This window comes from Megascapheus bottae, chromosome X (assembly GCF_031878675.1).
Source record: "Megascapheus bottae isolate mThoBot1 chromosome X, mThoBot2.hap1, whole genome shotgun sequence".
Taxonomy (NCBI): Eukaryota; Metazoa; Chordata; class Mammalia; order Rodentia; family Geomyidae; genus Megascapheus; species Megascapheus bottae.
In genome coordinates this window covers 15,539,403-15,661,258 of record NC_143547.1, presented here as the reverse complement: position 1 = coordinate 15,661,258, position 121,856 = coordinate 15,539,403, and the positions used below count along the sequence as shown (strand labels likewise).

At 38.4% G+C, this 121,856-nt stretch overlaps 1 protein-coding gene and 1 non-coding gene across 5 annotated transcripts; both read right to left on the bottom strand.

Moving 5' to 3' along the window:
- Positions 1 to 10,730: 10,730 nt before the first annotated feature.
- On the bottom strand, positions 10,731 to 91,521 carry Gk (glycerol kinase). Of its 4 annotated transcripts, XR_016533869.1 has the most exons (23): positions 91,472 to 91,521; positions 90,682 to 91,202; positions 81,702 to 81,775; positions 78,695 to 78,801; positions 70,973 to 71,050; positions 56,937 to 57,013; positions 54,597 to 54,734; positions 51,491 to 51,600; positions 50,266 to 50,332; positions 49,276 to 49,293; positions 46,553 to 46,588; positions 45,852 to 45,919; positions 37,439 to 37,481; positions 36,915 to 36,995; positions 23,410 to 23,488; positions 21,965 to 22,061; positions 20,538 to 20,622; positions 19,274 to 19,394; positions 19,024 to 19,167; positions 18,357 to 18,437; positions 14,755 to 14,841; positions 13,030 to 13,179; positions 10,731 to 11,086 (listed from the first exon to the last, which is right to left on the bottom strand). XR_016533869.1 is itself a non-coding variant. In XM_090326680.1 (22 exons), the coding sequence occupies exons 2-22, from the start codon at positions 90,757 to 90,759 to the stop codon at positions 13,169 to 13,171; spliced, it is 1,680 nt and encodes a 559-aa protein (XP_090182806.1). In that variant the 5' UTR covers positions 90,760 to 91,202; positions 91,472 to 91,521; the 3' UTR covers positions 11,825 to 13,168. The 4 variants fall into 4 exon arrangements, 3 of the variants coding, with proteins under 3 accessions (XP_090182806.1, XP_090182808.1, XP_090182807.1); XM_090326680.1 differs by lacking the exon at positions 10,731 to 11,086 and having other exon boundaries at positions 11,825 to 13,179; XM_090326682.1 differs by lacking the exons at positions 10,731 to 11,086; positions 14,755 to 14,841 and having other exon boundaries at positions 11,825 to 13,179.
- A 9,843-nt stretch (positions 91,522 to 101,364) lies between these two features.
- LOC150040516 (small nucleolar RNA SNORA51) lies at positions 101,365 to 101,496 on the bottom strand. The gene has a single exon (XR_016533952.1). It is a non-coding gene; the product is annotated as a small nucleolar RNA SNORA51 (small nucleolar RNA).
- Positions 101,497 to 121,856: the final 20,360 nt, after the last annotated feature.

The window sequence follows — 121,856 nt, the reverse complement described above, 5'->3', positions numbered from 1 at the left end:
GTGTGTGTGTGTGTGTATTTCAACATCTATTCATGCAAAACTAAATTCATACTAATAGTACAATGCAAGGGAAAATGGCATTACTTCTAAGCATTAGTTTGGTTTATTCAACGCCCAAACCAGAATTTCTTCAAAACTAGTTCACTCAAAAATTGTTTTAAATTTAACAGTTCAATATAAAATACACTTTCTGCTAACTCAGCTGGCTCATGCATATACTCCTAGCTACTTAAGAGGCTGAGCTCTGAGGATCATGGGTTGGAGCCAGGCCAGACAGACGAACCTGAGACTCTTTTTCTTTAAATCTGAGACTCTTAGTGACAATTATCTATCAAAAATCTGGAACTGGAAGTTGGATCAAGTGGTAGAGTAATAACAGTGAGCAAAAAAGTCTGAAAGAAAGCAAAGGGCCCTGAGTTCAAGCCCTGATACTTTCATAAAAATATACTTCACTTAAACATGGTCTAAGTGATTAGGATATTAAAATAGTTGCTTCTATAACTGTTTCATGGTTAAAGAAATTACATCTGAGATGGGCACCGGTGGCTCACACCTGTAATCCTAGCTATTCAAGAGGTTGCGATCTGAGTATTGTGGTTTGAAGCCAGCCTGGGCAGAAAAGCCCCCATGACACGCTTATCTAAAGTAAACTACTCAAAAAAGCTGGAAGTGGCTGTGTGGCTCAAGTGGTAGAGCCTAGCCTTGAGCAGAGAGTGGTGCAGGGACAGTGCTCAGGGAGGGCGGGAGGGAGGGAGGGAGGGGGAGAGAGAGATATCAGGAAATTAAATGTTTTTATGTTAATTGTGCCCATGAGTTGTTTGTGAATTTTTTCAAGTGCACCTTTTGACCTATACAATTGCGCGTGCATTTTTTTTACTACAAAATCTTCTACAGATTATTCACCCTTTATTATATTTGGATGTATTGGTACTTATGCTACCTAGAACTCATGATGAAAATGCTTATGTCTTGTAGTTCTGGAGAGACTTTTTTAGTTGCTCACTGCTCAATATTTGTTATCATAGCTACTCAGGAGGCTGATCAAGAGGATCATAGCTTGAAGCCAGCACAGCAGAAAAGACTGTAAATTTCTATCTCTGAAACAATTATCAAATGAAGTTGGGGACCAGGAGCGTGACCTAGTGGTAGAGTGCTTGCTTAGCATGCACAAAGCCCTGGGCTCCATTCCATGGTACCATATACACAGACAAATTCAGAAGTAGTGCTGTGGCTCGAGTGGTAGAGTGCTAGCCTCAAGAATGCTCAAGGAAAGTACCCACACCTTGAGTTCAAGCCACTGGACTGGCAAAAAAACCAGCTGATTGGGAGGCATGGCTCAAGTGGTAGAATGCGAGCCAAACAAGTAGATTAAGCTTGAGGCCCTGAATTCCAATCCAATACTGGCAATAACAGCAAGAAAAAATTTCTTTGTAAGTTTTTAGAGGATGCTTTATAAGAAGTTAATTACAAGAAGTTAAAAAAAGTTTTGCCTCCATAATAAGCTAATAGCATAAGGTACAATTGACAAGTTTTATCTTCATTGGTCATATCTCTAGATTGTTATGAAGAGATTATCTTATGATTTGCTACCACTAACTAGGTAAATGGAAAGGACAGTAATATAAGGTAAAGTGAAAAAACAGTCTGGCACATACTGGACTGCAACAGGGACATAATTTGGACTTGGAATTATTATATCATCTCATCAGTCAGTTTTGAAACAGATATTGGTATTGATTTTGGTTGGGTTTTGCTGTTACCAGATTTGAATTTAGGGCTTCACACTTGATAGGCAAGCACTCTGCCATTTGAACCAGGCTTCCAGCCCTTTTTACCCTGCTGCTGCAGATTATTGTTTTTTTGGCTGAATTCTAGCTTGAACACTGAGCTTCAGGAGTGCCATTTAAGCCACCCTTCCAACCATTTTTGTGTAGATTATTTTTGAAATAGAGTCTCAAGAACTTTTCTTCCCAGGCTGACCTCACACTGAGATCCTTTTGCTCTCAGCCCTAAGTAGCTAGGATTATAGATGTAAGCCATTTGTACCCGCTTTACTCTGCTTATTTTTGAAAAAAGGTCTTTCTTTATTCCCAGGTTGGCCTGGAGTAGAGTCCAATGTACACTTCCTGTCATAGATGAGAAGACAGGTGTGTGTCCACACCCAGCTATAGACTGAGATAGGATCTCTTGAAATTTTTACCTATCAAACTCTTACTGATCGTTACATCCTGAGTAGTTAAAATTAAAGACATTGAACCACAGTGAAACAGCACTTAAATATGTGTTTAAAAGCTAGGCACCAGGCCCATGCCTGTAATCCTGGCTACTCAATAGGCTGAAAACTGAGGCTCACAGTTTGAAGCCAGTCTGAGCAGAAAAGTCCATGAGACTCATCACCAATAAAACATCCAAAACCTGGAAGTGGAGCTGTGGCTCAAGAGGTGGAGGGCTGACCTTGAGCAGAAAAGATCAGACTCAGTGCCAAGGCCTTAAGTTACAGCAGAAAAAATGATTGTAGGGGCCAAGATCACAGCCTAGTGGTAGAGTACTCGCCCTAGGTTCGATTCCTGGATACCACATACACAGAAAAAGCCAGAAGTGGTGCTGTGGCTCAAGTGGCAAAGTGCTAGCCTTGAGCAAAAATTGTTCAAGGACAGTGCCCAGGCCTTAGTCCCAGGACTGGCAAAAAAAAAGATTATAAAATAAAAAAGGCCACAAGACCATATAGTAGGAAGCTAAATGAAAGGATCTCTAGGAGATAGAAACATAAGCCATATAATGAATGATTGTTGTTCTTAAGGTACTATGTTATCTCTCATCTCTTTTGCTGTCCCTTGGTTATCTCATATTGTTACAGTATCTCACTTTGTTACCTGATAAGATGAGGGGTGGGGGTTGGGGGGGGAGGGAAATGGGGACAAAGACATGTGAAAGGGTATCAATATATGGGAATTAATGCACCATCTATCTGGCAAATATCATGTAACCCTTCTATTAATTACAATAAAAATATATGAAAAAAGGCCACAAGAATATATTGTGGTTGAATATATTTAGCCATGTGTGTAATACGTGATTAACAGATATTTCACTATTAAATGCTAAATTATAATTTATGAAGAGCGCAATAAACTTGACTTGTATTTTGAACTTTGAAACCTAAGGAAAAATCAAAGATGTTGGAAGTGTAAGTGGACTTAAGCCATTAGCTAAGCCTTTAAAAATCATACAGAAGTGGAGCTGTGGCTAAAAGTTGAGGAGCATTAGGCTTGAGCAAAAAAGCTCAGGGACAATACCCAGGCATTGAGTTCAAGCTCCATAACCAAAAATAAAATAAAATAAAAATAAATTAAAAATTATATATTAGCTGTGTAATGGTGGTGGAGTTTATTGTGTTGTGACATTTCCATGCTTGTATACAATGAATCTTAAGCAACCTCACCCAAGTTTTTGTTTTTCCTTTTTTTTTTTTTTGCCAGTCCTGGGGCTTGAATTCAGGGCCTGGGCATTGTCTTGCACACTTTTTGCTCAAGGCTAGCACTCTGCCACTTGAGCCACAGCACTACTTCCAGTGTTTTCTGTGTATGCAGTACCAAGGAATTGAAATCTAGGGCTTTGTGCATGCTAGGCAAGCACTCCACCACTAGGCTACCCTCCCAGCCAAGTCTGTTTCTTAAGAGTCTAGCATGAAAGCATTCTATATATCTGGCAAGTTCATTACACTGCTTTGGTTTAACTGTGAATACCAAAGTAGGAAAAAAAAGAAGAGAGAGAGGGAGAGAGAGAGAGAGAGAGAGAGAGAGAGAGAGAGAGAGAGAGAGAGAGAGAGAGAGAGAGAGAGAGAGAGAGAGAGAGAGGCAGAGACAGAGAGAGAGAGAGAGAGAGGGGGGGCAGAGAAAGAGGCAGAGACAGAGAGAGAGAGAGAGAGAGAGAGAGAGAGAGAGAGAGAGAGAGAGAGAGAGAGAGAAGCCAGATAATTGGTCAGCAGCACCACCAAGTGGTTGGTTTTGTTTCTTATGAGAAACTAAATGTTTCTGAAGGTAACCAAGATCACTACATTTTGTTCTATTTTGGCCTTAGAACAACTTGGTAACAGCTTACAAGTGACAGCTTGGAAAACATTTTTTTCTTTGTCACATAAAATAATTTTAATGTGGTGCATTCTTCAATACATTGTGGCCTGATATTTTATATGTCTCATCAGAAATGGCCCAGTATCTGTATTATAATTTAACATGGGCATTATAGTGTCTGAAACAAAACTCAGTTAAAAAAAAACACACACACATTAAATTTGAAGTTCTATTGCTTCACACTGCACTTAAACTACTTAGGTCACAAAGCCTCAGAATAGAGAAGAGTTTTCTTTCCTTGGTGTTTTGTTTTATTTCTCTGGTCATGGGGCTTGAACTCTGGGCCTGGGCACTGTCCCTGAGCCCTTCAGCTCAAGGCTAGCCCTCTCCACTTTGAGCCACAGCACCACCTCTGATTTTTCTGGTGATTCATTGGAGCTAAGAGTCTCCCAGACTTTCATGCTGGTGCTGGCTTTGAACCATGATGCTCAGATCTCAGCTTTTTGAGTAGCTACGATTACAGGCGTGAGCCAGCAGCACCCAGCTTCTTTCCTTGGTTTTAAAGGAGGCTAATCCCTTGGTGGGGTGGACCATGAAGCTGCACAGTGTAGCTCAATTAGCTCAACACAGTCATTGGACGTAATTTGAAGACAGTGCTAGGGAGCAGTAGGCTGCAGAATATATGAAGACCTGTGTATCACCAGGCCTGCCCTGGCCGGGCATGGTATACATGTGTGACTCTGAGAGAGAAGGAAGCCAGATATAGTGGCTCTGGTAAACACATACAGGGAACACCTGTCAGTGACATTTCCTCCAATAATGTTTATTATTCCATTATGCAACCCACTAAGAAAAATAGATCTGATCTAATTATTCTCCAGGTACAATCTTAAGAGAGTCCATTATATAAATGTTGAGGAAAAATATATACTGTTTGGGGGATTGGGTGTTTCTCTTTACAAGGCACACACATACACAAATGTATTTATTTTTCATATATTTTTATTGTAATTAATAGAAGGGTTACATTATATTCACCAGATAGAAGGTGCATTACTTCACATATATTGATACCCTTTCTCATGTCTTGGTCCCCATTTCCCTCCCCCCACCCCTGCCCCTCATCTTGTTTTCCTCCCTTCCCTATCCAATTTCAAATAACCAAATACACATATATACAATATATCAGATAACCAGGTGAAATACTGTAACAATATGTGGTAACCAAGGACAGCAAAAGAGATGAGAGATAACATAGTACATTAAGGACAACAATCACTCATTATATGGCTTTTGTTTCTATATCCTGGAGGTCCTTTCATTTAGTAGCCACTATATGGCCTTATGTATCTAGATTTGTTCTATTGTAAATCTCTGCTAGGAGAGCCCAAGGTTTCTACTGATTATGACAAATGAGAGAAACCACTGAGTCTATGTTCCTTTGAGTCTGGCTTACTTAATATGATTGTTTCTAAGTATTTAATATATAGAATTAGGGAACTCTGTCTGAAAACAGAACATATAAATAGTGAAAGCCATGGAAGGTCTCTAACAACTTAGTCATTGTGTCTCTTCCTTTAAAACTAGTTAGATAGCTACTGGCAAAAAAAAATCAGCATAGGTAAAATTAGGCAATTTCAAAGCCCAATTTCCCCTTCAATTGGAAGTTGTTGATTTTCTTCATTACCCATCAATTTTATTTTACCCATTTTTATGTGTGTCAATTATGGGGTTTGAACTCAAGACCTTGTATTCTCTGCTTTCAGCTGACATTCTATCACTTAAGCCACAACTCCAATTTCTTTGGGAGCCTTTAAAACATACTCAGAAGAAGACAAATTCCACTTCATTGTATTATTTAGTGCTTCCACTGACCTATAGTACACTAGAGCCTAGAATACAACAGGCTGTGGCTAAGTTAAAATCCAATATAATGGAGAATGACAGAATGGTTGACACTGATCAAAATGCACCATACTTGCGAATTGAAATGTTGATTTGATACCCTGTTATACAGCTATTTAATGATAATTAAAAATTAAACTTATTTTAAAAAGATCTAAGATGATATCTTAATTGCTTTTCCATTAACCTTAGGTAAATTTGAGACTTTCCTATTCAGAAAATTTTCTAGCTTTATATATAATTATAAATATAGTGAGCTTACAGGTGTGAAATAAGTACTTTTTGCAATATTCTATAGGAAAACTAAATGGGTCTTTATTTTCTCTTCTAAGACAATAACAAGTGAATGGTTAAAGAAATAATTTCTAACACATACTTATTTCTTCTGCATACTGATACTTTGTATGAGATGAATAAAATAATTCTTTCAGAAAATTAGGTTCTTAATTTTAAAACATCTCAGGCTTCCTTGTGATTCCACACCTCCACCCAGAGGTAAATACCATCCTAAACTTCATATGTTAGCATATTTATTAGCTTATATTAGTTATACAGGAGATTTGTTATATACTACTTGTCCACCTGTATTTCCACACACATATGTTCACATATAGTTGTGCTGTTAACATGTCATATAAAGTTTGTGGAAATTAAAGATACATGAAATATCCTTTTGAAATATGGAAGACATCAAAATGCTAATCACAAGAATTATTTTAGGACTATGGGTGCTTTTCTACACGTTTTAATCTTTTATTTTTCTAAGAGTATTATTACTTTTATTATCAAGCAAACAGGTGCTATAAAAAGTCAAATTGAACAGAAACACTTAAGCGCTCTCTAGCAGCTGAGACAGCAGATATGTAGTGTGAACTGGCAAATATTTGCTGCCACTTGAATTATATTTGTAATTAATTGAAGTAGCAGGACTATTGTTTCATTCTTGAAGCTTTTTAGAAAGGAAATTTAGTGGAAAATTAATTAAAGGCTGAGAGTTTTGATTGAAGTTAGGAAGATGAATAGATGAAATATTTCAGAAAATTTAGAAATAATATAAAGGGCTCCACTTAACAAAAATTCAAGTCACTGATAACTATGGTAATATCTTGTGGTTAATACTTTCAGAAGAGGGCAACCTCATCCACCAGTTTTTTTTTTCTTTTCTTTTTCTATAGTAGTGGTATGGGATGTTGACTGGTTAGCTTAGTCCTTTAGTATCAGACAATAAAACCCCCAGAAGGTGAACAACATGATCCTTTGTGCATTAGTGGTCAAAATATTTTTCATATTCCCGAGGTTAAACACTTGAAATTTCCCAGGTGCTCAAGGCTTATGCCTGTATACCTACTTACTCAGGAGGATGAGATCTGAGGATTGAGATTTGAAGCCAGTCCACGCAGGAAACGTCCATGTGACTCTTACCTTCAATTAAGCTGTAAAAAGCTGGAAGTGGAAGAGTAGATCACCCAGTAGAGCACTGGCCTTGAACAAAACAGTCAGGGGACAGTACCTAGGCCCTGAGATCAAGCCCCACTACAGCACAAAAGAAAATCAAAATGCCTATGTGCATCTGATCATATAAAACAATATTTATAAGGGGTGGGAGGAGGGAAAGTGGGAGAAAAACATGAGAAGGTGTATCAGTGTCCAAGAAGTAACCACTACCTGATGAATGTAACTAACCCCTCTATACGCTACCCCAACAATAAAATACAGCAATAAAAATATTTATCATGTGCATCTGATCACATAAGACAATATTTATTAAAACGGACTCCAGGAAATGGAAATGAGATGTTCTCTTTGTTGCTGTTTCTGTTTACTTTTTTTGTATTGTTTACTCTCTTTTTGGCAGAGATAGGGAGGGCCAAAGGGTGAACAAACTGCAGCAGTGGCACTCAATAGATACTATGTTGAAAATGAACTATATAATCTGTGGGTGGGGATGGGAGAGAAAAACTGGGAGAGAAGAAATGACATTGTCCAATATACTCTTTACCTGACTTATGCAATTGTAACTGCTCTGCATTCACCCTTTAAATAGCAATTTTAAAAGATTCTTTTTAAAGTTCTCTAGCAGCAGAGCACTATTCCAAAAAGGCTTAATTTACTAACTTCTGCTTTTCATGAAATAAAGCTGATGTCAGGGTTCACAAACTGATTGGTCATAAGGGACTGTTTATTTTTATTTGTTCATAAAAATAAATTCAAAACAATGTGATTTTGTTTTGAACAAGCCTGTGGAAATAAATTTGCTTTTGAAAGTTTAAATTACATTTGTGTATGTGTGTGTGTTGATTGTGGATCGGGAACTCAGATCTAGCTGCTGTCCCTGAGCCTTTTTGTGGTCAAAGCTAAAGCTCTATCACTTGGCCCACAGCACCACTTCCACTTTTCTGGTGGTTATTTGAAGATGAGTCTCAGACTTTTCTGCCATAGCGGGTTTTGAACCATAATCCTCAGATCTAAGCCACCTAAGTAGCTAGGATTACAGGCATGAGCCACCAGCACCAGGTCTTAACTTACATTTTTATTGACATAATTCATACACCCATGCCAGTCCTTTTTGGTATATTAAATTTGTGTAACTATCAAGTCTAATTTCAGAAAAGTTCTGAACCCAGAAGAATGCCCATACCTGTTAACCGTCCAGGCTCTGGCCACCAGAAACTATATCTCATTTTATGGACATTTCATACAAACAGAATCGAACAGCATGTAACATTTTATGTGTCCTTCTTTCACTCGTATAATATTTTAAAAGTTAATCCATGTTGCAGCATATCAGTCCTTTTTTTTTGTGGGTCATGGGGCTTGAACTCGGCCTGGGCCCTGACCCTGAGCCCTTCAAGGATACTGCCCTATTCTGGAGCCAAACCCCACTTCACATTTTCTAGAGGTTAAATGGAGATAAAAGTCACAAGTCCTTTTGTGCCTGGGCTGTCTTTGAACCGTGATCCTCAGATCTCAGCCTCCAGAGTAGCTAGGGTTACAGGCCTGAGTGCCTGGCAAGCTTTCTTCATTTTTATAACTGAATAATATTTCCTTGAATGGATAAACAACTTCTGCTTTCCCACTCATCAACAGATATTTGGGTTGTTTCATCTTACTGGCTGTAATTTTTTTCACATGCTATAAAAATAATTTTACTACAAAGGTGGTATACAGAGCGGTTATAGTCAGGTAAGTCAGGTAATAAGTACATTTCTTTTTTAAGTGTCACCACTTCCCTCATTTGCTTCAAGTTTTTTTTCCCTGACTCCCCTCCCCCACAAATTAGGTGTTTTTTTTTCTTTCTCTTTCTTTTCTGTCTGATGTTGGGCTTGAACTGTTGACCCTGAGCTCTTTGGTACAAGGCTAGCGCTCTACCACTTGAGCCACAGTGCCACTTCTGGTTTTCTAGCAATTAATTGGAGCTAAGAGTCTCACAGACTTTCATGCCTGGGTTTGCTTTGAATTGCAGCCCTCAGATCTCAAGCTCCTGAGTAACCAGGATTACAGGTGTGAACCAATGGTGCCAGGCTTGTATAGTTTATTTTTAGCGTAGTGTCTAATGAGAATTACTGCTCTATTAATTCACCCTTTGTCTCACTGTTTTTTTGCTTCCCTTTCCCCTCCCCAAATCAGATAATTTTACAAACAAGACAAAAGGTACAGAAATCAAAAATGGCCACGAGGGGAAAAGACAAAACAGGAAAAGGAAAAAAAATATTTGAGTTCATTATGATGAATAATACTGCTACAGACACGAAAGTACAAGGCTCTCAGAATTGGGAGTTTTAAAAAAATATTGTTTTTGCAAATAGTCACTATATTAACAAAATTTAAAAGCATAAGATAGTCTATGTGCTAATAACTGACGTGATTCAAATATGTAGTAGAAAGTTTTTCTCCCACTACATTTTCTCAGATGCCAGACTGAACTCTTAGAAGCTTCTGATGTGTTACTCCTGCACAGGCAAGCATTCTACTTCATTTTCTCTCCCTTTCTCCCTATCTGCTATGCAGGAAAACTATCATTTTATTTGTTCATTTTAAGACCTCAAAAGGGTTATTGTGAAAATTTACCACAGGGGTTTATGACTAGCATCACATATACTGTAGATTGATGTATAATAAATACTCAAGAAAATCTTATTACATAGTACCAGACAGATACAGTAAATCAGTAACATAGAGTGAACACATAGTCTCTTGGGTTCTTAACCTCCTTTAAATTCTTAGATAGTTGCAAGACTAAGGACAGGGTAAGCTTTCAACATTTAAGTTATCAGTTAAAACAAAAAATTATAAAGTTAAAACATTTTTTGTTTTTAAACTGGGTGCCTATGGCTCGAGCCCGTAATCCTAACTACTCAGGATGCTGGAATGAAGGTCGTGGTTCCACAAGCTGACCCTGATAGGAAAGTCATATACGCAATTGACCGCCAGGAGGACTACGTGGCGCTGTGGCTCAATCTGGTAGAGCACTAACCTTGAGTGGAAAACCACTCAGGGACAGCGGTTAGGCCCTGAGTTCAAGACCCATGTGTTACATGGGTCTTGAACTCAGGGCCTATTGTTTGTTTTAATTCATCGCGGAGCACTAGTCTTGATTAAAAAAAAAGCTCAGGGACAGCGCCCTAGGCCCTGTGTTTAAGCCCCACATCCGGTATGCGGAAGTATGGTACGCATGCGCACGCATGCGCACATGCGCACATGCGCACTCGGGCGCACGAACTTTAAAAAAATCCTCTAAGATACCATTAGAGAAGCAAATATACATTATTTATTTTACTGATTAGTTAGAAAACCAAAGCTTGAGATGTTAGCCTATCAAACTGAGCAAACAATGGTGGACTGGACTCCATTTACTAAATCCAGGAGGAGAGAAGCTGAAGCACAGAATGAAAACAGAAGGTAAGCCAAATGAGAGTCTTCTGATAATGGCTGTTGATTGCACCAAAGCATTTTCTGGAAATGTTTAATATGCTCTAATAGAACGTTAATCCCAGAAGCCACTTCTTCAGCTGTTAGCTAATTCTTCAGTGAACCTACACAAGTGTTAGGAGCCGACTTTCATGTTTGCTTGAAACATTGGTTAATTTAATTTTAATCTAAGTTCTAGTCTGTAAATGAGAAATGCAAATAAAAATAAGAGGTCAATTTATTTTAAGTAAATTTATCACTAAATATCAATGTATACAATTCCAAACATTTATAAATCTTCCAATTTATAGAAAAAGTAATGTAATTGTAAAACTATCTGAACAGTGATTTGCATAAATATTTACAATGAACTCATCCTATCTCTGTCGGAACATTACTAGGTTTAAAAAAATCCTTGCCACGAAGTGATATTTTCACAGTACCTTTCTACATTTATTTCACTTGAGTGGCAGCTATTATCAATAAATCCCAGCAAATTCAATAATTTAGAAAGAATACAATCAGAGCAGTAAAATAAGAGCTACCATTAATACCATTAAACAAAACAAAACTTTTTCTATTAACATAAAATACTTTTCCATTCAGCACTAACAGAAGAAAATAATTATGAAGCAATAGTTTATTTGCTTTTACATAACAATTTTTTTTCATGTATATTACAAATTGATGTTAAGAAGCTAGATTAAGTGAATCTATAACATAACAGTAAATATTTTGTGAAATTCTTGGTTTCACTGGAAGGCATTTCTAGTAACAAACCTTTTTGTTCAATTGTAATATGACATTAAATAATTCTCTATCATCACAGATAAAAAATATCATTTAATAATATTTAGATTGAAAGATAAATCATGGCTTTATTTCTAATTTTTATCTACTTAACTTTTAAACTTTTTTTGACATTCCCAAGTCCAAATGGGGAAAAAAATTTTCAAAGGAACGTATATTTGGACTAGTACTCATGTTTGAAGATAATATTGACTATAGTATTCCATAGTAATTTTTCTTTTTAAGCATACAACCAGCTAAGACAATTTAATAAAATGGAAAATTATAAGGAATATAGTTGAAGTCATAATAAAGTACATTTGCTTTTACTGATATAGAACAAATATGTAAATTTTAAATTTTAGCTTTTTAACAAAAATTTATCCTGGTTAATAATATGCACAACCATTGTCTCAAAATGTATACAACCCCACATATTTATATACATAGTAGTCCACTTTAGACCAGCCTTGGTATAATCTACTGAATATGACATGCTCTTGATTTATAAATGGGCTACTATATAAAATATATAGTTGTGTATGTTATACATACGAAGTAAAAAATATACAAAGGAGAAATGGAAAAGAACAAAGAAGTGAGATTCCCTATAAGATCCAGACAGAAAGTCATGATAATTAGTGGTGCAATGTAAAATGTCTAAAGGATTAATTTCACTTTTGGCAACTACTTTTTCAGAAAAATAGCCAAGTTCTGAGAATAACAAATGATCATCCTTGTGTGTAGGTGTACCTACCGGTCTTTGAACAAAGGACCTTTCATTCTCACTTAGCTTTTTCACCCAAGACTGGTGCTCTGCCTCTTTAAGCCACACTTCCACTCGCAGCTTTTTGGTGGTTAAGTGGAGATAAGAGCATCTCTGATTTTTGGATTTGGCTCCCACCGCTTATTCCCAACCTTGATCCTCATATTTCAAACTCCTAAGTATGAGCTCCTAGTGTCCCTGGCCAAATTCTCATCTTAATAATGTACTAAAAGTTTCCAGCTAAACATTTAGTGAAGATATTCTGATTTTCTAATATGTAAAAGAGACTTGGGGGGTCTGTTAAAAACAAATGAAAAGGACTCATCCTTAGCAGGTTAGTAATAATCCCTTCATCAGTCATATGTAGTGCAGAGAATCAAGTCCTGGTCCTTTAGCATCTGAACATGTTTGATGAAAGATTCCAATGGACAGGATATGAATTCTTCCTTAATCTTACAGGGAGTAGGATAGGACATTATTACCATGGAGGAGTCAGCCAGAATGGTGGCTGGTCCAACTTAGTTGTCAATGTTATAAAACACACTGAATATTTCTGTGGCATTTGTCTGCTGTAGTTTCTTTGTCTACCTGGAGAATCGTGCAGCAAGTGGCTTATAAATAAAATCAGAGTCTGTGAATAGTGTCATCATCTCAAGAGACAGAATTGTTGGATTTTCTCATTAGGTAAAACACACTTGCATCTTGGGAATACAGGTGGTGACCTTGTTTATGGGATACCTAAAAGGGGGAGGGGACAAAAACCATATAAATCAGTAAGACATACATGAAATGAATGAGTTAAAGCAATGAAGGTTATTCAATAATTTATTACCTAGAAATCACATGATTTCTAAATAATGCCTCACAGTTAAGATGTAACAAATAACTAGACCAATTCCAAAATTAGCAAATATTAACACTGTTGCTAATTGTTTGCCAAGGCAAAGAAAGAATTCTCCTGTTCTTGGATCTCACCATATATCATTAAAGAGAATGCCTAAAACCATGATCATGCATTTTAGAAGCTAAATAATCTGGCTATTTATCATATCCTTTAGCTTAGAGAGGTGTTACATGTCTGCATTTTCACAGAGATGTGGACTTTCTATGTTATCACAGTAGCAAAAAGAAATAAAGATAGCAAAAAAAACAATGAGGGACTTTCAGCTGTGATTTTTTCCCTCATATTTCTTAGACCATCATAATGTAACCAAAATACTCAGGATAATAAAAATGTAATAGATTATTTTATAAAACACATAAGTACATATATATTCATAAATTTAAATTTCAGTTCTCATGGGAATGTTTAGAGTCATATACCAAACATTCTTGAGAAACAGAAAGAAGATTCCATATATATTTAGGTATAGAAACTCTTACCATATTGACACTGATACCAAATAAGGTATTGCTAGCACACAAGTACATTATTTGAAAAGAATCTATACTGAGTATGTCTGGATGTGAAGAATGGAGACAAAGTAAAAATAATCTAGTTTTCAATTCTCATGCAAGAAACTCAGAATTGATTATTACTTAAGATAATTTAATGTTCTGCTGATATAATTTTCATTTCATATTTATATATAGCACTGAACTGATAAGCCAAGCTAAATAAATGCTTGTTAGAATTCTACAAACATTTCATTAAAGGTTAAATTTTATTTTTTAAACCCAGGTCTGTTACCTTCTTATTCAATAAGCCATATTATTTTACTCTTTCTCTAATCATGAGGAGTTAAAATGTTTTTCACTTTCATGGAAGCATATGGCATAAAATACAAATTATTTCAATTTAAGCTTGTAATGTGAACAAAACCTTAAACTATCATCAATGGCTATCCTATTTAAATTAACACAGATCATGTGATATATTTCATGATATGAAGAGTCATTTTACTTAAATATTCAGTAAAGGGCTGGGACTTTGGCCTAGTGGTAGAGTGTTTGCCTAGTCTGCACTAATACCTGGGGCTCCACGCATGCTCAGCAAGCACTCTACCACACTAAGCCTCCTTCCCAGCCTCTAAGCATTAATATTTGTACTTTCTGGTTTTTGCAGATTACTGCAACTGACAGCAGAACATAACCCCACCAAGCTATCTACTAAATACAAGAAAAAATTAAACCAAGTCACAGTCCTTTCAATCTGTCCCAAAAGATACATTGATAATTCATCAAATTAGAGCTTTAACTGATCTTCCAGATTCCTAAACAGAGGAAGAATGAAACACACTGAAAACTTTCTTGAGTTACATTAATATATTAAAGCTAACTAATAAAAATTGTCTAATTTAAAGCAGAACTAACCTGAGATGTACCTTGCTCCGATTAACATTACCATGCTACTCACTATAAAAAAGCCCAAGGGTAGACTACAGAAGATACTAGGGTCACCTGTGGTCATCCAAGTAGGAGTTCCAGTCAAGCAAACCAAAAGAGAGACACACAATTACAATATTTCTGTTAAGAATCACATGACAGCAAAACAAAATCAGTTATAAGATAGCATATTCAGAAAAGCTAGTAAAGAGTTATTACTTCAAATCAAAAATATAATCACTGTCAAGGCTTATGAATGTTAACAAACAATACAGAAAGCATGCCACAAATAGTCAAGAATATAATACGTATAGCCCAACATTAGCCTTCCCACTGGCAAAGCCAAAAAGAGCCTATCGAGAACTTTTTGGGAGGCTGTTGTTTTGGGCTTTCTTGATTTTTTTTTTGGTCCCCAACAATAGCTACCCAGTTCACCTCAAATTCAAATTATAGGTCACTTGGCTACTAAAGAAGAATTTTACCAATCCACTAGACATGAATTTGAAATCCTATTTCACCAAAAACAATGGCTTTACTTCCTTTTAAAAAATACAATTGATGGTATTTTGGATATGCACCCACATGGAAATGTACCTAGTAATACTACTGTAACTGAATCTCAGATGTATTATTAGTCTACATTTTAAAATGACCTGAAAACATGATTGTGTTTATATTGCCTAATCTGAAATGTCATTCCCTCTCCCCACCCCCACCTCTCTGTCGCCTGAGTTCAAGCCCCAGGACTGGCAGGAAAAAAAAGAAAAGAAATGATATTGGAAGAGTGAGCAGATGCAGTCATTACAGTCAATGTACATTATGTAAAAACTGAACAGTATAACTTCAGGGTAGAGATGTGGTGGGGGAAATGGGAGAGACTGATGGAAGGACTGACATTGATGTCACTGTATTGTACTCATTTGGAATTGTGACAACTGTACGACTAGTCAATAAATAGAAAATGATCCTACCATAATCCAAAAAAAAAACCCTTTAAAAGAGGGATGTTGGGGGCTGGGAGTTTGGCCTAGTGGCAGAGTGCTTGCCTAACATGCACGAAGACCCACGTTCAATTCCTCGGTGCCACATACAAAGAAAAATGCCAGAAGTCATGCTGAGGCTCAAGTGTAGAGCTCTATCCTTGAGAAAGTTCAAGGATAGGGCTCAGGCTCTGAGCTCTAGCCCAGGACTAGCAAAAAAAGAGGGATTTTAGGCTGGGAGTTTGGCCTAGTGGTAGAGTGCTTGTCTACCATGCTTGAAGATTCAGATTTGATTCCTGGGTACTGCATACATAGAAAAAGTGGTGCTGTGGTGCTGTGGTGCTGTGGCTCAAGTGGAAAAGCTCTAGCCTTAAGAAAGCCCAAAGCCACATACACACAAAAAAATGGAAGAAGAGGGATGTTGGCCTGGTACCAGTGGCTGATGCCTGTAATCCTATAATTAACCACCAAAAGCTGAAAGTGAAGCTGTGGCTCAAGTGGTACAGTGTTAGACTTTAGCAAAAGAAAAAAAGAAGTACAAAGACAGCTCCCAGGCTCTGAGATAAAGCACCAGGACTGATGTCCTGGTTATCTGAGAGAAAGCCATGAGCCATAAATTAGAATAACTTTTTTCGATGTCCCTATAGTGACTTCTAGCTTGAAAAGACGTGAGGATTATCTGCATTCAGGATCTCCTACTAAAGTGGCATCTATTCTCTTTTTTGTTTGCCAATCCTAGGGCTTGAAATTAGGGCCTAGGCAATGTGTACTGAGGAATCAAACCCAGGGTTTCATGCATGCTAGGCAGGCACTCTACCACTAGGCCACATTCTTGGCCCTAAATGGCAACTATTTAATAAAGCTTTTTTCCAGTTTTATAAATACACATGTCATATGTAATATATATGCATAATATATACTATATACTATATATTAGTTGATTGCTGTCTAATGCGTTTAAACCAAGTTGACTGGTTTTCAAAATGTTGATTTGGTGGGTTTTGAGTCATATGTTATGATAAACTTTTGTTTTGTTTTGTTGCCAGTCCTGGGGCTTGAACTCAGGGCCTGGGCATGTCCTTGGACATATTTTGCTCAAGGCTAGCACTCTGCCTCTTGAGCCACAATAGCACTTTTGGTTTTTTCTGAGTATGTGGTACCAAGGAATCGAACCCAGGGCTTCATACATGCTAGGCAAGCACTCTACCACTAGGTACAGTCCCAGCCATGATAAACATTTTAAAAACAAATCTTACAGCTAAGCACTGGTGGTTTATACTATAACCGTAGCTACTCTGGAGGCTGAGATCTGAGGATGATGTCTGTAAGACCCTGGACAGGAAAGTCAGTGAGACTCATCTTCAATAAACTACTCTGGCTGGAAGTGGCACGGTGTGAAGAGGGGAGTGCTAACCTTGAGCAAAAGAATCACAGGAACAGTGCCAACACTTAGAGTTCAAGGCCCAGGACCAACAAAAAATAAATAAAATAAAAATAAAACTGGATTCTAAAGGGTTTCCCAGATACTCAGGACACTGAGATCTTAGGACAGCAGTTTAAAGCCAGCCTGAGCAGAAATGTTTATGAGACTCTTATCTCCAATTAACTACCAAAAAAAGCTGAAGTGGAGTGATGGCTCAAGTGGCAGAGCACCAGGCCACCAGGCTTTTTTTTTTTTGCCAGTCCTAGGCAAGGGCTCTTCTGGTTTTTTCCTATGTATGTGGTACTGAGGAATTAAACATGGGTCTTTGTGCATGCTAGGCAAGCACTGTACCACTAGGCCAAACTCCTGCCCCAGAGCACCAGTCTTGGCCGCAAAAGCTGAGGGACAGAACTCAGGCCCTGTGTTCAAGTTTCAGAATGGGCACACAAAAAAGCAGTTCTTTATTCACTTTGGGGTTGGAAGCCAGATAATATTTTATGTAGAATCATTTATCCATTAGAATACATTTCAAGGTTATTGGCCATTGTTTCATTCATTATATTCTAAATGTTTGATTAAGGAAAAAATAATAGTAATTTTCTGTCACCTCTAAGGATCCTAAGGATGCTTCAAGTTGAATGGTTTACTTAAGCTAAACATCGTTCTGCCTCAGTGATTGAAAAATAAAATTTCCTCTTTTTGTGCAAAACAAGTATAATAATCTTTTGCTATACTCTTGATCTACTATGTTTGGTACATTCCTTTTTCTCTGATTTCAATGGAGTTACCATTTTATGCACTCCCAGAGTACCTGGACTCAGACTAGGAAGTAGCAAAAATACATTCTGGAATTAATAGAGCTTTGATTTATTCAGGTCATAAGTATAGCCTCCCAAAAAGGTAACATATTAAGAGCAAAAGAAGAAAAAAAAAAGGTTCTAGTTGATTTTACTTCTGGAAAATTCAGTTATCAAATGAAGTGCCAGGAATAAATCAATAAGCAAAGACAATTTTCTGATAGAGTCAAAGTATGTACATTTAAATTGCTAATGCTCATTTTGTTTAGAACTTTAGAAACATTGGATGGAATGTTTGCTTCTGAGCAGCCTGGCTAAGTATGAAATGCAAGTTCATCTATTTCATATACTAGGAAAAAATGGCAAAACTAATCAATAAAAACATTTTACCACTTTCTGGAGATTGAGTTGTAACCCAACCGATTGACTTCATCACAGCCTTCTTCCATGTAGAGTATCGAATTTCACTTTCTAGAATTAGAAGTCAGGAAAAATATATGAGAGGAGGTTGGCCGAGATGTTTTAAGTATCACAGTTACCATTACTCATTACTCAACACGATTTTTGTTTGTTTGTTTAATCGGTTGTGGGACTTGAACTCAGGGTCTGGGCACTGTCCCTGAGTTATTTGCGTTGAAGGCTAGCACTCTACCACTTGGAGCCATAGCACCACTTCCAGTTTTCTGGTGGCTAATTGAAGGTTAAGAGGCTCACAGTCCTTCTTGTCTGAGCTGGCTTTGAACTCCAATTCTCAGATCTCAGCCTCCTTGGTAACTGTGAGTCACCAGCCATCAGTCCCGTTACTCAGTACCCTTAACCAGAGCACTTCACTGAGACCCAGATCTGGAAGCACATAGCTGCTGGTGAATGGCAGGGCCTGGAAGAGAGGCTTGCTTGAAAATTGGGGGGGGAAGTGGGCCAGTATAACCCAGTGCTTGGCAGCCAAATCTGAAATGGTCACATTTGCTATTTTACTTTAGCCATTAACTTACAAAGAGAAAGGCAAACTCTCTTACACTGTCATTTTCACAGTATTCTATTAAAAGTAGCAATGTACCCTCTGCATTGATCTGTGGTTCAAACCGCTCCATTGTGACAGCTGACAAATCCTCAGGTTCAAGACTCCACACGCCAACTCCTTCTGCAGCGCCAGCTGCCATGGCAGCTCCTAGGGCAGTGGTTTCAGGCATAGAAGGCTTCACTGAGGAGAGAAGGCTACATAAACAATTCTGGGATTATGTATACCTGAAGAACGACTTCTTCAGAAAGGCACATAATCAGAACAAAGAAACAAAAGGCTTACTAACCTACTGGAATATACAGAATATCCGCCTGGAGCTGCATAAGGATTTTGTTGCTGGTCATGCCTCCGTCTACCTGCAAATGACTTAGTGGAATCCCACAGTCACGATTCATGGCATCCAAAATCTGAAATAAACCAGTGCAACCAGCATCATGAAAGTATATCTCTGCACAGGACAGTCTTCCCCAAAGTACACAGACTAAAATGAAGAGATCTTATTGATCTGATCATAACCATCCTTTTCTGACATTATGCCTCAGCATCTCTCAGAGATTCAGTAAAGCCAAACAATTCCATCTTGCTTTCCACCCTTAATGTCTATGTCTATTGTGATTCCTTTGCCTTGCTATGTGTTGCTCACCCTCCTCTTAACCGTTCAATGCCCAGTGCCTGCTAGACAACAGGTACTAGAAAGAGGAGAAGGAACAGGTACTTGAAAGAGAAGGATACTTTCATATTTAGATAAGCATTTATATAGGCATCATGTTTTTTTTATTGTTGCTGTTGTTGTTTTTTTTTTTTTTTCCAGTCCTGGGCTTGGGCTCAGGGCCTGAGCACTGTCCTTGGGCTTTCTCAAGGCTAGAGCTCTACCACTTGAGCCTCAGCACCACTTCCGGCTTTTTTCTATGTATGTGGTACCGAGGAATCGAACCCAGGTCTTCATGCTTGCTAGGCAAGCACTTTAACCACCTGGCCAAACTCCCGGCCCCGCTGTTGTTGTTTTTTGGTTTTGTCAGTCATGGGACTTGAACTCTGGGCCAGGGCGCTGTCCCTGAGTTAGTGCTCTAACACTTTGAGCCATAACACCATTTCTGGTCTTCTGGTAGTTAATTAGAAATTAGAATCTCCAGGACTTTCATGCCTGGTCTGGCTTTGAACTATAATCCTCAGATCTCTGCCTCGTGAGTAGCTAGAATTACACCCGTGAGCCACCAGCGTCTGGCATTTTTTTCTAGATGTGGTGTTTAAAAGGCATTATTATTTTTTTGCAAGTCCTGGGTGTTGAACTCGGGGTGAGGGCACTTCCCTGAGCTTCTTTGAGCCACAGCACCACTTCTGGGTTTTTCTGTGTATGTGGTACCAGGAAATCCAAGCCAGGGCTTCATGCATGCTAGGCAAGCACGCTACTACTAGGCCATACTCCTGGCCCGGGTATCATGTTTTAATTAAGCTCATTTTCAGTAGTTAGTAAAATTTCCACCATTAGTTCATAATTTAGGGGTGGTCAAAGTTGATTGAATATAAGAAAACAATTCCATATTCATTACCTCTCGGGTTTGGAAACAAACAGCTTCTAAGGCCGCAAAAGCAATGTGACATTTATTGGTGAACTGGGTGAGCCCACAGATTATCCTAAAATGACATACAAACATTTTCTAATTAGAGTGGTATAAAGGTCTGGAATATGGAAAGGGTGAATCTAACAGAGAGAAAATAAAGTACAGTTAATTCACAAAGTCCTCTCCTAATAGTCCACAATCCTGCATTTATCTAAGTTCATGTTCCATTTGAACAGATGACAGTAATATAAAACCAACTTCGTATTCACTTACCTGATATCGTTTTTATGCCTTCCAGACAAAGCATAGCAATACTACTGTGAATGCGCTAGAGGCCACTCTGCTGATTTATAACTTCTTAGAACTTTACAAGTTCTACTGTCTCCAAACAGAAAAGTTTTTAACATTTTATAATCATTTGAAAATAGATAAGTTACTAACCAATGAGTGACTGATTAGTAAATCCATAGATTTTCAAAAGTATACCACTGATAACATTCTGTTTTATCATTCCCTCCCTGTCTCCCTCCCTCGCCTCTCTTTATGTCTCTCATTTTTTGCCAGTCCTCAGGCTTGAATTTGGGGCCTGGATGCTATCCCTGAGTTCCTTTTGCTCAAGGCTAGCCCTCTACCACTTGAGCCACATTGCCATTTCCAGCTTTTTCTGTGTCTTAACTGGAGATAAGAATTTCACACATGCCAGTGGCTCATAGCTGTAATCCTAGCTACTCAGGAGGCTGAGATATGAGGATCTCAGTTCAAATCCAGCCCAGCACAAAAGTCCGTGAGACTCATCTCCAATTAACCATCAGAAAACCAGAAGTAGTGCTGTGGCTCAAGTGGTAGAGTGCTAGCCTTGAGCTGAAGAGGTCAGGGAGACGGTCCAGGCTCAGAGTTCAAGCACCACGATTGACAAAAGTGGGGTAAAAAGAATCTCACAGACTTTCTGGCCCAGGTTGGCTTTGAACCGTGGTCCTCAAATCTCAGCCGCCTGAGTAGCTAGGATTATAGGCTTGAGTCACCACTGTCTGGCTCCTGAGGTCTTTTTCACTCAAGACTAGTATTCTATCACGTGAGCCACAGCTCCACTTTTGGCTTTTTAGCGATTAATTGGAAATCATACTTTCCTGCCTGGGCTAGCTCCAAGCCATGATTATCAGATCTCAACCTCCTAAGTAGCTAGGATTACAGGAGTGAGCCATCATTCACTTCTTAATTGAGACATAATAGTTGTACATATTTATGGGGTATAATGTAGTATTTCCATATGCATATATAACATCTAAGAATCAAATCAGTATATTTAGCATATTTACCCCTTGAAGCACTTATAAACTTTTTGTATTGGGGACATTCAGAATCCCTCTACCTATTTTGAAAAATTCCATAAATTAATTTTAATTATACATACTTACCCTCGTGCACTGGGTTCCCAGTAAGGTGCATATAATCCCGAAAATGCTGGGACAAAGTAGCAGCCATAAGAAGTACCAACTTCCTTAGCAAGTTTTTCTAATAGCAGAAGAAATAATAATAATGAAATCACACCAATATCTTAATTATAACTCATTCCCAAATTGGTACTATAAAATGTTCTTAATTTCAGTGATATACTAATAAACAACAAGGAAGTTTCCTCTACATTGAACATCCATAAAACAAAACCAAACTCAAAAAAAATCAAGATAGTGCAATCATTTCCTTATGCTATTTTAGCTTATTTCTATTATTTCTCTTTCTTTCTGTCTTTTTTTTTTTTTTGGTCAGTCGTGTTTGTCAGTCATGGGGCTTGAGCTCTGGGCCTGGGCCCTGTTTCTGAGTTCTTTAGCTTAAGGATAGTGCTCTACCACTTGTGCCACAGTGCCACAGAGCCACTTATTTCCATTATTTTGAAGGTTGTAGACTAAGATATGAAATGTTCTTGTGTGTATGTATGCTGGATTAGAAATGTATTTCTTACTGGTTTATTTTCAGGAGAAGTTAAATAAGTAGATGAAAGAATGAACAGGAGGGTTCAAATTAATTATCCATAGAGTGAATATAGTCAAATTAATATTTAACAGGCTACGAATATGGCTGAGTGGTAGAGTGCTTACCTAGTATGCATGAAGCCCCTGGTTTGAGTCCTCAGTACCACATAAACAGAAAAAGCCAGAAGGGGCACTGTGGCTCAAGTGGTAGAGGAAAAGAAACTCAGGGACAGTGCATAGGTCCTGAGTTCAAGCTGCAGGATGTGCCAAAAATTAATACTTAAATTTTAGGTATCATAGTTTTTAATGTTCCCTCTAATTTTAAAGCTACTTCTCATCAGATAAATGTAATATATAGATTCAGGCAATCTCTTGTGCTCAGTTTTGCACTTGGCTTATTTCTATGCCCTGTTTTTCCAATGTATTAATAACCCTCACTACTTATGCCAATCCACTGTGCAATAAATCGCCATAAAACAGTGGTGTGTGTGCGCGTGTGTATGTGTGTGAGTGTGTTGGTCCTGAGTTTTGAACTCAGGGCTTGGGCACTGTCCCTGAAGTTTTGTGTGTAAGGCTAGTGTTCTACCACATGCGCCACAGTGCCATTTCCAACTTTTTAAAAGAATGTTGGAGATAAGAGTTTCACAGAATTTGTGCCCGGACTGGCTTTGAACTGTGGTGCTTAGATCTTAGCCTCCTCTGTAGCTAGGATTATAGGTGTGAGCCACTACCACCAGTCTCACAAAATAGTTTTTATGTGCAAGTCAAACATACAACAAGTGTCCATATAACTTATAGCTCATATTTTTAGCATATCACAAGCATTTCCAGATTGTAGAGATAAGAATCTCCATTGTTCAGATTTTCTAGTCCATTGTTACAACACTCACCAATTTCTTCTGAGCTCTTAATGATTCCAAGATTGTCTCTTAGCCAGCGAATGACAGCACCAGCTATAGCTACAGAACCCTAAAGAAAAAAGAATTCGAGGTGGAATATTGTTACCATTGCAGAGTCTGTCACATGATACTATGACATTCAAAACCTTTAAAAACTGGGGTGCCTATACATTTGCTAAATTATGGCTTCTAACATAAACACAGTTTTACCTAGGTCACCTATAAAGGTTTCTACAGGCTAGGTGTTGTTAGTTCACGACTGTATTCAGGAGGCTGAGATCTAAGGATGATGATTCAAAGCCAGTTTTGCAGAAAAGTCCCAGAGTCTGTTATCAGAAAACTGGAAGTGAAGCTATGGCTCAAAGTGGTAGAGAGCTAGCCTTGAGTAAAAGAGCTCAAGGACAGCACATAGGCCCAAAGTTCAAGCCTGAGAACTGGTTAAAAAAAAGGAAAAAAGTTTTCATGGGATGAATATAAAAATTGAGTCTTCAGTATATCCTTGGATAGATCCCTTTAGGAGGATATCTATCTTTTGAGGATATTTTATCTTTTGCTAAGCTATTGAGATAAAATACCATTCAACATACATTTCTGTCTTACCCATGTATTAGAAAGGCCTTTAAGTCCATTTTCCATATCTAGTAACATAGTAAAGAAGCAAAAAATGCCTAAGTAATTATTCTTTAAATCACAAAGGAATTGATTGTAGAGAGTAGTTGAGGCAATAAGGTCGAACTATATATAATTCAGAGTCAGATGAAGTAGATTTTGAATCCTAGTTCTGGTACTTAATTGCTATTTGACCTCAGGCAAATTACTTGAGCTTTTTTTTTTATTTCTTTACCTATCAAATGATTAGCCTAACTAAACTACAATATTAATCTAAACAAATTATTGTGAGGCTCAGTATGATAATAAGTATAGAGTTCATATGAATGTAAATATTAACATCATCATCATTAACATCAATATCATCATCATCATTATATTAGCTAGTCCTGGGGCTTAAAATCAGGGACTGGGAACTGTCCATGAGTTTTTTGGCTCAAGACTAGCACTTTACCATTTGAACCATAAGGTAAGGTGCATTTCTGCAAAAGCAGCAGGACTAGAATCCTAAAATGATAGATTAAAAGTGTCTATTTACTTGTCATCAGTTAAAATTATCACAAATTACCACAAATTATATCCTAAATATAAGGATCCAATACTTGAATGTGACATCTACAAATCTGAATCAGCTTTAGTACAGCTGTGTTCTCAGGAACACACAAGGGAAGTAAGAAGGTACAATAAAGAATAACATAGCAGGATATGAGAAAACTAATTTTAAAGAAGATATGTATGGAAAGTAAAAGGCTAAGAAATCAGCTTTGTAGAAGACTTGATTAAAAAATAATCAAGTAAATTGAGCACTAGTGGCTCACGGCTGTAATCCTAGCTACTCAGGAGGTTGAGACCTCAGATCACAGTTCAAAGTCAACCTGGGCACGAAGGTCCATGAGACTTTTATGTCCATTTAACCATCAGAAAACCCTGACCAGCAAGCAAACAAACAAAGAAACAAATAAGTAGAAGTGATATAATATCAGAACAGGCAAATGGATTCTTCTTCTAATGTTCCTTGACAAGAATGCCACTGCCACAACAGTTGTGTCATTGCCACAAATACTTACATCTATAAAGAATTTCAGTAGAATCATGTCTTAAAAGGCAGTTGAAGTTAACACTGCTGAGTGTGGGGAAGAATTATGAAAGACAAAGACTATCTTTACATTGCTTTAAAGCATCCATTAGGCTTAGTAAACATCGTTTCTGACATGTATAGTATGATACTGCACATGTCAATAGGCCTAATTAATACTACGTAGAATTTGTGTGTATTAGAGTAAAATGCAAAGTTTAACTCCATAAGTATTTTTGTACCAAATCCGGGGCTTCCTGCATGGGCTGGCTTTGAACCGTAATCATCAGATCTCAGCCTCTTGATTAGCTAGGATTACAGGTGTCAGCCTTCTACGCCTATCCCTGAGCTCCTCAGCTCAAGGCCACATCCTACCTTTGAGCCAAGCCCGCCCCGCTTCCCATTTTCTAGAGGTTAATTGGACATAAGAGTCTCAGGTCCTTTTGTGCCAGAGCTGGCTTTGAACCTTGATCCTCAGATCTCAGCTTCTTGAGTAGCTAGGATTACAGGCATGAGCCACAGCGCGTGCACCAGGGTTCATCATAGCATTTTTTTGTGAGAATAGGTTATCACTGTAAAGCCCAGGTTGGCTTTGAAGTTGAGATTCTACTACCTCATCCTCCTATGTACTGGGATTAGTGTATCTCAGCTTTCCGTAGCATTTTTTTTTTGTGGTAGAGATAAAGGGAGCACAGTTATTAAGTGAGGGCAGCATTAGAAACATTTAAAAAGATAGAAATGGTATGACCTAGGATTTGGTATTGTATACAATTTTAGCTTGCTAGAAAAGTGAGGTAAACAAGACAGAAAGCCTCCATCATAGTTCCTAATCATACTAAGGGCTTCTGAAAGCTCTGACTCACAGAACAGTACTCAGAAAAAGAAGAGGAACAAGGAAAAGGAAAAGGAAAAGCACAGCCCCAGGAAGATACTGTACTATTAACAAGTGACAGCAGAAAGGCAGAGCCACTAACCGCTCAGTTTTGCTGCCATCTTCTTCATAGGGAAAAACAATTTCCAATTACAAACTGTAGGATAAGTTTAAGCAGCTTAATATGGGCTTAAAGGTAAGGAAGAGATTAAGGATTATTTGCCCTGGGTCCTTCTGACAGATAATAGAACTGAGAATTCAGAAATGTGAAAATTTCAAGCCTAGAATAATCTTTCCATGGGATGGAGGGAAGCAGTTAGGGGAGAAAAGGAATTCTTCAGTGATGAAAAGGATATAGTTATTTACATCAAAAGAGACGGTAAGTTCATACTTCAAAAATACTGTGTCTTTAACAAATACAATAACAAGCAAAATATTAAGGGGAAAGAAAACTCAAGTACCACATGTTGACTTAAAGACAATAATATTTATGAGGACAGACATGGGTATGCATAACAGGCAGAATGACTGAAGCTACAGGCATAATAGTTTTGGATTTGTTTTTCTAAGTGTCGTGGAGCAGTGGTCAGGAATAAGTTTCTCCAGAGGAAAGGCATTCAAATTGCCATGTGCACACAGGGAATAATTTTTTTAAGATATCAAAGTAAAAGAAGGACTATTTGGGCTTGAAGTGTGTTTTAGTGGTAGTTTGCCTAGCATGCACGAAACTTTGGTTTTGATTCCTTAGTACCACATAAACAACAGAAAAGGCTAGAAGTGGCACTGTGACTCAAATGGGAGACGTTGAGTTCAAGCCCCACCCAGGAGTGCCAAAAAAAAGAAGAAGAAGATGGACGATTTGGAAAGGAAAAAAAAAAAGACTAGCTGAAGGAAGGAGAGAGGGAGAGGGAGAAGGAGAGGGAGAGGGCCATAGAATAGAAATGGGTTCAATATTTGAAGTCAGGGGCTAGGTGGCGCTCTCCCACTTGTGAATGGATGTGGAAAAACTTGTCATACATGCTACTATGGGTTAAGGGACGCTAAAGCTAGAAGTGAACATTTCAAAATATAAGACCAAATCTACAGTGAGAAATCAGTCAATAAAACTTAGCATATGGTCAGTGTATGAGAAGTAGTACACCTACTACCCGGCAAGTGTAACTGTAACCCCTCTATACATTACCCCGACAATAAAAAATACATAAATAAAAATTGTTCAAGAGGGGGAAAATACTTAGCACATGAAATAGAATTAATTTCAGCTTGACAAAGACTTTAAAATAAATATTGTGAAAGTATATTCAGAAAGATAGTCAGAAGCATGATTTTCATTAAATTATAAACAAAAAATAGCTAAGCATCATCCTAGCACTCGGGAGGTTGAAGTAGAAAGATTTCGAGTTTGAGGCCAGTCTGGCTACATAGCAAGATCCTATCATAGAACAAACATGGAATTATGAATCAAAAGAGAAATAACCAAATTATGTAGATGTGAGAATAACCCAATAAAACCCTTTCAATGAAAATTTTAAAGATAACAAAAAATATAGTTGGGTGATGATGGCTCATACCTGTAATCCTAGCTACTCAAGAGACTGAGATCTGAGGATCTCAGTCAAAGACAGCCAGGTGGGTAATTCTGAGGTACTTTTATCTCCAATTTAAAAAGGTTAGAAGTAGAGCTGTGGTCCAAGTGGTAGAGCCTTTGCTTTCAGCAAAAAATCTCAGGGGAAGTATCTAGGTCCTGAGTTCAAGCCCCAGGACAGGGACCAAACATATTTAATTATAATAGGTAGATCTGGGGCTAGTTGCTCATACCTATAATCCTAGAGGCTGAGTTCTACAAGTTCATAGTTCACAACCAGATCAGGCAGAATAGTCTGTGAGAGTTCATCACCATTAACCAGCAAAAAGCAAAGCTAGGGATATGGTTCAAGAGATAAGAGTACTAGCTGTGAGCAAGGAAAATGAGAAAGGGATGAGAAAGTAGCTTAGCAGTATAGTGCTTGCCTGGCATGCATGAATCCCTGGGTTCCATTCCTCAGTACCAAATACACAGAAAAAGATGGAAGTAGAGGTATGGCTCAAGTGGTAGAGTACTAGCCTTGAACAAAAGTAGCTCAGGGACCGTGCCCAGACCTTGAGTTGAAGCCCCAGGCCTGGCAAAAAAAAAAAGAAGGAAAAGAAAAAGGAAGTTGAACAAGTATGAGGCCTTGTCTTCAAGCCCCAGTACTAGAAAACAATAATATAATAGGTGTGTCTATCTTAGACACAGATGAGTAATTAGTATTCCCATATGCTGTGGTTGGATAAAGATATCTACACTTACTGTGAAACAGTCATCTGCATAATCTAATTAAAGTGAAGATGCACACAAACCATAGCCTAGAAATTCTACTCCTACATAAAGGTGTACATAGACATAGCAAAGGACATAGACAAAATAGTCCATAGCAGCAATTTTCATGATAGCCAAATGCCAAAAATAACTCCACTATCATCAATAGTTGAATACACACTAAAATGTGGCAATGTGAATAAAAGAAGAAACAGATCTAGATAACAACATTGAAAAATCTCAAGCTGGGTGAAAGAAAGAAGCTGACCCAAGAAGAAATACCTGCTAAGTGCTGATGCCTCACAAATGTAATCCTAGCTACTCTGATGGTTGAGATCTGAGGACCACAGTTTAAAGTCATGCAAGGCAGAAAAGTTCATGAGACTCTTTAACCAGTAAAAATCTAGAAATTAAGGTATGACTCAAATGGTAGAGTATCAACCTTCAAATGAGGGCACAAAGCCCTGAGTTCAAACTATAGTACCAGCACAAAAAAAGAAGGGGGTGGGTAAAGGAAATGGGGACAAAAACATAAGAAGGCATATCAATGTGTGAGAAGTAATGCACCTAGTATCTAGTGAATGTCACTGTAATCCCTCTACATTACCTTGATAATAAAAAATAAAATGACAAAAAAACACAAAAAAGCACATGACTCAGATATGCATACATATGTGTTTTTTTCTCTCTCCTCTCTTGGATTTTAAATATATAATCTGTTATGATTGTATATAAGCAATTTATTATGTAGAAACAATGTTTTGGTGAAGTACTGGAACTATAAATAAAAAAGGAAGAGGGATAATTAGTCAGGGGAGCAAGAAGAGACTGTGGATAAAATTTAGGGGTTCTAAAAGCAGCTGCACAGTGATATTTGATGCAATACGTGTCCTGATACATGTCCTATAGTTCAGAGCAGAAAAAAAGGATTTAATGGGTTTTTGTTTATTTTAAAGAAAGAATTTTGGAATGGAAGGTAAATACTGAAAAACTCACCAGGACTGCAGCACAGAGAAACAGAGATTAAAAAAAAATTGAAAAGGGCAGTTAAGAGACATGGAGGATGGGCTCAAATGTTCCATTATTCATCCAATAGCAATTCCAGAAGAGGGTGGAGGTAATGGTAGAGGAGCAATATTGAAGAGATAATTGCTGAGAATTTTCCAGATCTGAAGACAAACTTGGATCCCAGTACCTAACAGGATAAACAAAAATAAATCCAAACCCAGATACATTATAGTAAAATGATAGAGCATCAATGACAGAGATAAAGACCCTAGTTATATCAGATAACCTACAAAGGAATCACATTTAGACTGATAGCAAAGGTCTCATTAACACAAAAATGGCCAGAGAAGGCTAGGCCTCGGGGTGCATACCTGTAATTTCAGCACAGGGTAAACAGAGCTAGAAAAAGTAAGAATTGGAATTGGCGTCCTGCCTGGACAACACAGCAAGTTTCAAGCCAATCTGTGCTATAGCAAGACTTTGTCTCAAAAACTATCTAGGAAAATATTATATAGGAAAAACAATTAGTATTACACAAGGATTTCATTCCAAGGGCAAATTTTTTTTTTAAAAAAAAACTAAAACAAACAAGCCAGATGCCCTAGTGCAGATGAATGGATACAGAAAATATGGTATATATACACAATGGAATTCTACATAGCCAACAGACAAGATAAAATAATGGCATTCGCAGGAGAGTGGATGAATCTAGAGCGAATCATGTTGAGTGAGACAAGTCAAGACCTAAGGAACAAAAGACACATGGTATCCTTAATATGTGGCTATTAAGTCCAAAGAGTATAAGAGCGAGGGTACAATAACTGCATACCCAAAGCTATGGACATGGTAATGGAAATATAAACATAACTATATAGACATAAAAACCTATGACTCTATAGACATAATGTTTTATTTCTTAAATTAATATGTTTCTATGACATACAAACCCTTAGCCTAATTTTGATTAAGTTCTAAATACTAAGTCCCAGTGATTGTAAATAGAGATTCCCTCCTTGAACACTTGTTTGTTAAACTTGTCATTTAAAATATGATGTAAAAATCAACATTAATAAATTCTTAACAAAACAAAAAACTAAAATGATTAGGTTTAACTGTTCTGTATTAAAACTAAAAGAGCTAGAAAAAGATGGCTCTCAACAAGAAAATGATGTGAATGGGAATATAAAACACATGGGATTAAAGAAATGAGACTAGGATTGATGGTACATATCTGCAATCCTAGTACTTACCAGACTGAGGCAGGAAGATCTGAAGTTTGAGACCAGCCTAGCCTACATACCAATTCTGTCTCGAAAGAAATGAAAAGACACAGAAATGATTCTGTGTCTAAAAATGAATTGAGGGCTTGAGGCATGGCTCCAACTTGGTGATATTACAATAACCTAGCAAGTATGAGGCCATTAGAGCAAATCCCTAATACAGCTCCCCTACATAAAAAAGACAAAAAAGAAATATACTGAATCTAGAAAAGAGAAGATACAAGATCATACCAGTCCTGGGGCTTGAACTCAGGGACTGGGCAATGTCCTTGAACACTTTTTGCTCAAGGCTAGCACTCTGCCTCTTGAGCCACAGCGCCACTTTTGTTTTTTTCTATGTATGTGGTACCAAGGAAACAAACCCAGGACTTCATGCATGCTAGGTGGGCACTCTAGCACTAGGCTACACTCCTGGCCATGATTTACTTTTGACTGCAAAAAATACTATTTATTATATGTTGAAGGAAAAAAAAGTAGAAACAAAAACATACAAAGTAACATGGCTGCTGGTAGAATTGTTAGAGGTACAGTGAAGTCCTCATGGCTGGGAGATTAGAAATATTAAACATGCAACGGGGTACTGGTGGCTCATCCCAGTAATCTTAGCTATTCAGGAGGCTGAGATCTGAGAATTGCTAAAGTCAATGAGACCCTTATCTCCAATTAACCACCAGAAAACCAGAAATGGTGCTGTGGCTCAAAGTTGTAGAGCACTCGCTTTGAGATGAAGAGCTCAGGGACAGTGCTCAGGCCAAGAGTTCAAAGCCCTACAACTGACCAAAAACAAAAGAAAGAAACAAAATATTAAACATACTAGCAGAACACTAGCTTATATCTGTAATCATAACTCCTATGAAGATGGGGACAGGGAGATGAATGCTTCAAGGCAAGCTCAGGAAAGAAGACAGAGATTTCATCTCAAATAGTAAAGCAGGGTATAGTATAAAACACTTATCATCCCAGATACATGGCAGGTGTACATGGCAAGATCAGAGTCCAGGTCAGCTGAACAAACATATAAGACATTCTCTGAATTAATAACTACAGCAAAAAGTAGTGGGAGTGTGGCCAAAGAAGTAAGAGTGCTTGTCTAACAATGTACAAGGTACAATGCAAATAAAGAAAATTTCAAAAAATTTTAAAAATAAAGAAAATTAAACACTTATTAGAAAACTATCTAGTTAGGCTGTGGGCATGGTTCAAGTGGTATAAAGATTATCTAGTAAGCATAAAACATAGCCAGGCACTGGTCACTCATGCCTATGATAATAACAACTCAAGAGGCTAAGAGCTGAGGATCATGGTTCAAAGCCCATGAGACACTTATCTACAGCTAACAACCAAAATGCCAGAAGTGGAGCAGTAGCTCAGGTGGCATAGTGCCAGCCTTGAGCACAAAAGCTCAGGAACAGCATCCATGCCCTGAGTTCTAGTCTAGTACTGGCAAACCAAACACACAAAAACCCCATAAAACTTAACAAAGAAATGTGTGGGGCTGGGAGTTTGGCCTAGTGGAAGAATACTTGCCTAACAGGCACGAAGACCATGGTTGGATTCCCACATACTTAGAACTCAAGTTATAGAGCTCTAGCCTTGAGAAAATCTAAGGACAGTGCTCAGGCCCTGAGCCCAAGCCCAGGACTGGCAAAAAATGTGCAAAAGAAAGAAATCTATCAAACTGAAAAAAATAGTATTATAACATGCTACTCTGAAACCAGAAGGAGAATGAAAAAGGATAGAAAGACTAAAGAAGATTGTTTTAGAATTTAAAGACAATATAAGGTAAAATTTTTACATCAGACTTTCAGTACAACAATCTTTCAAGTAAATGGTATAAAATCAAATATATACATTGTAAGCACTTATTTTTAAAAAAGGAATTAATATAAATTTACTAAAATAAAGGTTTTGTCAATCTAGCACTTATTCGTCATCTTCCTTTCTAACTTGGTTTAAATTTCTTAAAATATCTTTTTAAGTATAATTTTATTATTATTTTAATGTGGTACTTAGGAATCAAACTCAGGGCCTCATGCTTGATGGGAAAGCACCTAGCCACTAAGCCACATTCTCAGCCCCTTAAAATAGTGGATGTTTGTTACTTCCAACAATAACAGCAACAAAAAAATCCTTACAAAGAAAATTTCTACTTATGACTATTCATGTATTAATGTGTGTATGTGTGCTTGTGTGGGGGGTGGGGTTTATTCCACTAAGTTAGCACTGAAGACATATGTGGGAAGCAGTTAAACAACATAGATTCAAAGGATGGAAAATAAGACATCCACATTTTAAAGCAAGGCAATAGAATGAAAGAGTAGCCATAGCATCAAGGCTGTGATACTGACAACCCCGATTTCTGTATTGTACCTGCTACTTACAGGCTGGTGAGTTACCTTTATGAAATGACTGATCTTACTTCTCTAATTTCACACTGCTTGTGTGTGTAAAATAAGAAGCGTGATTATGTACATTGTCATACCACCTAAAAATCTTATGAATCTACAATGATAAAAGAAATTGAAACCAATAAGTATATGCTTATTAACATCATCAAATGAGAGGTAACTGGCAGCATATCAGAGGCAAGGAGCTAAAAAGATTTCAAACTATTTTCTAAACTAAACCACTAGCTTGAAATTATACAGGAAGAAATAAAAATTCGAATTACATTAGCAAAGTCTTATATCTGGATACACAGCCCAGCAAACTTGGCCTGACAGTGATTCATAGGCAAAAGGGCAAGATATTTTAGCATATGCTCCTGGAGCCAATGGTACGAAGGGGCAAATGAGACTAAATTAATGAATGCTCACGCTAGAGTTGTACAAGCAGTGATTATGTTAAGAGGAACACAAGTCACATCATTGAGGACAAATTAGACTATTTAGAGAATATCATATTCTGTTTCTGAAGAGATGAATGTATTGAATGTATCTAACAAAGGAAATTCAAAACTGCCTAGGATCTAGAAAGCATGCGAACAAGATTAGGGCAGGGGCTGGAAATGTGCCTTAGTGGTAGAGTGCTTGCCAAGTGTTCATGAACCTCTGGATTCTATTCCGCAGTACCACATAACCAAAAAAAGCCAGAAGTGGCACTGTGGATCAAGTGGAAGAGTACTAGTCTTGAGCAAAAGAAGCTCAGGGACAGTGTCCTGGCCCTGAGTTCCAGCCTCAGGACTGGCAAAAAAATAAACAAACAACAGCAAAAATTAAGGCAGTAGGGAAGTTTTTCACAGAAGAGGAATCCCCAGACAAACTGATGGCTTCCCCTTACTATTTGAATACTGAGTCCATGGCTCACGTGTTATTAAGAAATATGTTGCAGAGCTAGAGGGATAGCTCAAGTGATAGAGTACTTGCTCATCCTTTGCAAGGCCCTGAGTTTCATATCCAGCCACACTTACATATACAAATATTAGCTGAGTTCAGTAAGTGGAAATTAAGAAAACATTTTGGCAAGCATAGTGGTACCAACCTATAATCCCAACCCTCAAGAAACTGAAGCAGGAAGATCATGAATTCAAGGCCAACCTATTCTCCATAGCAAGTTCAAGGCTAGCCTGTGCTATATATTGACACTATATTCAACAAAGAACAACAAGCAGAGGCAGAAGTTTTAAGTTCTATCTTCAAACAGAAAACTGAAGGCTATCAGTAAAGAAGACAAGATATAGTTTTCATACAAGGCAAAAAGTGAAGATATGGTGACCTCTCTCCCTGGAGTTTTTCCAGGTCTAAGGCCTCTATTGTCTTCCATGTGAGGAAAAGACAGAGCTTCTTACTACCACAACTACTACAACTACTACTACAACTACTATTACTAGTACTACAATAACTACAATAACTACTACTACTACTACAACTACAACTACAACTACAACTACCACGACTAATATTGTTACTGCTACTGCCATAGTAGAGAGGGCTACTATATTGTTTTGCTTAGCCTTTCTGTGCTACTACTGCTGCCAGGACTACTAGTATTGGTAACATTAAGTGCCTATTCTATGTGCCTAGTGCTACAGTGGGGAGTTTAACAGGATCCACAGAGAGAAAAAGAGGGCAAAGTTATATAAAATGTTGGTTTCTGCGAAATGTTAATAGCTTTACAGCATAAAACAAGTGTTTCACGAAATAAAAGGACCTGGAGGTGAGATGCAGTGTTAACGGAGAAAAACTAGAAAAACTGAAAAATAAAAGTCCTAAAATTACTATTCTTCCTTCTCTGGTCAAACACCTGAAACCAGAAATCTAAATTTTGTCCTGGGAAATGAGCCTTACTTAGTAAGTTTCAGATCAGGTGTATACTTGCTCATCACAAGTAGTCATTTCAACATATATATATATATATATACATATATCTTTTTATTTTTATTTATTTATTTATTTATTTTGGGTTGATTGCAGGGCTTGAACTCAGTGCCTTTGCCTATCCCTTAGCATTTGTGCTCAAGGCTAGTGCTCTACCACTTGAGCCACAGCACCAGTAGTGATTTCAAGCCTAATAGTATAGAAATGTTTTAAAGATATAACTAGTAGAAACAAGAGTACTTGCCTTGCATGTATGAAGCCCTGGGTCTCATAAAATGCTGCAAGTGGCACTGTGGCTCAAGAGGTAGATCACTAGCCTTGAGCAAAAAGAAACCCAGCGACAGTTCCTGGGCCTTGAGTTCAAGCCCCATGACTGGCAAGAAAGAAAGAAAGAAAGAAAGAAAGAAAGAAAGAAAGAAAGAAAGAAAGAAAGAAAGAAAGAAAGAAAGAAAGAAAGAAAGAAAGAAAGAAAGAAAGAAAGAAAGAAAGAAAGAAATGTATCTGTGAATTTGGGAGGGTGAGCAAATTAAGTGAGAATGAAGGAAGGGAGTGACAATGATGAAGATGCATTGTACCCATAACCTGACTTATGGAACTGAAACCTGTTTTGTTTTTTCTTTTTTTGTCATCCTGGGACTTAAACTCTGGGCCTGGGCATTGTCCCTGAGTTCTTCAGCTCAAGGCTACTGCCCTACCCCTTGAGCCACAGCCCCACTTCTGCTTTTATGGTGATTAATTGGAGATAAGAGTCCCAAGGGCTTTTCAGTGCCCAGGCTGGCTTTGAACAGCAATCCTCAGATCTTACCTTCCTGAGTAGCTACCGTGCCTGACTTGAAACTTCTTTGTACAGCTACATTAACAATAATAATAACAACAATAATCAAATGTATTTAAAGAGTGTCTAATTCCCATTTCTTAAATGGGGAACAGGAAATGTGCCTTCCTTTTTTTCTTCCTGTACTTTATTTTGTTATAATAAAATAAGTCCCTCCTAAAACTTATTTTAAAAAGAAACGTATTTGAATCATGTTAAGTGAGACAAGTCAAGACCTAAGGAACAAAAGGCACATGGTATCCTTAATATGTGGCTATTAACTCCAAAGAATACAAGAGTGAGGACTCAATATCTGCATACCCAGTGCTATGGACATGGTAATGGAAATATAAACACAACTCTATAGACATAAAAACCTATGACTCTATAGACATAATGTTTTCTTTTATAAATAAATGTTTCTATGACATACAAACCCTTAGCCTAATTTTGATTAAGTTCTAAATACTAAGTCCCAGTGATTGTAAATAGAGATTCCCTTCTTGAACACTCGTTTATTAAACCTGTCATTTAAAATATGATGTAAAAATCAACGTTAATAAAGAAAAAAAAGAAATGTATTTGATTTCAGTAAAATAATACTGCTTAGTTGGACTTTATATATGAACATTTCGAATGCCTGTCATACAAGCTTACCATATCTGGTAGACTTAGGCTCACATATACCTACCATACATAATTTTACAAACAAGTTCGAAACAATAACTCCAGTGATTAATGAGGCCATTGCTTTCTTTCCCACATTAAAATGTTACATAAAATTGTTTTACTGGGGAGACAACTGAAGAAAGTTTTTAGCCTTTTTGTGCCCTTTCTGTTCTCTTTGGAACACTGGGGTATTTTCGTTAAAGAAATATTACAGAAAAGGCCAATCCCTTCATTAAACTTTCGGGATAAAAAACTGTAGATTGTAGAGTTACTTAATATTCCTAAGGCGACACATTCATTGGCAAAGTAGCTGAGAAGACATTACCATCAAGGTCTCCTGGGAATTCTGACCCCTTTAGCTCAGTCCCAGGTATTTTCTACTGTATCGATAACCAAGAAAAATGGATTTTATTTTGAGTTTTACATAGTAAAATTTATCAGAAAAGGTTATGTAAGAAAACACTAATTTTCATTAATGCTGAATGTCTGAGTAATCGCTTGTCCAAAAGAACTTACTTCCAATGCATAATAAACTGGTTTGTCCCTGCCAAGTTTGTAAGCCACAGTGGTCAGAAGGCCGTGCTCAGAAAATACACACTGTAGGAAACAGAAAATGATATCAGTGTGGAGAAAATTAAGAGAGCCTTTGACTATTTATAGCTTAAAAACTTACACAAAATAACTCAATAAATGTAACACTAATCATTATTTAAAATACATCTCAGTCAAAATTGTTAATATTACAAACTCGAGCTATACAAAAAAAATCTAAGTTACATTTTCATTAAGAATCTGAAAAGGCCATAATGTAGATTCTCCACCAATGCTAAAAGTACACATAAAATTCAAAGGCATAAAATAAGTCATTTTGTAATTACTGGAATTTCATAATTTTCAACACTTTTATTAAGCTCCAACTTAAGTGATAACAAAGATTAAGTGAAATCTTAAGACTTGAAAAATCATTTAATTATATACAAGCATTATTTCTATGACATTAAAGGCTTTCAATCGTCTAATTTATATGAAACAAAGCTAACCTTATGGCCTGTGTTACATAACAAGAAACATCCTGTTCCATACCTATAGGGAGAGGAAAGAATGAAAGAAACATGACAATGTTATTTAAAGCAAATAATGAGGCCGTAATACTACATATGATCTAAAGTAACATTTAGTAAAAATAAGTCATTATATTGAAAGCTAACAAACATCACATGCTGTGTATGTAAAAATATTTCAAAGATCAGATAGAAGAAAATATACTTAGGACAATCTTTTTCTGTTGTTAATTGTCTCTTTATGCTGGAAATTGATCCCAAGGCTTTGTGCAGGTAAAGCCAAAGCTCAACCACTGAGCTTTTTTGGCAGAAGTAGAGTTTGACCAAGAGCCCTGCATTTGTCTGGCTGGCAGTTGACCACTTGGGCCAGGTCTCCATTTTGGATTTTTGCTGGTTATTTTAGAGATAAAAGTCTTATAGACTTTTCTGCCTAGCAATCTTCGGATGCCAGTCCCCTATATAGTTTGGATTACAGTGGTCCAGCTAGAGAGCAATCTTAACAGAGAAAAACGCATCTATTGTAGTAAACATTTAGTTAGTGATAGCCCAGGATTATTTATAGAATACCACTGAATTATAACAATTATGTCACAGTTATGTAACTACCAATCCATATGAAATAAAAGTATCATAACTAGCAGCCATTCACCAGTGTGGATGTATGACAACTTAGCTCCATGATGAATATGGTCATAGACTGAAAAATATTTTCAGGCAGGGTAAGAGTGTACCTAGAAAGCCTGAGAAAAGTGGCATAAAAGAAAGGCTATTAAGCCAGATACAGGTAGCTCAGGCCTGTAACCTTAGCTAATCTGGATCCTGTGACCTGGAGGATCCCAGGTTGAAACCATCCTAGGCAGAAAAGTCTTCCAGATTCCATCTCAAATTAAGTAGCAAAATGCTAGAGCAGAGATGTGGCTCAAATTGTAGAGTGCCAACTGTGAACAAGAGAGCCAAGTGAGAGTACTAAGCCCTTAATTCAAGCCTTAGCATCAGCACAAAAGACACAGAACAGCTATTTAGGCCTAGCTGTCTTATACCCTCCTCTGGATAGGGTGGTGGGATAGCAGAGCCAGAATGTAATATATTTGATATGGAAGAACTGAATTTACTTTGTGGCAGTCTTATCTCTATACGTTTTGGACTCTGCCACAAATCTGGCACTTGCTCATTAATGGATAGTTTTGGCATATGGCAGGGAGACAAGTGCCCATAAATGATAGCAATAAGGCTCATAGAAACACATTTTTAAACTGAGTGGTAATAACAAGGTGGCTACAGTTATGGCTGACTATGTTAGAGTTTGAGCTTTCCTCCACACACGCCTTACTATCTAATTATGCTGGTGACATTCCAATGGGAGGGAGATGGGACAGTGCTCAGTTTAAGAGATGGCAAGAAAGGGGCTGGGAGAGTCGTCTAGTGGTAGAGTGCTTGCCTAGCATGCATGAAGTCCTGGGTTCGATTCCTCAATATAACATACACAGAAAAAGCTGGAAGTGGTGCTATGGCTCAAGTGGTAGAGCACTAGCCTTGAGCAAAAAGTGTCCAAAGACAGTGCCCAGGCCATGAGGTCAAGCCCCAGCATTGGCAAGAGAGAGGGGAGGGGAGAGGGGGAGGGACAGAAGAGGGGAGGGGGGGACAAGAAGGATCCCAGCAAGAAGTCATTATCGGTATATAAATCATATCAGCTGCATTTTTGTGGTACAACAAATATGAAGCAGAGGTGATTTTTGAATAAACATTTTCATTAAGCACTATTATTATAAATAAATATTAGTTGAAGATATTCCATCACTTCCCACCAAAATAGATTTTTGGCTTGTTGTATGAACACGTGCCATGCTCAGGGAGCACATGACTAATAAATATCTAAGCTTGGAAAGACACTTGTCAGGGGAGTAATGGGAATAAATGAGACTGACCAAAGGGTGGATCTGATCAAGGTACATTGAATGCATAAATGGACATTTTAAAAATCAAACATCTTTGTGTAGCTAACTGATGCTAATAAAAATGTGGGGGGATTCCAAATATTCTTAACCTAAAACAAAGACATTTCCTTTTATTTATGCCAGTACGGGGGCTTGAAATTGGGGCCTGTGTGCTGTCCCTGCGCAATTTTTGCTCAAGGTTGAGTTACAGCTCCATGTCCTACTCTTTGTGATTAATTGGAAATAAGGGTCTCAGAGTTTTTCTGCCAGGACTGCCTTTGAACTTCAACCCTCAGATCTCAGCCTCCTGAGTAGCTAGAATTAGAGGCATGAGCCAACGTTACCTAGCATAAAAAGACACTTGTCAAATGATACTAAGTACAGGTAGTGAAACAAAATACACTACATCACACCACCATCACTACCAAGTTGTATATTTCTAGTTTATCTTCTTTTAATAAATGTTTAAATGAAGGTTACTTATTTCATGCTTTTTATGGAAGAAATCTGTACCATTTTAGTAACTACACTTAAACGCTATGTTCAAGAATGAAAGCACAAAAGTGATGAGAAGATTCAAGGAACTAAAGAAAAGTGAATGTATAGGTAGTAACTAATGAATGTTCTTAAAATAAAAAATAGACTTGCTCCTCATATTTAGAGCACAGCTATTGAAGCAGTATATAGGCAATCATATTCATATTGTATTACTGTCTTTCGAGCTATATGAACCTCTGCCATATCTTTTTATGTGGTCTGCGATAATCTTCAGCCATTGACTATGTTCAAAATTTCCAGAAATATATCTGGCTTTGGTAAATTTGGAAAAAGTAATAGCTAGGGCCAGGGGACATAGCTCAAGTGACAGAATGCCTGCTTAGCAAGTATCATGACCAGAGTTCAAATAAAAAAAGGAAGGATGTTTCCTATGCTTCATAACTCTGAGCTTAGAACTGAGTAGCCTAGATAGGTATGCTAAAAAGGTGGATGGGGGTAGGGCGTATCCTGGGACTGGAGAGTCAGCCTGGGTACAACTGGGCAGAAAAGAATTCATTATACCCAGTAATTGCCCCTGTGGAAATGAAATAGCTACCTTATGTTCCTTTCTTCCTGAAAAATAAAATGTTGAGATTAAATGGCCAAATAATCCATGTTCATTCTAGAAAGATTAGAAAATACAGCCAAATTAAAAAAGAAAGATTAAAACCATTCATAACCAGTTCCCATAGCTGAAAAAAAATGAGCTGTCCACTAAATTCTGAAATGCTTGTCATTTTCTTCCTGCTAACTCAATGCTCAATCCCAATCTTTCCAACCTATTAAGGATTCATTCTACTCATCACTTAGCATTCCATTTTTTCCTAAAACATTGTATCTGTTCTCTGCCTAGCCACCAAAGAAATATTCTCTGGCCTTACAATAACTTAAAAACAAGTTTACGTTGGATTGTAGTTCTGAGACAACACTTGCCTAGCAGGTTCAAGACCTCAAATTTGAATTCCAGCACTGAAAACCAAAGTACAACATTTTCAAAAGGTTTCATGATTCTGTGAATCTCACAAATTACATACTTCTCCCACCATTCATTCCTGGATGGCTTCATTCTGCAAACCATATTCCATTTGTTATTCTTATTTTGTACATAGTTACATTTTGTGGCCATTATATTTTGGCTTCTTTCTTGAGCATTCTATTATAACTTCATTTTTAGAAGGTAACAAATGAAAACCCATGCTTCTCAAGCTTTCCACAAAACTAAGACTGCATTGTACATTTCGGTATTCTCTCTCCTGGTGCCTCATATTTGTCTTGAACATCTTCTCTCCCTATATCTTTCTTCTTGGTCATGTAATCTACTCCGATTTTTAATCTGCTCTTATTTTAGGGGAAATTTAAAAAATCTTAACTATTACACTAAACTCAGTTCACATTTCCAAGTGTGTGTGGTACCTATCAGTACCACAAACAAGGTCCAAATTCCTCTGCTTGCACTTGTTCTTTACTTTGGGTAAGTCTACTTGCTGTGTCCTAGGACTTAAAACTCCATTAACTACATCTTCTTCCTTTCCCTTTTATAATGCAACACATGCTCATTAATACCTTCCTTTTCTGTTCCCATTCTCTAGGTACATATCCATATTCTGGGATGCTATAGTGGCTTGTCCTATGGTTGCTTGGCCTCTAATCTCCTCACTTTGATCCAGAACTTTCTTACTAGTAACTGACAGTTTCATTCACCTCTGAACTCATACACTTTCAGAAATTTTCCATGTCTATCAGGAAAACAATTATTTGGCTTGGAACTTAGGGCTTTTCAGGGTTGTTTTAAATATAAAATACTACCCCAATTGGTTTCACGTTTAGAATGCTTGATATCCTGCTAGTGGCACTGTTTTCAGGAGGTTGTAGAAATTTTGGCAGGTAGAATCTAGCTGAAAGATGTAGTTTAGAGACAGGGAAGTAAAGACTAGAGGCATGTCTTTAAAAGTGTATAGTACAGAGCTGGGAATTTGGCCTAGTGGTAGAGCTTTTGCCTAGCATGCATGAAAACCTGGGATTGATTCCTCAGTACCACATACATAGAAAAGCCGGAAGTGATGCTGTGGCTCAAGTGGCAGAGTGCTAGCCTTGAGGAATAAGCGAAGGACAGTGCTCAGGCCCTGAGTTCAAGTCCCACGACTGGCAAAAATAGTATACACTGCATCACCATTCCCCTCCTATCTCTCTGCTTCCTGTCTACTATGGTGGGAATAGCTCAACAAACATTCCCTCCTACAAAATGTTCTGCCCAAGCATCTAAGGCCAAGCAAGAGCCGGCTGAAACCAGAAGCTAAAATAAGTCCTCCTCCAACTTGACCCACTCCCCACAGCAAAGTATTTTTATTTTACTAAGTAATTATTACAATGATAAGGTTTATACTTCATCCTTCCATACCTTAATGTTCACTATGTTCTTCAAACTAAGCCTTCAGTTTCCCTATTTGTAACTTTGTTCAATGTCTTCTGAAGTCATCAATGCTGTTCAGTTTTCAAAGCATCTCACTCTGTGTGTGTGTGTGTGTGTGTGTGTGTGTGTGTGTGTGTGGTTGTGTGTGTCGGGAGGTGGTACTGAAGATCCCCAAGGCTTCACGATGCTAGCAAACAATTTACCACTTAGTACTACTTAGTTACTTCTCTAGCCCACTAATATAATCCTGTGGTATTTTTTTAATTTCCTAACTTTCAAACCATAAACACTACTTCAGAGTTTCTTAGCACATAAGATTCCCAATTAACTGCATATTTGTGTTTTCTCAGGGAGAGAAATGTGAAATCAAGATCTTATAATTGGCTATTTTCTCCTCCAACCTGCAATAACCACAGAAATATTCAAACCAGCACTTCTAACTTCTTTTTTTAAAAAACTTTGATTCAACTTTATTTCATTGTAAATTTAGTGAAAACATCATATCTGTCCTGGAATTGCTGAATATTGTGCCAGAAACACACAGAATCTACACCCTGGCTTTGTTATCTACAAAGAAAGAGTTGATTAAGGCCAAGAGGAAGACCCTGTAGTTTGCCCTGCTCTGGCAAAACAAAACATTCAAACCACTGCCTGGAATCAGGAATCACTGAGGTTTGTATATTCATCAAAGACCTGTGAAATGCAAGATTTGTGATTCCCACCATAGCCTTGGTATCTGCCATACTGCACAGTCCTGGAGCATTTAAAAAAAATTATTTTAATGCATTGAGGGGCTACACTTATATTCACCAGATAGAAGGTGTATTATTTCTCATACACGGATACCCCTTCTCAAGTAGCACCTCTAATTTCTCTTACTCATTTAAGGACTTGGCTGATAATGGTCAAAGGGAAGATCACACACTCATTCACACACAGAGAGAGAGAGAGACAGAAACAGAGACAGAGACAGAGACAGAGGCTGGCAAATGGTTTTGCTAGTCCTGGGGCTTGAAATAAGGGTCTGGGCACTGTCTATGAGTGTATTTTGCTCAAGGCTAGCACTCTACCACTTCAGCCACAATGCCACTTTCGTTTTTTTCTGTATATGTGGTACTGAGGAATCGAACCCAGGGTTTCATGTGCACTCTACCACTAGGCCATACTCCCGAATCAAGTGCTGGCAATTTTATTGGATCCTATCATGTTGTATAAACTGGATGAGGCACTTGAAAAAAGAGATAGCATCTGATTTACTAGCATTAGTGTTCCTGGCAGAGAAGGAAGAGAAAAAAAACTATTTTTTTTCTGCCTCCTGATTCAGTTGCCTGGAATCAGGATTCAAAGAACATGTTTTCATACTCATGCTGACTCAAGTGTATTTTAATCATAAGAACCTAAGGTTACTATAACCTGTAAACAGTTTTCATTCCCCCTCCCTGCCACAAACTTATATGTAAATAATGCCATACTCCTACACAAATAAGGACTGCTGAACAATAAGAATATTTTAGAATGTTTAGACATTCCATTATACTTGTCAAATCTGATGAGTTAGGAAATCTTCATGAGAAGAACCATCAAGTATACAGTTTCTTATCTGCTCTATGGAAAGATTATCTATACAGGCCTATTAAAACACAGACGTTAAGAGCCATGGTGAAGGAATGTAAAGGGCAAGGGGTACAAATACCACATCTAGTATATGCTTAATTTGCTATTTGAATATAGAACAATGAAGCCTGTGCCAAGAAGACAGAGGGATATAAGATGGACAGAGAATAATCACATTCCACACTTACTAGCTTCATGACATTAAATAAATTAACTGTCCTCTTTAAAAATCAGTTTCTTAATTATTCCTATAGCATAGGAACTGTGCTCCCATATATTAGGATTTATATGGATTAAATGATATAAGAAATTTAAAGCATGAAACATTTTATATAAAACAATAGCCATTGTGTGAGTATATGTTACAATTTTCAGCTTTGAGGGTGTGTTTATTTTCTTTAACTCATGAAACTGGCAGGCATTTTATTGTTCAAAAGATTACCTCCAAATAGTATAGCTGACGTTGTAACAGAAAGATGACAAAAACCAGAGCCAATGGGTTCTAGCTCTGCCTTTGACTCAGAGCTAAGAATTTAAAAAACCACTTAAACTCTCTGAGCATTTGTATCCTCATCTTAAGGCAGGATTCATTGTCTTACTACTCTTAGAGGGTTCATTCCAGACCCTACATGGGTAGCAAGGAGATAATGAGATGTCAAATCTCTAATTCATTCTTTCTTTCTGCTTCTTGTTAGAGGATCAATCTCAGATAACGAGGAGAAAGCACAACACCAGGAAAAACTCTACAAAGATATGACTTCATGTGTAGTGATTTTAAAAGAAAACTTGGGCAAGAATTTTATTTTGGGGAGGAGGAGGTCCTGGGGCTTGAAGTCAGGGCCTGGGCACTGTCGTTGAGTTTCTTTGTGCTCAAGGCTCGTGCTCTACCACTTGAGCCATGGTAGCATTTTCTGAATAGTTTATTGGAGATGAGTCTTACGGACTTCTCTGCCTGGGCTGGCTTCAAACTACAATCCTCAGCTCTTAGTCTTCTGACTGAGCTACTGGTGCCAGTCTGAAAATTATACTTTATATTGTGGTCCTTCTTCATCTATTCTCAACTTTCTCTCTTCCCCCACCAATCTCACTCACCTCAAAAAAAGAGCAAGAATAAGAATAGGGTCTTGTGGGGGGAAAAAGCAAGGAGGTCGAACATGCCTGACCTCAAGAGGCTGAAGCAGAAAGATTGTAAGTTCAAGATCAGTTTGGGCTACACAGTAGCTCCTTCCCTTCAAAAAGGGGAAGAATACTCTGAACTGAAATTTATTTCCTAGGATTAAAAAAGGTAATAGATTTTTAATAAGATCAGGTCTATACAAATCAAAATATTGTATGGTATAGCATATTTTATTTGAAGGAACTTTTAATTCAAAATGAATGTACCAATATATTCTAGTGATTAAGCTATTGATTTTTTGCCAGTCCTAGGACTTGAACTCTGAGCCTGGGTACTGTCCTTGAACTTTCTCAAGGCTAGTGCTTTACCATTTGAGCCACATCACCACTTTCAGCTTTTTCTGTGTATGTGGTACCAAGGAATTGAACCCGGGGCTTCATGCAGGCTAATCAAGCACTCTACATTCCTAGCCCCAGTGAAATTCAAGAAGCTTTTCTCCTTCAAAACACCAATGGGAAAGTAAACATAAAACAACAGTGTGGGGGCTGGGAGTTTGGCCTAGTGGTAGAGTGCTTACCTAGCATGCACGAAGACCCGGATTCAATTTCTCGGTACCACATACATAGAAAAAAGAAACTGGAAGTGGTGCTCAAGTGGTAGGGCTCTAGCATTGAGAAAGTCCGAGGACAGTGCTCAGGCCCTGACTCAAGCCCAGGACCGGCAAGTAAATAAATAAAATAAAACAAAAGAGTATTTCTGAAGTGTGCATCTTGAACTCACGTGTTTTTGGCTTGTCCATCCTGGAAGCACATTTGTCCTACCAAAGCAGCCGACTGGTCTCCCAAACACTGAAAGTATAAATGACAGAAAAAAATTAAGGTACTATAACTAATTTCCTTTTTTGGAAGAGTCAGAAGAGTGTCATTTATAAGGAGTGGAGTGTTTTTATTTCTTCTCTTTCCTTCATTTGGCCATTTCTCTCATTTGCATGAGAAGGGAGAATCAAAATTAATTTGTTGAAAGATATTCAATGGCCTACCTGTGTCACATACAAATAAAAATTGGATGTGGGGGGGGCACTGGTGGCTTACATCCGTAATCCTAGCTACTCAGGAGACTGAGATCTGATTGTTGGGGCTCAAAGCCACCCTGGGCATGAAAGTCCATGATACTCTCTAATCCAATTAACCACCAGAAAACCAGAAGTGGCACTGTGACTCAAAGTGGTAGAGCACTAGCCTTGAGCTGAAGAACTCAGGGACAGCACCCAGGTCCTGAGTTCAAGTCCCATAACTGACCAAGATGAAAATAAATATATAAGAAATAAAATAAGAACTGGACAATTTTGCTGATCTTACTTCTTTCTCCTTGGTTTAAGAAGGGACATACTGTCTCTCATAGAAGAGGAAAGTCACAACATTACAGGGTGGGAGTGGTGCGAGTGGGGAACTGACAAGAAGGTATTTAGTGATTAAACTTACCCCAGATATTGGCACACCTTCCAAGGCCCCAGCTTTCTAATAAAATTTAAAAAAATAATTATAAATAGTCTCAAATATTTGGCCCTACAAATATAACTGCAATAGGAATAAACATGAAGAGCCATGTGCCAGAGGATGTGGGCAGACAAGACAAAGCAAGTGTTTTAACTTTATGAGTGGCACAGAGGCAACATACTAGATATATTTCTACAATGATAAGACGAGACGTGACACTGGAAAATGAACATAAAACATTGGTCTAAGAACCAGAAGACATGAGCTCTACTCCTGGTTAGTTAGTGCTAGGCCACAAGCAGGCTGCTGAAATTTCTCTAGACTTCAGTTTACTTATTTATAAAATGAATACCTGGCTATGTGATCACTGAAGCCCATTAATGCTTTGTTATTACTGCTGTTATTATGAGATGTCTAACATGTCCTTTACAATAGCTGTCAAATGAGCAGGGAACTTCATTGTTTTTGAGAAAGCTGTATTTTATCAACTCTTCTTTCTACTTAAACTGTACTTAAGTAAGAAAGAAGAGTGTTCAGTTATTAGCTTTTTTTTCTCATAGTAAACCACTCTTCAAATTTAGGCAGGCAACAGTTAATTGATGTCATGAATAATGCTGTTTTATTTGGATCAATGTAGCCAACATTCTATAAAGAAAAATGAGATTTAAGTGAATTATGTTTGGGAGTTATCACTTAGGAAAAATAAAAACATAATAGGGCTGGGAGACGTATCTCAGTGGTACAGCTATTGCACAGCATGTGAGAGGATCTGGGTTTGTTCCGGGAGTTTGGCCTAGTGGTAGAGTGCTTGCCTAGCATGCACGAAGACCCGGGTTTGATTCCTTGGTACCACATACATAGCAAAAAGCCAGAAGTGGTGCTGAGGCTCAGGTGGTAGAGTGCTAGCCTTGAGAAAGTCCAAGGACAGTGCTGAAGCCCTGAGCCCAAGCCCAGGATTGGCAAAAAAATGCAAAGCTACTTTTACTGATATCAGAGGATTAGGAGGAAATAATAAAAAGTGATCCCTTAAGTAAAGGTGATATACCAGAAAGAGTACCAACTAAAGGCTTTAGAATGACTCCTTTACCTATCATTCATGAGCAAATCGTCCTGGGAGCTTTAGCATCCTAGCTAACAAAGCGAAAATAACAGAATCTTCTTTATGATGCTAAGGAACTAATAGCATATATGTGAAAAACACAAAACTTAAAAAAATCCCCCTAGATAGCCAAAATTCTTTCTTTATTTATGTTTTTCCCAGTCTTGGGGCTGAACTCAGGGCCTGGGCACTGTCCTTGAGCTTTCTCAAGGCTAGTGGTCTACCAGTTGAGCCACAGTACCATTTCTGTTTTTTGTTTTTCTTTCTGTGTATGTGGTACCCAGGAATCAAACCCAGGTCTTCATCCATGCTAGGAAAGCACTCTACCACTAGTCCACTCTCCCAGACCCTTATTTTATTTAAGAACTGCTGTATTTCAAGTTATTTTCTTTTCTCAGCACTAGGGATCTACGCAGGGCTTTGTAAAAAATAGTACGTAAGTTCTCTATCACTAAACCACACCCACAGCCCAAGACCTGCTGATATTATATACTACAGAGCTTCATCAAAAACCTAAACCCAGATTTCAAGCAAGGGCTAAATTACCTAAATGATTGAAAGTGAAACAATAAGTAACCTAGAGGCTTTGTCTTGGCATATGTAAATTCTATAAAGCCAGACTCAAAGGAACTTAGGCTCAATGGTTTCCCTCATTCGTCATAATCAGTAGAAACCTTGGGCTCTACTAGCAGAGATTTGCAATAGAGCAAAACCTTGATACATAAGGCCATATAATGTGAAGCTAATTGAAAGGACCTCCAGGATAGTGAAACAAAAGCCATATAATGAATGATTGTTGTCCTTAATGTACTATGTTGTCTCTCATCTCCTTTGCTGTCCCTTGGTTATCTCATATTGGTATAGTATCTCACTTTGTTATCTGATATATTGAATTTATTTGTATTTGGTTATTTGAAATTTGATAGGGAAGGGGGGAAAACCAAGACGGGTGGGGGGTGTGGGGGGGGAGGGAAACGGGTACCAAGACATGTGAAAGGGTATCAATGTATGTGAATTAATGCACCTTCTATCTGGCAAATATCATGTAACCCTTTTACTAATTACAATAAAAAAATAAAGCTGCTTATACTTTTGAAATTATCAAACTCGGCAGAATCGACTACATATTCAGGCACAGAAATAACACCTTTTTTTCTTCAGAGGGAGAGCCTTCTGGATGATTCCTGGAGCATCCTCTGATAAAGCATGCAGAAAAAGTGACAGTGCATTTCCAACTAACTAGTCTGAAAAACTGGTGAGGATAACATTGAAGATAAATGTTTAGGGCATTTAAAAATATTATCTAAATTCCCTACTATGCTAACATCCAAAGTACATTACAACTGTACTTTGTCATAGGTCACATTATCATCTTTACTCATTCTAGGAAACTACCTTTTTATTTTTGGAAACATTACTCTCAGACTTAAATAAATAAGATTCATTAAAAAAGAAAATGAACCTGAGTAAAGCTTATGTTTTAGAGGATAATGGAAAGTCTAGATAAGTCTGTTTGGTAAATGAACTTCTGCTTGTCTAAAAATAAATGGAAATGCACTGTATCTTTTCCAAATGAATAGGCAGTGTAATTGGTGGGCAACCTACTCACCAGGCTATGAGAGATTTTCTACAGTCAGCAAGAGGAAAAAGGGGGACAGAAGCATAACATTTTAAATGCAAGAGAAAACTAGGCCCATTAACTGTCTGCTTTCAATCAGTAAAACTATTTATCAAGAATAGTTTTATTTTCTCCATTTGTGATAGGTGTGAAAGTGTCCACGCACTTTTATTATAGATATTGCAGTGATGGTACCTGCCTTAAGAAATTCCATGTCATCTCAAGAAAGCTTTTTGCAAATTAATAAGTGAAACTTTCTCAAGGTTTATCCAGAGCACTTGGGCTTTGACACTATTTTAACTAATTCTAGAAGGGAATTTTTTCCAATCTTCTGGTAATTGGTCTTAAAGTCAATCTTTATCATAAATTCTATATTTTTGTGCTCAAATACAAATTCAAACTCTCCTACAAGTTTTCAATATTGATGTCTGATCAGAGACTCTTGATACTTTTTACTGAAAGTACTTTTTGTGAGGTTTTAATGTAAGCAATACTAAAAAGAAAACATTATGGAAATCAGTTTAATTAGCAATTTCAGTGTGGAAACAGACTCTTTAATTTCTGTTTCTTGGCTAGATTTTTCTCAGGATAACAAAAGGTAGCCATTTAAAAAGACTAAGAAAAAGAACTCTATGAATATGTGAATAGTGCCTGCTCAAAATTAAAATCAGATATCATAGCTATGAGTAATTCTGATTGAAGAATAAACTGGTTCAAACATTACCACACCACTGCTTGATGATTTTTCTAAGGATAACCTAACAATTCAAGTTTATAAATGTAAAGACAATTGGTAAGAATGAGTCTAAGCTTTTGAGTAGTTATAAAACTATTGAAACATCAAATTTTTACATATTCCCAATGTTCATAGAAAAGTTCCATCCATATCCCAAATTATAAATCACAATAAAATTGACTGACAAATTTCAAATAAAGTTTAAAAAAAATTAAGCTCCCAATCCACTTTTTTTTTCAATTTACCATTAAGCCATAGATCTCAGAAGAACTCCGGACGTTAGGAAGAATTTCCATTGGAATTCCAAAAAATCTGAAAAATAGCAAATTTGAGTATAAAACATCCATTTGAATAAACACCTAGAAAAATTTTATATTTACTCAAAGGCAAAATATAAATAATTAGAAAATGGATGCATTGGAACATAGCTAAAGGAATAAGTATATAACATAGGCAGACTATAGTATTATGTTTAACATATTTTTGTGTTTCACAGTCCTAGGGCTGTTCAGGCTCTAGGAGATGCCCCTGAGCCCTGTATGTATGTATGTGTATGTATGTATGTATTTTTCTTTGTCATGGGACTATCCCTGAGCTATTCAGCCCAAGGCTACTGTCTTGAGACGTTTTAGTGCCTGGGCTGGCTTTGAACCTCAATCCTCAGATATCAGCCTCCTGAGTAGCTATGATTATGGGTATGAGCCACTGCCCCCGGCCTTCCCTGAGCCCTTTTGCTAAAGGGTGTCACTCTACCACTTGAGAAATAGCTCAACTTCTGGCTTTTGTAGTGTATTTGAAGGTAAGAACCTTTTGAACTTTCCTGCCTCGGCTGGCTTTGAACCCTGATCCTATGATCTCAGCCTACAGAGGGGCTAGATTACAGGTGTAAGCACTGGCATCCAGTTGATTTTGGGGGGAGTGGAGGGCAGTACTAGGAGTTTCTAGGAAAGTAATCTACCACTTGAGCTGCTTCCCAGTCCTATATTTGGGCATTTAACACTCTAACTTTGTGGAATCAATTCAATAAAAATTAAAAGTACATTAAGAAAGCAAAGTACTTTTCTAAAAGGATCTAATCCATTCAGAGTAATCAGTTGGACCTGTTTATTATATGCAGTAACAAGTCTCCCTCATAAAAGAATATAACAGGGCCGGGAGTGTGGCCTAGGGGTAGAGTGCTTGCCTAGCATGCACAAAGCCCTGGGTCGATTCTTTGGTACCACATTCGCACATAATACTGAAAGTGGTACTGTGATTCAGGTGGTAGAGCACCAGCTTAGAGAAAGCTTAAGGACAGTGCACATCAATCCCTAGGACTGTCAACAAAAAAAAGTGAATACAAAATAGACTTTCATATTGTAGTTGTCAACAGTTAAATTGTGGTGATCCACTAATATGACAATAGTGAGGCTTAGGTTATACATAAGTAACACATTGAGAAAACTATACTTAGGACAATACACAACTTACTCGCAGAGCTCTTTATCCCATTCTAAAGAATGAATGTTGAAAAGCATTGTCCTACTTGCATTCGTTACATCAGTACAGTGGACACCTCCATTGACTCCTCCTGTCAGACTCTAGATAAAGTACAGCAGACAAGATTAAATTTGTACTTATTTGCAGATTAATTTACATTAAGGGCCATAATCAGCAGCAGAGCACACAAAAAATTCAATTAATGAGTTTTATAGTTTTCAGCAAAGTTTAATAGAAATAAAATGTGAGTTACATAAATAATTATAAGTGTTGTAGCACCATTTTAAAAGCACAGAAAAAAGCAGGTGAATTCAATTTTAATAATACTTTTATTAAACTCAAAATTATATACAATTTTGTTTGCCAGTTTTGGGCCTTGAACTCAGAGCTTCATGCTTTCGCTTGGCTTTCTCCATTTATGGCTGGCTCTCTACCATTTGAGCCAGGTCTCCTGTTCAGGTGATATACTGGTTAATTGAAAACACCAATATCCAGGACTTTTCTACTCAGGCTGTGCCTCAACCTTAATTCTCAGATCTCATTCTCTCAAGTAGCTAAGATTACAGGTGTGAACCAGCAGTGGCCAGCTTTCAAAATATAATTTCAACATATAACTGCTATGAAAATTACGGAAACAATTGGTCTTCCTTTTTGTATGTATTTTATATTCATAGTGCATCTTATATTTCAAGTATCTACAGTCACATGGGACTTGTGGCTATTATGTTAGTGTAATCTTAGTTAATGGATGGTTAAAGAAAAAGACAGAAATGAGCTTTGTTTTTATCTTATCTTTGGAAAACTCAGTCTTAGTCAGTCTGACTATGTGAACTACATAGCAAAGTCTGCCTCCCCAAGGGCTTTAGAGAAATATATTCTCTTTTTTTTCCTTTCTTAATAACAATTCACATAAATCCTGAAGATAGAGTTTAAAACTCCATATTAACACCTACATCCTGGAAGTACATGCAGTGCCACCGTATTTATAAAAGGAACAAAGGTGGACAAATGACTCCCTTCAGTCTCCGGCTCACAGTTCCCACATCCTGTCTCTCTGGTTGACGGCGATTGTAAGAGCTACTCATACAGCTATGACTGGCACATAATAAACAGCTGGTCTTTTGGAGCACAAAGCACAACTGCCCTGCCCAAGCACAGGGAGTGGTGGAAAAGGTTTTTCATCCAGGAAATGATTCTGAAAGACCTGCTCTGTGGGTCCCATAAGTGAGAAACAAGACAATATTCCCTTGTGTGTCTTCAAATGTTGAAATATGTTCACATACTATTTAAAAACGAAATAAAAGCCAGACGCCGGTGGCTCACGCCTATAATCCCAGCTACTCAGGAGGCTGAGATCTGAGGATCCTAGTTCAAAGCCAGCCTGGGCATGAGAGTCTGTGATACTCTTATCTCCAATTAACCATCAGAAAACCAGAAGTGATGCTGTGGCTCAAAGTGGTAGAGCCCTAGCTTTGAGCTGAAGAACTTAGGCTCAGCACCCAGGCCCTGAGTTCCAGCCCCAGAACCAACAAAGGAAGGAAGGAAGGGAAGGAAGGGAAGGAACAGATGGAAGGGAAGGAAGGAAGGGTAAAAAAAGAAAGAAATGAAATGCTTGGGTTTGAATTAAAATGATCTAGGGGCCGGGAGTTTGGCCTAGTGGTTAAAGTGCTTGCCTAGCATGCACGAAGACCCGGGTTCAATTCCTCAGCACCACATACATACAAAAAAGCCAGAAGTGGTGCTGAGGCTCAAGTGGTAGACGTCTAGCCTTGAGAAAGTCCAAGGACAGTGCTCAGGCCCTGAGCTCAAGCCCAGGACTGGCAAAAAAAAATAAAAAAATAAAATGATCTATCAGAAGCCAGGTGCCAGTGGTTCACACCTGTAATCCTAGCTACTCAGGAGGCTAACAGCTGGAGGATCATCATTTAAAGCCAGTCTAGGCCAATTATTTTGGAGATTCAACTCTAAAATAAACAGTTAAAAGCTAGGGTGGAGGCATGATTCAAACAGTAGACTAGGCCAAGCAAGCAAGTAAGAATTCATGGCCTTGAATTTAAACTGCCAATACTAGAAAAATAGCATCTGTGGAGGGAGGGAATGTGTTAAGTGTAATTCTTGAAAAAAAGAAGATGTTCCTATAGGTAGATAATTGTCGCATCCAGCTTTTTGTTAGAGATGCTCATTATACTACTTCCTCTACTCTTGAGAACACTGGAAAACTCATAAGGAAAATAAAAGAATGAGTGAGAGAACAAAAACTACAAGGGAAATGTACTTTTAAGCTATATCTTGGAAATGTGCAAAAGGTTCATTTCTACTTATTCATGCCAGCTTAGGCAAAAATAATACCATATAATAGAAATTTCTTGAACAACCAGTTTCTGAGTCTTATTGCTCACTCTTCTGAGCAGCCGTTAGTGTCTCTTTGTTAAATAAACTCTTTGTTACCTTACTTAAAAAAAATAACTTCCATTATTGTTTAGTTTTCAATTACAGCTTGATTATACAAAAGGCAGTTAAGAAATGTTGAAAGTGAATGTAAAGAGTATCTTATGTGCTTTTTCATGTTAAATAGATTGTTTTCTGAGGAATGGCTTGGAAGGAAAAAAAAGCATATGACAGGTAAGAGAAAGAGTAAGTCACTTACTCTAAATTTACTGCATTTAGATCAAAGGCGATTATTCTCCATGTTCAAAGCAAGAAAGGCAAGATAAAAAGAGGAAGCAGACAAATTGCTTTGCAAACGAAAGCTGAAATGTTCTACTACTACTTGAGTTGTTTTGTTTTGAGTTGTGGGGCTTGAACTCTGGACCTGGGTGCTATCACTGAGCTCTTCAGCTCAAGGCTAGTGCTCTACCACTTTGAGTCACAGCATCACTTCTGGTTTTCTAGTGATTAATTGGAGATAACAGTGATCCTGAGATCTTAGCCTCCTGAGTAGCTAGGATTATATGTGTGAGCCAACGGCTCCTGGACTGTTCCCCCCTCAACAATACAATGCTTACCGAAAGAGCAAAATGGTGGCAGAAAATGATAGGCAAGTCATTCTTAAAAAACTCCAAAATTTTTTCCATATATGCATTATATTTAAACATACCCAAATAAGCCATGAATCAATGGTCCCAAAAAGCGCTCTATTTTCTTCAACAGCCTTTTGAACTTTTTTCACATTGTCAAGGAGCCAACGAAGTTTCACGGCACTGAAGTAAGTGCTAAGTGGAAGTCCTGTCTTGGACTAAAACAGGAAATTCAGCAAAAATAAACGTAGAACAATTCAAAACAAAATCTCCACCTCAAAAAACTCAAGAAATAACAAAATAGTTAATCGTCCTTAGGACAATCACTAGCATTAGGAATGAAAACACTTTCCTATCTCATGGTACAGGAAAGCATGGTCATGAAACAAAGATCAGAACAATTATGTTTGCAGTTCAAAGAGCATCCACATAGCGAGCAAAGTAAAGAGAAAATTAAATGACACAACATCCTGCAATTAGAGAATGTCAATGTAGATGGTGTTTTAGAATAAATTACTAGTACATATGGAACCTAATCCCAAAGTCTGCAGATTATATTTTATTTCATAAAAATAGTACATTATTGTCAGTTCTTAATGACCACAACTAGAAAGTTGTTTTCAAACACATGACTTTATAATAGTATTTTTGTGAATACACACATATACAGTATTTAAATAACATAGCAATATAAATAGTGAAGAATAAAGTAGAACTCAGACATGTCAGAACAAAGGAAAACAATTATTCTACATAAACAGTTAATAAACACTAAATACACTGAAGAAGAGCAAGGACTGAATAAAGACTAACAGGCAAAAATGAAACTTAGGTATTCATCAATCTCCCTTGGTAATGAGTCAGGTCCAACTTTAAGATATTAAATAACAAATTTAATTTTAAAATTTTACCTTTATTTATAGTGACCTGCAAGTTAAGAAACTTAATGCAGCCAGGTGTCAGATGCTCACTCCGATAAGCCTAGCTACTTAGAAAGCTGAGATCATGGTTCAAAGCCAGCTGACACATGATACTTTTATCTCAAATTAACCAACAAAAAGTAGAAATGGAGCTATGGCTCAAGTGGTAGAGGGGTAGCCTTGAATGAAGAAGCTCAGAGACAGGGCCTAGACTTTGAGACCAAAAGAAAAACCATCAAAAACAACCAAAAAACTCTTAATGCAGGGGTTTCCACTTTTCTTAGTGAAAGAAGATCTATATACAAAAGCAACAACAAAAAAAATAACTTGACCAGGTGCCCGTGGCTGACACCTGTAATCCTAGCTACTCAGGAGGCTATGATCTGAGGATTAGGGTTCAAAGCCAGTCCAGCTACAAAAGTCCATGAAACTCATCTCCAATTAACCACCAGAAAACTGGAAGTGGCACAGTGGCTCAAGTGTCCTTGAACTGAAGAGTTCAGGGACAATGCTCAGGCCTAGAGTTCAAGCCCCACAAATGACCCCAAAAAAAGTAATTTATGGTAATATTGTTTGACTTAAAAGACCAAGAGTCATCACGTAGGATGGTTTTTGGATGACCCCACAAACCCAACAGTGAGGTAGTACATACTACTTTAGTTTTATGATATGGGTAGAAAGTTTAAAAGTTGCCTTAAGGGTCACTGGAGAGAAAAACATGCATCTCCTGAAGCCCTGTATACAACTAGAATTGAGTGTGAGAGGTTAAGCAGGGTAACAAAAAGAACACATCAGGAAAACAGGCAAGAGTTCATTCAAGGTAAGGCTGACATTTTTTAGACAGGGAGAAGGACATGGAATAGTTGGTTGGATAGGTACAATTAAGAAGATTTGAACACTGGTTTCAGATCCAAGCACCAAAGGAAAATGACATAAGCATCTTATTAGCAAACAAAAGAGAATAAATCAAAAACTAAAAGACAAATGAACATATAAAAAGTACAGGAAACAAAAACTTCTTTTGGGATTCTACAAGAACATGGCTTTGACATTGTTTAGAAATTCTTTCTTCATTTATATGAAAAGAAAGATATATACAAAGACTGAAAATTGGGATTTTTTAAAAGTAGGTTTGTTTATGAAATAGAAGTCTTCAGGAAAAGACTAGATTATCTTTTACTTTCTCTCTTTCTTCCCAAATCCAGATGTCTAAAACCCCAAGTCAGCTATCACTGGGCAACAGGGTTCAATAGGGATGAATACTGAAAGCACAGTTGAATTACAGAAAACATCCTTATTGCATATATTTTAGGCCACTGGAACATACTATAATCCCTTTCAATTTGTCAACCTGGGCCTCAGTGTGTATTCTATAAATATATTAAACAACTATTTTACTATTAGATATAAGACCCCAATAGGAGTGGTATTTTTTGGTGAAATCTGTTAACATTTTTTTAACAAAATTTTGACAATACACTATTTGAAGGGATCTCTTACCTTGACGAAGTTATTATTTCCTGGAATTCTTTTACTAAGATTCTCAACAGTAGACTGGGTTCTTAGATCAAGCCACACTATAGATCAAAATATAACATATATGAAAAAGTCATAAAAATAAAATTTAATGAAATCACCATCAAGGACAGGAGACTGATTAGTTTCCATATACAATTAAAATGCTATAGCTCTTAAGAGAGAGAAATTAGACATTAGAAATGAGTGGGCAAATTGTTAGAGAAGAATGAATTTATGAGGGAAATTTAAAGTTTCTATGCAAAATTACAGACCAAATTATGAAAACAATACAAACCTTATGGCTTTCATTTCATATTATTTTTATAGAAAGACATTACAAAAATGGTTGAAACATGGATTTTATAAACACACATGAATACACCAAAGATTTAAGAAGTAGGCAGACTGGTTGGTGGAACAATATTTAAACAGTTCAATATAAATTGTATAACTTGGGAACGATCTGTGACAAAGATAGCAGAGACTTGATCCTGTTACTAAAGAAAAAAAATCATCATTAATGTAGAAATTACGTATTTACATTAAAAATTAATCTATACTAGGTCTGATATCATTAAAAATCTTTAAATGTCACACTTTCCTATTCTGGATTGTATAGGGAAAAAACCTGATTTAACAGATCAAAATGGTCTTTACTATATAGGTGGCATACATTTTGATTCCCAATTAGAAATTGCTTTGTTTCATCACAGAAGGCTTTAGCAAGAGAAAGCACTAAATAGTACAATTCCCAATTATGAGAAGTAACCAATATAATTAGCTTGGCTTTATTTATCAAATTGATCTTAAGTTCACTTAACTTTAACAACTTGTAATCTGTTAGAGGTCACGTGTGTGTGTGTGTGTGTGTGTGTGTGTGTGTGTGTGTGTGTGTGTGTGTGCATGAGTGCATGTGCTGGTCCTGTGGACTGAACTCAAGGCCAGGTTGCTCTCCGAGAGCTTCTTTTGCTCAAGGCTAATGCTCTACTACTCAACACTTCTGGCTATTTGGTGGTTAATTGGAATAAGAATCTCGTGGACTTTCTCCCCAAGCTGGCTTTGAAAAATGATCCTCAGATCTCATCATAAGATTATAGTTGTGAGCCACCAGTGCCTGATCACCTGATATTTTTTAGGACAATGACTACTATGTTCAGACACCGTCTGAAAATATTCAGGCCCATAGTCTAAAGACTCCAGGGAAGATAATAGTAGCTGGCCCATTACACATTTGAATGCTGACACAGATATTACTTTTTTGATTTGAGCTTTAATTATAATATTTGGTTCTGGTCATTTGCAATCACTCATTTCTTGTAGTGAATTTTAATCATTTTTTTTCTAATTACTTAAGCTGTTATATCCCTTCAGGGCCCTATGCTTAATTTTGACAGTGGCTATTCCCATGAGATTTCTATTGAGGACTTTAGGATATGGAAGGTATAAAATGCTGCAATATGTTAACTTGGTGCTGGTGGCTCACACTGTAATCCTGGCCATTCAAGAGGTTGAGATCTGAGGATCACAGTTCAAAGCCAGCCCAGGCACAATATTTATTCTATGAGACTTTTATCTCTACCAGTCTACTGAAAGCAGCTCTATGGCTCAAAGTGGTAGAGAACTAGCCTTGAACTGCAGAGTTTAATCCATATGATGGCAAGAAAGGAAGGAAGGAAGGAAGGAAGGAAGGAAGGAAGGAAGGAAGGAAGGAAGGAAGGAAGGAAAGAAAGAAAGGAAGATGGAAAAGGCTACAATAAAAAGAGCTATCACAACCAAGAAAATAGTAGGGGGGAAAAAAACCATGAAAACAGATGGTCTACCTTGATTTCCGTATTGGGTCTAGACCAGTGTTGGTTCAGACTCTAGTGGTTTATCAAACAGCTCAAGCTAGATTTGTACTCCATCTCTGTATGAGAGTAACTTGGGACTGCTATCATCATGAAGGAAGATCTGAATCTGCACTATGAAGAGCCAATCCAGAAAAGACAGATTTGAGGGGTATCCAGGTAATATTGTCAGAGTTCAGAATCAAATGGCACTTAAACAAAGCTACCCTTAGATGGGTGGTTCTATTAGGAAAAGAACCATTTTTCACTTCACTTAGATGGAATTGAATATTCTAGCATTTCACAATGTGATTGATTCAAGCCAACTGTGACATCATCATGGAGGCAGCAGGATCTCCCGTTGCCAGGAAACCAGACTAGTCTGCTTTTTACACAGAGGTGGTACTGTATGAATGTGACAAAAGTGGATCTTCTGTATAGACAAGCAACCTTAGTAGGTGTTATTGGATTAACAGGAGTAATTGGGAAAAGTAAAAGAATTAGAGTTATAAAAACTACATCACAATCCCCAGTATGTTTAACTATTGACAGTTATGAGTTCAGAAATCAACTTAGTTCATTTCAATTATCTACGTCGAAAACTGAAACAGGATAAATTTCATTGAACTCCCCTATACTATTAATATATGCTAATAAAAACAGGATTTGGATGATGATCAGAATTCACTGCATTTGTAAGATAACTATAACTTGTGATACTTCTGTTTTTCTTATGTGGGTTTGCTGAATCATAATGTAAAATATATCTCTTACCAAGGAGCATAGATAAATACCTTTGAAAGCCAGAACATTGGGCATTATTCTGTGCCAGTCCTGGGGCTTAAACTCATGGCTGGTCATTGTCCTGCTCTATCACTCTGAGCAGCAGTGTTGTAGCCAACTTTTTCAGTACTTAATTGGAGATGTGTCTTATGGGCTTTCCTGCCTGGGCTGTCTTTGGAACAGTAATCCTCAGATCTCATCCTCATGGATAGCTAGGATTACAGGCATGAGCCACCAAAGCCAAGCAATTGGACATTTAACAAAATAACATTAGCTTTCCAAGACTAGTGTTTTCTCCTATTTTAATAGATACAACATTCACTAAGGAGTTTAATAATCCCTACTACAAAGACTGAAACACTGGAAGTTGTTTTTCCACTAACAAGCTTTATGACTAAGTAAATCTTCCTTTTGGCCTAGATTTTCTAAATATGAAATAAGGAGGCTTTTGACTAAATGGTCTCTGAAGTTCTCCTCCCAGATTATCATGATATTTACATTGTTTAGACATCCTAAGACTTTAAGGGAGTTAGACTACATGGACTGAATTAGTAAAACTGCCAAAGAGAAAGATGTCAGTGGTTGACATATTACCAAGCAATTCACAAATGCTCCAAATTAATTGAATTAAGAACAAAAATTAGAAAACTCATTAAAGAAGCTAAAATGGCAAAATTAGACTTGCAGAAGAAAAGACCAGACACCAAAGAGAAGAGCTCAAGCTGGAAAACTAAGCCCCCCCGTGTAGCTAATTTCTGAGAACAATCAAAAGAAGTGACAGAACCAAATCTGGCAGCAGCAGTCAATTTCTCCCAACGTGTCTGAGTTGGAAGGCTGGGAAGAGAGCAACAGCCAGAGCACCAATACCTGAGGAAGTACCAGCAGCTGGAACTGAAGAGCCAGAGGGAACAACGGCAACTGGAACTGAAGAGCCAGGAAAAACTGGAGCAGCTGGAGCATTAGAAGAAATAATGGCAATTCATGCTAGAGATGGCCAGGTTTGAGATCTGTGTACTCTTACTGACCACATAGGAGGTAGTAGACCACTTGAGCAAGTTCATCAGAATGGACATTTTTCTACACATTTGAGTGTAGAAAAAGAAAACAAAGAGACATGGAGTTGAAAAGGAATGAAGGAAAGTCCAGTTTGAATGTCTAGTTCCATAATATTCTTTTGTGGATGTTTCTTGTTCAGGATGACTAGCAATGAAAATGCATCCTAGTTCAGAAAACTGGTGAACTGAAAGGATGCATCATGTACTGGATTGGAATCATCATGTATTTAGGGAGCACATCCCAGGGGAATGTTACAGAAAGGAATAAGGAACATGTCACCATCTGTGTTGTAGCCATCTGCTGTAGGAAATGAAAGGGGTGTTTGGGGAAAGCATAGTCCCAAGAAATCATTTTCCCAGCAGGGTAGCTGGAAGTAAAGGCCAACTCCCTAGAAAAGAACAGCATGTTTAGAGGGAACCGGGAATTGCTAACTCCCAAAGTGCTTAGTGAAAAAAGACAGAAAAATAGATGCCTGGGAATTCAGAACACAATACATCCTTGCTTCTAGAAGTGATATCTTTTATCTAGACCAAGCAAATTAGAAATAAATGTTGTAAAAGAGGTATTAAGAAATTAGAAGGCTCAAATGTAAAATCTAAGTTAGTTTATATTCAAACTACCCAGTGTTACCAAATCATTGTAAAATATGTACAGTATGTCTTTACCCAGGATTCAAGAGCTATGACATTTGAAAGAACTATGTAGCTAGGTGCCAGTGGTTCACACCTGTAATCGTAGCTACTTTGGAGGCCGAGTTCTGAGTATCAGGGGTCAAAGACAGCTCTAATTAACAACCAAAGATGGCACAAATAGAGGTGTGGCTCAAGTGGTAGAATCCTAGCTTTGAGCAAAAACAAAAACAAATAAACAAAGCTCAAGGACAGTGCATAGGACTTGAGTTCAAGACCCACAACCAGCAAAAAAAAGAGGTGTGTAATAAAATACAAAATAACTATGTTAAGTAAATCTGAATACTCTATATTATACAAAAGTAAAAATATCCTACCAGGATTATAATCCCAGAATTTGGGAGACTGAGGCAGTAGGACTAAGTTCCTGTCCAAACTCAGACAGGAACTAGAGTCTCAAAAAAATTCTGCTCCCTTCCAAAGAAAATTTTAAAAATAAACATTGTAGGGCCAGGAGTGTGGTCCAGTGGTGGAGTGCTTTCCTAGCATGCATGAAGCCCTGGGTTCCATTCTTTGGTACAACATATGTAGAAAAAGCAGCCCCAAGACAGAGAAACCACACATACTACACACTGTTATGTGTAAGGTCAACTGTACTTAGGGGCTTTCATGGTGTCCAAAGTATGGGTTTCTTCCTTACAGATTCTTTGGAACAAAACTCAGTTCTATCAGGGTGTAGTGGCTCACATCAGTAATCATAGCTACTAAGGAGGCTGAGATCTGAGGATCTCGGTTCAAAGCCAGCCCAAGTACTAAAGACCATGAGACTCTTATCGCCAACTAACCACCAGAAAACCAGAAGTGGCACAATGGCTCAAGGGGTAGGGTGGTAGCCTTGAGCTGAAGAGCTCAGGGACTCAGGAACAGTGCCCAGGCCAAGAGTTAAAGTCCCATGACTGACAAAAAAAAAAACAACAAAACTCAGTTCTACAAGAAGAAAAAATAAATAAAACTATTGTATTCAATCTTCTTTCAGCTCTTTCAAAACATGCAAACATAGGCATAATCCCTGCCCCACTAATCATTATTTTTGAAAAGTATAACTGCCTAGTTATGTGCCATAGGGAACTTTAAATCCAACAGCTTAGAAAAAGCATTTTTTGTAATGTATAGAGGGGTCACGGTTACATTCGCCAGACAGAGGGTACATCACTTCTCACACATTAACCCCCCCTCTCAAGTTTTTGCCCCAATTCCCTCTCCCTACCCCCTCCCAATCATCTTGTTCCCCCCTTCCCTTTATTTGCAATACACTTTACAAAAAAACCTAAGACAAATGCTTTTGTTGTGGGTGGTTTAATATACTAGAAATCTTCAACTAGTGACTTTTTCCTCACTGCATATTACTGCCAATTATGGATGGTGTATTACGTTAATTCATATATTGTGCCCTAATGAAACCCATCAGTGAAGGTTCCAATGGACTGCATGGATACGAATTAACTGTGCCATCTAACAGCCAATAATGGGAAAACTCAGCATCCTACCTAGGTTGGCACATCTTTCCAGTAGCAACTATGCTGTAAGGGTGTGTACATACTAAATGTCATCTTTTATTCTGGTTCTGGGGCTTAAACTCTGGGCTTGGGTGCTGTTCCTACTCTTCTGGCCTCAAGAGTAGTAATCTACTACTTCAGACAGAGCTCCACTTCTGGCCTTTTTGGTGATTATTTAGAAGTTAGAGACCCATGGACTTTCCTGCCTGGGCTAGCTTTGAACCTTGATCCTAAGATTCCAGCTCCCTGAGTAGCTAAGATTACTAAGATTACAGACATAAGCCACTGGCAACTGGTTAAATGTCACTTATTCAAGTTTTCCCTACTCTACAACTGAACCACCTTGGTTGAGTTGTCTATAGTTTAAAACTGAACCCCTCCATAACAATCAATTATATGGACTACTTACAAGGCTTAGTTTTGAAAGGTGTGAAAAATAAGTGGTTGGGGGCTGGGAGTTTGGCCTATTGGTAGAGTGCTTGCCTGGCATGCATGAAGACCTGGGTTTGATTCCTTGGTCCCACATACATAGAAAAAAAGCCAGAAGTGGTGCTGAGGCTCAAGTGCTAGAGCACTAGACTTGAGAAAGTCCAAGGACAGTGCTCAGGACCTGAGCTCAAGTCCAGGACTGGCAAAAAAAGTGATTGGGGTGGCTCTTTAGCAAAGAATATTTACCAAAATAATGGGAAAGAGAAGAAGTACAAGGGAGACAAAGATAAATTAAAAAAAGAAGTTATGAGAAGCCAAAGTCTGTTTCAGACCCATGGCCCTAAGTTCCTCTCCAATCTACTAATGACATCATCGTAGTAAAGGGATGCACCATGGCATAGGAGAAACAGTAATGACAAGTGACACTATTTAATTTTAGATTCCACACTATAACTTATCTTGTTAATCTCAAAAATAACATGCGATTTCTAAAAATATATGGAGTTTCTAAAACAGGGCATCTATACCTCAATAGACTCATTGGAAATTTTCCCTATGTTTATCATGGTATCTGTCATAAAACTGTAAACAAGCATGCCTTGGTTGCAAGTATCAACATTTTCTAAGTATTTAGATTTACTCCGTATTCCGCTTCTCCAATAAGCCCCTACCATGGCCACCAATGGTTTCTTTTTTTCATATATTTTATTGTAATTAATAGAAGGGTTACATTATATTCACCAGATAGAAGGTGCATTACTTCACATACATTAATACCCTTTCTCATGAGTTGGTCCCCATTTCTCTCTCCCCACCCCCACCCCTCATCTTGTTTTCCCCCTTTCTCTATCCTATTTCAAATAACCAAATAAGTATATATACAATATATCAGATAAGACTTAGAAAAAAATCATATTAAGTGAAGTAAGCCAGACTCAAAGGAACATAGGCTCAATGGTTTCCCTCATTTGTCATAATCATTAGAAACCTTGGTCTCTCCTAGCAGGGATTTACAATAGAGAAAAACCTAGATACACAAGGCCATATAGCATGATGCTAAATGAAAGGACCTCCAGGATATAGAAACAAAAGCCATATAATGAGTGATTGTTGTCCTTAATGTATTATGTTATCTCTCATCTCTTGTGCTGTCTCTTGGTTATCTCACCAATGGTTTCTTGAAATCTTCCTATCTTGGTTTCTCTATTCTTATACTGGAAGTGAACGAGTTTATTGCTCACCAAGTATACCTCAACCATAAAAATATTCATATATACATATAAGAAATCTACAAGTAAGACTAAGATGGGCTCCTCTCATTTGCTTATGTAGTAGTACTCATCAGTTAAATAATTCAGTAAGTAAAAACAGGAAAAAGAAGATAAGGAAAGGCAAGACAGTGTTATAAGAAGGAAAAAGAAAGAAAAAAGCATACAAGGAAATCTAGGTAGTTAATATTTTGGTTTGCCTCAAAATTCAGTCATGTAAATCTTAACGGCAAACATCAAGGTAGGAGAAAATGAAGGCTTTGAGAGACAGATCACGAGAGTAGTACCCTCATGAATGGGATTATTGCTCTTACAAGAGACAGGAAAAGGTTCAATTTCTTCCACTTTACTCTACGCCATATGAATAAAAGACAGGCATCTGCAAACTGATAGACTAGCCCTCACCAGACACTGGATCTGCTGACATCTAGATGTCAAACTTCTAGCTTACAGAGCTCTGGTAAATGCTTTCCTGTAATATAAGGCACTTAGTCTATAGCTTGTATTCTCAGTCTAAACTAGTACTGAGGAAATAAAAAGTATAAAAGCTGGCTTATATCTGCCATTCTAGCTACTCAGGAGGCTAATATCTTCAAAAAGTCTATGAGACCCTTATCTCTAATAAACAAAATGTTGGAAGTGGAGGTGTTGCTCAAGTAGTAGATTGCTAGTCTTGAGGGGGGAACTGAAGGAGAATGCACAATTCCTGAACTCAAGCTCCTGTTACCAACACCAAAAGTAGCTCAAAGATAAAATGGTTCTGTTTCTATTAATCACGTCTGATGTTGCTGTAGAAAAAGGCTGCTAAAACTAATAGTATTGTGATTGCCTAAATAGAAGACCTACATGCAGATGTGACACTTTAGTGTTTTTCTTAGATAAAGTAAAGTTAGAGGTACAATCTATCTTTGTAGTTATTTAGTGCCTAATCTTCTTAACTACTTTTTTTTGTCAGTCCAGGGGCTTGAGTTCAGGGCCTGAGCACTGTGCTTGGGCTTTCTCAAGGTTAGCGTTCTACCACTTGATCCACAGCACCATTTCTGGTTTTTTCTATGTATGTGGTACGATGGAATCAAACCTGGATCTTCATGCTTGCTAGGCAGGCATTCTACCACTAGGCCAAACTCCCATCCCCCGAACTACTTTTTTTTCTTCTCTCCAGTTCAACTCTACTTTCTCCTTCTAGCTTCCAAATTCCTACTTTAGCTTCAATGACACATATGCAGAACCTGGATCATAGAAAGTCAATCTAAATATTTTCGGGTTCATTTTACATGAATTTATAGAGTGAATTCATTTTCCTAGATGCTGTCAGCAAAGTGGTGTTTTTGAAACATATTCTACCAATGTGCAATGCTAAACTTCCCTTTATCACGACTTTCATCCCAACCTTCCAGGTGTATTGTCTATAATATTGTGCAGTGCTTTCAGTATGTTCTAAATCATCATCAATCCTGTATATCCTAAAGGAACATATACTTTGCAGTTGGAGAGTGTTTATGTTCGAACTGTGGCTTTATTTCAAGTTAAAGCTACATGACTGAGTTAAATTACAATTCTTTTTATAGTTAATTTATAAAATAAGGCCAGCAAAACCTAGTTAGAGGATCACTGAAATTAAATAATGTGGGTAAAATATGTACTATGATACCAGAGGAATAGTAGTTAGCACTTGGTTCTACTAACAAGTAGGCAACCTTATACTCAAATGTGATACATATCTTCGCTCTTATATGTTTTCACCTTAATAGCTTGTATACAATACTGCTTAATTTTTCCCTCTAATAATGAGACTTAACACATGCATCAAGGCCCAAATGAAGTGTGATCTATACTATGAAACATATGCCACAAACTTAAAATCCGTACTCACATGGGCTTGCTTCAATTCCTATTCAATTTAGTAGCAGACCATTATCTATGATCCCCTAATTTCTTGTTGGTCTCTCTTCAAAACTAGATTATAAAATGCTTTATAAGTGGAAAGACTAGAAAAAAATCATATTAAGTGAAATAAGCCAGATCCAAAGGAACATACGCTCAATGGTTTCCCTCATTTGTAATAATTAGTACACATCTAGTACTCTCCTAGCAGAGGATTACAATAGCTCAAAACCTAGGTACATAAGGCCATATATTATGAGGCTAAATGAAAGGATCTCCAGGATATGGAAACAAGAGCTTTACACTGTGTGATTGTTATTCTTAATGTACTATTTCTCTTCTCTTTTGTTGCCCTTTGGTTAATCTCATATTGGTATAGTATCTGACTTTGTTACCTGGCATATTGTATATATGTTTATTTGTTTGTTTAAAATAGGAAAGGGAAGCGGGAAAACAAGATAATTGGGAGGGGGTTGGGGGAGGGAAATGGGGACAAAAACATGAGAAAGGGTATCAATGTGTGAAAAGTAATGCTTCTACTATCTGGTGAATATAAATGTAACCCCTCTATACATTACAAAAAATGAAAAAAACTAATAAGTTATATTCTTTAATATGTAGGAAAATGTCACAATACATTAATAGGTTCTTAAACATGGCTCAATACAGAAAAAAAGACCTCATATTAGGATAGGTGCAAAAGGACATAGACGGAAGAGAAGAGAATATTTCAAGAGGAAGCACATCACAGAAAGATTTTCAGGTAAATTATTTACTAAATTTTTCACTGCAAGTATAACTTTGACTACCCTAGTTACATTATTTTAGAATGAGTATTCAAAGTCCAAAGTTTCATTTTTATAATTCAAAGTAGAAATTTTAAAAGGAACTTTCTAGGAAGTGGTGCTGTGGCTCAAACTGGTAGAGTGCGACGGCTTATAGAGTGAGATGGCTCAGACTGGTAGAGTGAGATAGAAGTGGTGCTGTGGCTCAGACACACACACAAAAAGAAAGGCAACTTTCTGGCATCTGTCTTTTCCTTTTGCTAGGGGGAAGATTAGACTAATCTAACTCTGTTATGAATTCTTATAATTTTATGCTACCTAAACATCTATTTTAAATGTAAGTTTGACTTTGACATACCAGAAGCAGAACTTAGTTACCCTTCATCTAGGTTCCAGTTGTTCCATATACCACGTCATCCTGGCGATCACTTCCCTAAAGAACAGCTACCTAATAGGCTACTGGATTAGCTTCTCTGATCCTCATGTCCTACATGGATTGAGTAGATTCAAAATGACCTCCAGAAACTTTTGTTTGCTTTAAACACACCAAATAGAATAATTCTCAGAAGGCTATCTTTTTGGATCATGATTTGAACACAATAAGGGTTTTGGCCACACCTGCCTGTCTTGCCCTTCTCTTTCTTTCCCTCTCCCTTTCTTCTTCCTCCTGCCCCCTCCCCATCTCTAGCCCTCCTTTGCAGAGCTATCTGATCTCTGTAAGCCCCAATGCCCTGAAACAAAAACAACTTAATCTTGTAAGCATCATCAATGAAGGAGTGCTGGAATGTTATTGATCTAAAAAGATCCTAAATTAGGAGTGGGAAGGTGGCTTAGTGGTAGAGTGCGTGCCTAGCATACATGAAGTCCTGGGTTTGATTCTTAAGTACCATACAAACAGAAAAAGTCAGAGGTGGTGTTGTGGCGCAAGTGGTAGAGTGCTAGCCATGAGTATAAAGAACAAACACACACACACACACACACACACACTCAGCATCCAGGCCCTGAGCTCAAGCCCCGGAATTGGAAAAAAATAAAAATAAAAGATCCTAAATTACAACAAATCCCATCTATCTGAAAAATATTCACCCAGTAGTAATCATTAATTGAATATAGGTAAGGGAGATTATTACAAAGTTAAATGGTCATGAGAATGAGAAAATGAAATTTTAAAATACATACTTCTTGTAATCTCTTTAATAAGATATTTGTTGAAGAAAAATATAAATGTAAGCCGGGTGCTGGTGGCTAATGCCTGTAATCCTAGCTACTCAGGAGGCTAAGATGAGGATCATGGTTCAAATCCAGCCCAAGCATGAAAGTCCATGAGACTCTTATCACCAATTAATCATCAGAAAACTGGAAGTGCTGCTATAGCTCAAGTGGTAGAGTGGTAGCCTTGAGCTGAAGAGATGAGGGACAGTGCCTAGTCCCAGAGTTCAAGCCGCACAACCGAAAGAAAAAGAAAAAAGAAAGAAAGAAAGAAAAAAGAAAAAGGGAAAATGTAATTTTAAAGTAAGCTATATTTTCACATATAAAAAGGAAAATATGACATTCAATTCTGGTGATATTGTTTAACATTTTAAAATTCTTTAGTAGAAAAATTATTGAGGCAGAAAAATTATTGAGGCTATGTTAAAATGTATGCACTTATATATTTAATAATGAATTATTTAGTAATAAATGTTGATAATTTGTAGAGGTTTTGGTAGTCACTAAAATTATAGGAATAGAATGCCAAATAAAAGGTTATTTAAAGCTATGTGGTTTTCTCTGTATGTATTAACAAAGTTACATGGCTGCAATTCTTTAAAAAAAAATGTTTGCTTATAAGACAATAATAGGCTGGGAGTGTGCCCTAGTGGAGAGTGCTTGCCTAGCATGTACAAAGTTCTGGATTCAACTCCTTGGTACATACACACAGAAAAAGCCAAAGTGGTTCTGTGGCTCAAGTGGTAGAACATTAGCCTTGAAAAAGCTCAGGAACAGTGCCTGAGTTCAAGCCACAGAACTGGAAAAAAAAGACAACAACATTAAAATATCTTATATTTTTATAACTACTCCAAATAATTCAAATATTCTTACAAGGCACATTTTTCACTTATGTTCTTTTTTTCTTTTTAAATCTTTTTTTTTTTGGTAACAGGTTTTGACACTAACAGGTTTTGAGCTCAGGCCATGCAATCATGCTTGGGTTCCTCACTCAAAGCTGGTGCTCTACCACTTCAGCCACATCTCTACTTCCAGCTTTTTGCTGGTTCATTGAGCATGAATCTCTCAGATTTATCTGCCTGAGCTGACTTTGAACTTCAGTATTTAGATTTCACCTCTCTGAATAGATAGGATGTCAGGCATGAACCACCAGCATCAGGCTCTCTTATTTTCTTTCAGTAATGTAACAATCCTCATGTGTCATTACACACTTACAATCCCAGTACAAGTTACAATATAATACTGAATTAAACATAAAGTAAAAGTAACTCACTATGGCTGAGAAGTGGCATGATTATTATCCCAGCACTTGGAAAACTGAAATAAGCAAGAGGATCGCTCGAGCCAGGTGTTTGACACCAATGTAAGCAACATAAGGAAACCTCATGTGAAAGACTGTTCTTATGTGGAAAAGTTCTACCTTCATTTCTTTTCCTACTTGATTAATAAACATTGTGATTTGCTATTTCTGGCAGAAAAAAATTTTTTATTGTAATTAGTAAAAGGGTTACATGATATTTTCCAGATAGAAGGTGCATTAATTCACATACATTGAAACCCTTTCACATGTCTTGGTACCCATTTCCCTCCCCCCCACACCCCCCACCCGTCTTGGTTTTCCCCCCTTCCCAATCAAATTTCAAATATCCAAATACAAATAAATTCAATATATCAGATAACAAAGTGAGATACTATAACAATATGAGATAAAAAATTTTTAACATACAATTTTGCTTGTAGGAAGTGCCAGTTTCTTTTAGTGCTGATCAAGTATCATATGTTCAAAATGGTACTGTAAAATAACCTGTTGTAATTTAAATATATACATATATATATTGCTTGTTTTTGTCAGTCGTGGACTTGAACTCTGGGCCTGGGCACTGTCTCTGAGCTCTTCAGCTCAAGGCTATCACTCTACCCCTTGAGCCACAGCACTCCACTTCCAGTTTTCTGGTGGTTAATTGGAGATAAGAGTCTCATGGACTTTTATGCCCGCCCTAGCTTGGTACCATGATCCTCAGATCTCAGCCTCCTGAATAGGCAGGATTACAGGCATGAACCACCAGTGCCTGGCTGATCATTTATATCTAAGTTAGGATAAAATACTAGACTTTGAATTTTACTTTTTTTAATCCAGGCTGAAAGATATACAGTAAATGAGACTGATATTTTATTTTTATAACCTAAGAGGAGTAACTAGAATTCTTGAAAAGAAAGATTAAGTATTTAAGTACTTTAGAAACAGTGAGCATTTGTTACTCCAAATTTCTGAGGACAGCAGTAAATAAGATCTTTTAGATGTCAAAATCACAAAGATTACAAAATAGTTCTTGGCAACATTCACCCACTTATACAATACAAATAATCAGTAAATCGAGAGTGTAGGATGACAGTTAATTCAATATATGAATAAATCTGATTGAAACTTGTAAATTTTATAACAGCTAATTGCTTAGAAGACACTTCAGCCTTTCCTATCAGATTATAGGAAACATGAGTATATACACGCTGTTTTTAGCAAAATACCTTAGTGTGATCACATGTACCAAGTGGAGAGAGGCCCTGAACTGGCATTCCATGGATGATAGCTTACCCACAGCATTGTAGAGAGGCTCTCCAGTTAACTTGTCCCAGACCACGGTGGTTTCCCTCTGGTTGCTAACACCAATAGCTTTAAAGAGAAAATTAAACACAAGAAAGCAGAAAAATAAACAGGCAGAAAACTACTTCAAGAGAATATGTCATTTAAACAACATTTTTTTGGGGGGGAGACAAAAAAAAGCATTTGAAGCAGTATTTAGTTTATATTCCTAGCATCTCCCTGAGAGAAGTGAACACGTGATGTCAGGGCTGGCTTTGAACCATGACCCTCAGATCTCAGCCTGCTGAGCAGCTAGGATTACCAGCATGAGACACCACACCTGGCTCTTATTCCTATATTTTAGTATGTCACAACACATAAACATTTAATCAAGCATAAATACAGTATGCCATGGCCTTTACATTATACCAACTTTCATGTAACTCAGGGGTGATAATGCAATAATAAGTAAAAATACTCACCTATACTGTATTATTCAGATCAGCTGGGATCTGCTAAGTTGAAATTCTCAAACTTGGGAAAATATTAATTCCCAACCCATGGTCAAAACATTTCAAATTAACTAACACAGGGTGGAACCGGAATACTAGTACTGGTTTATAAAACTCCCTAGGGGGGGGACTGGGAATGTGGCTTAGTGGTAGAGTGGTGGAGTGCCTAGCATGCATGCATGAAACCCTGGATTCAACTCCTCAGAGCTACATAAACAAAAAAGGCCAGAAGTGGTACTGTGACTCAAGTGATAAGAGTGGTAGCCTTGAGTACAGAGAGGCTCAGGGACAGAGCCCAGGCCCTGAGTTCAAGTCCCAGGGCCAGCAAAATCTTAAATAATAATAATAATAATAATAATAGCAATAACAATAATAGTCATAATAATAATAAACTCCCTAGGTGATTCTTATTTGCATCTCAAGTAGAATGCACTGAACTAAAGAACTGAATTGTTTATGAATTTAAAATTAGGACAGACCTAAAGGCCATACAATCAACACTGGTTTTTTTTTTTGTCCTGGCACTGTCTCTGAGCCTCTCAGAGCCTCTGTGCTCAAGGCTAATGCTCTACCCCTTGAGTCACAGCACCACTTCTGGCCATTACTGAGTAGTTTATTGGAAGTATCTCATAGACTTTTTTCTGTCCAAACTGGCTTTGAGCCTCAATCCTCAGATCTCAGCCTCCTGAGTAGCTATGATCACAGGTATGAGCCACCAGCTTGTGGCTAGTCAAGACTTTTGATGCTCAAATGTCCTTGAGAATCTGGGCATGAGGATTTTGAATTTAAGACAAGCATGGGTTCCTTAGTGAGACCCTGACTTTAATGAACAGCCAAATCTAAATCTTCTTGAGAATTCTGTTATGTGACCACTCAGACAACACTTCTAGTAACAACATACTACATTTCTCAAAGCAGATCTCTACAGGGAGAAGGAGGAGGAGGAGGAAGAGGAGGGGAATGAAGCAGCCAGTATCTGCTCAGAGGCTAAGACCTGGAGGATCACAATTTGAAGCTAACCAGAAAGCTATGTGAGATTCAATCTCCAAAAATAATCAGCAAAAAGCAGGGCTAGAGTCATGGCTTAAGTGGTAGAATCAGAGCTGAGCAAGCAAGCAATTATTGGGCTTTTGAGTCAAAAAACAAAACCTAGGGCTAGGTGATGTAATTCAGTGGTACAGAAATTGCCTAGCATATGTGAGGGCTTGATTTGATGATCCCAAGGACCATAAAAGTCCTTTTCCTAATATTTACCATCTATACACTATGGTTATTTTCTTTGGAAATAATACAAAAACAATGTTAATCTTCTTCCATATGCCAGTAGTTAAACCTGAAAACCTGTCCCTAAAATTTTTCCATTTCCTTCTACTGTTTCTGTTCAATATGGTATACCATAAAGCCCCTTCAGCAATTCTAAAAATATACAATGACCTGTACACACATTCAAACTCTTCTCTCAGAATGGAACAATACTATGGCAATGTTCTGACCAGCACAGAGGAAAAGGAATGATCAAACCTCTACTACTACTTAAGACTCATTTAACACTTTTTCCATTGAAAAGATGTTCAAAGATGATTGAAATACTGTTTCCAAGAACTTTAGAGGAATAGAGTACTGTAAAGCCACTTAGAATATTAGAGTAAATTGAAGGAATTCTTGGTTATTTGTAATGATGGAACACAAAACAAAGGTTGGAAAAAGAAAGAGAAGTGAAGTGGGGTGGACTTAATAAGACATGGTGCTGATATATGAGAGAAGTAGATTACATGAATAGCAAATGAGGGAGGGGCTTCATATAGAGCAACCATTACTTCCCTTCTGGTGAAGGAAAGGAGGGACTGGAACTGGAAAAATTAGAGGCCCTGAGTATTCACTTTCTCTGTGAAATAATAGGTGACATTATAGGCTGAAACAGATAGGGCCATGAAAAAGTAGACTTGAAAGCTAGTAACTTTCATAAACCTGTAATCATACGAATCAGGAAGATTTAAGTTTGAAGCCAACCTGACCTACCTAGCAAGCTACAGGTCAATCTGTGCCTTGTTATAACAAGATTGTCACGAAAGGTGTGTAATAATAATGGGAACTATTCTATATGGCTGAGGCTAGCTGAAAAGCCTAACTAGCTGAAGTCCAAATTACAATTTTGAGTCTCCTGTTTTCTTTTGTTTAATAGTTTCATCTCTTATGACATGAAGAGAATAAATAGTTCCCATTTTATTTTTAAAAAAGTATAATTTTTTGTGAGCCATCATAGTCTCATGCCTATAATCGTAGCTGCTCGGGAGGCTGAGACCTGAAGAGTGTGATTCAAAGCTAGCCTGAGCAGGAAAGGCTTTGAGACTCTTAGCTCCAATTAACTAGCTGGAAGTACAGCTATGGTTCAAGTGGCTATGGATCAGGCTTTGAGCAAAAAAAAGAAAAACTCAGGAAAAGCACCCAGGCCCTGAGGTTCTAACAAAAAAATATATCATCTTTGTGGACTGGGAGTTTGGCCTAGTGGTAGAGTGCTTGCCTAGCATGCATGAAGACCCAGGTTCGATTCCTTGGTACCACATACATAGAAAGAGCTGGAAATGGTGCTGTGGGTCAAGTGGTAGATCGCTAGCCCAAGGACAGTGCTCAGGCCCTGAGTTCAAGCACCAGGACCAGCCAAAAATATTTTTAAAAAGTATCACCTTTGTTAACTGGGTACCAGTGGCTCATCCCTGTAATCATTTCTATTTGTGAAGCTGAGACCCTGAAGATTACAGTTCAGAGCCAGCTCAGGCAGAAAAGTTAGTGAGAATCCTTGTCTAATGAATCAGCACAATGCTGGAGGAATACCTCTTGCTTATGCCAGCCATGACGCAAAAAAAAAAAAAAAACAGAGCATGAGACCTGAGTACAAGCTATACTACCAACCCAGAAAGAAAAAACTAAGTTCTCACCCTTACAATGATAAGCCAATGTACATCATATTAATAAAAAATGCTACCAATGGGCTGGGAATGTGGCCTAGTGGTAGAGTGCTTGCCTAGCATGCATGAAGTCCTGGGTTCGATTCCTCAGTACCACATAAACAGAAAAAGCTAGAAGTGGTGCTGTGGCTCAAATGGTAGAGTGCTAGCCTTGAGCAATAGAAGGTCAGGGACAGTGCCCATGCCCCAAGTTTAAGCGCCAGTATTGGCACAAAAAGTTAAACAAAACAAAAACTACTTATTGCTGATGACATTTTCATGGTTACCAAGGAGCGAGTGGAGTGGAGTAGTAGTTTCACAGAATGAGACAGAGCTAACTAGGACACAAAGGAATTCTCCAGAAGCTCTCCAAGTATAAGAGCAAGACCTGGACAATGGGTTGCTACAGTACAGTATTAGGAAAATGATATTTTTTAGTGACAACTTTGCAATATGAAATCATAATGAATTCATGATCAATTAAAGTCTCCTATTTTCTCTTCACCAATTTTTTAGCAAATCAGATGCTTTTGTACCCATAATCCTTAGATTAAATCCTAATATGCTACTTGTCATTATTGATTCCTGGCTTGTATCCAGAATCTAATCTACAGTTACTTTCATCTGTCTCTTTGGTCATTGGTTGCTCCCTGACCACTCCTTCTTTCTCCTCTATGCTAAGTCCTTTCCTTGATGCCAAGTAAAGTTGGTTTTCTTGAAGACAATCAAGGAATTATTTGACATGAAGGAATTATAAACTAAAATACTTTGTGATATTATCATCAGTATATCTCTGAAAACTAAGGAGGCATAGGTCTAGGAGTTCAGGAACTGAACTTTAACAGCTCTACCAGTAAACAGTTGTATGGCCTGCAGTAAGTCTCCTTCCCTAATTACAACTCCTACAGAGAGTTAAGTTGGTTCAGATGAGGGAGAGATCCTTTATAGCTCTAGCTGTTTGTGATCTAGTATTCTGTATAGGAAATTGGCAATGTAAATGGAATAAATTACTGAGGAAAAAGCAGTGCGACTGGCCTGGTACAGAGAACTGGTAAGATGTTTTCACCCTTTGCCATAGGTTGGCAGCTGTAGAAAAATAGGTACATGGTGACTTTGGCTCAGGTATGGGTTTCATACTGGCCAACGTAAAGAGAGCTATGTGTGAATTCTTGCCAACTAGTTAGTGCAAACAGAAAACAAGTCACTGAGGCAGGAGTTACATGTCATCCTCACAAATAACACACACACACAAGGGGAGAGGGAGAGGGAGAGGGAGAGGGAGAGGGAGAGGGAGAGGGAGAGGGAGAGGGAGAGGGAGAGGGAGAGGGAGAGGGAGAGAGAGAGAGAGAGAGAGAGAGAGAGAGAGAGAGAGAGAGAGAGAGAGAGAGAGAGAGAGAGAGAGAGAGAGGAGGGGGGAGAGTGCACGCAATAGGAAGAGGTAGATTTGTATACATGTGTTGAAATGCCACAATGAATTCCTCTGTTGTAGAGCTAATGTATGATAACAAAAAAATGAAAAAGTATGGTGCCTAAGTAGGTCCAGAAGGCCAGCACATACATAACCTACCTTACCTAGAAGGAAGGCAGAACATCATTGCCAGGTTAAACTACTCTGGACTCTTATATTTTTGAACATGGATGGCTTAGGCAATGTTTGTACTCTTTAGACTCTAGAAATCGCTCAAGGAAATGCTCACTGGGGTATACAAGTCTAAATTTTAGTTACTGCAAAGCTTGAGGCTTTCTACTCAGATGTAGGAATAAAAAGGTAGGAATTATACCTATGTGATATTAAAAATTAACAAAATAGGATGGGAGCCAGTGGCTCATATATGTAATCATAGCTACTCAGGAGACTGAGATCTGAGGATCATTGATGTCAGCCTTGGAAGACAAACCTGAGAGATGCTTACATCCAGCTAACTGCCAAAAGGCTGAAAGTAGAAGTGTGATTCTAAGTGGTAGACAATTAGCCTTGAGAGGCAAAAGCTAAACAAAAGTGTGAGGTCCTGAGTTCAACTCCATTATCAGCACACAAAAAAACCCCAATAAATTGGCAAATTGTTCCTATGTCTTTGTTTTCTTAAAATCTGTACTAACAAATGCTGGAGGTAAATATCAAAATGTATTGTACTATGTATGAAAATGGCATAAAGAAACTCACTAATAGCTGCTGAATGATAGAGGGAACAAGGAGAAAGCAATAGATGGGCTTAGTCTGATGAAAATGTATTATGTAAAATGTATTTTCTCATATGTATGAGAAAGTACAGTGAAATCTCTTTATACAATTAATATATGCCAAAAATAAGTAACAGGAAAGTAAAACAAGCACTATCAGGAAGCAGTATCAGCTGGGGTTGGGGAAACAGAATGGAGAGGGGGAATAAGGGTGAATATGTTCAAAGTATTTTCCATGCATATATGAAAGCAGAATAATGGAATCTGCTGAAAATGCTTTAGAAAGGAGAAATGGGGACAAGAGAGTGATCGTGAGAATGAATGTGATTCAGTACATTGTACGCATGCATAAGAACATCACAATGGAATACTCTACTTCTTATGCTAATAAAAATCTTTTTCAAAATCTGCAAAAACAGAAATAATTACAGTATTGCTGCTTTTTCATTTGTGATTAGTGGCTGCTTTTTCATTTGTGATTAGTGGGTTCTATCTATGGATTTGCTGAATGAAATGTTAATTATCAAAGGTTTTATTTAAGTTTAAGTAAATTTTTACTTATACGAATACAAGGAAGTCTCTGTAAGTCACATAGCTATGACAATATGAATCAAAGTGGCACCCTGTTTCAAATATAACAGCAAGCTACAACAACAAGCTATAAAGAGACAATAAATGCCCCTTTAGGCTTCTAGTCTTTATACTCTTACATCAATGTTGGGTGACTGGAATATTTTATCTCCCTGTTTAAAAGATACAAAACAAAATGTAGGGGCTGGGAGTTTGGCCTAGTGGTTAAAGTGCTTGCCTTGCATGCACGAAGACCCGGGTTCAATTCCTTGGTACCATATACATACAAAAAGCTGGAAGTGGTGCTGAGGCTCAAGTGGTAGAGCTCTAGCCTTGAGAAAGTCCAAGGACAGTGCTCAGACCCTGAGCTCAAGCCCAGGACTGGCAAAAAAAATGTACATAAATACTCTAAACTAGTAAGAATTCATGGAGAGCTCTGTAACCAATCACATACTTTCAAGGAATTATTTCAAGGAAATTTTACAAGTACAGCATTTGGATTTCAAACTCTCTTCCCCCACTTCAATCCTTTCTCCAAGTCTTTTCTTAATTAAAAAAAGCATCTTCACCCATTCTGGAGTGCAAGTAAATATAGAGGCCATCTCTTCATCTCCATGATTTATATACCCTGACATCAATCCATGAGCAGTGGCCCTTCTTTTTCTCCATGCCACTGTTGGTAAGGGCTTCCACAGCAGCCACTAGTCTCCCAGTGTCCATTCTCAGGCTATTACAACCCACTTTTAACTTAGCTTCTTTTGCTCAATGCTATACTCTACCATTTGAGCCACAGCACCACTTTGGGCTTTTTCTGTGTATATGGAACTGAGGAATTGGTTCTGGGGCATCATGCATGCTAGGCAAGCACTCTACCACTAAGCCACCTTCCCAGCCTGCTTAGAACCTTCTCATGGCACCCTGTGATACTAATAGCCAAAGTCCTAACCATAGCTGACAAGTCCATAATCCTGCTACTTCTCCAATTTCAGCTCCTGTTGAAACTTTGTACCCACTTCCACTAGCACCTTAACCTGCTTTTATTAGACTTCTGATGTGCTGCCCTTCTTTCTGATCCAAAATTGACCTCATTTATATTTCCAAATCAGGGCCTTTGCATGTGCTGCTTCCTTTTCTTCCATTTCTTCTCCTAGATAGTTGCCTAGTGGATCCCCTTTGGACTTTAAATCTTAGCAAAAGTGTCAATTCCTGAGACATGTATTCCCAGATTACTCAATCTAAAGTAAATGCCTCTAACTACTCCATTATTCCATTGAGGTTTTATTTTTTTTTCTGCATAGAACTTGTTAGGATCTGAAATTAGCTTGTATTTTTCACCTTTTATTTTTTGTCTTCCCTCAGCAAAACTAAATGTTCATACAGAAACTTAATCTTGCAAACTGCTGAATCCTTAAATTCTCTCAGAAGTGGTTGGCATAGCATAAGCACTTGGTTATGAATTGAAAGAATAAATTAGTGAATGTGATTGAGAGTCATACCAGATAAGCAAAATAGTCTCTTAAAAATACCTTTGATGTTGGAAATATCGATATTGAGCTGTCCAAGTTTCTCGCATGTTTTCTCTATACACTCATAGACAGACTGAAGAATTTCCTTTGGGTCTTGTTCTACCCATCTTTGAACAAAAGAATGCATATGATTAGTCTACAAGACATCAATACAAATGTAACTTAATTTTATAGAAATTTTCACTTATATATGCTCTTTTGGAAGAAGAGTAGACACCAGCAGGAAAGGGGAGAATCTAACAAAAAAGGTGAATCGGGAATAATTTGGTTAAAGTGGAGGTGTGGTGCAAGTGCTAGAGTTTCAGCCTTGAGGACAAAAGCTAAGGGACAGTGCCCAGGACCTGAGTTCAAGCCCTAGGACCCATATAGAAAAAAAAGGGGGCCAGGAGGATAAGGGAAAGGTGGAAGAGATGAATTTGATCAGGAACATATATATATATATATATATGTGTGTGTGTGTGTGTGTGTGTGTATATATATATATATATATATATATATATATATATATATATATGGAAATGTGACAACCCCCTCCTTGTACAACCAATGCATGCTAATAAAAGCCTTTTTGAATGTTTTATTGGAATTTAGGAAAACTGTTGACCTTCTAATAATTATTTCACTAGACAAACGATTGATCCAAGTTTTCACACTGATTCTCAGAGCAATTCTGATGCGGTATTAGCACATAAAGGCTAACGTTAAAAGAACTGCTAAATAGTGATTTGAGGAAGCCTCCCAAAAGACCCAAACTAGAAAATTCTATTCAAAGTTCTGGAAACTGCAATGGAAATTCAAGTGTCATTATTTCCTGCTTTCTGAATAAATTCTATCACTAAATTCTGGTCTCAAATCCCAATCTCCTGTTTCTAATCCCTACAAGACTCAGTTATCCTTGTTCTAAATATCACAGGACTCAGGCCTATGAGGTCATTTGAATACTACTAACATATTAAAAGCTTTTATTATTAAAAAAAAAGACTATTTAAAAATCAGAAAACTGGGATGGAATGTAGCTCAGTTGCCAAGTGCTTTTCTAGCAAGTGCAACGTTCTGGGTTTGATCCTCAGTATCAAAAATGACAAGACAAGGGGCCGGGAGTTTGGCCTAGTGGTAGAGTGCTTGCCTAGCATGCATAAAGACCCGGGTTCCATTCCTCCCTACCACAAACATAGCAAAAGACCAGAAATGGTGCTATGGCTCTATTGGTAGAGCGCTAGCCTTGAGAAAGACCAAGGACAGTGCCCAGACCCTGAGTTCAAGGCCCAGATCTGGCAAAAATAAATGATAAGAGAAGCCTGGCACCAGTGGCTAATGCCTGTAAGCCTAGCTAAGCAGGAGACTGAGATCTGAGGGTGTGGTTCAAAGCCAGCCCCGGCACTAAAGTCCATGAGACTCTTATCTCCAGTTAACCACCAGAAAACCATAAGTGGTGCTGTGACCCAAAGTGGTAGAGCGGTAGCCTTGAGCTGAAGAGCTCAAGCACAACACCCAGGCTGAGAGTACAAGCCCCATGGCCAAGGGGGGGAAAAAAGAAAGAAAAGACAAAAAATCAAGTTAAAAATCAGAACTGTTTTCATGAAAAGAAAATGAATCATAGGGCCACGAGTTTAACCTAATGGTAGAGTGTTTGCCTCGCATGCACAAAGTCCAGAATTCAATTCTTCTGTACCACATATGTAGAAAAAATCCAGAAATGGTGCTTTGGCTCAAGTGGTAGAGATCTAGTCTTGAGCAAGCCAAAGGACAGCACTCCTGCCCTAAGTTCAAGCCCCAGGGCTGGCAATAAAAAATCCCCTAATCATATGAACATACCTATCTCACTAACACCTTAGTCAAGAAAGAATATTTCCTTTTTCTATTCTTTTTTTGCCAGTCCTGGGGTTGAACTCAGGGCCTGGACACTGTCCTTGAGCTTTCTCAAGGCTAGTGCTCTCCCACTTGAGCTATAGCACCACTTCTGCATTTTTCTGTTTATGTGGTACCAAGGAATAGAACCCAGAGCTTTGTGCATGCTAGACAAACACTCTACCACTAGTCCATGCTCCCGGTCCAAGGAAGAATATTTCTAAGGAAGAATATTTCTGTCAGTCCTGAAGGTTCTTTCATGTTCCGTTCAGGACAATCACATATCCCCATAGGAAATCACTTTTCTGATTTCTACCATTGTAGATTAGTTTATTGTTAAATTGTGGATAAATGGAGCTACACGCTATGTACTTAGATGTACTTTTTCAATTATAATAATAATGAGATTTACACATGTTGTATCATTTCACATCCTAAAAATGCTGAATAGTATTCCACTATTACCTGTTCTACAATGACAGACATTTGAGTAGTTTTCAGGTTGGGGCTATTATAAATAAAATAGGTAGAAACATTCATATAAAAGCCATTCAGTGACTATATACATTCAATTTCTTTGTGATAAATTTCTGCGGCTGCAAGTATGTTTAACTTTTATAAGAAAATACCATATAATTTTTAAGTTGTTACATCACAAACATCTTTAAATAATTATTATATTATTTAAATAATATACTCAAAAGCATTTAATGTAATCATTTAATTGCTATTACTACACATGAACACTATTCTCAAGAAGGATGATTATTTTTCTATTAGATATATCAATTTCTTTAATAGATACTTTCATTAAAAAAAACAACATAACATTTAGGCTTAAGGAGTAAAACACCATTTTGGCAGTAATGGGGACACAAAAATAAATAACTTCAAAGTTAACATAGAACTTCTGATATTTAATATTCTTTTGCTATCCTTTATCCATTACTATCCTTTCCTACTATTTAATTCCTAAGTGAATTACCCAGATATTTTTGCTGAACTACTGAGTTATTGCTTATTTTCTTGACCAATCTCAGTCCCTCAAGCCTTCTCAGGAGTGTGTCTGGCCAAATTTACTTTACAAATCCACAGAGCATGTGAATAAAATGAATCAATAAGCCTGACGTGTCATTGCGTATTAAATTAAGTAACATACCCTTCTCTTGGGAATTCCTGTTTTATTTCCACTTGATGATGACTAAGAAGTTCAGCTGTTTTAGAATTGAAAACCTGAAAAAAACCACATTTGATATTATAGTAAAAAATGTAGGTAGATACCATAGACATTTAAAGTAATTCTGCAATGAAAGTTTTTGTTCACAGGTAGAAAAATCTAACCAGATATTTTGACCTTTGCTTCACTTGCAATCATAAAATTTATATTGCAGCATAAGAAATAATTTCTAGTCATTCAGAGTGTACAGCTATAATCATTTCACTAGGGAGAGGATTTCAGACCTTAATTTCAAAACAACAACAATAACAAATGCAGGGCATGGGGCCAGGATTGTGGTCTAGTGGTAGAGTGCTTACCTAGAATGCATGAAGCCCTGGGTTCAATTGCTTGGTACCACATACACAAAAAAGTAAGGAGTGCTGTGGTTCAAGTGGTAGAGCACTAGCCCTGAGAAAGCTCAAGGACAGTGCCCAGGTCCTGAGTTCAAGCACCAGGACTGGCAAATAAAAGAGACAGAGACAGACAGACTACTTCCTATGAGACAGGGGCAAGTTACAAGTAATTGCTGAAGAGCTCAAAAAGGATTCCTGTTTGATTTGGGACCAAGGAGGTTTTAAATGAGGAAAAGGGGTATGCTTAATGTAAAAAAACTATAAAGAGAATTATTCTTCATCTAGTCCAAAGGCTTAACAAATATTGACTTGTCACAAGATTTAAAAACCTGCATTCCTATAATTCAACAATTAACAGTGTAAATTCCCATTTTAACAAACAAAACAGGAACAAAAGAAAGCTGACCTAATACTGATGGTGATGACAGACATTCCACTTTCTATTCATCTTAGATACAGGAACAGTGTCATATGATGCTCAGGCAGGGATGCATAGTGTATGTGTTCCTTTGAAGGGAAATGCAGTGATGCTTCTAGCTCTTATAAAAGGTAAACAGTCCTGTCAGCAGGGAGAGGGATATATACAGGCCCCATCTAGCTAGGCACTTTCTGTAAAACCTTTGTCACAAATGGGTGACCATCAACATAAAAAGCATCATCAAAGGGTGAAAAGTAGCAAAGTAGTTAAGTGCTAGTTAAGTCTATTTTCAATTCTCCTAAAATAATAATTTTTAATTTAGCAACATTATATATATATATATGATAGTCTATATACCTAAATGTCAATACATTTTTTAGTTAAAATGAATTGGCCAAATCATTGTAATTATGTCAGCAATGTCATTTCCAATTAGTTGAGAAAATGTTCCCATGCCTAGATTTCATATGGGAAAAAATATCACACATTTAACGCAAAGCAAGAATAGAAAACAGTGAGGTGTTTCCTCTCTTTGCCATACTATACACAACTCCCTTTTTTTTAAAAAAAAAAAGAAAACAATAAATAAAATTAAAACCAAAAGGGAAAATTCTGACATCTTTTGAGAAGATAAGAGTATCTTATAACTCAAAGGTTGACACATGAATTACAAGTACTTCGCTGAGCTAGGTACTAATGTCTTGAGTCTATAATCCTAGCTACACAGGGGGCTAACATTTGAGAAATATGGCTCAAAGCCAGTCGAGGCAACAAGGTCCAGAAGACTCTTATAACCATTTCATTAAATGATAAATATTATATAACATTAACAAGATCATTTACTCTTTTCTTATCATATATGGAGCAAATATTTACTAACAATACCAGAAATAATGATGTAAAAATCATCATCATACCTGTATTAAAATATACATCCATTTAATATCTTTAGAAGAAGGAAGAAGGAGAAGGAGGAGGAGGAGGGAAGGGAGGGCTAAGGGACAGTGATCGAGATGGTAACATTGAATGGGAATTATTTTATACATGTACGGAAATGTCACAATCGAACTCCTCTAGATGGGAATATGGCTTAATGGTAGAATGCTTGCCAAGCATGCATGAAGCCCAAGGTTCAATTCCTCAGTACCACATACACAGAAAAAGCCGGATGTGGCACTGTGGCTCAAGTGGTAGAGTACTACCTTGAGCAAAAGAAGCTCAGGGACAGTGCCCAGGCCCTAAATTCAAGCCCCAGGACTGCCAAATGCTGGTGGCTTATGCCTATAATCCAAGCTACTCAGGAAGTTGAGATTTGAAGATGGCAGTTCCAAGCCAGACCAGACAGAAAAGTCTATGAGATTCTTCTTTCCAGTAAATGGCCAAAAAGTCAGAAATGGAGCTCTGGCTCAAGTGGTAGAGTACTAGCCTTGAGCAAAAAAGCTAAAGGACAGTACCCAGGCCCTGAGTTCAAGCCCTAGTACAGAGTGGGGGAGAGAGAATGTGGGAGAGGGAGGGAGAGAGGAAGAAGGAGAGAGCAAAGCAGGAGAGGGAAGGAGGGGGAGGGGAGTCAGGGAAGGAGGGAGGGAAGGAAAGGAAGACAGAAAAAGAGAGAATGAGAGGAGACAAGAAAATACTCGAGTATTAAATAAGATTCTGGCTTTCTGAAATCCAAGTTAGTGCTAATGACGTCAAACATAATGAGAAGTCTCAAGGCTGGCTTTTCTAATGTCCTGCTGCCCACAACCATTGCATTGAAGAGAACTTTTCTCTCCTATGGGTTAAGTTTGGATAAGGCACATTGTAGTCATATGTGAATGATGTGTACAGACTAGAAAAGTGAGGCTGGACCAGAAGTATGGCTCAAATGGTAAGGTACTTACTTATCAAGCATGAGGCCCTGAGTTCAAAACCTAGTATGGCAAAAAAATGAATAGTAAAAAGAATATATACCACAAGTCAAAAATGTTTTAAATTTGGATACTGGTGGCTCATGATCATGGTTAGAAGCCAGCCTGTGCAGGAAAGTCCATGAGACTTATCTCCAATAAACTATGCAGCGAAAGCCAGAAGTAGTGTTGGGGCTCAAATAGTAGAGCTGCTATCCTTGAGCATAAACAGGCTCAGGGATAGTGCCCAGGCCCTGAGGTTAAGCCCCAGAACTGGCAAAAAAGTTTTAAAACATTGCTGAAATATTTGAATGTATGCATTCTGTTTTATAAGGAACCACAGAGAGATATAAATATTCTCCTTACTCCATGTCCGTAGATTTGCTTCACGCTTCCTATGACTAATTTAGCCAGCCCCTGACAAACATGCACATTCATTTTCCTACCCACATGAATTCCCCAATAGCCAACTCTTTTATGGTACACTAAAATTTACTATGTGATAAGACCTTATTCAGGAATGTAAACTCCCTCTTGAGAACACCATGATACTACATAAATTTGCATGACCAAGAATAAAAATACTTGCCCAAATTCATTGCATTGCTAGTTGGACCCAAAACAGCTTAATGCATCTTTCAACAAGTCGTAAAAGAAAGCAAAACAAATGGCCTGTTTTTCTTACAAAATGGACTCATGTAATTAGTGCCCAATATATGAGTGTGGGCAAGGAGACCCTGCCCTGCTCCTCAAGCTGAAAATTGGAAGCTCTTAGTTTGTAAGCCTATGATAAAAAGATGAGCAGATGGCAATTCTCTGATGAAATTGTGTTCATATCATTTTGAGAAATTAAATGGGAAAGAAAACAAGCCAGTAGAGTAGGGGAGAAAATAAACTACAAAACTATCCCAACTTTAATAGCTGGCTTCACTCCAGCTATGAACCAAATTAGTTTTACCAAATTTACAGCTCCTTTTTCCCTGGCCCATAATGAGTGCTACATAATGAGCTAAATAAATGTGTGTTGAATAAATCAGAGAAAGCAAGAAGGAAAGGAAGAAGAGGAAATCGATCCATAAGCCTTATGAGATCTCTAAGTATGATGAGACAACTAGGGCCAAATCAGTCTTTCTTGCCAACACAAGCACAGAACTACAATTCTGGTCATTCTTCATATACACTGGTTGTTGGAACAAAGTGATTATGCAATCATTATCCATGGTGACACATCTGAGCCCTGCCCAGGATACACTGAATCTGAGTCACAAGGCGATCATAACTTGCAGTACTTATTCAAAGCAACATTTTTCCTATCTGGTGAAACCAATTTGTAAGTCTGTTTATCTTGGCAAATAATCATTTGCCATCATAACCCCATAATTAGAAGTGACTCTTGATTGATGATTGGCTGAAAGTTGCCCCTCCCACAATCTCTCTTCTTTTCACAGAACTTCAGACGGCTGAATAGCCAGGGGCTGTACTTAGGAGGACTGGCTCCAGAGTAGGACAGACCTAGACTTGAATCACAGTTCCACCAGCTACTCTGACCTTAGGCCCAGTCCCCATTCACTGTCGTCATTTGGGTAAAAGAGTCAAGTCTACCAATAGCAATAATTCCAACTATATCACATTAAAGGGAATAATGCTGGAAAAGACCTCCAAACAACACCTGACACATTTCAAGTCACAAAATAGTGTGACTTATTGTTAACACCCAACTTAATGGCAAAAAAAAAATAAGTTACTAAATTCAAGAACAAAAATCACCTTTGAAGCTGAAAGTTTTGTTTCACAAAGGATCCTTAAAACCTGTTACACCAACTCTCTTTCCAAGAAGTTCTTACTCTGCAGTATGACTAATTATGTGCCAACCTCAGTTCACTTTCCTATCAGAGAAGTTGGACATTTTCCTCTACTACAAAACATATGAGTAGGGTTCCAAGACTTAATTCTTCAACAAATCAGGGGAGAAAGCATGTGCTCTAAATTGCAGTTTTACCACTAAAAGCAAAGAAATTTGCCAAATACACTCAAATTAAGAGCCTCTCTGATTTTTCTTGGGAAGGTAAGAGAAACCCAGAATTAAAAATAAGTTGATCTATTAATGAGCACAATTTAATCAATAAAGAAGTATGGTATAATTTGTCATGTTGATCAAAATGACTTAAGACGACAAAAATGAAGGATTCAGGAATTTAAAACAAAGAGAATCAAGAGTTCCAAGTCAGTCTAGATGGAAGAGTACCACTTGGTATCAAAATAAAATAAAATAATAGTTATTTAGTCCACTCTATTTCTGTATATATTTAACTTTGTGGCAAGTTGTTTTTTTAATAACATAATACAAAGCTGTAGGTTGCCTTAATTGATACAATATATACAATATCCAGGAAACTACAAAAACATAACTAAGTCTAAAAGGAGGTTCTGGCTCCCAAATACAGCAAGCATACAATTATAAAGCAGAGAGAAAGCAATGAAACTATTAATAGCAGTAATCATGGTATCAAAAATGGTATGCTGGGCACCAGTAACTCACGCCTGTAATCCTAATTACTGTAGAGGCTGAGATTTGAGGATTGCTGCTGAAATCTGGCCCACCAGTAGTCTGTGCCACTCTTATATTCAATATACCACTTAGAAAAAAGGCCAGAAGTAACACTGTGACTCAAGTGAGAGTGCTAGCCTTGAGCTCAAAGAGGCTCAGGAACAGTACCCAGGCCCAGAGTTCAAGCCCCAGGACCAGGCAAAAGAAAAGAAAATAGTGATGCCCAAAAGAGTAGACAGTCTGGCAAAGGACTGAGGAAAAACTACTAAGAGATGATAGTAAAACTACTTTTTTTTTGATTGGTTGTGGGGCTTAGATTCTGGGACTGAGCACTGTACCTAAGCCCTTCAGATCAAGGCTACTGCCCTACCCCTCGAGCAATAGTGCCACTTCTGGTTTTCTAGAGGTAAATTGGAGATGAGTCTCAAGGTCTTTAATGGCCAGGCTGGCTTTGAACCAAGATCCTCAGATCTCACCCTCCTTAGTAGCTAGGATTACAGGTGTGAGCCACCACACTTGCCTTCAAACTACTCTTAGAGACAGATCTGAATCTCAAGAGACAGACAGATATGGGGAACAGGGAGGACATATCTCTTTCGGATGAAAGAGAAAAATTTTTCTCTTATAGAGGAAAGCTATTACTGCTAACAGACAAAGGAGGAGATAAAAAGTTGGACAGTCTATTGGCTTGGTATAAGTGAATTATGCACACTGAATGAATTACTTCCTGAAATCATGTGAATATCTTTACCTTTATAAGCTCCCTATTTTCACCGGCCCCTTTCCTAAAGTACAAGACTATCTCTTCATAGCAATCACTTTGCAATAGAATTACTTATTCAGCAAATTTATTATCTGCACCTGGAGTGGTTTGGCAACCTTTTTCTTTATAACCAAAGGCAAAAAAAAACCCCTCACTAAATCATCCCCAACTTTTTCTAGTTCCCAAAGAATCTTCTGTGTATGTTTGCCCAAGGGCTGATGCTGTTCCTTAATGGTTTGTTCAAGGGTGCCTGCCATTCTACCATTCGAGCCACAGACCCAGCCTAATTATTTCTGGTTAATTGAACATAAAAGTCTTCAGGACTTTTCTGCCTTTGAACTATTAGCCCTAGCTTTAGCCTCTTGGGAAGCCAGGATTACAGGCTTGACTCACCAGAACCTAGCAAGGACGTCAGTCTTTAACTACTCATGACGTCTCTCATAGTGGTTTCTCAAGAAGTGGACAACTAGAGCTGGGAATGTAGAGTGCTTGCCTAGCATCCATGAAGCCCTAGGTTTGATTCCTCAGTACCACGTAAGGAGAAAAAGACAGAAGTGACATTGTAGCTCAAGTGGTGAAGTGCCAGTCTTGAGCAAAAGGAACTGAGGGACAGAGTACAGGCCCTGAGTTCAAGCCCCAGGACTGGCAAAAACAAGAAGTAGACAACTTTACTTATAAGCTTTTACACATCATTCTCAATATGATGGAAATCATCTGAACTGGAACCTTAGCTTACTTAGAGATCATGCCCCACACAGCCCAGCAAACACAATCCAGTGTTTAAACAAATGATTGTGGCATTGTAAAGCTGAGCATTTCCCTCTCTATCGAGAAAGATGATGCCTTCAGGTAACACAATCTGAGGGTCCAGGAGCAACCTGAAGTGGATAAAGATTATTGGACAACAGACAGCAATGATTTAAAAAAAAACTATAACAAAAAAAGCACTTTCAGGTGGCTCCTAAAAAGTTATGACATTTTTGCCTACTTTATATAGGGCTTAAAATCCTAAATCACCAGATACTTAGCAGTAGTGGGCTTTGAATTTAGGGCCTCAGGCTTGCTAGACACTCAATCGCTTGAGAACCACACTATTTATGTACAGTTGAGTAGACTTTCTTATAATTTAGGATTACTTTATAAACATTACAGGTGAATATACAGCAAAATAAAACCTACCTTAGGTGATCCAAAGGTAAACAATTTAGAGGTAGGCCCAGGTGTCTTGAGTTGGTAATCCTAGTTATTCAGGAGCCTGTGATCTGAGGATTACGATTCAAAGCCAGTGTAGGCAGAAAAGTCCTGAGACACGTATCTCCAATAAACTACCCAGGAAAATACCATAGTGGTGCTGTAGCTCAAGTGGCAGAACACTAGCCTTGAGCAAAAATAAAGCTCTGGAACAGAGCCCAGACTCAGAGTTCAAGCCTCAGTATCAGAAAAAAATAAACAATTTAAGATATGTGGAGGGGCTAGGAATGTGGCTTAGTGGTATATTGCTTGCTTAGCATGCATGAAGCCCTGGGTTCTATTCTTCAAAACCACATAAACAGAAACATCCAGAAGTGGGGCTATGGCTCAAGTGGTAGAGCAATAGCCTTGAGCACAGAAAGACACAAGGACAGTGCCCAGGCCCTGAGTTCAAGCCCCAGGACTGGCAACAAAAAAGATATGTGGAACTTTGTCTTGGCCCCTCAAACCAGGGTTAAATCACTGAAATTAAAACTACATATGTAGTGAAAGCGTGTTTTAGAAATGTGAGATAGGCATTGGGATCAAAATAAAACTCAAGTCTTTATGCAAGTGTCAGCTAAACATATAAAACACTAAATATATATATATATATATATTACATATATGCACACATACTGTGGAGGTCTGGGCTTGTAGAGTGCCTGCCTAGCATGCTCAAGGTTCTGGGCTCAAACTCCAGTACCACAAAATAAAAACAAGGACAAAAATGTGATTTAAGTAAAGAGAGAGCTAAATAATTAGTAGTTTCATTATCTTCATAGGTTAGCCAAAACAGCATGAGCTTTTAGCAAATGTTCATTTAAATTTACTTTTAATTGCCAGTACCAGGATGACACAGTGGTTCAAAGGTGTTGGACTTAAATCAACATTATAAACTCAATGATCGATCACTTTAAGCACAACTTTCCTAATTACACAAGACTAACCGGCAGCAAATTACTTAAAGTCTAACCGTTTTCTAGTAAAAGCCCACTGTCATACATAGTAACTAAAAATGACACAGTCTTTCCATCTCCTTATGCAAATGGAGAAAAACAGTATTTGTAAAGGACAAAGTACTCTAATTGAGATTTTTCAACTCTTCTAAATTAATAATTTGGGGACAGAGGGGGAGGGACAAGCAGGGCTTCTAAGTCATTTTGCCACCCCCTCAGCATTCCACCCTCTGCAGTTTCTGTGAGAGAGCATGACTATGCATCATCACTCCAAGTCTTAATGCTTTCTACTGCTTGAAAGGACGCTGTGTTGGGCTACCACAGCCGTGACACAGCTTTCCCTCCATCCAAGGACGTCCTGAGTCTCACAGGCCAAATGCTTCTGGGGAAGACCACGACAGCGGTTACTGTCACCACCTGTCCCCTTGCTGCACGCGGACGGCGCTGCGTGGATGCTCAGAGGATCCCCATTCTGTTTGGTGGTAAAAAAAAAAAAAATCTTTTCTGTTAGCACGTGATCAGCCTTCCCAAACCAGGCAGCAGTGAGTGCTTAACTCTGCTGCAGGGGTCTAGGAAGGCCAAAACCCCCCAACCCCCGGCAGGGCGGCCCTAGCATTGCAGATCCCTCTCTGGCCTTCCTCCTTTCCTTACCGAGCAACCAGGGACCGTAAGAGGGGGCGGAGTGAGGACACGACACCCAGCCCTGCTGACCCTGATCTCCCCGTGCACACTCTGCGCCTCCTTACATGTCACCCAGGCTCACCAAAAAACGTGTCGAGCTGGTACCCTGGTCCACTGCCCCCACCAACGGCCCCAAAACTGCTTTCTTCGCGGTTGCCATGAAACCACCTTTAGGTCGATGTACAATTTGGCCGGTCTCCTGGGTGACCGTGGCCGGCGGAGGAAAGAGCAAGCAGTCAAACACGAGGGCGAAGCAGCGCGGGTCTACTGAAGGCTCAGACCGCGTTTCAGGCAGCCCCTATACTTGCACCGAGCCTTCTCACCCCGCCCCTCCAACCCAGGCCCCGCCCCGCCCGAGTTCCCTAGGGCTTCGGGGGGGCGTGGCGAGGGGGGGCGCTGTCTTCGAAGCCGTCCAATGAGCAAAAGCGGAAAAAAAAGGCCCACAGTTCGGACATTTCAGAGGGCGGTGAGACGCAATGGGGGCGGGGCTTGAGTGCGGTGGTGGATGTGGCCGGCCGCGGTGGGTCACGTGGAAGACTGGGTGCGGAAAGACTCGCTGGGGCGGCTGCTGCATTTGCATATTAGCCATAAGTGCCTTTGGCCCTTAGAAAAAACAAACAAACAAAAAAACACTCGTACACTTGCTCCCTGAGGCTCACGCCTGTGGGTGAGTCCTAAAAGGCAGAACTGTTTGTTCTGTCCTGTAGGTAGGGAAGAGCCCAACATGAGTGACAACCTGAGCCCCAGCCTTCCCGCGCTTCCCACGCCACGCCCAACTCCCCTCTTAGGTCCCTGTTAATAATAGTAATGATCTCTTTTGCAGGGACTGATCCCAAATGAGACCAATTGAAGTCCTTACGCGAACCCCTCACCTTTGTAGGATTTTCAGGGAGAAGGTACGCAGAAGTTCTTTCGATTTAGCATTCAAGGACAACACTGAAAAAAAATAATCAACCTCCCCAAATCCTTTAATTGACCAATCAGGCAGAAGGCATCAGGCACCTCCCAGCTTGACGCGCCCCAGTCTGGGCTAGGCTTTGCTCCAGTGTCCCCACCCCCACACGCAATTTCCGCTCGCTTCATTAACTGCTCTGACCTGCCAACTGAAAGAGATTCTTCCTTGACCTTGAATTTACCTTGTCAGGATCTTTTTAAGTCGTGAGTTCTGGAGGCTTTCAAACTTTAGACCTGCAGGGTAAAATAGTTTACAACTTAGGGCTTTTTAATGTATAATGGGTGCGAGTGTATTTTATATTCAATGTATACAAACATATTAATATATTTGTTCATATATTTCCATGTTATGCACTCTGGGTTTTTATTCTAAAATATATTATTTTCAATTGCTAATTTAAAAATCACTGAATGTATTTTATTATGTGCCAATTTCAAAAGCACTCCATTATTCCCACTCTTAATTTCTCATTACTTTCCCAAATCTCACAGTGGTTTGGATTTATACCCCCACATGGTATTCAGCCCCACTTTTTCCAGCTCCTTGTTTACAGTACAAACATACATTTACTACTCTTGCTATGAAGGCATGCACTATGTATATATCAGATCTTGTTATTTCAAATAACGCCAGCTTGTGGAGATACTGGATTCCTTAACTATTGCTAAATTCGCTTGTTTTATGATAAGGCAGAAGAGTCAATTCTTCTGAATTCCTTAGAAGTGCAAAACACACAGAAAGGCATATATAGCAAATATTAAGCAATTAATCCAACTTTCCTCTAAAAACTATGAAAGGCATTAATTGAATGATTGACATAGATAACAATTTTCCTAGTTGTAGAAATCAGTAAAACAAAGGCACCAAACTTAACACATCTAACCATTAAAAAAAACATCCTGACCATGTTTGAACTTTGACATACTTTTGGATCAGATTCTAACAGGACAGCAAATTATTTGTTTAGCAGCACAGTGGGGATCAGAATTCATTTATTTCCGAATAAGTATGCAAGGGATCCTTGCATTTCTTGATAATGTAATTCCTACAACAGCATGTATCCTACATCTCCATTCATTTGACCAAGAAAAAAAACTGAAAAGCAAAAATAATATTTTAATATTAAATACTTAGGAATTTCAGGTAAGGACAAGAGGAAATGTCCTAAGGCTGTCAGCCTACCTCTGTTCCACAGGATTCGTATTACCATAAATATTTATTCCAATAGATCTATTTTCTCTTTTCCTTTTAGAATTAGTCTCTTTGGTTTGCCCTTTCTCACACCTCCAAATGACCAGTGGAAAACTAAATGTTTTGTATATAAAAATGAACAATAGGTACTCTTTCCATTTTTCATGCTATCAGTATGGCAGAGTCGCAAGTTAACAATGAGTTACAGGAAATGCATGATATACATTTTACCATTTTTATTGCCAGCCCTGGGGCTTGGACTCAGCGCTGGGTAGTGTTCTTGTGCTTCTTTTGCTCAAGGCTAGCACTCTGCCACTTGAACCATAGTGCCACTTCCAGCTTTTTCTGTTTATGTGGTACTGAGGAATCGAACCCAGAGCTTCATGCATGCTAGGCAAGCAGTCTACCACTAAGCCACATTCTCAGCCCCATATTTTTTAAACCAGTCTATCTCTTGTGGAAAAACCAGGAATAGAATTGCAGTTTCCTGACATCAAATCTAGTGCCCTTGAAACAGCAGCCTGAGTGAACAGAAGCCCAAGGGAGAAAATACGATGCTGGTGCACCTTCATCTCCATACCACCCATCCCAGATCAGAAGGCAATGCACTGGAAGAAACACTAGACTGGAAATGTAAGGATCTTGGGTCTGATCGTGGCTCTGCCATTCAACATTAATCTTTGTGACCTTAAGTAAGTTATTCTTCCCATGATTTGCTTTTACTCATTTGGAAAATAGAGAAAATGTCACTGACAGACAAGGATGGGTTAACATGAAACTTAACTGGTGTAATACCCATGGAAGCACTGTCCAAGAAGTATAGTTAATCAGGGAGATGAAAGATGCAGTTTAGGGCTGAAGGTATGAGTCAAGTGGTAAAGTTGCTGGCCTAGCAAGCACAAGGCTTGAAGTTCATATCCTAGTACAGCTATTCCCCTCAAAAATAGTTTCACAGTTTGGTGCTGGTGGCTCACACCTGTAATCCTAGCTACTTAGGAGGCTGAGATCAGAGGATCATGCCTCCAAGCCAGATTGAGTGGAAAATCCTTGTAACCAGTCCTGGGGCTTGAAATGAAGGCCTGAGTACTGCCCTGAGCGTCATCTGCTCAAAGATAGCTCTAGCACTTGAGTCACAGAGCCACTCTGCCTTTTTCTGTGTATGTTGTGCTGAGGAATCAAACCCAGGGATTCATGCATGCTAAGCAAGTACACTACCATTAAGCTTCATTCCCAGCCCCCTTGATATTCTTATCTCAAATTAACCACCACAAAACTGGAAGTGGGGCTGTGGCTCAAAGTGTTAGAATGCTAGCTTTGATTAAAAAAAAAAAAAACCTCAGGGTCTAGGAGTGTGGGAGTGTGACCAAGTGGTAGGTGCTTACCTAGCATGCACAAAGCCCTGGATTCTATTCCTTGGTACCACATACACAGAAAAAGCCTGAAGTCGTGCTGTGGCTCAAGTGGTAAAGTGTTGCTAGCATTGAAAAAGCTCAAGGACAGTGCATAGGCCCTGAGTTCAAACCCCCAGACTGGCCAAAAAAAGAGAAAATTTAAAAAACCTCAGGGGACAATGCAAAGGTTCTGAGTTCAAGCCTCATGACCAACAAAAAAAATAGATTACAAAAGAAAAAGAAAGAGGGCCGTGAATGTGGCTTCGTGGTAAATTGCTTTCCTAGCATGAATAAAACCGTGGGTTTGATTTCTAAGTACCACATAAATAGAAAAAGATGGAAGTGGTGCTGTGGCTTTAGTGGTAAAGTGCTAGCCTTGAGCAAAAGAAGCTCAGGGACAGTGCCCAGGCACCTATTTTGAGCCCCAGGACTGGCAAAAAAAAACCCCATAAGTACCTAAAAATGTACGTTTCTTTATGCCCTGTTGCTTGTGCACTGTGTGATGATATGGCATTATTCTTTTTTTGCCAGTTCTGGGCTTAAGCTCAGGGCCTGAGCACTGTCCTTGGATTTTTCTCAAGGCTAGAGCTCTACCACCTGAGCCTCAGCGCCACTTCTGGCTTTTTCCAAGTATGTGGTACCAAGGAATTGAACCCAGTTCTTCGTGCATGCTAGGCAAGCACTCTACCACTAGGCCAAACTCCTGGCCCCGATATGGCATTATTCTCAAACTTTACTTATATCATAACCATCTAGAGGATGGGCATGGTGGTATATACCTATAGTCAGGAGGCTGAGGCAGGAAAGTCTTAAGTTCTATGGTAGCCTAGACTATATTGCATGATTCTGTCTCAAAATACCAAAATTCTTTAAATACTTACAGAATTTGTTAAAACACAAGTTGCTAGATATAGTTTAATAGCAGGAAATATATCAGCCACAGCCACATAGAAGGTAGACTTGGAGATATATGTTTATAATCAGGAAGCTGAGACAGGAGGATCTTGAGTTCTAGGCCAGTCTGGACTATATAGAAAGGCTCTGTCTCAAAACACTAAAAACATTTTTTTTTGTCAGTCGTGGGGTCTGAACTCTGGGCCTGCATGCCATCCTTGAGCTTTTCAGCTCAAGGCTATGGCTCTACCACTGGAGCCATAACGTCACTGGGAAGTTGGTGGTTATTTGGAGATAAGACTCTCATGGACTTTAGTTCCCAGGTTGGCTTTGAACTGTAATCCTCAGATCTCAGCCTCCTGAGTAGCTAGGCGTGAGCCACCAGCTCCCGGCTCCAAAAACAAAATTTAATGCCAGAGAACTTGTTAAAACCTAGGATGTAGCTTAGTAGTAGAAAGTACATAAGCCTCAAACCCAGAGTTTGCTTTCTAGGTGAAGTCTGAGAATTTGCAGCACTAACATGCTCCCAGGGGATACTACTGTTATTAGAACAGGGAGAAGGCTGTGTGGCAATTGGGCTGGAGTTTCACAAAACTCTAGCAAAGCTATGAAGTGAAAGAAATACCTTTTTTCTTATATTTTATTGTAATTAATAGAAGGGTTACATTATATTCACCAGATAGAAGGCGCATTACTTCACAAACATTGATACCCTTTCTCATGTCTTGGTCTCCATTTCCCTCCTCCCACCCCCGCCCCTCATCATGCTTTCCCCCCTTCCCTATCCTATTTCCAATAACCAAATAAACATATATATATATATATAATATCAGATAATAACAAGGTAAGATACTGTAACAGTATTAGATAACCAAGGAACAGCAAAAGAGATGAGAGATAACATAGTACATTAAGGATAACAATCAATTATTGTATGGCTTTTATTTCTATATCCTGGAGCTCCTTTCATTTAGCATCATTCTATATGGCCTTATGTAGCTAGGTTTTGGTCTATTATAAATCTCTGCTAGGAGAGCCCAAGCTTTCTACTGATTATGACAAATGAGAGAAACCACTGAGTTTATGTTCTTTTGAGTCTGGCTTACTCACTTAATCCATTGTGTATAAATACCACATTTTGTTGATCCACTTATCAACTAAGGGGCATCTGGGTTGGCGCCATATCTTCTCTATGGTAAATAGTGCTGCAATGAACATTGTTGTGCTAGTGGAATTAGGATGTCCTTGTTTCTGGATGAGTGGGTAAATGCCAAGTAGTAGAAATGCTGGGTTATAGGGGAGGTCTATATTTAGTCTTTTGAGGAACCACCATATTCCTTTCCATAGTAGTTGAACGAGTTTGCACCCCCAACATCACTGTAGTAGTGATCCCCTCCTGGCCACATCCCCTCCAGCATCCGTTGTTATTAGTTTTCTTGATCATGGCCATTCTAACTGGAGTGAGGTGGAATGGAGAGTTTTGATTTGCATTTCTTTTATGGCCAGAGATGTCGAGCATTTCTTCATGTGTCTATAGGCCATTCTTATTTCTTCTTCAGAGAAGACTCTCTTTAAATCTTTGGCCCATCTTTCAATGGGATGGTTGTTTCTTTGGACATTAATTTTGGAGTGATTCAATTTTTTGAGCTGTTGATATATTTTAGATATGAGGCCTTTGTCTGTTGTATGGTTAATGGAGGTCTCTCACTCTAGAGGCTCTCTAGTTAGTTTGCTAGCTATGTCCTTTGCCACACAGAAGCTCTGCAGTTTAATGCAGTCCCACTTATCCAGACTGAGGGAAATATCTTTTATGAGTTGCTAGTGTCCCTTTCTCCCAAGCCTTAGGTGCTTGCTAAGAATCAATTAATCAAGTAAAAGCTTAAAGGAGAAGATTCTCAAACACTGAGTTATGTCAGAATCACCTAGAACACTTGTTGAGCATGTAGATTTTTCTATCATGTTTTAACCCATATCCTTAAATGCAACCAGGGAGCCTCTTTGATATTAGAAATTTTGTTTTGATCATTGTGTCAGGGAGAGTGGCCAGTCCCTGAGTTCAAGGCCCAGGACTGGCAAAAGAAAAAGACAAGGAAGAAACTTAACTGCTTATTACTGAGTGAAGAAGCCTATCTGGAAAGGCCAATTCCAACTATGTGACATTCAACAAAACTATAAATCTCAAGGTAGGGGGAATGTGGTGGTGGATAAGAGGAAAAGGGTTAAGTAAGTGGGCCTCAAAAGATGTTAAAGGGAATAAAACCCTTCAGCATGATGCAATAATGGTGGATGCATTTTATTATAAATTTGCTGAAACCACAGAATGTACAACTCCAACAGTGACCCTATGGGCTTTGGATAATGATGTTTCAATGTAGGTTTATTGATTGTAACTACTCTGGGGTAGCATGTTGATAATGGGGCAGGCTATGCAGGGGATGCATTGGGGATAGATAGGAAATTTCACTGCTTTCCGCTCCATTTTTCTGTGGCATTTAGACTCTTCTACAAAATAAATTGTACTGATGGTATTGACAGATTTGAACATTCTGTGGCCTATTCATGCTTTTCACTTGACTGCGTGTTACTAGATGTTCCTTATGCTGGTTAACAAATCACTATACTGTTCCTCCTGGTGCCAGTTCCATTCTCCAAATAGGACCTCCTAGTTGGCCATATTACCTACACCACTATATTTCCATGTTTATAAGAATATTGATTTTAGCCAGATACTCATGGCTCTAATCCTAGCTCCTCAGGAGGATTGCAGTTCAAATCTAGTGTGAATAGAAAAGTCAGTGAGACTCTTATTTCTAAATAATCACCAAAGAAGCCAGATATGGAGCTGTAGTTCAATGTGGTAGAGGACTAGCCTTGAACACAAAAGATCAAGGAAAGCACCCAGGCTCTGAGTTTAAGGGCCAGGACTGACATCACCACCACCATCACCATTTCTACCACCAACAAAACCCACAGAATATTGATTTTATTAGAATACTTTGATTATATTAATCTTATTAAATAATTTTTAGGCTAAGGCTATTTAACATGCTTTGTAAGTTGAGATACATTATATGTACCCATAGAAATGTTACAAGTTAGGCCGGGAGTTTGGCCTAGTGGTAGAGTGCTTGCCTAGCATGCACGAAGACCCTGGTTCGATTCCTCGGAACCACATACATAGCAAAAAGCCGGAAGTGGTGCTGAGGCTCAAGTGGTAGAGTGCTAGCCTTGAGAAAGTCCAAGGACAGTGCTCAAGCCCTGAGCCCAAGCCCAGGACTGGCAAAAAAAAAAAAGAAATGTTACAAGTTCAACCTCCTGCTGCATTACATATAATGTAATAAAGTCTCATAAAATATTCTTATTAAAAATCTTATAAAATATTTTTGTTATTGTAGATTTGATGTACAGAGCATTTACATTTACATTACTCAGATAATGAGCAATGAATACAATTATTTTTGAACCCTGCTTCCCCTGGTGTGGCTCTCTTATTCTTTTCCTCCTATCTCTACCCACATCTCCAGTTCATTTTCCACAGTGTCTAGTAAGTCCCCCTGTTGTATTTGTTCATCCTTGTTCCATCTTTTCTGTACCCTTTCTAACCCCCAAATTCAAATAAACTAACCAACAAGACAAAAGGAAAAGAAAACAAAAATAGCAACAATGGCAACTAATTAACATACCATGAAACAGAATAGAACTTTTTTCTCCTTTTAAAAACAGTTGTTGGTAGGGACCCCAATTTGGCCTAGTGGTAGAGTACTTGCCTAGCATGCATGAAGACCTGGGTTCAGTTCCTTGGTAACCACATACATAGAAAAAAGCTGGAAGTGGTGCTGAGGCTCAAGTGGTGGAGCTCTAGCCTTGAGAAAGTCCAAGGACAGTGCTCAGGCCCTGAGTCCAAGCTCCACGACCGGCAAAAAATAAAGTTTTAGGAAGGGCACAGAAATGGACCGACAAAGGGTGAACAAACACAGCATTGGTACTCACTAGATACTATGTAGAAAATGAACTGTACATCTTGTGGGAGATGGTCAGGAGGGAAAAAAACTGGGAGAAAGTGAGGGAAGGGTTGACATTGTCTAAAAATAAATATACTTTTTACCTGACTTATATAATAGTAATCCCTCTGTACATCATCTTTATTTTTGCCAGTCCTGGGCTTCAACTCAGGACATGAGCACTGTCCTTGGGCTTTCTCAAGGCTAGCACTCTACCACTTGAGCCATAGCACCATTTCCAGGTTTTTCTGTATATGTGGTACCCAGGAATCAAACCCAGGGCTTTGTGTATGCTAGGCAAGCATCTATCCCTAGGCTACACTCCAGGCCCCCATATATCACCTTTATAATAACAATTAAAAAAACATTTCGTCTATGGCCATACCATCCTGAATATGTCCAATCTCATCTGATCTTGGAAGCTGAGAAGGCTTGGTGTGCTTAGCACTTAAATGGGGAAGCTGCCTAGGAATATCGGGTGCTGCAGGTTTTGCCACATACCAGTGGCTCATGCCTATATTCCAACTCAGGAGGCTGAAATCTGAGGATCCACATTCAAAGCCATCCCGGTCAGACAAATCATGAGACACTTACCTTCAATTAACCAGGAAAATTCTGGCGGTGAAAGTGTGGCTTCCATGGTAAAGTGTTAGTCTTGAGACAAAGAGTGAAGGGAGTGGGAAAAGCCAAGCAAAAGCACAAGGCCTTGAATTCAAGCATAAGTACTGGCCTCTCACACATATCCCCCACACACCACATCGCTGTTATTTAGGAAAATTTCTGTTTACATTTTCAAATATACTTTAATTTTCTCCCCCCACATGTCCCTTCCTCTTATTGATAATTAATGACCCTATAGTCCACAAATGGAAATTTTCCCTTTTTGTAGTTTTGCTGGGAATTGAAGGTGATGTCACAATCATTGGTTTGAAGTTAAGCAACATAACAAGAGGAACCTGGCTAAAGGGGAAATGATTGCGCTTTGTAAATTAGTCTTTATGCAATGTGAAAACCCTAAGTTGTGTGACGCTTGTCTCCGACTCTTCTTCTGGATGGGGTGATGGGATACCCCTGCCTATTGAACAGTTTTAGTTTGACAGAGTGAAAATCTCTAGTGTGCCATTCTTGCATTGATGTGAATATCCAGATTGTGATGTGAATTTAGGAATAGTAGAGTTAGCACGTGTGTGTGTGTGTGTGTGTGTGTGTGTGTGTGTGTGTGTGAGAGAGAGAGAGAGAGAGAGAGAGAGAGAGAGAGAGAGAGAGAGAGAGAGAGAGAGAGAGAGAGAAACACATATGTGCTGGTACTGGGACTTGAAACTCAGGGCATGGTTGCTGTCCCTTAGCTTTACCACTTAAGGCTGGTGCTCTACCATTTGAACCCCTGTTCTCCTTTTTTTGTGTGGGTTTTTTGCTATTTAATTGGAGATAAGTGGATCATGGATTGTTCTGCCTGGGTGGCTTAGAACTGTGATCCTCAGAACTCAACTTCCTGTTATGAACCACTGCTGCCAAGCTAGAGTGAGCTTGTAACTATTCAATTTTAACTTTTCAATGTGATTCTGAAGCTTAAAGGAAAAATTGTATTCCAAACAAGGGCTTAGTACACTTTGTGACATCCCTTGGGGAAGCATTTTATAGCAGAATAATTTTTTTCTCTGTGAAATTTTGTTTACATTTGTCAAATGTAAGATCTTGTGACCAGGGTTGTATTTAGGAAAGCCTTTCATTTTTTTCTAAATGTTTTGTGCCAGTCCTGGAACTTGAACTCTGGGCCTGAGCAATGTCCCCGAGCTTCCTTTGCTCAAGGCTATCGCTGTACTGCTTGAACCACAGCATCACTCTGGCTTTTCCTGTTTATGTGGTGCTGAGGAATCCAACCCAGGGCTTCGTGCATGTTAGGCAAGCACTCTACCACTATGCCACATTCCCAGCTTTTGATATTTCTCCTTGTTATTTCTACTGTAAGTATGTTTTTACAAGAGTAAAGACAGATTATGTATTCAATGAGAGCTAAAAGTCTAAAGATATTTATCAGATTCCTTGTTGTTGTTGGTCCTGGGTCATGAAATTAGGGCTTGCATACTTTTCCTGAACTCTTTTTTTCAAAGCTAGTACTCTACAATTTTGAGCCACAGCACCATTTTTGGTTTTTTGATGGTTAATTGGACATGAGTCTTAGAGCCACGTGCCAGTGGCCTTGAAGTTCCTACATACCCATGCAAGCTTTGAACATATGATATTTCTGCTGTAGCCTTTGAGATGCTGGGATTACAAGCATGACTGAGGTAAAGCCAATTTTTGATGACCAAACAGAGAACTATTTTTTCCTCCCATATCTCCCCATTCACAATACAGACAAGGCACAGGCACAGGGCTATGCTGTATATGGGGTAAGTTTACTCTGCCTCCTCTTTCTATACAGTCAGTGTAAGAACACAGCTTGTGGTAAGCACCAAGAGATCTAAACAGAGTTTTTAAGACATATGACCTACAGCTGAGATAGACTTCACATTTGCTACTTCTGGGGAAACCTACAGAACTGATGTGTACCCATTTTCTCCTTTTTTTTCTTTTTCTTTTCTTTTTCTTATTTGGTGAGTCATAGGGCTTGAACTCCACCTAGACACTGTCTCTGAGCTCTTCAACTCAAGGCTACTGACCTTCCCCTGGGCCTGAGTGTTGTCCCTTAAGCTCTTCAGTTCAAGGCTACGATCCTACCCTTGAGCCAAGCCCCACTTCCTGTTTTCTAGATGTTAATTGGAGAAAAGAGTCTCTGGTCCTTTTGTGCCCAGACTGGCTCTGAACCTTGTTCCTCAGTTCTCAGCCTACTGAGTAGCTAGGATTACAGTTGTGAGCCACCGTGCCCTGGTTCGTCTACCCATTTTCTGTCTTCTCTTCCACACTCCTTAAGCTCTTTCACATGAGTTCTGTTTTCCTAGTTCCCTCTGAGATCAGGTTTTCTCATCAATTTACCACATTTCACCAGAACCCAAATAATTTCTCATTCTTCTGGTGCAGAAAGTTCCATCCTTGTTGATTATAATCTGTTGACAAATATAGACCTTCAGGGAGAACATTTGATTGGTTCAAATAATTTGCCTACAGCATACAGATAAGTAATAATTCCTAACTGGTCAACTGTGGTGACATAGCACAGATAGTACAATAGAGGCAAGAAGATCTTGTTCATTTGTTCATTGGTTAGGCCTCTGCTGTTCTAGGCTGAGTTCAGCTGGACGTTCCCAATGCAGGTTCCAACAGAGAAAATGACCTTTTCTGATCAATGCAGGTGGTATATGTGGTTGAGTGGCTCAGATCTATGTGTATTCTCCTCTTCTTTGGACAAATGAGGTGCTTTCATAATGATGGCAAAAGTCCACAGGGGCAGGTGTGAGACACGCAAGCCATTAAAGCTTAGGCTTAAAACTCTCATATGTGCTGGGAATATGGCTTAGTGGTACAGTGCTTATCTAGCATACATGAAGCCCAGGTTTCGATTCATCAGTATCACATAAACAGAAAAAGCAGGAAATGGTGCAGTGGCTCAAGTGGTAGAGTGCTGCCCCTTAACAAAAGAAGCACAGGGACAGTACCCAGGCCTTGAGTTCAAGCCCCAGGACTGGCAAAAAATAAAATAAATTAAAAAAAAACTGGGAGAGGAAGTAAGGGTGTCACTATCTAAAAAGAAATGTATTCTTTATCTGACTTATATAATTGTAACCCCTCTGGTACATCAACTTTATAATAACAATAAGAAATTTCAAAAACCTGTCACACTGACACTTCCATTCAAAAATTATTCTCCAGGGACCGGGAGTTCGGCCTAGTGGTAGAGTGCTTGCCTAGCATACACAAAGACCTGGGTTTGATTCCTCAGTATCGCATACATAGAAAAAAGCCAGAAGTGGTGCTGTGGCCCAAGTGATAGAGCTCTAGCCCTAAGAAAACCCAAGGACAGTGCTCAGGCCCTGAGTTCAATCCCCAGGACTGGCAAAAAATATTCTCCAAAGCAAGTCATATGGTCAAGCCCAAATCGAGTTATGTGAAGGGAAATTTATTTTCCATGATACCATGGCAAGTGTCTGCATGCAAGTGTGCACTGAATTGGGATTCTGGAGGCCACGATTTCACCTAATACAACTTCCCCTGCTCATGTGTCACATACTCATGTGGGTGGTGAATAGTGTTAAGGAACTAAAACATCATGGGTCAGGGAATAGAGGAACTAACTTTTCTATAAAGATGGCTCTCAAGATTGCTAGCTTCAAATATGGCCTAGTGGTAGAGTGCTTGCCTAGCATGCATGAAGCCCTGGGTTCTATTCCTTAGTGCCATATAAATAGAAAAGCCAGAGGTGGCACTGTGGCCCAAGTGGTAGAGTTCTAGCTTTGAGCAAATGTGCCTACATCCTTATTTCAAGCTCCAGGACTGGCAAAAAAAATATTGGTAGTTGTAAGATTTAAATTAACAGGTCTGTGAGTTTGGCCTAGTGGTAGAGTGCTTGCCTAACATGCATGAAGTCCTGGGTTCAATTCCTCAGTACCACATACACAGAAAAAGCCAGAAGTGGTGCTGTGGCTCAAGTGGTAGAGTTCTAGCCTTGAGAAAGCCAAGTACTCACGCCCTGAGTTCAAGCTCCAGGACCGGCAAAAAAAAAAATTTAAGTTAGAGAACTCCGAGTCAGGTGCGGTGGCTCATGCCTGTAAACCTAGCTACTCAGGAGGCTGAGATCTCAGGATCAAGGTTCAAAACCGGGCCAGGCACAAAAGGACCTGAGACTCTTATCTCCAATTAACCTCTAGAAAATGAGAAGTGGGGCTTGGCTCAAGGGTAAGGTGGTCGCCTTGAGCTGAAGTACTCAGGACAGCGCCCAGGCCCAGAGTTCAAGTCCCACCACTGACAAAAAAGAAAAGAGAATACCAAGTGGTATTCCGGCAGGAAGAACTTTATTCTGAACTGCACCCCACCATGCTTGATAGAGTCATGTGGTTGAAGTGGTCATCGTGGGGGAGCTTAGCCCATGCTTATGCTGTGTGGTCACAGCAGATATGGATGTGACCTCAGAGGCTGGAACCTTCCCACTGTCTGATGGAGTGTGATGGGGTGGTTTATGATGTCACCTCAGAGAAGGGGGAGGTGACTGCCTCCAGGTGTGCCAGTTACCAAAGTAACTGGCAGAGACTTAGCCAAGAAACATGGGAGTATGTGTGTGGGGGGGGGGACCAGAAAGGCCTTTTTGGCCTTATACTAGCAACTAAATGATGGAGTTTAAGGGAACAAAGTGGATATTGTACGTGCTTGTTCTGGATCAATAGTATTATTCTAATATGGTGCCACAGCTGAGATCTCTAGACCATGACATTGCCCTGGAGTGAGCCATTTGATTTAGTCAATCCTGTACTTTCTGGAATAAGAAAACTCCTGTGCAAGCTAGGCGTCATGGCTCACATCACATTTCTCTCTCAAAGAGGCAAAGACAGAGGATCATCAGAGCAGATAGAGGCTAGCTAGCCTGGGCAGGCAGTGTGATCTTGTTCAGGTGGTAGAGTACTTGACCTGCGATCAATCCCTGATACCATACGTAAAATAGACAAAGAAAGAAAGAATATTGCAGTGCATATCAGGAAAGCATTATAGGTAGACAGCATATATCAGGTCAACATTGCAAAGGTCAAAGCTGAGGTCTCAGCCTGCCAGTTAACAACCGGTCCAAGAGGGCAAGACTACTTCAGACTTATTGAAGGTTTGCTTTGAGCAGAATTAAGTTGGCCAGGTTCAAGGTTATTAAAGGTCTTTAGGACCTACCAGCAAACAAACAACAGATCCTGCTAGGTAACAGTGCTTCTTCTGTCTTGTAAACTTGCCACCCATGGCCCCACTCCACCTCACTATGCTATTGTCTGAATGACTCAGTTGGAAAGTTATCCTGTTTCAACTTACCTGTTCATTTAGTTTATCATATGTGGATTATGTGACAAATTATGTAACTATTTTTTAAATCAAATAGGCCCATGCCTGGATAACTGATCTCAATCATTTTAAAAGCCTTTTTGTAAAAACAGAGTCATAAAGTCAGAAGACTCAGAAAGTGTAAACTGGTAGCAGGAGGAAGAGGCAAAAAAGGAAACTACAAGCAGAGGTTTCCTCTGATAGTCCCAGAACAGACTTCTGATGCAAGCTAGTTACTGAGGGAGGAGAGGAGGTGGTGCCCTGACAGTAAGTGTTAGGAGAAATAGGGGAGGAACTTGTCCCCAACACTTAGGGGAAGAAACTGATTTAGGCCAAGCTGGAGTGTGAACTCCTTAAACTTCTTCATCTCAGAATTCAGAGTTGTTGTTTACCTTTCTAACCTTATCTCCCACAACTTCCCCATGTGTACTCTAATCCCTGCCAGTAAGAGTGATTTTCACTCTCTGAAGAAATCCAGTTTTTTTTTTTCTGTTTTAGGCCTTTGGTGCTGTGAGATAGCACCAATTCTGCACATCACAAGGCTTATCTGTCCCCTATTTCCATTTCCTCCTCCTCCTGCTCCTCCTCTTCCTCCTCCTCCTCCTCTTCCTCCTCCTCCTCCTCTTCCTCCTCCTCCTCCTCCTCCTCCTCCTCCTCCTCCTCCTCCTCCTCCTCCACTTTATTCTCCTCCTCCTCTTCTTCCTCCATCCTTTGGTCCTTTTTCTCTTCTTTATCTTGCCCCCATTCTTCTTAGAATCTTCTTTTGTGGCAAGTAGTTTCTCTGTGTATTTTAAGCTAGCCTAGAACTTAGTATGTAGCCAAGACTAGTCTTGAATTTGCTTTCTTCCTGCCTTAATTTCCTGAATGCATTGCACCCCTGACACCCTTGGTTACCCTACCTTTTCTTTGAAGTAGATTCTCCAAGAAAATGTAAATTATTCCTATTTTTACCCACACCCCAACTCTCACAGGGTCTTTTTTGCATTATTTTTCCAGTACTTGTTTGGTACATTTTTTTCCTTCTGTATTTGTTATCCAATTAGCATTCTGTATCTTATCTGGGTCTACTAAGAAGCAGTTCTCAAAATTTCTGCTCTCAAAAGACTAGTTGTTAGTTGGGCTAGAGTGAGCCACCAATAGTGGCTCATGCCTATAATGCTAGATATTCAGGAGGTTGAGTTCTGAGGATCACGATTCAAAGCCAGCCTGTGCATGGAAGACCTGGAAATTCTTATCTCCAGTTAACCATCAGAAAACTGGAAGTGGTGCTGTGGCTCAAGAGGTAGAGTGCTAGTCTTGGCTGAAGAGCCCAGGGACAGTGCCCAGGCTCAGAGTTCAAGCCCCACTAATGGCAAAAAGAAAAAAAAAAGACTAGTTGATGAGCAATTGTGGCTCATGCCACACAGTTTGAAGCCAGTCAGGACAGGAAAGTCCATGAGTCTTATCTCCAATTATTCACCAAAAATGTCAGAAGTGGGCTGTGACTCAGTAGAGTCCCTTGGTAGAGTGTTAGCCTTGAGAAAAAAAAAGCTCAAGGACAGCAGCCAGGCCCTGAGTTCAAGCTCCAGGACCGGCACACACACACAAAACCAAAAACAAAGGATTCTTGGTTGCTTTAGAGAGAGATACTTCCAGAAACATGTGGTAAAGACTAAACCAAAGAAAAGGTGTTCTGGAGGCCCTAAGAAGGGAACTCTAACCTGCCTTTTAGATTTATAATTTTGAGAATAAAGGATATAAGTCATTTCATCAGAGCCAACAGCATGTGCAAATGCCCTGAGGGTATTTAAAAATTGCTTTATGTGGGAATATATTATATATTCATGCTTATGTCCTGGTAAATTGATACTATAAATTTACAAATGGGAAGTACAAAGTTCTAGGTTTATTATTAGAATAAGGTAAATTTAGAGTGGCAGAGTAAAGATGACAACATAAGTTTTTCTTATTCCAAAGAAATGCTCTTTCCTCTACATTCTGCCTCTCCAATCTAGTTCCCTTTGATAGAAAACTGGGCAAAGGGTCAAGAAGTGTCTCTAAGAGAAAAGTTAATGGATGTTGGGGAAAATAATACAATGTTCACAATTTTTATGCAGAGGCAAATTCTGCTTCATAAGCTATACAAAGTCCAACAATTTGTAGGTATAGCAGTATCTTAGTCTGTTCCTACTAACTTTTCTGCTTTCACTGCCTAAAAGTGCATTCACGTAGGTAATAAAAAGGGAGGCAGGAATCAAGATGACTTCTAACCTACTTAAAGAACCAGTGTGGATGCTGCAATTGTAGCCAACAAGAATGTCATAACATGAAAATAAGTAGAAAGAATTGGTTTGGAGGAGTTGCATAAATCACTTGCCTGAAATTTTAACTTTGCTATCACTGAATATCCTGATGGTATTCCTTTAAAACATCAATTATTGAACAATAAAGTAGTAATACATTCTAACACCATGGTTTCACTCCATTTTCATTTAAAAATATACAGGTGTCATAAACAACTTCTAAGCATGATTTTTTTTTGAAAATTGAAGAAATTGCTGGATATGGCGATGAACACCTGCAATCCAAGAAGATTGTGAATTCAAGGCTGACTTGAGCTGTGATTCAGGATCCTGATTAAAAACAACAGCAGGGGGCTGGTGTCTCATAACTATAATTCTAGCTACTCAGGAGGCCAAGGTCGGAATAGTTCACAGCCAACCTGGCCGGAAAGTCCATGAAACTCTTATCTCCAATTATTGACCAGAAAACTGGAAGTGGAGCTGTGAACTAAATGGATAGATCACTAGCCTTGAGTACAAATTACTCAGGGACAGTATCAGGACCTGAGATCAAGCCCCATAACCAAAAAACAAATATGAGCAAACAAAGTTTTGTTTACAGAAATTCTAGTTTCTGTGGAGATCAGCACTGCCACCTTCAGTAAGAGGGGGGAATTACAATTATTAAGTAACCATTCCTTAAAATGTAAATTACTTTCCCAATTAGACTTAAATGACAGAATATTTGTATTGGAAGAGATGCTAGAGATAGCATTTCATTCCTGACACTAAAATAGATTCAGAACCAGGTGTGGTGGCAAACAGCATTAGTCCCAGTACCCAGGAGGAAGAGTTAGTCAGGTTGATCTGAGGTGAATCAGACTCTTTCTAAAAAAAAAATTAATTTGGTGTCTTTTCTAAGTAACATATTTGGAATATTTCCTTGTACATATCTTTGAAATCTTCAACATACAAAAAGCTAGTGGTATTCAGTGTTACAAATAACAAAACTAGGTCCCAAAGAACTAAAGCCTTGCTTATTAACACAAGAGTAAATAAATAACCATTCCAGGTTGTGTACTTTTTACTGTATCATGTGATCCTTCTCCAGTTTTTTTCCTCTAGTCCTGGTACTTGAACACAGCAGCCTGAATACTGTCCCTGAGCTTCTTTGCTCAAGGTTAGCACTCTACCACTTGAACCACAGCATTACTTCTGGCCTTTTCTGTTTATGTGATACTGAGAAATCGAACCAAGGGCTTTATGCATGCTAGGCAAGCACTCAACCAGTAAGCCACATTCCCAGCCCCTCCAGGTTTTATTAATGTGAAGGAAATTAATAAGGAATAATATAAAAATTACACATATTGGGCTGGGAATGTGGCTTAGTGGAAGAATTCTTGCTTCTTAAATCAGTTTCAGAAATAAGATAATTTCTTGATAAGTAAGTAATAGTGATATTTTTGGTCAAATGGCTATTATAAGAACTAAAATATTTCTCCACAGCAATGAATTATACAATAAGAAAAATAATCACTCAACAATGGAAGCATAACCAAATAGTATGACAGTAGTATAATTATATAGGAAGAAATATATTGAATAAGGAAACATTACTCAAAAGTTAAGTTTCTGAAAATTTTATTTATTTACTTAATTGGAGTTTAGTAAATATTTAGGAAAGTGAGGCAAAAAGGGACAAATAGAGAAAAAAGAGCATCCCCATATCCCAACATAACAGCAGGTATGAGCAAAAGACACTATTCAATGATTTTTTTGAGACTAGGTCTCTGATATTTGATCTAGGTTGGCCTAGAACTTGCTATATAGTTCAGATTGACCTTGGACTCCAGTGTCACCAGTGCTGGCATTACAGGCATATACCACACCAGGCTCCAGAAGAATTTAAATTATCATGCTTTAGAGTCACTAGGAGGTGTCATCTTAGCTATAGTTAATTAATAAATATAGAACAATCTGAATAGATCATTGCTAACAGGGTGTTAGGGGAAAAGGTAGTTTATATACTGTGGATAGAACATTGCCCCCTCCAAAAGAAAAGAGGAAAATTGTCTTTACAAGGTCCTATATATCTGTACATCATATTCTAGTCAAAATTGGAAAGCATACAGAAGTATGAAACACTGCTATAGAGAAATTGCTAGCCAAATTGTGACATATTTAATCAATAGATTTGTGTTCCCCTTAAAAACATATAAATATTTAAAAATAAATATAAAAAGTGATATCAAAATATACCTAATTTGATACCAATTTCAAAGTTTGTATAGTATAAACAGCAAGATTGAAAGAAATCCTATTGTTAAAAATAAATTTTATTTATTTATTTAGGCAGGGTTTCATTATATAGCCACTCCAGGCTGGTCTTGAACTTACAGTCCTTCTGCTTTAGCCTTCACATATATCACTATTCTAGGCTACTACTTTATTGAGTTTTGTGGGGGTTTTTGAGATGGAGGTCTCATTATTTAGCCCAGGCTTGCTTTGAACCCTTGATCCTTCTGAATGAATAAGTTTGTGTGTGTACATAGATATGTCTTAGTCGTAATATAATAGAGTACTTAGTCTTACTCTATAATAGAGTACTTAAGGTTAGGAAATGAATAATGAACCTTCCTGTCCTCATACGTCTAGAGGCTGGTAAATCAAATATCAAAGTGCTAACATGTTCCAAGGGCCTTACAGTTAAATAATCCCATGTCTGAAGAAAGATCCCAAGAAAGGGCAAGAAGGGACCAAATTCCACCTTTGAAAAACTTAACCATCTATTAAGGATACTATCTCTTAATGCTGTTGGAGTGGGAATAGAATTGCAACATGAGTTTTGAAAGAGCAAACATTCAAACATAGTGTGTGTGGGTGTGTGTGTGGTGTGTAGTGTGTGTGTTTGTGTGGACTCTAGAAGACACAGAAATTTTGGATGCTATTTGTCTTTGTTTTTCTAGTGGGTGTTGAACTCAAGGTCCTGTGCTTGCTTGTCTTGTTCATCTATAGAGGTTGCTTTCATTCTTTGTGTCAGCAATGTTCAATCTTTTCTTTCTCATATCATGTTCCACTTGACACTGCCTTCCACTATTTTTGGCGCCCAGGTCCTATACTTTCTAGGCAGGTGCTCTCCCCTCTGAGTCATGCTCCCAACCATTTTTGCCTTTTATTTATTTTTAAGGTCTTGAGTTTACTCTGCAGGCTAGTCTGGAATGAAATGAAACCCTTGTGTTTATGCTTGGAATGATAGGCTTGCTCCACTATACCCAACTGTTGATATTGGTTGAGATTCTTACCTGTCCCAATCTCCCAAGTAACTGGAATTGTAGAGGAGCTACCGCACCCAACTAGCTTTCACTTTCAGGACCATTTGTAATTACCTCAGGTCACTAGATAACCTAAGATAATTTCCCTATCTTAGTCATCAAATTAGCAGCATTACACTTGGCATTTTTTAGATCCTTGTTTTTCTGAGGCAAAGATTCCTTAGATAGCTTGTGCTAGCCTGATACTTGCTCTTTAGCCTAGGCTAGCCTTGTACTCATAAGATCCTTCTTCATCAGCCTCAAAAGTACTAGGATAAAAGGCATGTACCACATATCCAGACAGTTGGCAACCTTAATTTCCTGCTGTCATCTAAGAATACACTTTTAGTGGAGCACTGAAACTCTAGCTACTCAGGGGACTGCAACCTGAGGATTGTGGTTCAAGGCCAGGACATGCAGGAAAGTCTGTGAGACTCTTAGATCCAATAAAATACTCAGGAAAAAGTCAGAAGTGGCGCTGTGTCTCAGATGCCTTAAGCAGGGAGAAGGTCAGGGACAGAGCCCAGTCACTGAGATCAAGCCAGGTCCAGCCAAAAAGAAGAATAAAAGAAAAAAAGGTGAAAAGAATACACCTTTGCTGTTTCCACATTCTTTGTGTATGGGTCAATTATTCTGCCTTTAACAGGACCTTAAGATAATAGTAAATTTTGTGATTATATGAGGCTGATTCCCATGTAAATGAGAGGGGTTAGAATACTGGTAACTTATCCAGAGAGATCCAAGATAGCTTCATAATCTCACTATGGTTGTACTTCAATCTAGAAGAGTTTAAAGGAAAACCTGCTATGCTATTTTTATGCCTGAGTTGAGCTTGAGAAACAACAGGACTGTTTGTTAATTTTGAGATGTAATTTATCCTCCTGCTCCTGTATCATCACTTTCCCTCATTTTGTGGAAATCTTTATCTACCAACACATTTGCAGCCAAACAGGGGTCTTCTCATGGAGGTCTTTCTGCTTGACACATCTTTGGAGAGTTTTCTACCATTCCCTGGAGGAAATGTTTCTGTCATTCCTGTGGTTACACATTTCTCATTATTGTTCATTGACAGAATGCACAGGAGAGCAGTATTTATCCAAATATTCCAAGTGTGATGTATATACTAATATACTTTCTCAATCTGGTTTTGTGCCAATACTAAGGCTTGAACTCAAGACCTAGTTACTGTCCCTGAGCTTGCTAGTGCTCTACCACTTGAGCCAATTCTGGCTTGTTTTGGTGGTTAATTAGTGTCTCATGAACTTTCCTGCCCAGGCTAGCTTTGAATCATGCTCTTCAGATCTCAGCCTCCTGAGTAAGTAGGATTATAGGAGGCACTGTTACCCAGCTCACAAACTCAAACTTCAATTTGGAGTTTTAGGAGAGAGAAGAAAGTAGGCAAATTGTCATAAACATGATTGACCCACTTGGGGAGGTTTTTTGAGTTATTTGGCAACTTAAGGGAAAACTTAACTGCAGGTTTTTGAATTTGCATTTCCAGAAGATTTACTTTGTAAATTACACACACAATTCTGATTTGTTGTATCTTAGAAGGAAGGAAAAAAATTGCAAAGCGAAAGTGACTGTCCAGATAGAATCATCTTCCATTGTTATGTTAGTAAAGGAAGGAGTTAAAGTTTGGAAGGACACTTCTTGGACCTCATCCAAAGGGCATTCGGTAAAGGTGGCTGCCCAAAGTAAGTACTCTGCAAATATAAACTGGGTGCTTGACACACTTATTCTTCAAGGTAATATTCTTTTCACTTGGTTTAAAGGTATCAGAAACCAGGCTACAATTTCTATAATGGTTGGTTCTCAAGGAAATGGTATCAAGAGAGAATAAATGTGGGATGAGGAAAAGTGGTGGTTGGATAAGGAGTGGAAATTACCCGTGACTTTGGACATGTAAATACAAGGAAAGACAGATGAGAAACACACAATTATTGTGTCATTTTTCAAGGCCCTATAAAGAGCTTCTTTCATCTACATTGGGCTCCTTATGTAATGTGGGGGAAATGAACAGTGAGTGCATTCATGACTTTTCCCCAGAAGATTTATAAGCACATTCTTGTCATCCCTGCCTTCTCTCTCTCATCTTCCCATTCTATGCACTATGAGGAAACATAGGAAGGAACAATGCTCACTTCAAACCATCCCAACTGAACAGCTAAGTATCCTGTGTGTTTTGCATATGTTATTTAAATATGTTGGCATAGTCTGAAAAGGTTTTGAAATCTGGTTGTGAAATGCACAACAAAGAAAGGCAGTATCTTCATGGGCATACAACATTAATTGACCTTAATTTGCACATCTATTTTTTATTCCTTTCCTCAAAAGTATATATGAATTTGTCCATCAGCCTTGTGACAAATGTCACAAGGCTTGGACTCTACAAGTTAAGCCACAGGTCCACTCTGGGAATTTTGGTGGGGAATAAGTATCTCATGGACTTTCCTGACCAAGCTGGCTTTGAATGTCAGTTGTCAAATCTCAGCTTTAGGAGTAGCTAGGATTACAGGTGAGACCCACTGGTAATGTTTTTGATCTATTAAAATCCAAAGAAATTTGGGCACTTAGTGGCTACCAGGAAGGCTACTAAGAAGGCTACTCAGGAAGCTGAGATCTGATGATCATGATTCAAAGCCACTGGAGGCTGGCAAGTATGTGAAACTTAGCTCTAATAAACTACCCAGAAAAGGCCAGAAGTGGTGCTGTGGCTCAACTAGTAGAGTGCTAGCCTTTAGTAAAAGAAATGCCTCAGTATGGTTAGTGAAGATCTTCTCCCACTCTGTAGGCTTCCTAATTAATTTAGTAGCCATGTCCTTTGCCATACAGAAGCTCTGCAGTTTAATGCAGTCCCACTTATCCAACCTTTCTCTGATTTGTTGTGATTCTTGGTCCTTATTAAGAAAGTTTCAACCTGTGCCATGGAGGCCTAGTGTATCTCCTATTCCTTCTTGTAAAATTTTCAGTGTGTCAGCTTTTACCTCCAGGTCTTTGATCCATTTGGAGTTAATTCTAGTGCAAGGTGACAAAGAAGGATCCAACTTTAGTTTTCTGCAGGTGCTTAACCAGTTCTGCCAGCACCACTTGCTGAAGAGGCTGTCTTTCTTCCATTCTATTTTTTTGGCTCCCTTGTCAAAGATTAGATGGCCACAAGTCTGTGGTTTAATATCTGGGTTCTCAGTTCTATTCCACTGGTCTTCAGGCCTGTTCTTGTGCCAGTACCAAGCTGTTTTGATTATCATAGCTCTGTAATAGAGTCTAAAATTTGGTATTGAAATTCCTCCTGTGCTGTTCTTTCTGCTAAGAAGTGTTTTTGCTATACGGGGTCTTTTATTATTCCATATGAAATTTTGGATTGCCTCTTCTATTTATTTAAAGAATGACATTGGGGTATTGATCAGTATTGCATTGAATTTGTAGATAGCCCTTGGGAAGGTTGTCATTTTCACGATATTGATTCTTCCAATCCAGGAGCATGGGAGGTTTTTCCATTTTCTCAGTTTTGCTTTAATTTCCTTTTCCAGGGTTTCAAAGTTTTCATCAAAAAGGTCCTTTATATTCTTAGTTAAGCTAATTCCTAGGTACTTTATTTTCTTTGAGGCTATTGCTGCAAAGGAATTGCTTTCCTGATTGTTGCCTTGTTCCTCTCACTGTTGGCATAGAGGAAGGCAGTTAATTTTTGAGGGTTAATTTTATACGCTGCCACCTTTCCAAAGTTTTGAATGAACCTCATATCTAAAATATATCAACAGCTCAAAAAATTGAATCAATACAAAACTAATCTCCAAAGAAATAACCATCCCATCAAAAGATGGGCCAAAGACTTAAAGGGAGTCTTCTCTGAAGAAGAAATAAGAATGGCCTATAGACACATGAAGAAATGCTCGACTTCTCTGGTCATAAAAGAAATGCAAATCAAAACAACTCTAAGATTCCACCTCACTCCAGTTAGAATGGCCAGGATCAGGAAAACTAATAACAACAGATGCTGGAGGGGATGTGGCCAGGAGGGATCACTTCTACACTGCTGGTGGGAGTGCAAACTCGTTCAACCACTATGGAAAGCAGTATGGCAGTTTCTCAAAAGGCTAAACATAGAGCTCCCCTATGACCCAGCAATTCCACTACTTGGCATTTACCCAATCGTCCAGAAACCAGGACACATTAAATCCACTAGCACAACGATGTTCACTGCAGCACTATTTGCCATAGCAAAGATATGGAACCAACCCAGATGTCCCTCAGTTGATGAGTGGATCAACAAGATGTGGTATTTATACACATGGAATTCTATGCTGCTGTCAGAAAGAATGACATCTCCCCATTTGTAAGGAAATGGAAAGACTTAAGAAAAAAATCATATTAAGTGAAGTAAGCCAGACTCAAAGGAACATAGGCTCAATGGTTTCAGTCATTTGTCATAATCAGTAGAAACCTTGGGCTCTCCTAGCAGAGATTTACAATAGAACAAAACCTAGATACATAGGCCATATAGTGTGACGCTAAATATAAGGACCTCCAGGATATAGAAACAAAAGCCATATAATGAGTGATTGTTGTCCTTAATGTACTATGTTATCTCTCATCTCTTTTGCTGTCCCATGGTTATCTCATATTGTTACAGTATTTCACTTTGTTATCTGATATATTGGATATATGTGTATTTGGTTATTTGAAATTGGATAGGAAAGGGGGGAAAACAAGATGAGGTGGGGGTTGGGGGAGGGAAATGGGGACCAAGACATGAGAAAGGGTATCAATGTATGTGAAGTAATGCACCTTTCATCTGGCAAATGTAATGTAACCCTTCTATTAATTACAATAAAAAATTTATATGGAAAAAAAAAGAAATGCCTCAGGACCAGCACAAAAGAAAAAAACAACCTAAAGAGAGTGCACATTCCTACAGCCTCGCCTCAATAATTTTTATAAAGCCATATTTTCTGGGTTAATAAGACAAATCTTTAGTGTTAGGAATTTCATGATGACCCTGATTTTTTTTCTTAGGCAAATAAGAAGGGTTTCATGGTTTATTCTTTCCTATTTGTTTGTTCTTCCTATTGGGAATTTTAAGTTTGAATCACATATATCCTGAGTGTACAGCAAAGCTAGTTAAATGTCCTTCAGTGAGGAATGACATATTGAGAAATCCCAAATCATCACTCTGTTTACGTTTCTATTACAAGCATTAAATATTTGTTTAAAGTAAAAGATTATTAGTTTCAGCCACCTCTCCAGGAAGGTCATTTAGAGAGTGTACTTCAAAGACATGTGAACATGAAAGTCCATCTATTTCATCTTGTGTTATGTAGGGGAAATCAAAGTTTGGCCCATGTTCCAACTTGCAGGCCTTAAAGTTAATAAAGAATGCATGTGTATGTCTGTGTGATTGTGTATGTGTGTATACATGTGTGGTTTTGAATATTTTTTCTTTATTGTGCAATAGTTAATGGACTTTTTAGTTCTTTGACATTAATGGGTAGTTATGGAAGAGTAAGTGAGAAGCTAGAAAAAGAATTACTTGGGTTGAAGAGGTTTAGTAATTTAATTAGTTTGTAACAACCTGAGTATTATAATGTTCTTTTAAAGGGGATACTTTTAAATTTCTCACATGCTTATATTTTTACTTTTTTTGGCAGTCCTGGGCTTGAGCTCAGGGCCTGAGCACGGTCTTTGGACTTTCTCAAGGCTAGAGCTCTACTACTTGAGCCTCAGTATCACTTCTGGCTTTTTTTCTATGTATGTTGTACTGAGGAATTAAACACAGGTCTTTTGACATGCTAGGCAAGCACTCTACCACTAGGCCAAACTCCCGGCAGACATGCTTATATTTTTTCAAAATAATTCTCCCTGTTGCTCTCTATGCCTGTGCTTCTGACAGTTTAATAACTTTCAGTGAGGGTCTTTTATGCCTAAAGAGGACATTTTGAGACAAGATTAATTTATTTACATTATTTTATATACAATCATACAATTATGACCTCATAAAGATATTTATTAATGTAATAAATATTTCCTTTTTTGTGTGTGTCAGTCCTGGGTCTTGAACTCAGAGTTTGGGTACTGTTCCTAAGAATTTTGTTCAAGGATAGAGCTCTACCAACTGAGACAGAACTTCACTTCTGGATTTTTGCTGGTTAACGGGAGATAAGAGTTTCTTGGATTTGTCAGCCTGGTGTAGATTTTTTTTTGGCCAGTCCTGGAGTTTGAACTCAGGGCCTGAACACTGTCCTTGGGCTTTCTCAAGGCTAGCACTCTACTACTTGAGCCACAGCACTACTTCTGACCTTTTCTATGTATGTGGTAAGGTCTTTGTGCCTACTACACAAGCACCCCCACCACTAGGCCAAATTCCTGTCCTTGGTCTAGCTTTGAACTGTGATCCTGGGATCTCAGCCTCCCAAGTAGTTAGGTTTGCAGGTGTGTGCCCCACCAGTGCCCAGCTCTAAAAATTGTTTCTTCTGATTACAAGTGAAAGTAAGGAGTATGTTTCTGTCAGTGCTAGCATTGAAAAGAACTGACTCCGTAATTGGACATATGAGTTAACTGAACAATGTTAAAAGGCTTGGCCTCCCTGTCTCCATTTTATATGTGCTTCCTCTGACCTGTCCTCTCCTGAGGCTACCTTGCAATCACTTTGGGTTCCAAGGATAGTACTCACTGACAACATCAGAGACAAGAGTCCAAAGTACCTTCCAGGCATTAATGATTTTCTTTTCATGACCAGGCCCAGCCTGACTAATCTTCAGATAATGATCAACTGGACCACACCTCTGATCACTGGACCACACCCGGGACGGGGACTATGTATGCATACTTACTATGCATTTATTTCCTGCTCCAGTTCTTGTTTGAAAAGTAAGGCTCCCGTCTGCATCCCAGAGATGGAATGAAATGCTTAACATGCCTCTTTCCACACAGTGTGCCAGTGCCACCTACTACATCTCCTTTCTCTGATCATCACCACTACTCATCCCTTTATTTGGCCTATTGGGTGAGAATCCAGACTTGGTATATTCGAGGTTGATATTAGAAAGAGAAGGTCAAAAGAGAGAAGAAACAAAGCAGAAGGAAGGTTCTCATTTCAGAATTAATATACATGTATGGAAATAGAAGTGAAACTCACTAAAAATTCACCAAAGGGAACAAGGGAGGACACAGAAGGGGTAAGAAGAACTAGTAGAATGGGTGAATTTGATCAAAAATACATTGTATGCATCTAGGCCAAAAATTAGCCAGACCTCATCACAACAAACAAAAACTTGACACAATGATACATTGTCACCTCAGAAAGATCATGGTTCAGCCCAGCCCAGACATAAGTGCAAACACAATGAAAGCAAAAGAAGTTTGGGGGCATGACTCAAAGTAGTAAACTGCCGAGTAAGCATAGGGCTCTGAGTTTAAACTCTGGTACTGCCGCCCGCCCCCCGAAAAAAAAAAAAACAAGACAAAATAACAGCAAACCAACACATGAAAAAATGACTATATCTAAATTACATATTGCACATTAAATATTACAACATGATATATATATGGAAAATAATTTTATTTATAGTTTTTGCCAAAACTAAGCAGAGAGCCACTCTAGTCTGTCTCCTTTCCCATATCAGTGTTAACATTTACAGAAAGAATGAAATGAAGGGCAGGTAATAGGCATATGCAGATTTATTTGTGAGTCCCAATCTTTGATGCAGGAAGATTAGCTTTACTCATGATACCAGGGACCAGAACTTTTGGAGACAGGTCCTTTTTTATAAATTCCCAGCATGATATATTTCATAGGGAGTTGGATCTTAAGAAATACAGTTTTTGAAAACAAATCCTAATTTTCTAGGTCCCTGTTTGCAATAGCTCAGTTCTGATCATACATTTCAATTATTGTAATTCTTATTTCTTATAGAACACAAGGAAAAATTTAGGCTTTTTAGCAGAAATGGGGAAATACAGAAACTTTTCTTAGTGTTTATATACTTCACCTTGTGGATAGAGAAAATATTTCCCTAATATTTCAGCAATTTAACACTGAGTTGGCAGAGAAACTAAAGTATCTTAAAAACTAGAACTTGAATAATTATGTCAGTCTAATTGAACTATGAAGTCATTGTTCTAGAGTATTGATTTTCTTTCCCGAGGAATACTAATTTAATTTAGTATTACTTTTCAATGATTTATTTGGTAATTTGCATAATGGTGCTTTCTGACAGGTCTTGATATATTGTCTCAAGATGTGCTAGGAAGCTCAGACAGAGAAAGAACAAAAACACTTCTAGTCTTTGGACCACCTCTTCATCTCTGCAAGAATTTATTTCACTGTATGGACTGTACTTCCTCTGAGTAACCCACAAATCACAAAAGAGGCATGTGAAATCTTGCTTTGGCCATTCTTGACTATTTCAGATACGAGCATAGGCTACAGTAATGATTTTTCAAACCTTAAATTTTATCTCCTTGGAACTGAACAAAACCTCAGCTACTAGAGCACATTAATTGATACACATGACAAGAACCTATGTCAGTCCAACATATTCTGTCTTATATTTGTCTTCAGTAGATTTTATTTTTTTTCTAACTGAGTGTTTATGGAGCAGATTAACTTCTCTGCTCAACGATCCTTGGTAGAATGGCAATTTGATTTGAAGAACTAACCAGATAGCTATTCTTTAAGTTCTGGTTTCAGATTGTCAGGAATTGAAATCTTGGCTTCATTACTTACCAGTTGTACAACTGTACTTCAATTTTCCCATTTTAAAAAGGAGGAGAGGACTGACCAGTATCTATCTCATAGTGTGATTGGAGAAAAATGAATGAAAATGGGTTTATTCAGCTTCCCAATTTCCATGAAATCACAGGAACTTGAGATCCACAGTGAAAAGAATTTTGACGGAATTGTACAAAGGGAAAGTTTAGCAAGGATTTAGTTTAACAAAACAGGATGAAGTAGGGCAAAATAAGGAATGGAAAGAGAAACATCTGCTTCATGTACAAAACTCAGGAATTTGAGCTCTTGCTAATATTTTTCTATTCAATGCTGACTTTTTTTCCATGTGAACCATACCTTCAGTACTGCAAGTTTTTTTTTTCATTCCATACTTTCTTTTAACTTTGAGCCTGTAAGCATTTCTGCTCAGCTTCTTTACTCCCTTGTCTTAGCTTAGGAAATTGCATTTCTTTCAAGTCTTAAGTACAAAGTCATTTCTCTCCTATTGCTCATTTCCATATCATCTGTATTTCCTTCTCCCTTATACTTGTTACACTAGACTTGTAATTCTCTAAGTTTAGCCTTTCATGTGACACCAGAAGACTCCCCCTTAGTGACCATTCCTAAACAATGGCCTGACTAATGAGACATCCAAACATTTTTGTTGAAATCATTAATGAGAGGACCCATGGTTAATGGCTAATTGTTCCTACAAATCCACTAAGAGTCCTATTGCTGTATACCAAACCACCCACAGATATATGTGTTTATTTAAAACAATGGCCACATTATTTTCACTATTTTGGTATGTCAGCAACTTGGGTTTCATCAGCATTTGGGCTTTATTTAATTCAGTGTCTAGTATCTATTTTTTTCCAGTCCTGGGGCTTGAACTCAGTGCCTGCGCACTGTTCTTGGATACATTTTGCTCAAGGCTATCACTCTACCCCTTAACCCACAGTGCCACTTCTGGCTTTTTTTGTGTGTATGTGCTACCCAGGAATCGAAACCAGGGCTTCATGCATGCTAGGCTACCACTAGGCTATGCTCCTGGGCCTGCTATCTATTTTTTAAATTAGCTTTATATTAGTTATGTGAGGGGTGCGATTTCATTGTTACATTTATATCACATTTACCTTTATAGTAGCATATAGAGTATACAGAAAGTCCCAATGTTCAGACTATGATTTCAAGAACACTAATTGAGTGTGGATTGTAATAATCATTATGTGGAATAAATTTAGTTTATTGTGGCCATAGCAAGAACCAGGGAGAGCCAGAAAAATTCATGAAGTAGATAAGGCAATAAATGGTAGTGTATCATTTGTGCAATAACCAAACCATGGATGGAATAATCTACTTTAAAATGTTCACAACTTGTTCCACATTGAGCATACAAGGATTTTACACAAATCCTTAACAGATACAGGATATTATTTGAAAACCATGAGTTATGTTGTATAGTGTCATCCATAAATGTGTCACCTTCCATGTGACCACCACTTACGAAGTATCTCAGAAGCTCCATAGTATAGATTGTCATTTAAATGTCTTCTGGTAAGTTATGAAGAATGCTCAACAGTACATGGAATCTATTTTAAGTTGGCTATCAGTTGCTTCCACTTTTAGCATATGACAAGTTCAGACAGTCTCATGGTGTAGACTAATATGATTAGCAAACATTTCAGTTGGGCAGCACATTCAGTTCTATGTGGAAATAAATCTGCTTTTATATAGAAACCGTATTTCTGTGGAAGAGACTTGATAGTAACTGGCTTCTGTAACATGCCCAAATATATATGAAATACATCTGCTTCCACAAGGCTACCTGTTTCATTGACAATGAACATATGCAAATTACAGAAAGATTCCTGAATTAGGAATGGTATGTGTTATGATTTGAGGGGGAAAATTTACTTCCGCAGCACATCTAACTATATATGTAATGCTTTCACTTCCAGGGACATGAGCTATTTACACACTAAAAATATAGAGGTAGAAAAAATTAAGGTTGCTAGGTACTGGTATCTTATACCTGTAATCCTAGCTATTTAGGAAGCTGAGATCTGAGGATCATAGTTTGAAGCTGTCCTAGCAGGAGTCTGTGACACTCTTATTTCCAATTAAGGACCAAGAAAGTTAGAAGTAGAAAAATTACTCAAGTAGCAGAGTGCTAGCCTTGAGCAGAAAAGTCTCAGGGACAGTGGCCAGGTCCTGAGTTCAAGCCCCAGGACTGGCAAAAAAAAAATCAAGACATAGGCTAAGGTATAAGTAGCACCACTGTGAGTTATATAATGCACCCAAACACACATGAATCCACTCCCCTTGGATGAGTCACACTTAGATCCATATGAATATATGAGGATAAGAGAAATATTTCTGGTGTGGATTTTGATAGCAATGACACCACTTGGTTTCTGTGTTATGCTGATTGCATATGAAATACACATATGGTAATAATGTGACCATCAGCCTTGCCTGCACTGAGTATAGAAGAAGAAATATCCACAGTTCAGAATGTGAAGAGAATGGTACTCATTTAGTATGTATTGACATCTAATGTACATGGCTGAAATCTACTTTTAGTCATCGCT

Bases quoted from the DNA above. Each gene is read 5' to 3' on its own strand.
- Gk (XM_090326680.1), bottom strand. From the start codon at position 90,759: ATGGCAACCGCGAAGAAAGCAGTTTTGGGGCCGTTGGTGGGGGCAGTG. The intron at 54,735-56,936 runs GTAAGAGATCCC...TTCCTGTTTTAG, and splicing joins GAAATAATAACTTCGTCAAG to TCCAAGACAGGACTTCCACT. The intron at 45,920-46,552 runs GTAAGTTTAATC...TTATACTTTCAG, and splicing joins AAGGTGTGCCAATATCTGGG to TGTTTGGGAGACCAGTCGGC.